General features: G+C 45.2%; 4 protein-coding genes, 1 long non-coding RNA gene and 1 pseudogene across 16 annotated transcripts; 2 read left to right on the top strand and 4 right to left on the bottom strand.

Moving 5' to 3' along the window:
• Positions 1–1,052: 1,052 nt before the first annotated feature.
• Positions 1,053–15,826, bottom strand: Txlna (taxilin alpha). Of its 5 annotated transcripts, none has more exons than XM_034503009.2 (11): positions 15,737–15,826; positions 14,980–15,151; positions 13,939–14,277; positions 12,536–12,627; positions 9,377–9,547; positions 7,144–7,338; positions 6,656–6,775; positions 6,360–6,434; positions 5,427–5,519; positions 4,517–4,612; positions 1,053–4,180 (listed from the first exon to the last, which is right to left on the bottom strand). In XM_034503009.2, exons 2-11 carry the CDS (start codon positions 15,143–15,145, stop codon positions 3,854–3,856), a joined length of 1,674 nt encoding a protein of 557 aa, XP_034358900.1. In that variant the 5' UTR covers positions 15,146–15,151; positions 15,737–15,826; the 3' UTR covers positions 1,053–3,853. The 5 variants fall into 5 exon arrangements, with proteins under 5 accessions (XP_034358900.1, XP_034358899.1, XP_034358903.1 ...); XM_034503008.2 differs by having other exon boundaries at positions 15,709–15,817; XM_034503012.2 differs by having other exon boundaries at positions 15,714–15,780.
• On the top strand, positions 5,516–9,413 carry LOC143442342 (uncharacterized). Its single transcript, XR_013110442.1, has 3 exons — positions 5,516–5,992; positions 7,905–8,010; positions 9,274–9,413. It is a non-coding gene; the product is annotated as an uncharacterized LOC143442342 (long non-coding RNA).
• Positions 15,827–20,287: 4,461 nt separating the features above from the next.
• Positions 20,288–47,164, bottom strand: Kpna6 (karyopherin subunit alpha 6). 3 transcript variants are annotated; one of them, XM_034503427.2, is made up of 14 exons: positions 47,027–47,164; positions 35,563–35,696; positions 32,200–32,292; positions 31,783–31,882; positions 30,941–31,035; positions 29,580–29,711; positions 28,988–29,076; positions 28,326–28,425; positions 27,875–28,038; positions 27,503–27,581; positions 25,665–25,790; positions 25,071–25,198; positions 23,429–23,607; positions 20,288–22,411 (listed from the first exon to the last, which is right to left on the bottom strand). In XM_034503427.2, the coding sequence occupies exons 1-14, from the start codon at positions 47,028–47,030 to the stop codon at positions 22,224–22,226; spliced, it is 1,611 nt and encodes a 536-aa protein (XP_034359318.1). In that variant the 5' UTR covers positions 47,031–47,164; the 3' UTR covers positions 20,288–22,223. The 3 variants fall into 3 exon arrangements, with proteins under 3 accessions (XP_034359318.1, XP_076790250.1, XP_076790249.1); XM_076934135.1 differs by lacking the exon at positions 47,027–47,164 and adding an exon at positions 46,632–46,651; XM_076934134.1 differs by lacking the exon at positions 47,027–47,164 and adding an exon at positions 36,701–36,809.
• Positions 47,165–49,576: 2,412 nt separating this feature from the next.
• On the bottom strand, positions 49,577–78,942 carry Tmem39b (transmembrane protein 39B). Of its 5 annotated transcripts, XM_076934132.1 has the most exons (10): positions 72,856–73,029; positions 69,796–69,922; positions 69,087–69,306; positions 68,505–68,587; positions 68,302–68,385; positions 67,838–67,992; positions 62,811–63,147; positions 60,407–60,594; positions 52,497–52,617; positions 49,577–50,644 (listed from the first exon to the last, which is right to left on the bottom strand). In XM_076934132.1, exons 4-10 carry the CDS (start codon positions 68,508–68,510, stop codon positions 50,402–50,404), a joined length of 1,134 nt encoding a protein of 377 aa, XP_076790247.1. In that variant the 5' UTR covers positions 68,511–68,587; positions 69,087–69,306; positions 69,796–69,922; positions 72,856–73,029; the 3' UTR covers positions 49,577–50,401. The 5 variants fall into 5 exon arrangements, with proteins under 5 accessions (XP_076790247.1, XP_076790246.1, XP_034359319.1 ...); XM_076934131.1 differs by lacking the exons at positions 68,505–68,587; positions 72,856–73,029 and adding an exon at positions 74,681–78,942; XM_034503428.2 differs by lacking the exon at positions 68,505–68,587 and having other exon boundaries at positions 72,856–73,024.
• LOC117709209 (large ribosomal subunit protein uL29 pseudogene) lies at positions 55,061–55,457 on the top strand (annotated as a pseudogene).
• A 145-nt stretch (positions 78,943–79,087) lies between the features above and the next one.
• Khdrbs1 (KH RNA binding domain containing, signal transduction associated 1) lies at positions 79,088–116,653 on the bottom strand. 2 transcript variants are annotated; one of them, XR_013110439.1, is made up of 11 exons: positions 116,037–116,653; positions 105,478–105,602; positions 103,629–103,745; positions 101,167–101,313; positions 98,744–98,877; positions 96,933–97,134; positions 96,466–96,533; positions 95,484–95,542; positions 92,336–92,524; positions 89,710–89,769; positions 79,088–84,627 (listed from the first exon to the last, which is right to left on the bottom strand). XR_013110439.1 is itself a non-coding variant. In XM_034502504.2 (9 exons), exons 1-9 carry the CDS (start codon positions 116,416–116,418, stop codon positions 92,427–92,429), a joined length of 1,332 nt encoding a protein of 443 aa, XP_034358395.1. In that variant the 5' UTR covers positions 116,419–116,652; the 3' UTR covers positions 91,196–92,426. The 2 variants fall into 2 exon arrangements, 1 of the variants encoding a protein (XP_034358395.1); XM_034502504.2 differs by lacking the exons at positions 79,088–84,627; positions 89,710–89,769 and having other exon boundaries at positions 91,196–92,524; positions 116,037–116,652.
• Between the last annotated feature and the right edge of the window lie 13,181 nt (positions 116,654–129,834).

The raw sequence follows: 129,834 nt of genomic DNA, 5'->3' as shown, positions 1-129,834 counted from the left end.
GGCCAATGGCACAGGCTCAGTAGTTCACACCTTACTCAGCTCTGTTTGAACACCTTCCTTCAATGGCTCTCTATGGCTGTTCAAAACTCCCAAGGAACACCTAAAGTAAATGCAGAACTCATCTCTTCCCTCACCCTCCTGGGCACCTTGTAAAACTTGTAAACAAATTTTCTTTCTTTCTTTTTTTTTTTTTTTTGGTTTTTCGAGACAGGGTTTCTCTGTGTAGCCCTGGCTGTCCTGGAACTCACTCTGTAGACCAGGCTGGCCTCGAACTCAGAAATCCGCCTGCCTCTGTCTCCCAAGTGCTGGGATTAAAGGCGTGCGCCACCACTGTCCGGCCAAATTTTCTTTTTGTAAAGGTCTCATAAACATTTGGGATTAAAGGCATGTTCTACTATGCCAGGTTCAACTGATTATGAAATGAGGTCATGACTCCTGTCCTTTTCAGGACTCCTACCTACTTTAAAGGTACCTTTCCTCACAGTAGTTACTAATTTTTTTAAAAAAAATTACATGTATTATGAACACATGTACATGTGTGGCGGTGTCAAGATGTACTTACGGAGGGCAAGGGGCAACTTGAGGGAGCACATCCTCTCAACCATCCATGGAGCCAGCCTCCACCTCACCCTCACAGGGCCTCACTACAGCAAACTGGAATACTACAGGTAGACCAGGCTAACCTCAAATTGAGAGATCCTTCTGCCTTTTCCTTCAGAGTGCTGGTATTAAGGGCATGTCCCACTATGTCTGGAGGCCCTCAACTCCACCCCCTTGAGACAAACCTAGCTGATGTTGCCCAAGGCAGCCCTGAACTCACAGCAGCCATGCCTCAGCCTTTCCGTGCTGGAATTACAGGTGTGCACACCTTATTGAAACTTCTAAAATTTTTTACTTATGTCCTTTAATTTTTTTTTTCCTACGCCAAGAGCAAACACAGCTAAAGAATCTGTCAGGGTCCTTAACTTGTGGCCAGTAGAAAGGTGTAGGATGATGGCAGGCCACTTTGCCAATCCAGAAATATCAAATAATCCGATTAGCTGAGATACAAATAAGGCAACAGACTATTTAATGTGGTGTAAAATACATCAGTTATCAAGTCCCTGGCTGTTGTGAATACCAAAAGTAGACTGGGAAGGGGAAAGAGAAAAAAAAAGGGTATCAGCTCAACTTCAAACAAGTGTGGGTGGTAAAGGAAAGCAGTCACAGGGACAGAGGCGGTCCTCCTTTCCCAGGCTGGGCAAGGGCAGTCAGATGCCTGGTGATCCACCCATGCTATTAAGGTGGGAGGGGGTCTGGAACAACGTTCAGTAGGCCACAGCCCCGCCACTGACACCTGGGCAGCCCCCAGTGGGACTAACGCGATGGGGATTAGGAAGTGTTAAATAACCATCTTTACAGAAACAACATTCTTACAGAAAGTGCCCAAGCTCTGTCCATGGTCCAAAAGCCTCATAGAAAATGACGAAGAATGGGGCCGACATGGCGTACATGAAGCTCTCACCTGGATAAGGACCTAAATATTGTTTGTATAGCCAAGGGCCCTGGGCTCTAAGCCATACCCACTGTGGTCCTCTAGAGAAAAAACTAACAATCTAAGAAACCAGCACAGCACTTGGTCCTAAAGTGAGGTCATGTGCAAGGGACTTGCCCATGTGAGGAAGGCAGTGGCCTGCTCACGGACGGGCCACCTCCCTGCAGCTGGCCCAGGCTCCTGGGCTGACTTTGGAAAGCAGAGCAGCTGCAGTGACTGTTTATATTTGGTCAGTGGAGAGGAGAAAGGAAGAGATTACCATCTACGTATCGTCCTGGCTGCCTACAAGTGGATGGAGCCAACAGCCAAGGTTCTACTGACAAACTGTAGCCTCCCAGCCTGCCACACTGAGACCCGACAGCTGTAACCCTGCACACGCTTTAAGAGGTAGCTGAAGTGAGGCAAGCCAACGTATGTGGACCACAGAAGGCCCTTCCATTTCCAAGGAGGCAGAAAGATGCCTTACCCTTACATCTCTGTGGCCTGGGGAGCCCCATGGGTTAACAGGTCAGATTTCAGCTTGGAATACGGGCTGGGAGGCCTTACTGGAACAGGAATACTACTATGATTTCCAAGAGATAAGACCTTGGGAGAGATTCCACAGGACAACAGATCCCAGCTGGAGATGGCAAAGCAGCCTCAATACTCTCACAGCTGTGGGGTAGCAAGTATTTGGAATGGTAGAGCCCATGACATGGGGAAGGGGTCATTTGTAATTTCTGGATTTAGACACATGATTGTTAGCACGTGATGTTGTCTCCCAGCCTTTTCCTTTTTGGTTTTCCGACAAGGGGTCGGTCCTGCTTCCTAGCTCTGAGAGTTCTGGGGCTACAGGAATACACCACATACCCAGCTCAATGTCTAATGTATGTGAGGCCTTAGAGGCTAGTTAGGAAAGATGAAGAAACTTGCAGGATAATGCAATAGTTAAAATACAGTAAGAAGTAAATACCCAACCTCAGTGTATAATCCACTTAGCTTATGGAAGTGGAGCCTCAGCTTCCAAGACAGTTACTCCGGAAAGCTGCTGTGGAAACTGGCCACAGCCCAACAGGTGAATAACAAGAACTTCAGCAAGGCTGCGCAGCCGACAGTGACATCGAGGGGAATGGGGAGGGAAAGACAACTCCCTGCAGCTATTTTGGTTCCTGGGATGTGTGTTCTTGACCTACCAGTCAGCTTAGGCAGAAGTGAAATCCCAAGAACTCACTTTTTGGCCAAGAAGGTGCTAGGAAATGGCACATGGATAAGTCTTCAAAAACTGCTCCTGAGTTGGAGGTAAGGGGGTAGGAAAAAACCAAAACAAAACCCATAAGCCAAGGGGCATGCAGACCTGGGGCCCAGCAAAGGCTGCATGGAGAAGTGGTGGGAATCAGTGGGTGCCACCTAGGCTGAAGCCCATAGGCAAGCTTGTGGCAAAGCCATTGGAAGCCTCTTTCTGTCTCTGAAATATCTCACCTTCCCAAGCAGGATACCTTGGCACTTACATGGCCAAGAACCCTGACAGGGCCGCTCCGAGTGGGCACTGGCACCTTCGGACCACTGTTAAGAGTTTCCCTCCTCCTTCCTTCAAAGCTCTTTAATACAAATGCTTATGCAAAACAAGCAAACAAAACCCTCCCAAAAGAATCCTTTGGGTGACATTTGTCAATTATTTGTGCAGGCTAGAGGCACCTGTGAATGATAAGGCTACTGAGAACTGAGAAGCAACACTGGCCTGGACCTGGCACTACCAGAGGGAAGTGGGCCTGAGGGGATTCCCTCCCACACAGCCACACCATCCACTTGTGTTCCCAGACTCTGCCAGGGACACCATCCCCAGGTTAAGAGAAGCAATGGAACCTCTAGGGGAGTGACAAGAGCCCAAACTGCCCATGTTTCTGCTTATAAAGAAGAAGAGTCCAGGCTGGGATGTTTTCACTTGTCACGAGCTCTGAAAAGGGCCAAGAGGGGTCTGAGCCTCAGAGCTGGGTAGGAAAATATTGGAGTCATCTGACTCGCCAGCTTATTGTGATGGCAGCTACAGATGACATCATCTAAGACTCTTTAGTTTACAGAGTCACCAACGTCATCTGCACACCCAACCGTGGTGAGACCCACAGCACACCTACAGGTGTGAACTATGAACTGCATGAGGTTTGCACACCTGCCCCAGCCATGTAAGACTAACCCACAAAATATAAAATTGCAAAGTGTCCGATGCCCTCCAGGTCAGAACACCCAGGCGTCAGCACGAGGCTGCTCAGTGTGGAAGCCTTGCATGGACCAGGCCTGACTGGGCTGCTGCTCCCTTCCCAGCATGCCCAAGCACCATGATCTCTAGGCAGTGACAGAGGTGGGCTCTCCAGGCCCTGTTTGCCCTGCTGTTTCTGTGCTCAGTGTTCCAGGGCAGCCGGGGACGTCTGTAGCCCTTGGTGAGTTGGATGGTTGAGCCCCAGGACTCTCAACACCTTGTTCCTTGGAGGCAGTGGCAGCCTCCGGCCTCCGCTCAGAGCCAATGTCAGTGAGGGAGCCCTGGCCCCCGGCAGTCAGGTCCTGTACCCTCTTGTTGAGGTCGTTGCGCTCTGTCTGCAGTGCTCGGCACAGCTTCTCCAGCCGCTGGATTTTCACCTGTAGGCCTTCCAGCTCTTTGTCCCGGAGGGTTTTCTAGGTAGAAAAATGAAGCATTCAGTGAGACATTCACTTCCTCAAGTTTGGGCAGCTTAAACCCAAAAGCTGGACCTTGTAGTAACAGCCCTAGCTTAGGGTCTGACTTTGGTGTCAGAGGATGTATTACTCTACTTATCTATCAGATGACCTAGACATACCAAGTGCACCTTCAAAATGTCAACTGTTCAACAGGACTACTGACCAATCTCAGGTCTCAAAAATTGTGTAGAGATTTATAAAAAGCCTCAAAAAAGGTTCACTTAGATAAATGCTCCTGGGAAGGCAGCTACAGTTCGTTGTGTCAGTGACTGACTGAAGTCCATGGCCACCCACCTCTTCAGCCATCTCCAGCAGAGCCTTGTTGCTGCTCTCCCACCGGGATCGATACATAGTGGTTTCTTTCTCTAGCTTCTTGATCTTCTTTGTCATCTGTTACAGCACAGACAAAAAGAGAAGATCAGAGGTGAACGATCTTCAAGTCTGTGCCAACGGGGAGCCTCAAGTTGAGCTGAGCCCTGAGGGGCTGACAAGACAGCTTATGAATAAGGAGGTACTTGCGGCCAAGCCTAACAATGAGTTCCACGCCCCAAACCCACAGAATCAACTCCTGTAAACTGTCCTTCAGACCTTCATATGCATTCTGTGCTATCTGCATGCCCCATACCATACACACCCACCCACAAGATTGCTTAAAAATATGCATGGTGCCTTTATCCCAGCACTCTGGAGGTAGAGGCAAGGTAGATATTTATGAGTTCAAGACTAGCCTGGTCTACACAGGGAAACCAGGACTACATAGAGACCACATCTCTAAAGGAAAAAAAAAAAAAAAAAAAAAAAAAAAAAGCAAAGCTACCACTGAAGCCTAGTAGTAGAATGCATATTCTCTATTTTAAATTCCAGCATGAATTAAGAAATCAAACCAAATTCTATTATAATAGAAAAACAAAGAGAAACTGTCCCCTCTGGGAGGAGGAGAGGGAGCTGTGGCCCCTTTTAACCACATCTTTTTGTTTTTTAAGACAAGGTTTCTCTGTGTAGCCCTGGAACTCACTCTGTAGACCAGGCTGGCCTCAAACTCAGAAATCCACCTGCCTCTGCCTCCCAAGTGCTGGGATTAAAGGCGTGCACCACCACCACCCGGCAACCACCTCTTCTTGATATATAGAGTTCCTGTAGATCTGCCAAGGGCAGCTCAGTTCTGAAGAAAGTGGGCAGAGCCTCTGAACCAGGCTGAGGTTACCTTTTCCATCTCCTGTTTGAACGTGGTAAACACTTCACTGCTTTTGGAAAGTGTGTTCTGGAACTCCTCGAACTTCTCCGTGTACAGGGCGAGCTGGGTGAGAAGCACAGAAGACAGATGAGGCGGCACACAGACATAGGCCACTCTACTGAGACAGCACTTCCTAATAACACAAGCAAAGCTGTGTTCCAACACGAGACTCCTGGAAAGTAAGCCTTGGGAAGACGTCAGCATGTGGAGACACTGGGCTCATACCAAACCAAACCAAACTAAACCAAACCATGCACTGATGGGGCTGAAGGGATGGCCAGCAGTTAAGATCACTGGCTGATCTTCCAGAGGACCTGGGTTCAATTCCCAGCATTTCGACGGAGGCCACAACTGTCTGTAACTCTTCTGACCTCTAAAGGCACCAACAATGCAAGTGGGACACAGATAAACATCCATGCAACCCCTCATATGCATAATAATAAAGGAAAACTAACAGAAACTGAGCTAAGCATGCATGCCTCTGGAGTCAGAAGACTTGTCATAAATTCAAGGCCAACCCAAGCCTGGTCTACAAGGTGAGTATCTGGGTTAGCTAGAGCCAGGGCTAAAACTCAGAGACCTTTTCTTCAAATGACAACAACAAAACAACCAAACAATGCCTGTTGTTTTTGTTTTGCCTGGCATGGTGGCACACGCCTACTTTTAATCCCATAGGAGGCAAAGGCAGGCAAATCTCAAGGCCAGCCTGATCTACAAACCAAGTTTCAGGACAGCCAGGGCTACACAGAGAAACCCTGTCTTGGGGGAAACAAAACACATATAAATGAAAGACTTGGCCGACAGCACCATGCCAGCTGGCACAAAGCCAGCCTAAGCTGACAGTCCTGTCTTCATCCCCTTGTGAAAGCCTCTTGGACACTACAGGTCAGGCTCCTGTCTCACCTGCTGCTTTAAGTGGGTCTCCTGCTGTTTCATCAGCTCACACATCCTCTGGGACTCCACTGCTTCTTTCAGGAGCTATTGCAAGACAGGACCCCAGAACCTGTCAGAACCCTGGGGGTGTTTGGCCTTCTTTAGCCATAAGCACTGGACCCACTGAGGCTACCTGTTCTCAGACTGCTGTCTGGACAGGCAATTACTGGATTGGGCAGACAAAACCTTTCCCATCCATAAGAACTAGACTGAGCTAAGCCAGAACCCAGCCCACTTCCCTCTAGCCCCCACCGCCTGAGCCTCACAAACTCCTTCTCCCGCTGGTGCCGCTCCTCTGCCTCCTTCAGCATCTCCTGGGCCTGCTGGAGCTTGGCATCCACAAGCTGCTGCTGCAGGTCCTTGTGTTTGAAGACTTTGTCAATGTGCTGTAGAAAAGGTATTAATGGGGTCTGCTTGTCAGGAGTTCCCTTTCAAGAAAGCCCCAACTCTAGGAAACAAGGTACTTCATGCAGTCTCATTCTGACCCAGTGTCCTTGGGAAGTCTCCTTCCTAACCTCCACAGGTCTGATGTGGAGCTAGGACGAGGACATACATCCATTCTAGAACTGAATATTCTACAGATGCCTGGTTCAGACACCAGAGCCCTGGGGGGCAAACCTCTTCTTTCCATTTCAGTTCCTCAGCTACGAGTTGCATCTTTTGAAGGAAGAGCAACAGGCCTGCAGTCACTGCCCCGGCCCCTGGCACTCACTCCAGCCTTACAAGCTGCTGGCCGTGACCACCTTGCCCTCACCTCCTCACGGAGCTCGTACTGCTCAATCAGCTTCTTGAGCCTCTCAGCTAGCTCCATGTTCTCCTGGCGCAGCTTGCAGTTTCGCTCATTATGCTGTTCCATCTGCAGCTGAATGTCATTTAGTGTCACCTGGAAGTGTGACGTCACCTCTTTGCGCTTCTCCTCCTCCTCACGGGCTCGCTGCACACCTTCTTCCTGAAGAGAGAAGCCAGTCCTGGAACTGTCACCCAAAGCTCCCACCTAGCCTTGCACAAAGCTCCCTCAACTAGTTCCACAGCCCAGTCTTTGCCAATGGCGCTCCAGGTCCCTAGGGAGCACCTAGGCTGCAGGATATCATACAATGGGGTTTCCTAATGTGCCCCTGTAAATCATGTGTTATCAAGTAGACTTTCCCTAGAAATATGCAGCATTCATGCTAAGTGAAACAGCTGGGCCTTCTCAATTCTTGTTCCCAGACTCTAGATAAAGGATTTCTGCTTGTTTCCATTTTGTATTCCTGTTTTAATGTCCTTTAATTGCTCCTGTTCCTCACAGAGAACAAGATAATAAAATGTAGTAATATTCAGGACTGGAAGAGTGGTGAAGAACATTTTTAATAGGGTTAGGGTTATATTGCCCACTTTGGCCCTACATATGTCTAGGCACCAGTGTTTTTTTTTTTTAAACATGTATTTGGTTTTTTGTTTTTTTTAAACATGTATTTGTTTTATGTATGTATATTTATTTTATGTATATGAGTACACTGTCTTCATGCACACTAGGAGAGCCACCATGTGACTGCTGGGAATTGAACTAAGGACCTCTGGAAGAGCAGCCAGGCCATCTCTCCAGCTGAGCAAGCTTGTCAAGAGTACTGTACACATAGAGGTACCATCGTCAATTTTTCTTTATCTTATTTTCTATCTTTTAAAGAGAGTAGTGAATCTCTTGACTGGAGTTAGACATCTGTGAGCTGCTGTATGTGTGGTGGGAACTGGAGCGTTTCCTCTAGAAAAGCAGCCTGTGCTGTGACCACTGGGTTATCTGTGCTCTAGAAAAGCAGCCTGTGCTGTGACCACTGGGTTATCTGTGCTCTAGAAAAGCAGCCTGTGCTGTGACCGCTGGGCTGTCTGTGCTCTAGAAAAGCAGCCTGTGCTGTAATTGCTGGGCTGTCTGTGCTCTAGAAAAGCAGCCTGTGCTATAATCGCTGGGCTGTCTGTGCTCTAGAAAAGCAGCCTGTGCTGTGACCACTGGGCTGTCTGTGCTCTAGAAAAGCAGCCTGTGCTGTGACCACTGGGCTGTCTGTGCTCTAGAAAAGCAGCCTGTGCTGTAATCGCTGGGCTGTCTGTGCAGCCACTGCTTGCCATTTTTTTCTTTTTTCTTTTATTTCTGTATGTCTCTGTGAATGTTTGTCACATGTATGTGGCTGCCCAGAAGTTAGATGAGAGAGAGCATCAGATGGTTTGTGGACAGACAAATGTGGGTGTAGGAACAGAAATTGGAGCCTCTGGAAGACTACTAGGTGTTGTTAACCATTCAGCCATCTCTTAGCCATCCATACTTTACTGAGGTACACTACCTAGCCCAGCTCTGTACACGGGGGACAGGGATCCAGATTCTAGTCCTTATGCTGGCAATGGTAAGCCCTCTCTTGACTGATCCATTTCCCCCACTTGGATCCTAAGGTTCCACAAAGGTTTATTTTGCAGAGGACTCTGGAACCTATTGTGATTCTACTGGGGTGGAACCTCAAGAGACAGGTCTGCTGCAAGTGCTCTCTTGAGCAGTTCTGCTGCACCGCATATCCTCGACACACACTGTGCTGTTCTCCTCAGCACAGACCTCCAAAGCCAACAGTCCCCCAACTCACGGACTAGAGCTTCTAAAGTGGGAGTCAAGACAAACCTCTGTTTTAAGAAGCTCAGTGTTTGTAGAGAGGGAAAGCTGACTAGGGCAGCAGGAGACTGTTATCTAATGGAGAAAGATTCTGGCTGCCACACTGTCATAGGAGTCACAGTTGCTCTGGCTGCCACAGGGCACTCCCGGCATGCCAGTCACAGGAGTCACAGTTGTTCTTGGTGCCACACTGGGTCCTCTGGGCACTGAGATATACCATACCTACACTGCTTTTTTTTTTTTTTTTCCCCTAAGTGAATCTTCCTAATCCAGGATGGCCTAGAACTCACTGTATAGCAAACTACAGTTGTTTCTAAGAAAGAAGCCCACAAGGTCCAGTGAATCCTGACTGGCCTACCTTTAGGGACCGGTTGTGTCGCTGCAGCTCTCGGCACAGGCTCTCAAGCTTGCTTCGGGCCAGGACAGCCTTGCTATGCTCACCACGCAGATGGTCCTTCTCCTGCACCAGCTGAGTCTGCTTCTTCTGCAAGAGCTTCATCTGCTTCTGTGAGTTCCGGTGCTCTTCCAGCTGAGAACAGGAGGTGTAAGTGTCTGTCTGCAGGGCACTATTACTCAGAAATTCCTAAGCTAGTCACTACTCACTCTCCCACCCCAGTCCCAACAGCTCAAACAAGAGCATGCTCACACCAAAGGACTGGGGCGCCACATGCTCCTCCAGGTAACTCTGCAGATGAACCAAAGCTTTCTTGGGGAAATAATAATGAATAATCACAAAGACCAAGAAAGTCAACCATCAGATCCCACCTCTATCCCAGTTGACTCCACTGGACAATCCCATGGTCCAGACTGTTGGATACCCACATCCTATCAGATAACTAATCTACATGCAACCAGTTCACAAGCTTGTCAGCACGGATTCCTTTCTCAGCACACAGTGCTTTTTCCAACAACTGCTTATTTGGGGGGTGGGATACAGGGGTTGACAACAAGGTTTCTATGTGTAGCCCTTGTTATCCTTGAACTCACAGAAATCCTGTCTTTTCTGTGCCTCTGCCCGCCAGAGCCAGAATTAAAGGCGTGTGCCACCACTGCCCAGATACAAGTACTATTCTTATTTGTGGCTTCTTCCTCTTCATTTGTGGTTTTGTTTTGTTTTTTTTTTTTTTTTTGAGACATAGTTTCTCTATGTAGCCTTGGCTGTCCTGGAACTTACTTTGCAGATCAGGCTGGCCTCAAATGGCTATTACTAATAGAAAGTCCTTCTAATTCTCTTGACTACACAGTTCTGAGCCCCTTCCACAGACCTACTCCTTTCTAGCTTCCCTCCTGCCCCCTGAGTATATCCAGCCTTGGGTAACAGAAATGCAACCCAAGTAAACGATTATAATCTTCTTGTGGCCACATCACAAAGTGAAAGGTAGAAAATTAATCTTTGTTTTTCTGAGACAAGGTAATGCTAGGTGACCCATACTGTCCTTAAACTAAAAAGACTAGGACTGACCCCAAATTCATGGTGACTCTCCAGCCTCAGTCTGGAGATTACAAGTACGTGTGCCACTATGCTCTAACTCTGAAATCTGATTTTGTTTTGAAGGTGTTGAATAATTTACCCAGACTAGCCCAGCACTCTATCAATAAGCTATACCACCTGCTTAAAATATTTGCATTTCAACAGGAAAGTAAAATAATTAATTTCAGATATTTTACATTTTTATCTTAGCTCTTTAAAACCTGATGAAGCTCTCACATCTTAGCAGATACAAATCAGACTAGCCATACACCAACTGGGGAGAGGCTGTTGTCTTGGTCAGCACGGGTCTAACTCTATCACTCCAGGCCAGGCTCGTGATAGGCTTCTTCACATCCCTGTCTGTATTTATGGTCCTCGGTCTCTCCGCCTACCACGCTTGCAACTACTGACCCTTCACTCTTTTCTCCTGCCTGACTCACCTTTTACCCGTCTTATCCTTTTACCCCAGTAAAGCCCTTTTCTCTTACGCTGCACTAGTACTGAAGCAACCCTGCTTCAAGAGTCTTCCTTTAAAATTAGATACCAACCCTTGGAAGACTCCCACCTGCCCAGAAAGGCCACCACCGTCTCCTATGATCTATACCCCTTTCCAAGATAACTGTTTATCTCCTCTGTATATCTTCCCATCCCAGATATTGTCATCATTCTTGTTTCCCTGGAAACCCAGAAGAAACCAGAGGACTACCAGTACAAGCTTCCTGCCCATCGTCTGACTGGATTTGTCTTCTTCGCTTACAGACTGTCGGCTCCATCACTGGTGGAGCACCTCTCCTTGTGTGTTAGGCCTTAGCGCTCTCCTGTATTCATAAGTTACCCCAGGAGCTCAGCTCCTCCTCCCATGTAGCAGCAGTACTCTCCTAGTTAGAGCCTCCAGAAATGGACTTTATCTTTTCTGTTTTTCTTTCTGGAACTATGTAGACTCACTATGCATGTAGACTGTCCTGGAACTCACTCTGTAGACCAGGATGGCCTTCAACTCAAAAGATCCACCTGGCTCTGGTTCCCAAGTGCTGGTAAAGAAGGTGTGCACCACTCTACTCAGTCTCTTGGTGTTTTGCTTGGATCTGTGCCTACGCTACACCCGTGTGCCTGATACTCTCAGATTTCCCAGAACTATACAGATGGGTGTGAGCTACCATGTGGGTGCTTAGAATCAAACCCAGGTCCTTTGGCAGAGCAGTCACTGTTTTGAAACACTGAGCTACCTCACCAGCCCCTCCTCTACTCCTCTCTCTGTTATCTCTCCACCCACAATCCACTCAACACTTTTACAATGAGAGAGGTGGCAAGACCACACTAAGCATTTCTTTTTCAAGACAAGGTCATGTAGTACAGGCTGGCCTTGAATTCCTGACCCTCCAGGAATTAACCTATGTACCACCATGCCTTGGTTTTTCTCATGATGCAACATGGAGGTTATTACCTTGTCAAGAATTGAACCTGGGGGGGGGGGGGGCTGGAGAGATTGCTCAGAGGTTAAGAGCATTGACTTCTCTTCCAAAGGTCCTGAGTTCAATTCCCAGCAACCACATGGTGGCTCACAACCATCTGTAAAGGGATCTGATGCTTTCTTCTGGTCTGTCTGAGAACAGCTACAGTGTAGTCATATACCTAAATAAATAGTTCTAAAAAAAAAAAAAAAATTGAACCTGAACTGGATCAAGCTCTAGAGCTAAGTGCTAACTTTCACTTCACTCAGGATAAGAGCTAAGGAGGTAAAAGAACAAGTGCCATCCCAAAGCTGACAAATCAGGAGGCCAAACACTTTGGGGAGATGCATGTAGAAACACACAAAGATACAACTACACAATATCCCGGACCAACACCAGAATTCTATACCCGAAATCATTGGGAATTTTACTTACAAAGTTTCTCCTCTTACTGACTGGAAACTAACTTCTCATTTAACAGAGGTGGGAGAATTTTTTAAAAAGTTAATAGAAATTAAGCCAATATGAGTTCCTGTACCCCAACCCCTACCCTAGGTAGCCTGCTGACTTTCCAAAGGCAGGGAGGGGGACTGACCAGCTCAGCATACTTCTTGCATAGTGCAGCCAGCTTCTCCTCTGGGGTACTCAGTGTGTTCAGCGTCTGCATCAGCAAGGTGATCTCCTTCCCTGAAAAGCACGGGAGGTGAAGACAACCCCACTTCCTGAGGGTTCCCTTCAGGCCCAAACCTACACTTCTGAGTGCTAAGGCAGTTTTCCTGCTACACTGGTGCTTCATAAAGAATTACAAGCAGCTCAATCCTGCAGCTTCAATGCACATTACTACTGTGATGTGCTGTTAACAGATGCTCACTAAGTGAACAGATCAGTCTCTTTGGTAAGCACTGCCAGGGAGAGGAAAACCTATTTGAAGACATTAAGAATAGGAGAAAGGGAAGTCTATCAATAAACCCAGCGCTACTGTCTGATGTCTCTTGAGAAACTAGCCAAACTCCTGTCAACAGACATAGTCAGCCACACACCCACACACGAAACAGAGAGGGTCTTGCTATGTAGCCCAAGCTGGCTTTGAACTCACTCTTCCTGCCTCTGTTTCTCCTAGTCCCCCACTAGAGGCATATACTACCACGTTCGGTTTGCATGAGACTCTAAGTTCATATTTTCATATTATCCCACCACTCCTGTCAAAGGACTGCCATTGCTCTGTCTTTTATTTGTTTGAGATTAGGTTTCATTACGCAGCTGGCTGGTCTGGCACTTGAGATCCACTTGTGCCCACTTCTCAGGTGCTTCGATTAAAGGTGTATGCCACCATGCCTGGCTGCCACTGCCTTTATCTCAGCCAGGAAGCCTTAAAATTGTCTCCCTTGGGTTCCACTGTACTCAGTCAGCATAGACCAGGTTCCTGAACTGTCAGGCCCAAGAGATTAGCATGGAGATGACAAATCCAACCAATGGATGACTTTGCTGGGTTTCTATTATTCTGGTTCCCAATCATTCAGCTGGTCAGATGAGAGTGGGGGACGAACCAGGTAGGAGTCAGTTTTTCAGATCAAGAAGGCTCTTTCTTGATTCTGAAGAGGTCTGTGGCTTAACTGGTTCATGTTGATAATTGATATTTCAACCTTGGTGTAGCCTAATTCTATTGCTGTAGAAACAGGGAAACTAAGGTCCAGGAGTGGAGAATAATCGTGCCCAGCAGCAGGTTAAAAGTGGTGCTGGGAGCACTTAGGCCTCCTGTTCTCCTCAGTGAGAAAGCTGGCTGGATTCCTGCCTCCATCTGCTGCCAATGCCAGGAGGACTTGCACAAGTCAGTGATCGGAACAGCTCAATGCTATGACCCTGTCGTCAACTAAACTGGGGGGGGGGGGGGATGTACTGTCTTGAAAAGCAGATTCCTTTGAGTCCTGACTGAGCAGGCTATCCCATGAAATGACAGGTCTTAACTCCCTCCCCTCAGCAGTAGGTCCCCTCTCTCACCCAGACCCTTGGCTTTCTTCTTCTCTTGTGGCCTTCGATGGTCTCTGTCTCCAGCCTCATCGCTTGCTCGGATCTCTTCTGTGCCAGGCTCCCCCTTAGAGGTCTCTTTCTCGCCATTGACTACTGGAATACCTGGTTCAGGCTCCCCATTCCTGGCTGTATAGGTTCGGGACTTCTCCGTGTCTTCTGGCTCAGTGGGTTCACCCTGTGCTCCCTCCTCAGCTGGACCTCCCTGATTGTTGTCCACACAGTATGTACTCAGAATGTCTTCCAACTGCCGGCTCAGCTCCTCAGAGACGTCACAGAGGACCCCAGAAGGAGCTGCTTTAGCTCGAGCCCCTATGGCAAGAAAGAGGAAGACACAGAATGGAAGTTCGGCGGTTACACCACTTGCTTGGATCTTCTTTTTCTTTAAGCCCAGATAAATACACTAATGTGGGTTAAATGCTGTTTTATTTATTTGTTCGGTTGAGACAGGCTCTCTCTACAGGGCCCTGCCTGTCTTGGAACTCACTATGCAGACAAGGCTGATCTCAAACTCACAGAGACCTGCCTGTGTGTCTGCCTCCTGAGTTCTGGAAACAAAGGTGAGTGCCACTATGCCTGGCCTCAATTTAATTTTTTTAAACCCTAAATCTACTTACTTATAAAACGATACAATTATTTCTAACATCCAAACATACTTGTGATGACCATAAAAGACAACTGTGTAAAGCAACCCTGCAAGAGGGGTGGCTGGCGTGTCACAGAAGCTCTACCTCATTAAGGACAATTACCCACCACTGGCAAGTGTTTTCTGGGAATATGACTTTGCTTACGGGGCGCCTCATTTGATTGTCATTTGGTTTAAACCAGTCAGAGCATGCTCCCAAGGTTCCATTCCAGGGCTAAGAGTGGGAAGCTTCATCACCTCCCCAGGAAACACAGGATCACACAGAATAGGCATTGTTTCATTCTATAGTTCCTCCTTCTTGGGTAAACACTGGCCTCAGACCAGAAACTCCTCCCTCTGCCCACTGGAAAAGCAGAGCTGGCACACACCCTCGGTCTTCCCAGGAGCCTGGCTTGTGGAACCTTCAGCTTCCGCCGCAGGAGCTGTCTGTCTGGGTCGTCCATGGGCTCCCTCCGGTCCTGCTTCCCGTTGCCCCGGGCTGCTCTTCGGGTTGGAGTGTTTGGCAGGCCCATTCTTTTTGTCTTGGTTCTTCATTGTGATCTGCAAGGCCAGAAAAGGGGCAGATCCTTTAAGGACACAGTTGCTATTTTCTTTCTAGACTTGAGAATTCTTCACAACCTAGATAAGAAATCCCAAAATCTGACCCTCGAAGATTCAAACAAACTGGTCGGCCTTCGCCCGAGACTTCTCGGTCCCGTGCAAGGTTTGCGAGAAGCTGGCCCTGAAGAGAGTAAGGGAAGGAAGAGGCCTCCTTTCTCCCGAATGCCACTTCTCAGCACCACACGGCTACCTCTCGGCAGCCAGAGCGCGGGATTGGCTCAGAGCCGCAGACTGACGTGGCGGGATGCTCCAGTCCCGACCGACCCCCCGCCCCACCAGGTCCCACGTGGGACTCCCGTGTGCGCGCGCGCGCGCGAGCATACAAGACACCCACACCCCACGCGCCCTCGAGAATGAAGTACGCATGCGCAATACGGCGGCAGGCCGCCCCCCCCCCAACACCCCCAGCCATCGAATTAGTTGTTTCTCTGAGGCCAACGCATCCTGGGACACAGACCCACTGAAGAGCTCGTCCCATGTACAGCCCATAGTCATACTTAACCGCGGACGTCCGACGGCGCCCACCTCTCTGGCCGAGCACCGGAAACCTGGGTAACTGCTGCCAGCAGGACCGCCCTCTCCTGCAGCAGCCAATCAACAGCAAACGCTGGCGCGGAGCTTGCTGGGAAAAAAGAAGTAAAGGCGGCCTTGGAGGTGGGAGTGGGAAAAACTACGAGTCCCTTCATGCCTCGCGGCGGAGCACAGCTCCCGAGATGCAACCGAAAAGCATAAGAGCCAAATACCCTGAGGGTCCGAAATTATGTCATTCGGTCTAGAGATTTTGTCAGCCTCCTTTCTAGTGCAGAAGTTATAATTGATTCTTAAACTTTGGCAATCTGGTATTTTTTTTTTCATTCACTCTTCCGTTAGTCACTTATGAACAAGTATGACTGTCTAGAACCTCTGAGGTCTCAGAAGAGGGATAGAAGGGTAAACTGAATTAGATTTTTATCCAACACCTAAACCACTAATTTGTTATGTGTCTGGCATTATTTTCCCCCCTCTATTCCAACAGAAGGTTTGTAATAAGTAAAACTTACTGTGGTTTCCCCTTATATCCAATAGCTTGGTCCTCATAACTACTTGGAGAAAGTACAGAATACTCATTGACCTGGGAAATATAGGACAGTACGGAAAAGGCTAATTTCAAAACAAAACAAAACAACTAGTTCCCTAGGTCTGGCTAGGTTTTGGTTATAAACTTGTTATGTTCATTAGCCATGTAGTGTTGAAATTACTGTTGACTAAATGCTGCAGTCTCAGAGGCTAGAGTCAGGCTATGGGGTAGAGCACGTTGCAAATTGTGCTAATTGGGCTTTGTTTTAGGGTTCTTAAATGTGGTCCATTTCTCTGCAATAGGTCTGTCAATCAGACTCAGTAGTGTTCTGTCTGTTCACATGGCACTTTGAGAGGCAATACTGTATAATAAACTGAATGTGGCAGAGCGCTCACCCAGGGTGATCAAAGCTTAAACAAGCTAAACAAAGCTTAACACTTTACCAGTTTACTGGGGGAACTGAAACTCAGAAAGGTTTGGATTAAAGGTATCTGGAAACCAATGCCCTGATTGCTTCCCAGTAAACATACTGGCAATCTCTAAAGAGCTAGCATCTACATCAGGTCCTTGCCAAATTCCATACAGAGGATACTCAGGAGCAGTGGTTCTAAACCTTCCCAAGGCTGCAGCCCTTTAATATGGTTCCTCATGTTGACCTCCAACCATAGAATTATTTTTGTTGCTACTTCATAACTATAATTTTGCTACTGTTTTTAATCATAATCTAAATATGTCTTCTGAGGCAACATCCAGGTTACAAAAAAGCAGGTTGCATCAGGGTGAGACTGTAATCTCACTGAGCAGAGTAGAGTTCTGTCTCTAAAAGGCTTACTGCCTCTGGCCTCCAAATGCATGTACATGCACCTTGGCTGTTAGGTTGCCCAGTTGGCCTTTAAACTCCTAGATTCATGCAGTTCTGCCTCAACCCCAGCTGGAGAAATACATATCCTCCTCCAGCAACTTGATGTAATTGTCATTTCCACTGTTAGGTGTAAGTTCATAACTTCTTCCTCCCTCCACCCCCTTTATGACAGGTTCTATATAGCTCTGGCTGTCCAGAAACAATGTAGACCATCACAGAGATCTGCCTGCCTCTAGCCCCACCAACTGCTTGGCAGCTTTTTTCCCCCTGAGATAGGAACTCATGTAGCCTAAGCTGGTATTGAACTTACTAGGTAGCAAATAATCTTGAGCTCCTGACCTTCCTGGCTCTGCCTCCCAGCAAGCGCTGGGGTCCGAGGCGTGTGTCACTCCAAAACTCAGTCTCATACAGCTAGATCATACTATTTGACAGCAGCACTGACACTGGCTTTGACACTGAGTAGATGATTGTGACTGAGTGCCAGATTTCAAAGTCACACAAAAGTTGATGTGAGAATGCCTGTTGGTGACTGGGTATGATCCAATGCTTTATGATTTCCTTGAGCTTTGATAATTAATCAAGGAGAAACTTTAAAGTTTACTTCTAGAAATGACTATCCACCAATAGCCTTGATATAACTGTTACTCTGCTGACATGCTAATGCCTTGACCTGCTGAGACATCCACTTTGTTTTTCAGACAGGATTTTTTTTGGGGGGGGTGGTGGTGGTGGTCTTTTTCAAGACAGGGTTTCTCTGTGTAGCCCTGGCTGTCCTGGAACTCAGAAATCCATCTGCCTCTGCCTCCCAAGTGCCGGGCTCAGACAGGATTTCACACAGAGAGGCTGACCTTTAATTCTTAAACCCCCTGCCTCTACAAGCCAACGTCTGGCTTCCATGATACCTAGGGCTGGATCCAGGGCTTCAGGCGAGTTAGCCACGTACTCGACCACCTACAGCCCAGGTCTTATGTTACTTCGCAGTCCAGGGTCACTCCAACCAAAGAAGACAATTTAGAACTTTGCAACAGGTTTTTTTATTTTTGCTTTGTATCTATTACAGTGTTTGAAACCTAAAGAAATACATTTTTTCTTCAAATTTGGAGGTGTATATAAATATCATTTGTCTGGACTCAGCACACTCAATGCCATGGTTTCTTGGCCTATTTCTGCTCTGAAATCAAGCTTTGTTTGTCTACCCAGGGGCCCTGAGAACATGAAAAAATAGAGTTTACAGTTCTTAGAAAAATAAAAGCAAATGAATTTGGAAAACAAAACCTGTGAGGATTAAATTCACCTTTCTAGGGTTCTTACCTGGAAACCCAAGCTGTCCTTGGGTGATGTTCCATCTACTGGGTAGCTGAGACCTCATACCCACTTCATTTATATAATAGGTCAAAAAAGGCATTTCCCAAAAAAGCTGGCTAACAAAGCCAATACCCACGCGTAGCTTTTAAGGGTTCGTGGTTTGAACCCGACAGTTTCCAGGCTCTCAGCCTTCCTTCCCGGCTCCCTGCACATGCAACATTGTTTCTTTCTCTAAACCGAAACCTTCAAATCAGAGTCACAGGGGTGCAGGGCTGGTGGGCAACATTGGCAGGTGCTAGTGTGAGCATCAGAAGTCAGGCTGGCCTAGAAGTAGGTAGGTAAGCTCTAGCCTTTGAAGACACGCCACAAGAGCATTTCCCCTCTGGTAATTGGGGTCCCAGGTTTCTGGCTGTTCTTCTCACAGCCAGCTTTGGTCCTCCACATAGTTCAGGCTTCAGACAAGATGCTCTCAAAAGGAAAATAGGTTTTCATTCAGATTTGGTTGGAGTTGACCTTAGATTCTTCCCTTGCCATGCATGTCTTATTTTGTGATGGGACTAGAGGACAGACTGGGAGAGGGAATCAGCTGAAGGCCTTTGGCCAAAGAGCAGCTAGTATCCACCACATGGATCCTTAGAGGGGCAAATTCTCAGTTGGTTGGCTTAACAAAATACAAAAGGTAAAACAAAACAAAACAGAAAATACTGGATGAGGTTAGTCTAGAATGTGCCAGGAAGCCTGTCTCTTACCACCTCTCAGGAAGTGCCGCTTGAGGCCGCTGCTGCTCAGATTCTATGGTGCAGTGCACCTAACCTTGCACACTTCCCCAGCCTGCTAGGGAAGCTTGCCACCATCCTTTCTCCTTCCTGGGTCTGCGAGGACCTGGAGAAGTGGGTTTTTTTTTTTTTTTTTTTTGTTTTTTTTTTTTTTTTTTTTGGCTTTGAGAAGCTAGAATCTAAGCCTGAAGAATACCCAAGAGGATGGATACCAAAATGAGTGAGCCTGGAAGAGAAGAGCTGAGGTTTGAACAGAAAGAGCAGAGGCCTTCAGGACATGTGGAGCTCCGAGAGTGAGCTGCCAGCTTCACAGGCAGACAAAAGTATTAACACACTTCCTCCATGTGAAAGTGTGTCTTCGTACCGGCTTGGTTTCAAGAAACTCCATGCGTAAGCACCTTCTTTTCCTCTCCCTCAGCTAAATCCAACTGCAGCTCTAACCCATGGTTAGCTTCAGAACCCAGGCTCCCAGGTGCAGAAGGAAGGAGAAGCAGTCGATATAAGGTCCCAGGTAAAGGGGAACACCAAAGGACTCCAAAACCAGGTTATCAATATCTGCTCCTCGGAAGCACTTGTGTGCACAGACCCAAGTAACAATGGTGCCAAGCAGGCTGGAACTCAAACGGTTACACTGAAAGGCTGCAACCTAACATCCAGGCTGTAGTCACTGGGAAGAGCTGGAAACTGAAGCCAGTCTGCCAGAAGCAGACTGTCAGTCACTCAAGATGATCTGTGTGGAACACCTAGAGCAGCCAGATAACCAACCTCTTCCATGTGGTACAGGATCTGCTCTGAAGCCAGGCATATTGGAGAAAGGGCAGAGGAAAGGATGACATTTTCGTTTCACGCTGAGAACCTGGCTCTAGGGCCAGGGTCCTGTCACTTGTTCTACTCTTCAGATAAGGGTGATGATGGCCTCAGAGGACTTTTCTTTGAACTAGGAACAGTTTCAGCCAGGTAAAAAAAAAAAAAGGCCCAGCCCCTTGCCTTCCCAGAAGGCACTCGCCAACGTGGTCCAATGTTGGTTGAACTTTTCAGTATCAACTGCCAGCCCCGAACTACTTTTCTTAGAGGAATCTGGAGCAGGAACTGAAAACTAAAGGAGAGACGGAAGATGGAAAGGCAGAGGCCAGCAGCAAGAACCTGAACTTTAGATCTGCAAGTGCAGGGCACAGGGAGACCTGTGGGAACAGGATTCACAACAGTGCTGTTCTAGGGAAAGAAAAGTGCAGGTAAGGGTGTATGGGTCACCACAATGGGATACTGTGCAGCCACCTCCACAGATAGCCTATCTAGCTGACAATGCACCTACTCCCAGCTCTCAGAGCTCTGTTTTAGTGCACTGTGTAGTCCCTTAAAACATAGGCCAGCCTCTGAGGCACTGAATTGGTTTTACTCAGGGAGGGGATGGAGGGAAGGAGGGGGAAAGAGAGGGACCTGTATAACTCTTAAGAAAGGGGAAATGCAAGCCAGGTACAAGGATCCTCAGAAGGGAGATGGTAACAGGAGAGGCAGCTGTGTCATGACTTATTGTGGGTAACAGTGGCTGACACTGAGTTAGAGAAGGCAGGATGCTTTCTGCTTGGAAGCAAGAAACAGAGCAGCAGACTTCATGGGGCCTTGAGGCCCTCCTTGCTCCCTTCAGGTTGGGAACCCAGCTGATTTACTTCATAAAGGTTCCAGAAGTGAGAGTTGGTCCCAAGTGGTGGCCCAGAATACAAACAGAGAAAAGAAAGGACCGAGTTCAGTCCTCTGAGCAGAAAGTTCTACATCTTTCTAGTCTTCCTCACAGTATCCCACTCACATCCAGTTTGTCCTTCTAAGATCAATTAAGACTGACCTACTTAAAATACAGACTACTTAAAAACAAACAAAACAAAACAAAACAACAACAACAACAAAAAAAAAAAAACCCAGAACTTTCTGACATTCTCTCCTGTGGAAGTGAAATATACATGATCCAGCTATGGCAGAAGGAAGAAGAAAGGCCAAAGGCAGGGATTCATGACTATCCCAATACACGACACTAACTCCAACCTCCTCTGCAACTTAGGGGTCATCAGAGCAAGGACTTTCTCCTCAGGAGAAGGAAGGACCACAGCCCCCCATCTCAAGCTCAGGAGAAAACACAGCCACCTCAGAGGTTCATTCAACTCTGAGGTGAATTTTCAAGTAAACAAATGAAGTTAGGTCGCACCATTTAGGAAGTGGGTAGGAAACAGGGTCAGTAGCTACACAGGAGAAGCCCTGTCTAAAGGCCTGTGCCCTCCCTTCCACTCCACTGGTATACTTGCTCCAGGAGAGTGAGGGGGGATCCTCCCAAACTAAAGAGGTCTTAGGTGTAGGTTCAGAGGGAGGGAGGGACCTTTGTCTCATGGGGGCCTTCCCATTAGCCTCTATTTCCAGACAATGCTGGCAGCTGGGTTCCTAATCCAGCTTTTTGGGAAGAACAACCTTAATACAAGAAAAATGTGCAAAAGAAAAAATTAAATAATCCAAGCATACAAGATTAATATTCGGTCAGAGCAAGAACACTTTGTTTCGGACCTCTCCCCTCCCCTCCCACCTCCCACCTCTGGAATATTCCATCTGCTCAAGTACCCAAGAGTTACACATGTCAGGGCAGAGGACTGGGATGGATGAAGAAAGGTAATTGGGAAGGAAGTCACCACTAAAGAAAATAAAAGAAAAAAATTTTAAAGGTGCAAATTGATTACCTCAGTCCTCCTTTGTCTACCCCTGGGCTCCTGGGTTAAAGACATGTGTGCAGCCAAATAAAGTGTAAGCAAGAGAAACCCACACGTCCCCTTCTTGTCTCAAAACCCAATGTGAGCCTCAGATGGTTCTGTCTGTCCAGAGGGCGCTCCCTCCAGGGAAGGGGGTGAGCAGGTCAAGAGCACAGTCTCCAGGGCAGCAGGTGTGGGTGGGGTGGCTGTTCTCCTGCCCACCAGAAGGCTGCTCCTCTGCTGGCTGCTGGTGCTTCCCATGCCCTCCCCTCCCCGGAGGCAGACATTATAGCTGGAAGCCCTCCATGGGGGCCTCAGGCTGCTGGAAGATGAACTGCTGTTGCGTCTCGTCCACCTGAGGAGCCAGGCTGCTGTCGTCATCCTCCACACCAAAGTAGTGCTCGATGAGGTCGAAGGCCTTCTGGTAGATCTCCTGGTTCTCATGGCTCTGGAGAAACTCGATTTTATCCAAGCCTATAGTGTAAGAAGAAAACAGGAATGTACCTTTCCTTTCCTAAAATACAAGTTCCCAAACAAAAGCAGGGGACATGTCAGCCCCTGACTTGTGTGCTTGCCCTGAAAACATGAGTTCACTCCCCAGACAGAACACAAGGCTAGGTATGGTGGCAAGGATCTGTAACCCTAGCTAGGGGTGGAGAGGATACAGGTGGGAGAAACCAGCAGGGGTTTGTTTACTGGTTGTCTTGGGAACCCTAAGGTGTATAACTCTTGAGGAACAATACCTCAAGTTGACCTTTGGTCTACACACACATGCACAATAAAACTGATAAGAGGTTCTAGACCGAATTCTATTGCAAGCTAATTGTAGGCAAATCATGATTTGCATCTTCTGAGATGGGTTAGTTAAGGCTATCCAATATTTTTACAGGAGAGACTGTTGGAATGTCTTCTAGCTCCTGGTAATAGTACCAAATTTTGCCCTGTTCCTCGTTGCATACATTGTACTGTATCTGCTTTTGAGGTAGGTGGTGCCTATGAAAACAGCACTGTTCTCATATGGCTCCTCAGAGGGAGGAGGAGATGGTGGGACAAGGATACTTGGTAGTGATAAGTTACTTCTATCTACCTGGCTGGTCAGTACATGTCAGCTACTCCCAGGGAAAGGTCTGAGGCCCTGTGCTTGGGATAGCTTAGCTGGAACAGGAACCTGTCACTGCTTTTAGAAGCACAGACTCAAGAGCTGCTGAGATGACTCAGCAGGTTCAAGTGATTGCTGCCAAATCTGACAACCTGAGTTCCATCCTAGGGACTCACATGGGAAGGGAGAGAACTGATTCCTTCAGGTTGTCCTCTGACCTTTACCCCTCATGTACATAGCATGTATGCCTACACTTCTACATGCACACATACACAAATGAATGGATCAATAAATGTAGTAAAAAATAAAAAACCACAAGTTTAACAAAACGTTGGATATGCCCCAACATCTTCCCCACTAACAAACATACGGGGGTCAGGGAGAGAACCTACCATAGGCTTCCTCGATGAGGCCACAGTAGGGATTGACCCCTGAGCCACTACGCTTGCCCTCTTGCTCTCCAAGCCGCAGAATGTTCTCTAGTCCATTGAGGGCCACTTGCACAATTTTTGAATCCATTACAGTCAGCAAGTCACACAGGGGTTTAATGCAGCCCAGTGACACCAGGTACCTGGGGACCAGAGAGGACGTAGCTCCACATTAACGCAGAACACGTAAGGTGCACCAGGTGCATTGACCTGTGGGTCTCCCTCATACACACTGATATCCCAACAAGGCACTCTTCCTGCGTCTGAATAACCACCTAGCCTTTACCTCTTGTCTTTACCCCCTCTCTGCCACTGATCTATTCCCTAATGAACAGAGTCTTATTGTCACCCTGGCTACAATGTCATCACCCTAGACAGGTCCCTTACTCCCCCGAATACAACTTCTATGGTATGTCAGGACAGACTGCCATCTGGCCACTACCTCTTTAGCACTACTCAGAATATTCCATTCTGAGGTTATTAAATTATGGTCAAAGTTGAGAAGATCTCCAGATTTATGATTCTTGGAGATGACATATATTGTTCTTTTATCTAAAAGGCCTACTAATAATATTTAATACTTAATCCTTCTCCCTAGCCCGGCACCCTTTTTAAACATGGTTTCTCTGTGTAGCCCTAGCTGCCTGGGATTTCCTACGCAGATCGGCTGACTTTGAATTCAGAGATCTACCTGTCTCTGCCTCTAGTGTTCTCAGACTTAAGTTGTACACCATCATGTTCATGTTTAACTCAGTGGCTCTTCCTTTCTCCTGAGACTTTAGTATGTACAGACTTTATTCCCTTTAGTACACATCCAACCTGCGCAGATCCTCCTAATATTCAGATGACGAACACCACAATAAAGGGCACAGGAACAAACCGGAGGCAAGTCCTCAGCCCCCGAAAGTCTAAAGCAAGGAGTCCAAACTCAAGGAGAGCTTAGCATACACAGAGAGCCCGAATTTCAACAAAACAGAGCAAACAAAACACAAACAACAAACTCCAAGACTTAGCTGGGTATAAACATGTGTGCACATAATCCCAGCATTCGGGAGGCAGTGGTAGGATAGGTAAGCCTGTCTTAAGATTCTGTTTCAAGAAAACAACCACCATCAACAATACAGCAATCGGGCTGGAGAGATGGCTCAGTGGTTAAGACTGCTGACTGGTCTGTTCTTCCAGAGGTTCTGAGTTCAAGTCCCAGCAACCACATGGTGGCTCACAACCATCTTTTTTTTTTGTTTGTTTGTTTGTTTTGTTTTTGAGACAGGGTTTCTCTGTGTAGCCCTGGCTGTCCTGGAACTCACTGTGTAGCACAACCATCTTTAATAGGATCCACTGACTTCTGGTGTGTCTGAAGACAGCGATAGTGTACTAACATACATAAAATAAATAAAAACTAACAAAACAAAACAAACAACAACAACAAAAAAAACAATACAGCAACCTACTCCAGAGTCCAAGATCACTTAGCAGCTTACCAGTTAAACCTTATATGGTTAGACTAGGGCAGACTTTTCCCATCAAAAGCCATTTAGAGTCACATGAGAACCATGAACAAAAGAGAGCACACACATCATTCATGATGCTAGAAAAGGACTCCTACCTGATCTGCTCAGGGGTTCCTCCTGATGTGGCATTCGTGATAGCCCAGGCTGCTTCTTTCCTTGTACGGAACTCCGCTTTCTGAAGGATTTCAATCAATACAGGGAAGATATTTGCATCTATGACAGCCTGAAAGAGAGATGAGGAAGGAGGAAGGAAGCAGAAAGACAGTTTAAGGAAAAAAAGCAGAAGGATCAGGCATGGTGACATATACTTGTGTAATTCCAATACTTAGAAGGTAGAGGCAGAAAGATCATGAATTCAAGATCATCTGAGGCTAGCCTGGGCTACATGAGACATTGTCTCAGAGCAAAAGATGAAGAGCAAACCTAGTATAAGAATCACAACTCACATTTTTTCCCGTTAACCTACCTGCAAGTTCTTTGTTCTTACTAGAGACGGGATAAAGTGTGGGACACCTAGCTGCCACCATGACCAACTGGTTATGCTGACCTCAATTGTTTTGGTGGTACTGGGCATTGAACCAGGCAATTCAATCAGGTGAGCATCCCACTGCTGAGCCACAGTGCTTGCCCTTTGTCTTGGCTCCAGTTTCTAATGGGGAAAAACATGCTTTTTTTGGAAGTAAAGCTACCTGTATTTGAGCCCTGTTGCCAGCAGTGATGTTTGAAATGGTCCAGCAAGCTTCCTTCCGGATTGACTCCTTAGAGCTGCTCAGCAGGTGGAGGAGGCAAGGGAGGGCTGAACAGTTAAGAATGACCTAAAACAAAAGCATAAGGAATGTATCAAAATTAGATAGAGTTAACCCAATTAAAAATGATATGCATCAAGACACCATAAACAGTGCAAAGCAAACCTGCCGAAAGGATTAGAAAATACTTGCAAAACAAAACATGTATTGGTAAGAGCTAATATGCATAGTATAAGAACTTTTTTTTCTTTTTTAAAAGACTTATTTTATTTATATGAATGCACTGTCACTGTCTTCAGACACACCAGAAGAGGGCATCAGATCCCATTACAGATGGTTGTGAGCCACCATGTGGTTGCTGGGAATTGAACTCAGGACCTCTGGAAAAGCAGTCAGTGCTCTTAACGTCTGAGCCATCTCTCCAGCCTTATGAAGAACTCTTACCATAAGCAATCAAACTAAAAATGAGCAAAGGGCCTGAATAGACATTTCTCCAAAGAGATACATTGATTATCTATTAGTGCACATAATAGGCTCAAGATCACTTATCAATAGAGAAACAAAAATCAAACCAGGAGACAGCACTTTACACTCATGATATAAAAACAGAAAATGAGATGTCTTGGAAAGAGGGAGAGACTAGAACACGGAACAGAGCTGGTAGAGACATAAAATGACACAGCAGCTAAACCTATAAATTAGCATAAATTACCATGTTATCTAATCTCTTTTGCATACACAAGACCAAGAGAAATTAAAGCAGAGACTTAGTAGCTACATGCCAGGATCCACAGCTGCACTGTTCATAATAGCTAAGTAGAAACAACATAAATGTTTGCAAGATGGATGAGGAAAATATAGTCTACACGGACAGTGGAGTATCTATCATCAAGCCTCAAGACGAGAATTCTACATGAACACCACATGAAGCTTGAGGACCGTAAGCTAACTAAAGCAGCTGTGAGGGACTAATATAGTGTGAGTCCACTCACAAGGAAAGTCCACAGCGGTCCAGTGGGGTCGAAGTGCACACCCACAGTAGGAGGAACTAGAGTACACACTACCTCATGGAGACTACCTGCTGCAAGGCAGACAGGAAACCCGCAGAGTTCTAACTGTTGAACAAGGAAGACTTCAGTTGGTGCCCTCCCTGTGGGCTCACTCCTACTTTACCTTTCCATTTCACGTGTGTGCACATCACACTACTTCATTCTTCTGAGACAGGACCATGTTGAACTGTGCAGGCTGGTCTCAAAAGTCCTGGGCTCCTTCTTTCCTACTTCACCCTCCCCAGGAGATGGACCCCCAACTCTGCTACTGGTTTGTAGAAAATATTTTTCATATTTTTGGTTTTTTTGAGATAGGGTTTCATGTAGTTGAAGATGGCCCTGAACTAGCTGAGCCTTCTGTCTCTAACTCCTAAGTGCCACATGGCTCAAAAGGTTAACATGAATTTACCATGAGGTAATGTCTACAAGACCAAAAAGGCCTAGAAAGAAGTATTGGTGATCCCACAGCTTTCCATGTCTCAAAAGGAACACAGACCAGACTTCATTCCTTATACTGTTCCAGTAAATCTAGTCATTCCACTTAGCTTTCTTTGCACAAGTACCAACCGGATGATTTGTTTCTTAACTGTTTAAGAGAAGAAGAAACTGTGATAACACAGAGACTGACAATTTAAAGTCATGCTTTCTCTGCTAGACCATGCAGTTACATAGGAAGACTTTGGTTCTCCCACAGCCGACCTGAGCTAAGATTCCACCCCTCTTCTTCCTCACCTGGGTCTGGATGTCATCCCCAGTGACAATATTACCCACAGCTCTCAAAGCAGGAGACGCCACTTTGTAATCGTTGTGCCTACAGAGGAAGAACAGCTATCAGTGGAGAAACAGCACATCCAATTCAGCCCTGCTGAAACCAACACTAGCAGTATTCCTTGCAGCTCCAGACCTTTGGGTGGGTCAGCAATCTGCTGTTTGTGGTCCCTTTGCTTTGCTTTGTTTTGTGAGGCAGTCTTTCTACTACAGTCACCTGGCTCAGTCTCCCAAATGCTGGGATTACAGCCGCACCACCGTGCTTCACTTTAGTTAGAGCTCTTTGACCTTGGTAAGCTAAGAAAACTTTCACCCTCTCAACCTGAGACCACTCACATCAGAAGCTCTACCAGTCTCCGGCAGACTCCAGAGTCTATGACAGCCTGAATCTTCTCATTGGGGCCATCGGACAGGTAAGAGAGAGCCCAGCAAGCATCTGCCAGCAAGTCTGAGTCGCTGCTGAAGAGTAGGCGGGACAGTACAGGCAAACAAGGAGAGACCTGTTGGAAGCAGAGTAAGGAGGACTGACCCCAGGCTGCAGCAGCTCCATCACTAAGCCTGTCATGGCTAACCCCTTCCCAACATGGAATTCTATACCTTGGGAATGCCATCAAACCCACAGGACCACCTTTTCACTTCCCTACCCTGGTATACAGCATCGTCCTCTACGTTGACAATTGCCTTTTACTTTCACATGATTTGAGACTCTCTTGGGTCTTCCCAAAACTTAAAAAGGAAATCCTGTGATGGAATCTGGTATCACTTACAGCTAGTAAGTAGCTCTCACCTTTGCAAACTCTGGAGGAGGGTTCTTCCCTCGGCAGAGGTTTGACAGGGCCCAAACTGCATTCCGTGTCATCGTCAGTCGTGTGGACTTAGTAAGGAGTCTGTAGACAAGGAAGCCATAATCTGAGCACTGATCCTCTAGACCAGGGCTGCTGCCCATAAACCCTAGAGGATAACCCAGACCCCTAGAACTATTTTGTTCTTGAAAAAGGTGACTGTTCAGTTCTGGGTGGTCTGAAACTTGCTAATGTAGACTGGGTTGGCCTCCCAAGGGCTAGGATTAAAGGAGTGTATCATTATGCTGGGCCTCATTATCTGTTTTTGTTTTGTTCTGTGACCAGCTTTTTTTGTGTGTGTGTAACTCTGGTCATCCTGGAACTCATCCTGAGTCCAAAGTGGTCTTGGACTCAGAAATCCGCCTGCCTCTGGCTCCCGAGTGCTGGGACCAAGGTGTATGCCACCACCCAGGGCTTTATTATCTTAAGGGATCAGATAAGACTTCCCCCCATGCACTGCCACTTAGCCGCCCTGCAGATCCCACCACCCAGGGCTTTATTATCTTAAGGGATCAGGTAGACTTCCCCAGATGCACTGCCACTTAGCCGCCCTACAGACCCCCCTCCCTATCCCCCCCCCCACGTGCACATGCTGTAAATCACTCACGTTAACAAAGGGTTGAGGATGGAACAATTTAAGACGTAATCTCTGCAAACCGAACTGTCTCCAGCTATGTTTCCAAGCGCCCAGACTGCCTGTAAAGGGATGGGAGAACTGTCACCCTGAGCCTACAGCTTCTGTGACTACTATACTCAGTGCTACAAAGTGGTGTGTCAGGATGAGGACAACACCAGGCTTGACCACACACTGAAGTGAGCTACCGAGATTCTACAGTCTACAGTTACTCTTGCTGAGCGCTTGTTCTGTAAAAGTTTCTTCCCAGGAGGCCCTGGTTCGGTGGGAGAGACAGGCTGTCATATGAACTGAAGCCAGAGACACCACAGACTTCATCATCCCTTCCATCAAGAAGGGAGAAAGAGAAAAAGTTCTGACTCGCTCCACCTCGGACCAGACCCACAAGAGAAAGACTCCATCACCACTTTCCATTTCTCTGTATGCATCACAGGCTAACCAATTTTCACCCGTGGAGCATCATATCAAGCCTTGCTCACTTCTCCATAGTTCTCCAAATATGCATTAATATTGTTTTATTATACTGTCAGCACCACCAAAACATTAACCAAATCTTGAGAATTACCTGTTCTTGTACATCTTCAAAGTCTGAGTTAAGCAGCTCTATAAAAATGGGGACAGCTCCTGCTTCAATGACAATTTTGGTCTGCTGAGAGGTTCCAGAGGCAATGTTTGTTAGAGCCCAGGCAGCTTCAAACTGAAAGTGAGATCACGACACAATTGAGAGGTCACTGCAGACCGAGCAGCCCTACCTCCCACCTGCTTCACAACAGCCAATCTCTAGCACATAAAGAAGCCCAAACCAAACATGTCTTTCCCAGCATCCTTTAGCTCCAGCAGAGCAGTGATGCATGCCACACATGTGAAGGCAGGTGGGCTGGGCTTTAGTGACCCAGGAGTTTTCATCTGGGAACAAGGGTAAGAGTGATGTACTCCCTCCTCCCCAGTTTTCCTCTCTAAGGTCTTACTCTGTGGCCAAGGCTGTCCTTGAGCTTTTGCCTCTGTTCCCTGCATGCTGGAACTACAGGTATGAGCCAGCACACCTACATCTCCACCTACTCTCTGTTGTGTTTTAGGCAAGTTCTAATGGATCTGCTCATTATCTGTCTCTGGAAAACAGCCTCAGACACAGTGAGCGATTTGCATCAGGGTAAGTTACAGGTGCACTAAACTCTTCTGATTTATAATGAAACAATGTATCACATTCTCAGATCTCTGAAATGAAAAACTTCCTTTATGGGCTCTTGCCTTCTCCCCCAGGCCCCCTCTAGGTCTAGCTATGTAGCCCAGGCTGGTATCAACCCTGTGGTAATCCTCTTGTTCCACCCTACTGCATGCTGAAAGTATTAGTGTATGCTGGCTAAAGTATTAGTGTGGCTCAACCTTGCCCTCCCACCCCCACCCCCCGGCCTTTGCATATATACATTGTGGAAACTCAGCCAGGTTCACATAATTATTGTGATCCAAAACTTTTTTATTTTTTGTGTCTGTGTGTTCATCTATGCGCCATACCATGCTTGTGGAGGTCAGAGGACAACCTGCAGGACTCAGTTCTCTCCTATCATGTGTCCTGGGTCACACTATCAGGCCAGAGATAGACTGACTATCTATTTATCTATCTATCTATCTATCTATCTATCTAATCTATCTAATCTATCTATCTATCTATCTATCTCAGGCCTGATATATATATCAATCACACACATTTAAAAAGACACTCACTATGGAGAAAAGGCTGGCCTCAAACTGTCAGATTTGTTCCCTTTGCTAGTAGCACAGGCTGTACCACTACACCCAGCCCTGAAGCTGTTTTTAAGGAAGGTAATTTCCCCAGATTCCTTTCCCACTTCCTTAAGCTACACCACAGAGATAGCCCACTCTCTTGTGAGGAACTCTCATCTGGGCACTCCACCTTAGAGCTTTTACCTGTAATGTACAATTCTCATTCCTCTTCAGAAACTCCACAAACCGATCAACTACTCCTGGAGTGTTAATAACTTCATCTATTGGAGGACTCGGCTCTAGAGGAAGACAGGAAAGATGTGAAAAGTCAGGACAAGCTTTGACTGATCCATTCATAATCCTAGATGCTCTGACCACTTTTGTAAACATTCTAAAAACTGTCTTTGCTCATCTACAGCTGCGGAATACCCTTGGCATGTTACTAGCATAAAGGCAACCTAATTTAGGTGTGCTCACCTATGGCTTCCTAAATCTAAGCACATCAGAAAAGGAGAGAGAGAGAGAGAGAGAGAGAGAGGCAGAGAGAGGCAGAGAGAGAGAGAGAGAGAGAGGGAGAGAGAGAGAGAGAGAGAGAGAGAAAGAGAGAGAGAGAGAGAGAAGGCCAAGGAATGAGCAACCCTAGCCTATATATTTCCCTTCTAACAAAGACCATTCACTGCTCTTGCTGGATGGTGATGGCCCACACCTATAATCCCAGCACTTGGGAAGCAGAGGCAGGTGGATCTCTGAATTCAAGGCCAGCCTGGTTTATAGAGAGAATTCCAGGACAGCCAGGGCTACACAGAAAAACCTTGTCATGAAAAACAAAAAATAAACAAACAAAAAAGTACCTGAAGGAGGTGCTGAAGATTTTTTTAGGGACAAGGATTATTAGAAGGAATATCAAGTATAAAAGTGGGAATACACCTGACTTATTCAAAGAAAACCTGGCCAGAAAGTTAGGATGAGAAATGGATAGTATTTAACTAAAAGGGACAAGAGGCTAAATTACACGAACCCTCTCTGAGAAAGCCCAGGCTCCATACCTTTGGAAAGGAGCTTCCGGAACTTCTGTGTGGTTGCTAACTGCAGGTCAGAGTCGTCAGAGAACAGCATCTCCACCATCTCCCTTGTGATCACACTCTCCTACAACAGAAAGCAGTTATGACCTTGTGGTCAAAAATAACGCCAGAAGGGAGCACATAATCTTGCATGACATTTTGCTTTTTTAGATCCTCAGGTAAGAGGAGGGCATATTAGATCCAGGAGGAAGGCTTATCTAATCCATGTCTGTTTCAAGATACAATATTTAAGTGATTCCCAGTGATACAGCTTCCCTAAATGTTTCTTCTGGGATTTGCATTAGAGTTGATTCCTTGCTGATTGTCCACAAAAGGCAAGGGAGAGCTTCATATCTGATTTCTGTCCTGACAGCAGCTGTGACCATGCCTTCAAGGGCTTACCCCAGTTGTAGAGCTCACGTAGGAATCCATCAGCAGACTATCAAACATGGCAGGGTCTTCATTAATCAGCTCTACATTTCTCCGTTTAAAAAGCTGAAAAGTGTAGAGAGAGGAGACAGAGGGTAACATTACTCACAAACTGAAGGCAGATTATGACACAATGACAAGAAAATATGAGCATGAGGAAAATGAGGCCGGCCTTTAAGTAGACAAGAAACAGTCAATAGTTGTTTCCTATGATACATCTGTTCACAGCCTTTAGAAAAAATTATTAAAAAAAACCTTTGCACTTTGTGTAATGGGTGAGGGGAATGAAAAGAAAAAACAGAAAGAAAGAAAGAAAGAAAGAAAGAAAGAAAGAAAGAAAGAAAGAAAGAAAGAAAGAAAGGAAGGAAGAAAGAAAGAAAGGAAGGAAGGAAGGAAGAAATGAAGGTAGTTAGGTGGTGGTGGCCCACTTTTTAATCCCAGCACTTGGGAGGCAGAATCAGGCAGATCACTGAGGCCAGACTGGTTTACAAGGGAGTTCCAGGCAGATAAAAAAAAAAATATGACCAAAGCAGGTTATGTGACTGAATCTAGAGCTGAGTAATACATCTGGTGGTGCATGGTGGTGACAACAGTAAGATGGATCAGTCTCTGGCCTGAGCACTTTTCTTTGTGGAGACAGTTTCTTCTGTGTAGCCCTGGCTACCCTGGAATTTGCTCTGTAAACTAGGCTGGCCTCAAACTCAGAGATCCACCTGAGTACTGGGATTCAGGGTGTGTACTACTACTGCTGGGCTTGTCCTAAGTACATTTAACACAGAAGACTCTAAACACTTGTCACCTGAGTGTCCCATTAGTACCAAGCCCTCTCTTGGCCTGATACACATCCGCACAAACTGCAGGGCAGAAAAATCTTTTTTGCTTTTCTGTATTGCAGTTGGACACTGTGTAATACTGTCACTTGAGTCTCTGAGCTGCTCTGTGTAGGTTTTTCTTTCTTGGGTTTTTTTTTTTTTTTTTTTTTTTTTTTGTGAGGGGTTTTCGAGACAGGGTTTCTCTGTGTAGCCCTGGCTGTCCTGGAACTCACTCTGTATACCAGGCTGGCCTCGAACTCAGAAATCCGCCTGCCTCTGCCTCCCAAGTGCTGGGAACACAGAAGACTCTTAAAAGAATAGAAGGCTAGAGACATGGCTAACTGTTGTTGTTCAAGGGGACGTGGGTTTGGTTCCCAGCTCGAAACTTATCCAGTTCCAGGGGATCCAGTGCCCTCTTCTAACCTCTGCAGACACCAGGTACATGTACATATACATACAAAACATACACATATACATGAAATCAAAGTGCTTCTTTGTACCAGACAGCGGTGGCGCATACCTTTAATCCCAGCACTCGGGAGGAGGCAGAAGCACGAGGATTTCTGAGTTCAAGGCCAGCCTGGTCTACATAGTGAGTTCCAGAACAGCCAAGGCTACACAGAGAAACCCTGTCTCGAAAAACAAAAAAACAAAAAACAAAACAAAAAAAAAAGTGCTTCTTTGTTTTGGAAACAGGGTCTTTCTATATGGCCCTGGTTGTACTGAAACTCTCCAGTTCTTAAAAACAGAAGACAGCCCAGAATGACTGCTAAGTCTCTATGGCCAGGCCAAACCCTGACTACATTGTGTGTAGTACAAAGACAGAAGGCACAAGGATGCTGGCAGAGGAGGTGTAATCTTCTTCAGTGGTATAGCCACTGGTAAATTGCCTAGTTGTCATCAAACAACCTCTAGTTATGCTCCTATAAACAACCCTCATTAACTCAGCAGGGCACAACAGAATGAAGAGACATGGGAGTAGAAGGAGTTACTGGGAAGAAGGGATTCAGCAGGAGAGGGATAGGAGAAGGTAACTAAGGATAACTATGATGAACATAAATTACACACAGAGATGGAATTAACAGAATAATTTTATCTATTTACTTACTTGGTTTTATGAGACAGGGTTTCTCTGTGAAGCCTTGGCTGTCCTGATATTCTATAGACTATCCTGGCCTTGAACTCACAGAAATCCACCTGCCTCTGTTTCCTAAGTGGTGGGCTTAAAGGCATGAGCCACCACTGCCTGATCGAAATATTTTTTTCAAGTTTTTAAATTAAAATAAAAAAAAATTACATGTATGTATATGTGCCTGAGTGAATTCAGGTATTACTCATGCATGTAGGAGCCCATGGAGGCCAGAAGAGTGTATCTCTTAGAATTAGAGTCACACATGGCTGTAAACTACTCTGTATGTGCTAAAACCCAAACCTAGGTCCTTTCCAAAAGCAATAAGCACCATTAACAGCTCAGTCATCTCTCCAGCCCCAAATTTATGTAAAAAGACGAACAAAAACCAGGGCTAAGAGATGGCTCAGTAGGTAAAGCACCCAAGTCTGAGTTCCCAGCACTCATAAAGGGTGTCTGTCATCCCAACACCACTGCAGTCAGATGGAAGGAGACGAGCTACACATTGCAGCAGTGACCAGCACACCACAAACAAAGGAGACCCAGGCCCAGCCAAGGTTCAAGGTGAAGCTGACACTCAGGCTGTCCTGATTTCCACTTGCACGCCATGCCATGTACACATGAATCAAGCAACCAAGCAAGGAGACCCACAGGGAACAGGAAGCTACAATGCCAAGGCAGGATAAAATGACACTAGAGTTGGCTTAATTTTTTGAAAAGGATTAAGAAATTGTTTTTTCTTTTCTCAAAGTTTCTAACATTTCTTTACAAAAGGAACCTGGAAGGCTGGGGAGATGTGTTAATGAGTAGAATGCTTGTAAAGCAGGCATGAAGACCTGGAGTTCAGAACTCCAGTTCTGAGTTAGGTGTTGTAATGCACAGCTGTAATCCCAGCACGTAGGAGGGAGGATTTCTAGAGCACACCTGCCAGCCAAGTCAATCAGTGGGTTCTAGGTTCAGTGATGGAGGTTAAGGTAAGACTAGGAAGACTGTAATATCAATGTCTACACACACACACACACACACACACACACACACACACACACACACAGCTTGCACACATGCATACCCACCTACAAAACAAACAAGGAAACAAATTCGATGACTAGCCTGCTACATAGATAAACTACATTTCCCTATGCCGGCATTTCAACCTATGTGTTGAAATCCCTTTGGGGCAGGGGTTACCTAAAACCATTGTAAAACAGATATTTACATTATGATTCATAAGTTATGAAGTAGCAACAAGATAATTTTATGGTTGGGGGTCACTACAACATGAGGGATTGTAGTATACAGAGCGTTAGGAAGGGTGAGAAGGATGAAGGCAAGGGCAACCACTGAAGCTGGCCAGTGCCCCCATGGGTGCACCTGCGAACACTGCAGGGAACTTACTTGTTGTTCCCGCTTCTGTTTCCGAAGCTGAATGCCCTCTTCCTCCCTCCTTCTTCTCATTTCCTCAGGGTTTAAGGCATTGTTCTTATAGCTCTTCATTCGATAATTGTCTTTCCCTGGGCTTGCCATGGTCTCTAGAAGGGAAGAAAGAGATTGTTAGAGTTGGGAGGTTAACACTTCCTTTTCACACATGACTAATAAAGAGAAAGTACAGGAAGACGGCAAACAAGTTCTGGCCCTGAAAAGAAATGAAGTGAAGCAGAGAAGCATCTCTGGTTAGTCTGTCTAGGACTGCTTTGGAAAGTTCACTTGGCAAAGTCCATGAAGGTTTACTATCTTGGGGGGGAGGGGCTGCTGGAGAGATGGTTAAAAGCACTAGCTGCTCTTGCAGAGGACCCAGGAGCAATTCCCAAAACCTATATGATGGCTGACAACCATCTGTAAACTCATGGGATCCAGTGCCATTTTCTAACCTTTGAATGTACCAGGCACATAGGTAGACAAAACACTCATACACATAAAGTAAAACTAAATAAATCTTAAAAAACAAAACAAAAAAAACCACACACACAAAACAAAAAAACAAAAAACAAACAAACAAACAAACAAACAAACAAAAACACCCAAACCCCAACCCCAACAAGAAAAGGTGGAGAGATGACTAAGTGGCTGAGAACGCGCACTGCTCTTGTGGCTCAGTTCCCAGCACCTGCACGATTGATAGCTCATAACCATCTACAGTTCCAGTTCCAGGGCATCTGATGCCTCTTCTGACCTCTCCAGGTTTCTGCACAGATATGGGGCATCAGGTATATAGAAACACATGTACATTAAAAATAAAAATGTAAACAAGAAAGCAAGCCATCAAATGAAGATGGCTCAGTAGGTGATGGTTCTTGCCACCAAGCCTCAGGACCCAGTTCTATTACCAGGATCCACACAGTTGAAGGACAGAATCAGCTCCTGCAAGCTGTCTTCTGACTTCTACATGCACACCATGCTACGTGTGTGTGCACATATGCATATATGCACACACACACACTTATAAGGATCTACAGTGGCCTTTCCTATGGGTCCCTAAACAGGCAGAGGCGAGACTACTAAAAGCAAGCCCCTGTGGAATGCTGTCCTTTATTACCTGACACATAGTTTTTCATGATTGAGCCTGTGCTGTCCCAGAGGCTGTCCTCTCCTTTGAGCACAGTTGACAGTTAAACTGAAATAGGAACCACATTGCTTCTTTAGTTACCATGGTGATAAGTAACTATCACAAATATCTACTTATGACTTCACTGGAGAAGCAGGCAACAAAGAATAGAAGGATGAACATCTGCAGAAGCCCATGAGAAAACCCTGTTACTACAGATGGTCCCACCTCCGAGAGGAGGCTTTGTTCCCTCTGGCTTAAGAGTGGACCACTTCATCAGTCGCATCTAATTTTTAGGAACTCATTTTCACAATGCATAATTTTCTTTCACAGTAAATTCTCCCTATAGACCAAAGTTCAAGCAACAATAAATCTAAATAAAGTTAATGGGTGCCAACACCTACAACATTAGAAAAATCAATTAAAAAATCTCCAGAGTACAAAGTCAGCTGTAATGTTGACATTTGAAGGGTGGGATGATGATACAACATATGAGAGATGAATAAAGCCAAACATTCAGAGATATCCTTCTAAGACGTATGTCACATACTGTCTTACCAAAGATAAAATAGCCAGACTGGCCTAAATTCTCTATCTACCCAGTTATTACTATGAACATGCACAGCTGATAGCAAAAATCTGGTATTATAGCCAGGAGGATCTCTGTGAGTCCCTGTCTCAAAAAGAAAGGAATGGAGGTTTAAAGGTGAGAGAGGGAGAAAAGGAGGAGCTGCAAATGCAAAGACAGAAAGACAGAACAGTTAAAGCTTTTGCAACATAAAAATAACTAAAATCGCCGGGATTGTATGGCGCAAGACTTCAATTTCAGCACACAGAAGGCAGAGGCAGGTGGATCTGAGTTTATGTTTATGGATCAGAAGAATTCATAGTTAAATGCTGCTACTGCACACCCAATGCAATCACCATAATGTCTTCTTGCCCCTGATCTTACATGTGTTCTGGGATCTGAACTCAAGGTCTCACACTCACACAGCAAGTGCTTCACCTCCATCCTACCCTCCCTTTCACTTTCTTCATGTGTCCCTTGAAGAATGTGAAATATGGAAGCTTACATTCTAATTAAGTCTAATTTATACATGTGTATTTTTGTTGTTGCTATGTTTGTCTCGTATGTTTGATTTATGCTAACAAAGCACCTGGAGGTCTACTACCATTTGTTTCATTGATTCGAGACACATGACATCACACATGTAGTTCATGCAAGCTTCAAACTTAACACATAGCACTAAGGAGACAGAGATAAGTGGGTCTCTGTGAATTTGAGGTCAACCTGGTCTACACGTCAAGTTCCTGGACAGCTTGGGCTACATAAGACTCTATCTCAAGAACTCAAAAAAATCAAAACAAACAAAAATAAACTTGCTACTCTCCTGCCTCAGCCTCCCAAGAGCTGGGAATACAGATACACACATACACCAGCAAGCTGGCCACACAAGCCCTTTTTTAACAATTTTATCTTTACTGAGATACCTTCAATGTTAATGATTCTGTCATTACTAGATCAATTAGCCTGCAGTATAAACAAATTTCTTTCCTGTTGCACAGACACCATGACCAAGAACTCTTCCTATAACGACAACATTTAATTGCAGCTGGCTTACAGCTTCAGAGGTTCAGTCCATTATCATCCAGGCAGAAGCATGGCAGCAACTAGGCAAGCATGGTGCAGGAGGAGCTGAGAGAATTCTACATGTTCACCTGAAGGCTGCTAGAAGACTGGCTTCCAGGCAGCTAGGGTAAGGGTCTTAAGCCCATGCCCACAGCACCACAACAACAATTTCTCACTGTGCCACTCCCTGGCCCAAGCATAAACAAACCATCACACTTGTGCTGAGTCACTTTTCAAGTCCTGTCAAGACTGCATTAAGTTCAATCTTATACAGTCAAACTTTATTCTTTAGAACTGTTTTTCTTTAAAAAAAATTTTTTTTTTTTTAATCTATTAAGATTGTGTCTGTGTGGCCGGGCAGTGGTGGCACATGCCTTTAATCCCAGCACTTGGGAGGCAGAGGCAGGCGGATTTCTGAGTTCGTGGCCAGCCTGGTCTACAGAGTGAGTTCCAGGACAGCCAGGGCTACACAGAGAAACCCTGTCTCGAAAAACCAACAACAACAACAAAAAAAGATTGTGTCTGTGGGTATGCAGGCAAGTGTGCCAAGTACACATGTGGAGGTCAGAGGACAAAGGCAGAGTCAGGTCACCAGGCTTTTGAGGCAAGTGGATCTACCGACAAGCGTCATCTTGAGAGCCTTCAACAGTTCAAAAGCAGCACCGCTACTGGCTCACAAAACAAAATCACAAAATTATGAAGTCGGTTGTGACTAGAGGTTTCCCGTGAGTGCTACATCTCAAAGACCCCCCACCCCTTTTTTTTTTTTGTTTTTGGGTTTTTTTTGAGTCAGGGTTTCTCTGTGTAGCCCTGGCTGGCCTCAATCTCAGAGCTCCATCTGTTCTGCCACCCCAGTGCTAGCACTGTGCCACCACCACCAGGCTCTGTCACTCACACTTCATCTTCATTTCTTCAGATTTCTTGAGTTTTGGTAATTATTATTAACAAGGAAGTTAGTTAGTTAGTTAGTTAGTTAGTTTAAAAAAAAAGGGAGGCAGATGTTCACGTGTCTCCACCAGTCAAAGATAGTTGATATATCTAGGTTGGGTATTGGGTTACACTTCTGATTGAGCATTACCAAACTTATAAAGCCTTTGATTAACATTTTTAAAAACATGTATAAAAGCAAAAAGGAAAAGGGGGCATGGGATAGGGGTTTTCTAGGGAGGGGAATTGGGGAAAGGGGATGGCATCTGAAATGTAAATAAAATAACCAATTAAAAAAAAAGAAAAAAAAGGTGGGAGACCTGTTGCTTGTACACACACTAAATGCGGTTAAAAAATACATACTCAGGGGCTGGAGAGATGGCTTAGTAATTAAGAGCACTGGCTGCTCTAATATAGGACCCAGGACCACCTCCCAGTACTATCCACATGGTAGCTCACAACCCTCTGTGCTCCAGTCGTAGGAGATCTGACATACTCTTCTGATCTCTATAGGCACCTGGCATGGTGCATAGACATACATGCAGGCAAAACACCAATGCATGTTAAAACAAACAAAACACCCCAAAACTTAGAAAAACTACTTGCCAAGTGTGGCCACAGACACCTTTATTTCCAGAACTCCTATGTCAGAGGTAGGCAGATCTGTGAGTTCCAGGCCAGCCAGGGCCACACAGTGAACATTTGATGAGCATACTGGTTCATGACTTTAATCCCAGCAACTGAGGAGACAAAGGAGGCAGGTGGAGATCCACCTTCTCTCCCTCCCAGTGCTCCACCACCGCCTGGCTCTTCTACCTGAGTTAAAAGACTGCACTGCCACGCTCTCCTCCCATTCTCTTTTTAGCCTAATAGCTGCACTTTTTGTGCTTTAGTTGATTCTATAATTTTGAGATATACAGAGACAATCACACAGATAAGGAAACCTCATTCCCAGACCTCACTCTCTTTATTTCTATATTCATTTGTCTTTTGGATGCCTTCCCTTGAACATCAGAGGTATTCTAAACTGCCTACATTTAGACACATTTCAGTATTACCATCCACTCTGCTGCTTAAGTCAACAGGCACAGGAGGCATAATTGATATTCACCCTGCTCAGCTTAGCCACCGCATGAAACCAAAACCCACCCGAGGACTCAGACTTTTAGCTTTATTCCTTACCATTGCCTCCTCAGTCACTGCCACCATCATGATCTCCTTCAAGGACTACCATCCTGCTTAAGGAATCTCCTAGTGGCGGCCACTGAGAAAGCACAGCAGGTCAAGGTGCTTACCACCAAGGCTGATACCCTGAGTTGACCTGAGCTCAAGCCTGAAGAAGCTACACAGAGGAAGGGACACTTCTGACCTCCACAAATGTGCCATAGCAAACCAACACTCATACCCAACAACTCTAAGACTTTCTAGAATTTACTACACTCCACCAGAAATGCTCACATGCAAAGGAGGAAATGAGTGGAGTGCAAGATAGGCAAAATGTCATAAAATGAGAAAGACCAACAGGAAATCCTTAGATTTGGATTTTGGAAGTGGATTGAGTCTCTGAGATAAAGAGGACTGACAGCACCAGGTATGTGTTTTAGGAAGACTGACAAACACACCTAACAATGGACAGGCCATATAGCTACGGTTCTCAACCTGTGGGGTGCAACCATCAGAAAACACATGTTTCTGGTGATCTTAGGAACCCCCAACCAGAAATTTATTTTTGTTGCTTCTTCATAACTGTAATTTTGCTACTGAGCAGTGTCTCAGTTCCTAAGAACATCCCACAGGTTGAGACTCATTGCCTGCCACAAAGGCTATGTGGCTTGAGAGGCTTTGAAGTACTAAACCACTATGGGTTATGAGGGTTTTTGTTGAGACAAGAGTATCAGTTAAGAGTCTAGGCTGGCCTCCAACTCATGACCCTTCTCTGCTCAGTCTCTTGAGTGCTAGGATTACAGGTATGCATAACCATACCCTGCTCACAAAGTACTTTTTGCAATCTAGTATTTCATTGAATCTTCACTAATAACCTTAAAAACATATTACTGGCAGAACATGGTGGAGCATACTTTTAATGCCAGTACTAGGGAGGCAGAGGCAGTTGGATCTATTGAGTTTGAGGCCTGTTAGGGCTACACAATGAAACCCTATCTCAAAAATGAAAATAAGGGGGCTGGAGAGATGGCTCAGCTATTAACAGCACTGACTGCTCTTCCAGAGGTCCTGAATTCAATTCCCAGCAACCACATGGTAGCTCACAACCATCTGTAATGGGATCTGATGCCTTCTCCAGGATTTGTCTGAAGACAGCTACAGTGTATTCATAGAAAATAAATAAATCAAAACAAAAAAAGAAAATAAAAATAAAAAAGTATTCTCTGGAGGACTGGAGAGATGGCTCAGTAGTTAATAGCACCATTTGTTCTATCAAAGAACCTGAGTTTAATTCCCAGCATCCACATGGCAGCTCATAACTGTCTGTAACTCTAGTTCCAAGGGATCTGACACCCTCACACCAATGCACATAAAGTTAAATTAAAAAGTATTCTTTGTACATCATTTTAAGGAGCCTGAGGTTTCACGAGGCTAACCAATGCTAGAGAATGCCCTTTACGAACCTGTGCTTTAAGAAAAACGTACACAGCCGGGCGGTGGTGGTGCACGCCTTTAATCCCAGCACTTGGGAGGCAGAGGCAGGCGGATTTCTGAGTTCGAGGCCAGCCTGGTCTACAGAGTAGTTCCAGGACAGCCAGGACTACACAGAGAAACCCTGTCTCAAACCCTGCCCCCCCCCCCCAAAAAAAGAAAAACCTACACAGAGCAGCTCAGAGAGACTCAAGTGACAGTATTACACAGTGTCCAACTGCAATACAGAAAAGCAAAAAAGATTTTTCTGCCCTGCAGTTTGTGCCGATGTGTATCAGGCCAGGAGAGGGCTTGGTACTAATGGGACACTCAGGTGACAAGTGTTTAGAGTCTTCTCTTAGGTAGCTGAATAAAGCTAGAGGGGCACTAAATAAATAAATAAATAAATAGGGGCTTTCTTTTCTGGCTTAACTGGCTAGAAGTATTATCAGTTTAAAAGATTCCATTATTTGCAGCCAAAAAACAAATTAGGAAACCTCATCCTATCTTAGCACCAATATAAGACATTTGGGGACTGGAAAAACGAAAGACTCAGTAGCTAAGAGTACTAGCTGTATTTCCAAAGGCACTGGATCCACTCCCCAGCACCTATATGGCAGCTCACAACCACCTGTAATTCCAATCCCAGGGAATCTGATGTTATCGTCTGGCCTCTGCAAATATCAGGCACACATGTGACTTTTTGAGAAAAAGTTTCTCTGTGTAGCCTTGACTGTCCTAAAACTCAATTTACAGACCAAGCTGGCCTCAAACTCAGATTCGTGAGATGCTTCTATCTCCCGAGTGCTGGGATTAAAACTCAAAATATTTTTAAAAGCTATTTTGGCAGCTCAAAGCATGGAGAGAGCTTCTCTACACTTGTCTTCTGTAGCTAACTCCTGGTCTTATTTAGCCTAGACTAGCCCTGAACTTACTTGTAGCTGAGGATGGCCTTGGGGTTCTGATCTTCCTGCCTCTACTTACACAGTGCTGGGATTACAGGTATTTGCCAACATGCATGGTTTCTGAAGTTCTGGGGAATCCCCTCAGCTCTGTACATTCAAGACAAAAACTCTGCCAAATGAGCTATAGCCCTAACGCTTCACTCATCTATTTTACATTTATGTTGGTTTGGGTATACGTGTAAAAGTCCAATATAACTTCATCTCCATCCTCCATAAGTGATTTTAGGCTTGGCAGCAAGCACCATCTTGCTGGATCTACCCACACGTTTCTCTGTGTAGCCCTGGCTGTTCTGGAACTCACTCTGTAGACCAAGCTGGTCCCAAACTCAGAAATCCACCTGACTCTGCCTCCCAAGTGCTGGGATTAAAGGCGTGCGCCACCACTGCCTGGCATGAATCAGCCTTTTAGTTGCTGCAGAGATGGCTTAGTGGTTTAGAATAACTTGAAAACTGTAACGTTTCCAAATGCTTACAAGGCTGCTTAGAACTATTAACTTCAGGTCTAGGGGATCTGGTGCCCCCTACTGGCCTCTGCAGGTCAGTCACACACACAGGGTGCACAGGTATACACACAGGCAAGGCACTCATTGTTTTAAAAACAATTTTTGTTTGTTTTTCGAGACAGGGTTTCTCTTTGTAGTCCTGAATGAAACTTCTTCTGTAGACCAAGCTGGCCTAGAACTCAAGAGATCCACCTGCCTCTGCCTGCGAGTACTGGAATTAAAGGCATCAGACACCCCACGTCTGCAGTTACAGACAGCTGTGAATCAAACTCCAGTTTAAAGAGCAACTGGTGCTCGTAACTGCTAAGCCATATCTCCAGTCCAATTTACTAAGTCTGTGTTCATGAAGAGGGAAGTGAGTGCATGCATGGTAGTTAGTAAGAGACATTCTGTGGCTTCCGGGGATTAAACTCAAAACTTCAGGCTTGGCAACAATCACCTCTGACCTCTGAGCCATTTCAGCCACCAAGCTCAAACTTCTTTGAGATGGGGTCTTATTATGTTGCCCAGGCTCCTTCATTTGTTGGACTCAAAAGTCCCTGCTTCAGCTTTCTGTGTAGTCGGGACAAATGGTACAAGCCACCATGCTGAGTTAATAACTTCACATCGTTACAGAACTCACTAAGATCGACAAGGGCTTCTTCAAATATATGTTCTCTAGACAAGTGGAAGGTTCCAGCTTTATAATCGTATGGATTTTAATCATAATTGCAATGTGCTCTTCACAGAAAAGTTGTTATGTGGTACATGGCTGTTCATGACCATTCTATGATTCTGCCTGGGTTCAATACCCAGACTACTGAAAAACAACAAGAAAACAAAAACCAAACCAAACCTAAAAACAAATCAAAACACCGAGAACGCAAAGACTCAGACATAACACTAGTCTGGATGCAGAGCACAATAGAAGAGTTCCTGTGCTTCAGTTTCTTCAACTAAAACACAAGAACCTGAGAATTAAATGAATTAATCTATAAAGTATCTGAAAGATTGCTGATCGCTCAGCAAGCTCCATCTATGCACCAGCTATCAGTAATACAGCTTCCAGGTAACTCTTTTCTAAAAAGAGTTTAAAATACAAACTGAAAAACAGTATTTTTTTTTTTTAAAGCCAGGAAGCAGGGGCTGGAGAGATGGCTCAAAGGTTAAGAGCACTGACTGCTCTGCTCTTCCAGAGGTCCTGAGTTCAATTCTCAGCAACCACATGGTGGCTCACAACCATCTGTAATGGGATCTGATGCCCTCTTCTGGTGTGTCTGAAGACAGCTACAGTGTACTCATATAAATAAAGTAAATAAATCTTTAGGCCAGGAAGTCAGCTCTAAATAAGAAAAGTTCTTCCAGAAGATCTAAGTAGCCTCAAATCAACTATTGCCTGGGACAACGAATTACAACAAGAACTGGTTTGGAGTTTACACTAATCCAGAGTAAGATAGCCAGTACCTACTAGAATTCATTGGGTTGAGGTCTTTGCTAGAGATGGTCAAGAACAGTTGCATCACCAACATAGGCAAACAGTATAAAAGTCAGGCCCTGGGAGGGTGCACATAAAAGGCAGTGAAATACACTAGCCTCTGGGTGCAGGCTGGCTGTATTATAGCCAGTACCTAACGGGCCTAGATTGCTCGCCTTGCATACCTATCTTCTCAAAGCATCAATTTACTGTTGCTAAGGAGATCATCCAAACTACCGAGGACTAAGCATTGTGATTAAATAGATCCTTTTATTAGTCTGATCACTGAAGTTGAGCTGGAAGTTACCTCACCCTACATACTAAGAATTCTTTCTAGGACCTTGGTCAAGTCTAATTCTTGCACTGAAGAACTTTTTTGTTTGTTTGTTTTTTGAGACAGGGTTTCTCTGTGTAGCTCTGGCTGTCCTGGAACTCACTCTGTAGACCAGGCTGGCCTTGAACTCAGAAATCCGCCTGCCTCTGCCTCCCAAGTGCTGGGATTAAAGGCGTGTGCCACCACACCCAACTAATACCTTAAATCTTAAGTCTAATGTGAAGTAAAATATGAAAGAATCTTGCTCCTAGCTACAGCTTATAAGCTGTTAACTTCTCTGAGACTGTTTCTCAGTCTGTAAAAATGAATCTCACAGGTTACCCCTTTCCCTCCAGGGCTCCAGTTAAGCTCCTAAATCAATCTATACTTCCCTGAAGATCTGGAACATAGAGTGCTTCAGGGAAAAGAATCGCTGTACAGAAGGTGGGAAGAATGCTGTTGTTTGTGGAGCTCTTGCTAGGCTACCACACACTCCCTTCCTAGAGACGTGAGGGCTCGGACACGGAGGAACACAGGGCTTGGTGCACTGTGTTAAGACACCTCCTCTACGCATAATTTTGTTAGAAAATTAAGTAACTGGATGAGAGGTAGGAAGTGGCAGGCCAGATCTGATTCTGAAATCACTGGCAGAGAAAGTAATTTACCTTCCCTCAGAATCAGAGATTATAGCAAACTCCAGAAATGCCTTTTGGAGCCGTCCTCCTACAATAGGTGGGATCAGCAATTCACTCTGAACTTTTTCAGTTTTATCCAGACTAAAGATTTCAAACTGGGCCCATAACAAAACAACTTCACAACTTTATGCAGGGTTAAAACTGTCCCCTCCTTTTATCCCACCACTAGAGGGCCAGGCCATAAAAGGCACCAGTTAATTCCTAAGGCTCAGGAGTGATCACCCTGGTTTAATCACTGTGTGACCTTGGATAAGTTACTTTACCACTCTAAGCCTCAGTCTCCCCATCTGTAAAACAGGAATAACAACAGCACCTACCCACTAGGTTGCAATTAGGTTAAACTAAGCACGTTAAACATTGACAATGATGTCTGCACGTACAGATTCGCAGATTTAAAGTTTTTCACTTTACTGATGTCAATAAATTACCAATGCTGGTTTTGTTTCTCAATTCAAAGACCACCATCATATTCTTTTGGGGCAACAGCCTTCGTATCCAGAATCCTCTATAAAAAGATCAACAGGTCTCTCTTTTTCTCCTAACCAGAGTTGGCCCAGAAACCTTAAGTCTCTGACCTGTCTGTACCAAGAAGTCTTGGCTTTGGTCTTTCTAACACTACGAAGGCTGTCACTGAGTCTAGCCGAACCGCCCCATTTCTGCGCCGACTGGGACATTTTCCTGGCCTTCAAAGGCCCAAGCTCTGCTGGACCCAGCCTGCCCTTGGTTACTGGTCCAGAGCTAGCCTGCCCTGCGTCTCCTCTCCAGAGGACTCTACCCTCTACGTAGGCAGGTAGGACTTCACCTCGTTCAGACGCGCGTCGGCCAAATGCCCATGGAAGCAGGCTCTCCGCGGCGGCGCTCAGGCCTGCTGCCCGAAGCCCGGCCCCCAGCTCCACAGCAGGCGCAGGGCAAGAGGGCAGGGCTGTGCTTACCCCGGGAAGCGCGAGCTCCGACCCGGGGCCTCCACGTGGGAACACCCCGGGGCGCTAGCTGTCCGGAACCAGCCTCGGGGGCTGCTCCCCGGGCGGCCCTTACGCCGGCCCTGAACTGGCCCGAGGGGCACTCCCGATCTGCCTTCTCCTCCCATACCTATCTGGCTGCTTCGGACATCTGCTTCAGACTAGAGACAGGCCCTCGCCAGACCCCGCTCCCCAACACCTCAGCCCGAACTCTCATCTGCTGAGCCGCCTCACTCACCCATCGCGGCTCCGCTCGCTCAGACTTGGCGGCGGCCGCAGCGGTAGCTTCAGCGGCAGCTTCGGCAGACAATATGGCGGACCCACCGGACGGCGGCCTGACGGGGACAAACGTTTTATACCGTGCTAAACGCGTTCTTAACCCTCACGCCCCCTTCCCTCCAAGAGATGACAGGATAGGCGCTGGTTTAAAGGGACCGCAGCCACTAAAGATGACAATTAGGGACGGAATAGACAGACAAGGCAGGAGGGAGACTAGAAGGAATATGCACTGAACAAAGTGTGCCAAGATCTCAACTGTTTCTGTTTTTATTTCTTCTTTATGGTGAGGCCCCCTTTCCCAAAAATTCTTTATAATTAAGCCTGTATAGGCACTGAACTAAATAAAGAACTATTTAGAGCAAGGAAATGATTCGTTCAAGGCTGTGGAGATAAGGAAAAGAAGTGAAGATTAAACTGGGGTTTGATTCTTGTTTTTGTTCATTTCAGACAGGATCTTAACTATGTATCTCTGGCTGGCTTGGATCTCTATAAACCAGGCAGACTTCACACTCATATTCACCTATCTGCCGCCCAAGTGCTGGGATAAAAGGCTTCCAGACCTGTTGTTTGTTTACGAGAGGCAGGGTTTCAGATATCCCAGACTTGAACTCTAGATTGTCCTGCTTCCACCGCCCCACTGCTGAGATCACAGGTGTGTACTATCACACCAGGCAGAGTTCGTAGATTCTCCTGCAAAAGGGTGTGTCAGGGTAGGGGCAGAGCCCAGTAACCTTGAATAATAGGGATTAGTTCTATATTGCTGAATAGTATGGCCACTACCTTCCAGTGTCTGATTTAAAGCTATTGAATGAATAAGCGAACAAACAAATAACAGGTTAGCATGTTCCCTCTTTCAGTGATGAGGACCTTGAAGCATGTGCCTTTTGAATCAAGGAATTTGGGGCTGATGCTTATTAGAGCTCCTTATTTTGCACGATAGCACTCCAGTCTTCCACATCAACACACAAAGCCAAAGCCGGGATTCCATCCAATCTTGCCAACTCTACCCAAACGCCTGCCTGAAAATGGGAACCAACTCAAAAGTCAAATTCTATGACTTGAGGGAAAGGAGTACTGCTTAACTTCCTCAGTCATGACAATAACCTACCTCCTATCTCACCTATCTCCAGGCCCGGACTGTTCAGCCCCATCTGCCATTAAAACCACAGCAGCAAGGACCAGAGGGACAGCTCAGCAGCTCAAAGTGCTTGTGGCACTTTTGGGTCCCTAAACTCTCTGGTGTACAGAGATCTCCGACTTCTGAAATTGCATGCTACCTCTGCTCACATGCTGTTAGCCAAATGTATCTGTACACACACACACACACACAATCAAAACAAATTAGCGTTTGGACTAGGGATTTAGCTCAGTGGCAGATACTTGCCTACATATGCAAACATAAGCATCCTGACCTGGCTCTTGGACCACTCACCAATAGGAAATTCAGACTCCAACCATGCTGAGGAACATTTTTTTCCCCAAGCAGGCTCTTATCTCCTCTGTGTCTGCAGAAGCCGTTCCCGATACTTGGCATCCAGTTCCATCCCTTGTCTTGTTTGACCCTGTAGTAAACCTTTCTTTCAAGATCCAGTTCAATTATCAGCTTTTCTAAGAAACTGTCCTCCCTGCCAGGGTACCTGTCCTCTCTGTTGTGTTTTGTTGAGACAAGGTTTCTTGGTGTAGCCCTGGCTGTGTGTTCTGCAGGGTTTTGTTTGTTTGTTTGTTTTTGTTTTTAGCATTTCCCACTGGTTTGATTTGGTTCATATCTCCCCATCATCTAAGGAAAGGAAGAGAGAGATCTTCCCATCTTTGTCACCCCAGTGTACCGAACAGTACCTGCTGAAGAGACTCCAAACTCCCGAGTCTGCAGCTCATCCTGCCCGGCTTGTCTCCACATCCACAGCAGAAAGGCTCAGGTGTGTGAGTCCTTTTTCCTTAGCGCGCTTTGTTTAGAGGAGCCAGCTGACCCTTCCTACTTTATTTTTTTTTTTTTTTTTTTTTTCTGGTCTAGGACACAGCTTGCTCACACTCACATCTTCCCCTCCATCCAGCTTTCCAGAGACCTTCCATTTTCTTCACTTTCACATATCAGACCACATTCTCCTAGCTGGCTCCAGACACACTGGAGTCAAGCAACCCTGACACTTCACTCTCACTGGGCTGGCTTTCCTCCTCACGCCCACCCAGTGACCCCAGCAACCACAACTATCACCTCAGAAGCACCTCAGAGTTGCAGCAGGCTCCCCATTGTGCTGCCTTTTCTTCCCCCCAAGAAATACAAATTTAAAAATTGCCTTGTTTGGGCTGGAGAGTTGGCCCGGCGATTCAGAGCACCTGCTGCTCTCTCAAAGGACCAGGGTTTGATTCCCAGCAAATGGGAACCAGAAACCATCTGCAATCCCAATCTCAGGCTCAATACCCTCTTCAAACTTCCAAGGGCACCAGGCACAAAACAGAGCATATACGTATATAGACAAAGTACTCATACACATAAAATAATAAATCTAAAGGTATTTAAAGCTCACATTTATTTAATGTGTGTAGAGAGCCTAGAGGACAACTTACAGGAGTCAGTTATCCCCTTCCAACATATTGGTCCCAAGGATGGACTTGGTTTGTCAGGGTTGGTACAAAGTGACTTGACCCTATGACCCATATTGCCAGTGCTCCCTGGCCAGTGTAGCAGTATCCTGGCCTGGCACCATCATCTGGTACAGGGCAGGGTGGCAGTGACTACATGCTGGGAGAATCTTCTAGAACAATCGTGTCACCACCTTTTAAAGGATTTTTTTTTTTTTTACTGCCAGCTCTACCACTTTGCAGCCATGTTACCATGAGCAAATCACTAGAGCTCCAAGTTCCAGCTCAACTGTGGGAGTGACCAGACGCAGCACACGTCCTCCTAGGGCTGCAAAGGCCTGGAGTAGTACACACAGCAGTATCTGTACACAAGCAGCATTCAGTTAGCAGCAGCCACCACGGCCACCACGGCCACCACGGCCACCACGGCCCCCATGGCCTCTGGGATCTGTGTCCCCAGCTGCTGGAGAAGGAGTACCACAGAAACCACATGTGGGCTTGCTGGTTCACAAGCCCATACCTCTGACCCTGACAGGCAGGAACAAGAGAAAGAATCACAGGACACAGGCTTGTTCTGAGTATAAAAATAAGACTTTTTCTTCTTATCACATCAATTATCAAAGAAAGAAACAGTACGTAACAAAAATACAAAGCTCTGGTGGGTTTTTTTGTTTTTTTGTTTGTTTGTTTTTTTGCACCCCTTTCCCAGCCCCTGGGTGAGGCCCAGATGTTGACTCGAGGATCACCCTGGGATTCAGGAGAACCGGTGGTCCAGGTCCCTTTGCGGGCTGGCTGAGTAAGAGTAGGCTTTGCCCAATACCAGGCGGTCCCGGAGAAGCTTGAAGAAGGCATAGTAGTTGCTGAAGAGGATGAGGGCCAGGGAGATGGTCTGGTGCCACTTCTCCGAGGACATTAAGGAGTACAGCTGGTAGACAATGACGGCGCCCTCCAGCAGCAGGAGGATGTTGAGGATCCTCAGAGGGTTGCTGAAAAAGAACTACCCAAGAGAGGGTAGGCAGAGGCCAGAGGCCATGCTCCAGAAACCTGTGTCTTGGAGGAGGAGCTCTTGAAGCATGATGAAGGGGACAAGGTCTTGGGGCCCCCTGTGTATGTATGTGAGTGGGGGAAGACAGACAGGCCAGAGGTAGGCTCGGCCACCACATCTGCCTTTGCTGCACCGCTGCTTCCATATAAGCCATGGAGGATACTCGCGAGAAGCCTTTCCTAAGGGCTTGGGCTTGCGTGCTATCTCAAACTCTTTTTGGCTTAAAATCAAATCAACTTCTTTTTATTTGTTACCAGGCTGGCCTTGCACTCACAAAGACGAGCATGTCTCTGCCTCCTCAATGCTAGGATTAAAAACATGCACCACCACACCTGACCCAATGCCGTCGTCGTACTGTTGGGCCGAAACAAATCAGAATCTTTTTCTTTTCTTTTTTTTTTTTTTTTTTTTTTCTGTGCTAGGGACTGAACCTGGGCTTTATATGTACAGCAGACTTTAGCTCAGCAAATCTTACATCAGTAGCATGAAAAGCCATTTATTTACTTTACTTGCTAGGCATCAAAAGTATGGAGAGCTATTACACTCTACAGCCTGAAGGCCTTGCACCTCCTCTCCTCTGTAGCATCCCTTCCTACCATGGAAGCCTACGGTCATGGCAACACCTCAGTCTTACAAGGGGTTTTAAAGGAAAACAGAATGCAGATCTTTTTTTTTGGCCTGGCAGTGGTGATCAACACCTTTAATCCCAGCATTTGGGAGACAGGCAGGCAAATCTCTGTGAGTTCAAGGCCAGCCTGGTGTACAGAGTAAGATCTAGGACAGCCAGGGCTATACTGAGAAACTCTGTCTCGAAAACAAAAAACAAAAAACAACAGCAACAACAAAAATGTTTCTGCTAAGTTCAAGAGCACTTTATGTCTAGGGATCAGTTCACAAGAAAAGCACCTACAACCTAAGGACTGCTTATAGGGTGGGGAAGAGGTGGCAGGAGTGGAGCCAAAGACCAGCATACTGGGCTCAGGCCCATGCTGAAAGGCTGTGAGTGTCAGAGCCAATCTCATCTCTTGCCGAGAAATGAAGATAATTGCCCAGGTCAACCATCTCCCAAACTGACCCTTAGTACCCTGGCTCCACATGGTCCCCTAGCTTCGGCAGAGGCTACTAGGAAGTAAGAGAATTTGAGTTCCTTCAGAGTGGAGCCATGAGGTCTCTGTTGGAAAGGAGGACTAGCAGCCAGCAGCCGCTGATCCAGAGCAACCCTCCCTATGCTGACTGGGCCTCCTCAGGACTTCCCAAGTTTCTCGGTGCCTTTGAATAAGTTAAAACTGCATGACACTCAGCACTGAATCATCAGTCTATTTCTTTTTTTTTTCTTTTTTTTTTTTTTTTTGGTTTTTCAAGAGAGGGTTTCTCTGTACAGCCCTGGCTGTCCTGGAACTCACTCTGTAGACCAGGCTAGCAGAAATCCGCCTGCTGGGATTAAAGTGCTGGGATTAAAGGTGTGTGCCACCACCACCCGGCTCATCAGTCTATTTCTACTGCTAAGATCTGTCTGTCTGTCTGTCTGTCTGTCTGTGTCTCCCAGTGCTAGCTTTAATGGTGGGAGCCATCAGAACCTTCAGACCCGGTTCTTTTATGATCATCTCTCCCTCCAAAAGATTTGCAGTCAAAGGGAGCTGCAGCCATGCGCATCTGTGTGGATATCCTTGGCTGCACGTGTGCACCGTCTTCCTCTGAGTTTTGGCAACAGTGAGAAGAGCCATAATTGTCCTCCCTGCTAAGGCCACCCACTCCCTGCCTTGAAGATCAGGCCCCACCCTCCTGCCCAGAAAAGAACACTCACGTGGAACCGGAAGTGGGAGACATCCGAGGGGATGGCCACGTTGTAGTGGCCCACGGCTTTGTAGACGTTCTTGCTGTGCTTCACCAGCACACCCTGTGGCCACATGCACTCTTCAGTCCACCTGGAAGCATAGTCCAAGACTACATTCTGTCCCCAGCCCACCTATAAAAATGGGTACTGAGGGACTGGGCACAGGATAGTCACTGGCTTTACTTCTATTTCTAGTACTCTGACACAGTGACTCCTTTTCTGGGTCTCAGCTGCCTCCTCTATAAAATGGGGTAACAGCGATAAGCAATCCACTGCACGGGGACATTTAGAGGGGAGGGACTGTGAAGAAAAACCTCTTCCCTATCTATCTGCCTCACTTGTAATTTCCTATGGGTTCACCATGCAGCTACCTAGGTGGACCAGGGATAAGTGTGACGACGATGCTGTTTAAAATGTGCAGAAGGCTTTGTGCAGATTTGACATGGTTTCTTGAGATCCTAACCCTAATCCTCCTATCCAATATCCCTTGACTTCCCCTGCACTGCTCATATCCCTGCATGGCACAGGCCTTCCAAACAGAGGGATCTTCCTGATGTCTTATGCTGGCAGCCTCTTTCTTATCTTTCAACCTGAGAGCCTCCAGCAAGCCTCTTCACAGACCTGACTCCAGCAAGCCTCTTCACAGACCTGAGCATCTCTGATTCTTCCTCGAAGCTCTTGCTATTCGCTGGGCTACATTTCCTGGTGTTTATTACTTATCCATTCCTTTAGGAACTAGTGGACAGTGTCTACTGCCTGTCTGTGCCCTCCAGTATGCCACAAAGCCTGGCATTGAGGAGGAAGCTGGGTATGGTGGCACACGCCTTTAATCCCAGCACTTAGGAGGCAGAGGCAGGCGGATCTCTGAGTTTGAAGCCAGACTGGTCTACAGAGTGAGTTCCAGGACAGCCAGGACTACCCTGTCTTGGAAAAACAAACAATCAACAACAACAACAACGAGAGGGGGTGTGTGGCAAATAAGAGCAGAGCTTCCTTCCAAAGCCCTATGAGATTCCAGGGACCTCAAGGTCCTGGGCCAGAAACAGATGCAACTATCTTTCAGCTTCTTCACTAGTTCATTCACTTAAAAACATACAACCACAGGGTTAACCCTCACAGATATAAGAGTGAGTGAAAGATGCTGGACACAGGAATGCCTATTTATGACTTCCATTATATAAAGTTCTAGAAAAGGAAAAACTAAGCTATAGTGAAATAAAGGAAGATATGCATGTGTGTGTGTGTGTGTGTGTGTGTGTGTGTGTGTACTAATGCATGCGTGTGTTTGCAAAGTGGCTGAGGCAGGCTGAAAGTCAAAGCCTGGAGCTGGGAGTGATCCCTGGCTGAGGACCTTAGAGCCTGTAATGTTTGCTCGGAACCTGCATTCCTTAAAGGACAGAGTTTAGAGAAGTGTAAATACTGAGATAAATATAAGTTTGGAAGTAGTAAAAGAGAAATAGGTAGAAATGTTTTATAAGCGTGCATAGACACTGAAGAAAGGAAAGAAACTGAGTATAAACAGTCATAGAAGAAAGACTATGTTTATATAAGAAAAGTGAGCCGGGCAGTGGTGGTGCACGCCTTTAATCCCAGCACTTGGGAGGCAGAGGCATGCGGATTTCTGAGTTCGAGGCCAGCCTGGTCTACCGAGTGAGTTCCAGGACAGCCAGGGCTACACAGAGAAACCCTGTCTCGAAAAACCAAAAAAAAAAAAAAAAAAAAAAAAAGAAAAGAAAAGAAAAGTGAATTCCCCAAGGAAAGGAGACAGTTAGGGAGATTAAAAAGAGCCGGGCAGTGGTGGCGCACGCCTTTAATCCCAGCACTTGGGAGGCAGAGGCAGGCGGATTTCTGAGTTCGAGGCCAGCCTGGTCTACAGAGTGAGTTCCAGGACAGCCAGGGCTACACAGAGAAACTCTGTCTTGAAAAACCAAAAAAAAAAAAAAAAAAAAAAAAAAAAAAAAGAAAGAAAGAAAGGAAAATATTTTCTGTGTTTCTGTGTTAAAAAATGAAAAACATGGGGCTGGAGCTTGGTAGTTAAGAACACTGACTGCTCTTCCAGAGGTCCTGAGTTCAATTCCCAGCAACCACATGGTGGCTCACAACCATCTGTAATGGGATCTGATGCCCTCTTCTGGTGTGTCTGAAGACAGCTACAGTGTACTCATACATAAAATAAATAAAAAAATAAATAAATCTAAAAAAAAAAAAACCAACAACAACAACAAAAAGGAAAACATCATGACAGAGGGCATTTGGCTTCTGTATAGTTTTGTTTAATTATCAGCATGAAACAATGATAATATTTTCGGTAATGGTCCTCTCTATGTCCTCTCTAAGAAACATCAGAATAGAGTAGACTCAGGGAAGGACAGACTGAGAGATGGAATGCTAAACTGCTAACAATACAACAAAACTTAGAGAAACATTTAAATCACATGTCTACCATTTATTTATGCCAATAAATTAGGAATGACAGAATAGAATACGTAAAGTAATTCAAAGCCCATATGCTTCAGTTTAAAAATCAGAACTACAGGGGCTGGAGAGATGGCTCAGTGGTTAAGAGCACTGGCTGGAATGCAGCAATGGCCAAGATTAAGGCTCAGAACCTGCACGGCAAGAAGAAGGAGGAGCTGTTGAAACAACTGGACGATCTGAGAGTGGAACTCTCCCAGCTTCACGTCTAAGCTCTCCAAGATACGAGCCGTACGCAAATCTATTGCCTGTGTCCTCACTGTCATTAACCAGACTCAAAAAGAAAACCTCAAGAAATTGTACAAGGGCAAGAAGTACAAGCCCCTGGACCTGCGACCCAAGAAGACTAGAGCCATGAGCTGCCAGGTCACCAAGCACGAAGAGAAGCTGAAGACCAAGAAGCAGCAGTGGAAGGCGCGGCCGTACCCACTGCGCAAGTATGCAGTCAAGGCCTGAGACGACAACGGCAATAAAGTAGAAGACTGACTGGGGAAAAAAAAAAAGCACTGCCTGTTCTTTCAGAGGACCAGGGCTCAATTCCGAGCACCCACATGGCAGTTCACGCCTATCTGTAAGTTCAAGACCTGACACCCTCACACAGGCATAATACATGTAGACAAAAATGCGTACACACAAAAAAACCCGAGCTATTTGCTATTCTCATGTGTTAATGCAGAAATGTCCCTACAATGTTACCTTTTAAAGTTTGTTTTCAGAGAAAAAGACCAGATATCAATGAAGACAAAGCAGCTAGCCTCAGATGGTCCAGCCTCACAGACTGCTTCAGATGGTCCAGCCTCATAGACTGCTTCAGATGGACCAGCCTCACAGACTGCCTCAGATGGTCCAGCCTCACAGACTGCCTCAGATGGTCCAGCCTCACAGACTGCCTCAGATGGACCAGCCTCACAGACTGCCTCAGATGGTCCAGCCTCACAGACTGCCTCAGATGGACCAGCCTCACAGACTGCCTCAGATGGTCCAGCCTCACAGACTGCCTCAGATGGACCAGCCTCACAGACTGCCTCAGATGGACCAGCCTCACAGACTGCCTCAGATGGTCCAGCCTCACAGACTGCCTCAGATGGACCAGCCTCACAGACTGCCTCAGATGGTCCAGCCTCACAGACTGCCTCAGATGGACCAGCCTCACAGACTGCCTCAGATGGACCAGCCTCACAGACTGCCTCAGATGGTCCAGCCTCACAGACTGCCTCAGATGGTCCAGCCTCACAGACTGCCTCAGATGGACCAGCCTCACAGACTGCCTCAGATGGTCCAGCCTCACAGACTGCCTCAGATGGACCAGCCTCACAGACTGCCTCAGATGGTCCAGCCTCACAGACTGCCTCAGATGGACCAGCCTCACAGACTGCCTCAGATGGACCAGCCTCACAGACTGCCTCAGATGGTCCAGCCTCACAGACTGCCTCAGATGGACCAGCCTCACAGACTGCCTCAGATGGTCCAGCCTCACAGACTGCCTCAGATGGACCAGCCTCACAGACTGCCTCAGATGGACCAGCCTCACAGACTGCCTCAGATGGTCCAGCCTCACAGACTGCCTCAGATGGTCCAGCCTCACAGACTGCCTCAGATGGACCAGCCTCACAGACTGCCTCAGATGGTCCAGCCTCACAGACTGCCTCAGATGGACCAGCCTCACAGACTGCCTCAGATGGTCCAGCCTCACAGACTGCCTCAGATGGACCAGCCTCACAGACTGCCTCAGATGGACCAGCCTCACAGACTGCCTCAGATGGTCCAGCCTCACAGACTGCCTCAGATGGTCCAGCCTCACAGACTGCCTCAGATGGACCAGCCTCACAGACTGCCTCAGATGGACCAGCCTCACAGACTGCCTCAGATGGTCCAGCCTCACAGACTGCCTCAGATGGACCAGCCTCACAGACTGCCTCAGATGGACCAGCCTCACAGACTGCCTCAGATGGTCCAGCCTCACAGACTGCCTCAGATGGACCAGCCTCACAGACTGCCTCAGATGGACCAGCCTCACAGACTGCCTCAGATGGACCAGCCTCACAGACTGCCTCAGATGGTCCAGCCTCACAGACTGCCTCAGATGGTCCAGCCTCACAGACTGCCTCAGATGGACCAGCCTCACAGACTGCCTCAGATGGACCAGCCTCACAGACTGCTTCAGATGGACCAGCCTCACAGACTGCTTCAGACAGGACTGCAGTTAGGCACTGCATTTTCCTAGCCTCGGATGACACCACAGAGCCTGGACAGCAAGTAAAACAGACAGTAAAACACTGTGGACTAGACACTGTGAATGTACATCTCACCTGACAGAACTTATAACTGTTATTGTATACAGTTTATTGATGTTAGAGATAAGGCTGTTTCTTGAACTAGAAGGGGAGATGTTGGGCTGACCTTCCTCGAGTTCTGTTACGGTGGCTCTGCACGTCAGTTGTTGACTCTGCACTGGCAGAGTCAGGCACGGCAGGATTTCGTGTTGTCATCACCAGGTCTTCTATTTTCCATTTTTTATTTTGTGTTTTCTATCTTGTAAATGTTTGTCCTTGCTCATCTGCCTAAAGGTAGTCTAAGAGATGTATCAGGTGTTGTCTCAATGCCAACTGCTTGTGATAAAGAGCTGATGGCCAATCGATGGGTCAAGAAGTCCGAGGGCAGAACTTCTAGGCAGAGTGACAGAGGATGCAAGCAGAAGGGAGAATCAAAAGTGGACACAATGGGTGGGCTGGGGGACTGGAGAGATGGCTCACTGGTTAAGAGCCCTGACTGTTCTTCCAGAGGTCCTGAGTTCAATTCCCAGCAACCACATGGTGGCTCACAACCATTTGTAATGAGATCTGATGCCCTCTGCTGGTGAGCATGAACAGCATATACAGACATACAGACACACAGACACACACAAACACAAGTGGACATGGGAGGGAACAGACATGGACTGGACCGGAACAGATGAGGGAGGTAAAGAACTAGCCCCATGGTGGGTCACAGGCTAGAATAGTCTGGTTAAGTTTAAACGGTAGCTGGGAGACTGCTCCAGCAAGAGGCCTAAGCTTTAAACTGTATTAGAAGTCTCCATGTCACTATTTAAATTCTGGCAGAATCTGCAAAACGTCCAGCCATAGAGCTAGGCATGGTGGTGCATCCCTTCAATCCCAGCTCTTGGGAGGCAGAGGCAGGCAGAACTCTGAGTTTGAGGCCAACCTGGTCTACAGAGGGGTTCTAGGAACACTAGGGCTACAGAGAAACCCTGTAAAACAAAACAAAAAAACCCAAAAACCAAACACTGAAAAAAAACCAAAATAAACCAAAAAAAAAAAAATAAAATAAAATAAAATAAACCAAACCTGAAAGAATTATAAAATTTGTAGTTTGTATAGTATATAGTATATGTAAATTTTATCTGAAAAAAAATTGACAGGGCTAGAGAAATGGCTCAGCAGTTAAAAACACTGTTGTGCCGGGCAGTAGTGGCGCATGACTTTAATCCCAACACTTGGGAGGCAGAGGCAGGTGGATTTCTGAGTTTGAGGCCAGCCTAGTCTACAGAGTGAGTTCCAGGACAACCAGGGCTACACAGAGAAACCCTGTCTCGAAAAACAAACGAAACAAAATGAAAACCACTGTTACATCTTGCAGAGGACCTGGGTTCAATTCCAAACACCCATGAAGTGGCTCACAACCGTCTGCAACTCCAGTTCTAGGTTTCTGACCTCTGTGGTCACCAGGCATGCAGTCAAAACACTCGATCATAAAATAAGCCAATCTAAACAATTAAATTAAATGTCCACAAACCTCAGCCAGGCACTCTGACGGAAGACGTGAGAACTGAGTACTACACAGGCAAGAGCCATGGTTTCCAGAGGCTCTTGGTCCTGGAATGATCAGCAGGAGGCAAAGCAACAGGAGGTAGGATGGGAAGAGAACACAGTGTGGGTGGGGCACTGAATGGAAAGGTCCAGTACCAAGGAGGGCACCTGGCTCGTCTGGGTGGTCAGCAAATAAGAGAGGCTAGAACATTCCAGTGCATCCTGAGGAAAGGCTAGACATAGAAGTGCATAAAGCATGCAAGAACCCAGAGACCCATTCTGGCTAGAGGCAGTGTGTTAGGATGCAGAAACAAACAAACAAACAAACAAACAAACAACTGAAGGGCTCCCAGCTCATCAGCCTGGATACTCCGCAAAAGGCCGTGACCTTAGTCAAGGGCCTAAGTGAGGGCAGACAGGCAGCGCTCTCCCTCCCTTTCTTGTGTTTTTGAGAAAGAATTTCTGTATGCAGCCCTGGCTGTCCTGGAACCCACTCTGTAGACCAGGTTGGTCTTGAATTCAGAGATCCACCCACTTCTGCCTCCCAAGTGCTGGGACAGAAGGTGTGTGACACCTCGTCCAGCTGCATTCTGTCTTTGGACTCCTCCTTCCCCCAGTGCCTGAGGCTGAGCAGAGCCGATTCAGTAAGGTCGGTCATTTCTCTCTGAGCCTCCCCAACAGCATGGGAAGGATCATGACTGAAGGTAGCATTGACCCAAGGGCACTCGGGCTCTAAGTCTGCACTTGGGCTTGCACTTTGGTTGGCCTACCTCTACACTTATTCTGACTGAGGTCTTGACAAGAGAGAGGCCTCCTCTTGGCTGGCTTCTGACTCATATATGAGAACTTTCAATGAGGGATGACTGGTATAATCAGGAAAAGGATTCCACTGAAGAGTTGTACAAGTATTAGGCACCAACCAGCAAAGAATGAGGAAGCTAAAGGAGTGTCAGCCCAGCAGTCCTGTGCAGGGGAGCCTTCTGCCTCACTGGTCTGAACTAACTTTTACCTGGCTATCTTCCTCCATCACTATGCAAACCTGTTAAAAGAGTTCACTCATGTCTGTAGTTCTCCCTCCAATGGACAGGGTCTACCATGCGCCAACAAAGAACCACTTTTGTTCTCACCGAGGTCTTGACAAGCATAAATTGGAAGGTTCTTTTTACTGTTTAAAGTCCTCTACAGCTTATAGGTCAAAGAGCAAGCTCCTCTGCCTGACACAGCCCCAGGCTGAAGAGAGTGACTCCAAGAAGGAACGGGAAATGGAATGGTTGAGGAATTCCGTGAGCATGTGACAGGAGTGAGGAATGACTGCATGCATGAACAATCTGTTAGTCAGTCGGTGGACACTAACGAGACGGGTGGATCTCTGAGCAGAATCACCTGTCCCTCTCCCGGAACACATGCAAGCTTCCCAAGGACAAACAACAGGTCTACCCAGAGCCCCACCATACTCTGGACATATGTCCGACTGTGTAAGACAAGTTTGCTGGCCAATTGAATGAGTTAAGGAGCAGGAGGGCAAGTGACTCCATACCCTGCCCAGGGAACTAGGGTTGGTTGGGCAGGGGGTGGGGGGTTGGCATGACAACTCACGGGTGCTGCAGCACATTGGAGCACAGGGCCGGGTCCACCTTCTGCCAGCAGCCCAGGTGGGCGGCAGCCTTGTGCAGCAGGTCACAGTAGCTGGCAGGAAGCAGCTGCTGCATGAGGATCACAGATGTACTGATGGACACCAGCAGGAAGAGCTCACAGGACCAACGCTTGTCATAATAATGCGTATTCTGGGGAGAGCAGGAAGCCGGTCAGGCTCAGGATTTCCACAGTGGCCTACTCCTGCTCCCTGATTCTACTTAGAAGTTAGGATTGTACTGTGAAGATTTCAACACCACCTGATACCAACAATTACACACTGCAAAAGGGCAGCTTGGACCCTGGACCCAATTTCCTATGGTAGAAACTGGTCTACTGTCCCCTATTCCAGGCCAGAGTGTATGTGAGCATCCAAAGAAAGTGGGTCACTCTTGCCTTGGCTGCACATTAACCATGAACCATTCGACTTTTGGCAAGTCATTTAACTTGGGCGCACGCCTTTAATCCCAGCACTTGGGAGGCAGAGGCAGGCAGATTTCTGAGTTCAAGGCCAGCCTGGTCTACAGAGTGAGTTCCAGGGCAGCCAGGGCTACACCGAGAAACCCTGTCTCGAAAAACCAAAAAAAAAAAAAAAAAAAAAAAAAAAAAAAAGTCATTTAACTTGTCTGTTCTTTGCTTTCCTCATAAGTTAGATGAGGGTAAGAGGAACCACAGACAACCTAGGCATAGAGAGACTTGAATACATATCAAAGTTCTCAGCACAGAGAGTCCTCACAACACCCAATTTTTAAAAAAAATTATTTTGTGTGGGGCTAGAGATGTGGCTCAAGGGTTAAGAGGCTTGAAGGTTAAGGTTTGAAGGCTGTTGCTCTTCAAGAGGACCTGGGTTCAACTCTCAGCGCTGATGTGGTGACTTAGACCCATCTATAACTTTAGTTCTGAGGAATGTAATACTCTTTTCTGGCCTCTGAGGGCACCAGGCACAGAAATGGTGCACAGACCAATAGATGTAGGCAAAAACACCCATACACATTAAAGAATATTTTATGTGATATGAATGTTTTGCCTACATGTATGTCTGTGTACCATATGCATGCAGTGCTGGCAGAGACCAAAAGGCACTAAGTCCCTTGGAACTAGAGTTAAAGACAGTTATGAGCTGCCATGTGGGTTCTGGGAACTGGGCCTCCGAAAAAGCAGCCAGTGCTCTTAACTACTGAGCCATCTCTCCAACCTCCAACCTCCATTCTTTAAAGTTTATCCTGGGGCCAGAGAGACAATTCAGGAGGTAAAAGGCATCTGCTTCTAGACTTGACAACATGACTTCAATCTTCAGGACCCAGACTGTGGAAGGGACAAAGCATCTCCTACAAGATAAGGCTTCCACTGACTTCCACACATAAATCACAGCATGTACATGCCTACATAAACACACATGCACACAGGCAGACAGACAGACAGGCAGCGTGCATCCTGAAGCAAGATTTCAAGTCTATTGCAGCTAAAGAAAGTTAAAGGAGAGAATACATTTTCGAGGTCTCTCAGATCCAGTGATTCCTGTTTTTTTTTCTTTCAAGATTTCTTTCTTTTATGCCTGCATGTGTGTTTGTGTGTGTGCATGTATGTGTGTGTGTACCACATACAACAGTATCTGCAGAGGTCAGAGGAGGATGAACCTCTGGAACTAAAGTTACACATCATGTGGGTGCTGGGAACCTGTCCACTGCAGGAACAGCCAATGTTCTTAACTGCTGAACCATCTCTCCTGCCTCAGCTACTGGTTTCTTTATTCAGTGGCAAAATAGGACACTCCTGGACCTGTGCCAAAGTAGCCACTGACATATGAAGTCGCTTCCATTCATCAGGAGTCTTGGATAGGTCACTCCCTTTCAGGGAACCTTGTCTTCTGCATTGCAGATCTGCAGGAGAACTCCTATCACAGCTGGCAGCCATGAGGCTGCAGAGATGACTCAGATGGTCAAATGCTCGATGCCCAAGCCTGAGGCCCTGGGCTCTAGTGCTCAGCACATGTGTGACAAAGCTGGGTGTGCGGGCGTGGTGTCTGTGTGTCCAGCACTGGGGAAGCAGACAGAAAGATCTCTGGGTCTAGCCCAATCAGCAAGCTCCAGACTCAGTGACAGAAATAAGATGGAGAGCAACTGAGGAACACACTCAATAGCAATCTCTGGCTTCCACCTATATGTGTACCCACACCCACACCCACACCCACACCCACACCCACACCCTCACAGGCACACACACACAGACATACACACAGAGACATACCCAGAAAACAAAGAAATAACAATAATGAACAACAAAAACCCCAGGAAAGTTACTTATACAAGCAGGAGGGCTGGTGGGCAGGGGGAGCAGCAAGCCACTTGGCTTGTGTTGAGCTATGTACCTTCACAAACCAAACAGGTACAAAGGCCACATAATAGGCACTCAGCATGGAACTGACAAGGACTTCCTTCATTCGCCAATTGAAGTCCATTTTGAGGAACTCAACTTCATTGCGAATGAGGCTGGGTGACAAGCAGCAGGCGTGGGTGGGCATGGCTTCCGGGCCATATAACTGTCGGGTATGTTGCTTCCAAGTCTCCCGCAGTGTCAGAAAGTAGTCCCGACTCCTTGCCAGGCCACTGACTGCCTCTCGGGGTCCCATGGAAGCCACGTGGGTGAAGAGATTTGTCTTGCGAAGGTCATAGTTCAGCTGCAGGAACGGAATGTACATCCCAAACCTGCCATGGAAGACAGAGGTGAGAGGCCAGGCCTATCCTCAGTTCAGAATCCTGACCCTCAATCCAGGAGTAGGGAACAACTCTGACTTCCCAGCTGGGCTTCAACCCTCCCATCCCACCCTCCTGTCCCTCCACCTCTCCATCCAAGTCAATGGTTCAAAACATGTCTTAGTAACAAGTGCACGCTGGAACTAAGGAGACAGTAGGAAGCAGAAGGTAAGGTCTTCCCTGTATGATAATAACTAACAATCACCATGGCAACCCACAGACATTGGGCACAGTCTATGATCCAGGTTATGTCTTCTACATGCAACCTCTTCTTTCTTAGAGGCATAGCAGGCATTAGGTGCTATGACTTTACCCTTTTCTCAAGGAAGCTGTAGGTCAGAGCAGTGTAGCTAGTTCTCAAGGGTTATACAACTAGTTACAGAAGAAACAGAGCCTAGGTTTAGACTTAGAGCTGTTTGGGACCAAATAAATTAAGAAAAACAGAAAAAAAAAACCAAAAAAAAACAAAAAAAAAAAAACAAAAATAAAACACAAAACACCTCCAATCAATTAAAAGCAGAAGATGGGGAGCAGGCACAGTGGTGCACACCTCTAAATCCAGGAAATGGGAGGCAGGGGGCAGGCGGATCTCTGACTTCCAGGCCAGCCTGGTCTACATAATGAGTTCCAGGACAGCCAGGACTACATAGAGAGACCCTGTCTCAACAAACAAAACAAACAAACAAACAAAAACAGCATAAGGTGGACATGGTAGCATGTGCCAGTAATTTCAAAACCTGGGAAGCTAAGGAAGATCGTGGGTTCTAGGCTGCCCTGAGCGATATATTGAGATCTTGTCTCAAACAAACTATAACACAATGCCACAAAACAGGTCTAGGTTGTATAACTGGGTGCATATGTAAGACAATGTTTTTCACTTTGCAGGGGAGTGCACGTAACAACAAATACTTCTTCTGTGTCTATTTTGTGCCAGGCACTGAAATAGATCCCCACATGTCCCCTATGCAGCACCCAAGTGGGGTCAGGAAGACTTAGTCAAGGGGTTTTAGAACGTATGGCTGGGACTCTGAGGACAAACTAACTGGGCCCCATAGCCTGAAGGAATATAACAATCTGCATATGTAAGTAACATGGGCTAAAATTATTTTGGAGACAGGGTCTTACTATGTAACCCAGGGTTGTCCTCATCCTTAACTTGCTGTGTGGACCAGGCCAATTCTCAAACGCAAGAACTTCCTGACTATGCTCCCAAGTGCTCAGATTACAGGCATGTGCTACTGGGCAAAAAAGTAATGCTATATTTTTGACGTTGTGTACTCAATACATAAGCCTATAATGATCGTTGGCAGTATCTGCATTGAACATGTATAGTCTTCCCGTTGGCACGTGTTTCTAAACACCAGTTAGCAGCTTTATTTGTGGTAGCAACTTTTCACATAGCATTTACACTGTATTAGGTATCAAAGGTATTCTACGTAGTGTGGTATGCAGGAAAACGTGCCTTAACTGTTTATCATTGCCACATCGTCATACACGTAGGATCTTAGATTCTGGCACCTGTACAATGTCCTGGACATAATCCTTCAGAGATGACAGACAAGTAGGCAATATATCAAAAGAGTGGGTAAAAGCCAGAGACATGGCTGAGTGAGTAAAGGCACTCGCCACCAAGCCTGACAACCTGACTTTGATCCCTAGAACTCAGACATAATTTAAAATCGAAAAAAAAAAAGAGAGAGAGAGAGAGAGAGAGAAAGAGAGAAAAGAAATCTAAATCACCAAAAAGAAAAACTATAAAAACAAGCTCAGATGACCTTGACCAATTTGGAAAGCAGACAGAGACGTGATGATCCGTGAAGAAGCCAGAGTCTACAGCAGAGCTTTCCAGCAGAAACGTAAGGGTCACGCAGGCCATTTACATTTTACAAGTAGCCACACTGAGAGAAAACTGTTTTAATATTTCATTTTACCATTGCGATGCACAGAAAACACAGCTGTTTCGGCACCTCAGGGTTTAAGTTTACTAAGCAGATGTCTGTCTTTGCCTGAAGGCAGTCTTCAGAATCTGCTCTGCACGGCATGCTTCAGAGGAGCCGGCCTCAAGGCTCTGTAATCAGGGATGTTGGTGGCTACTCGACCATACAGTATATGATTATATTATGGGATGGTGCCTTGCAGCCAGCAACTTATCTTCCCAGAGTGACCACATAAATAATCTGGTTTGAAATGGAAGCACGCAGTAAGGCTGAAGCAGATTAAAGAAAAATGCTACAAACTATAGACGTGATCAGATCTTTGGTCCCCACTCACTTCTTCCAGTCCAGTGCTCCAGAGTCCCAGGTGCAACTGAATAAAGCATGAGAACTGAAGCCTCTGCCCCCTCCCCCCATGATAGACCATCACTGTTTTGGACTATGGAAGCACACAGCCCGACAAGGAGCACCCACCTCACTGCTCCCTACTTACTGGTCACTGCCAGGCAGCGGTGGTGCACATCTTTAATCCCAGCACTCAGGAGGAAGAGGCAGGAGGATCTCTGAGTTCAAAGCCATCCCCAAAACAGCCAGGGCTATGCAGAGAAATTCTGTGGAAGGTTGGGAGGGGGATATTTTTTATATATGTAAATCTTTATGTGTCTGAGAATTTTACCTGCATAAACGTATGTGTAAAAAAGGCCCTGATGGTAGGAAGAGGGTGTCAGAGCCCCTGGAGGTAGGAAGAGGGAGTCAGGCCCTGACTGTAGGAACAGGGCGTCAGAGCCCTTGGAATTGGAGTTAAGACAATTTTGAGCTGCCATGTGGGTGTATCCTCTGCAGAGAGCAATAAGTGTCCTTAACTACTGAGCCACCAACCCAGACCTCAAGAGAGAAGTTTTCTATATACTAGCCTGGACTTGAATCTGGTATGAAGCCAAGGCTAAGCTAGAGGCTGACCCTCCTGCCTCCGCCTCAGGAGGCACCTCAGTGCTGAAGTACAGGTTTTTGCCATTATGCCCAGTACATGTGGTACTGGGGACCACAACCCAGAGCCTCTGGCATACTGAGCAAACAATCTACTTTATCTCTTCTAGATTTTAATTATGTGACTGACACACCTCTTATAAAAACATTTAACTCTATAAAAGCCTGGTTTGTTGTTTTTCTTAGTCTTGTGGTACTGGCAATAAAACCTGCAAGCTTGAGCGTTTCATACAAGCGCTCTACAACTGAGAGGTGTCCCCATCCCTCGACAGAAGCTGTATTGATTTGGTTTGGTTTGGGTTTTTCTGGACAGGATTATATGTAGCCCAAGCTGGCTCCAACTCACTGTGCAGCTGAGGGTGCCCCTGAACTTTTGCTGCTCTCCTACCTCCTAGGTGCTAGGATTACTAGTGTGTGCCCCCATGGCCATCACTACACTTTTAAAAAATATATTCACATTATACTACATGTTAATATAACATAATGGGATTTTCTTTCTTTTTTCTTTAAGATTTATTTATTAATTTTATGTATGTGAATACCCTGTTGCTGTCTTCAGACACACCAGAAGAGGGCATCAGATACCATTACAGATGGTTGAGCCACCATGTGGTTGCTAGGAATTGAACTCAGAACCTCTGAAAGAGCAGTCAGTGCTCTTTACCTCTGAGCCATCTCTCCAGCCCCCTTACCCCCTGAGATTTTCTATAAATAACCATAGAGTTTAGATATTTTTCATGGCAATAGATAGGAGAACAGCCTCGTACTGTGCTAGATATAATTTCTGTTGTTGCTGATTTGGCTTTTTTTTTTTTTTTTTTTTTTTGTGACAGAATTTCTCTGTGTAGCCTGGAACTTGCTCTGTAGACCAGGCTGGCCTCAAACTCAAGAGGTCTACCTGCCTCTGTCTCCCTAATGCTGGGATTAAACGTGTGTACCACAACCACTACCCAGCTGGTAATTTTTGTTTTGTTTTATTGAGACAGGGTTTCTCTGTATAACAGCCCTGGCTGTCCTGGAACTCACTCTGTAGACCAGGCTGGCCTCAAACTCAGAAATCCACCTGCCTCTGCCTCCCAAGTGCTAGGATCAAAGGCGTGCACCACCACTGCCCGGCTCACGCTGGTAATTTTTAAACTCAGAAAAATTCTACTTATAAAGCAGGTATGAGAATCGCCAAACCAGCGTGTTCTTAGTCTTCTTGCAGGGTAGGAAAGCAGAGGGCCCAGCTTTGAAGCTCTCTAAGAGCCCGAACTGGTCCATCCTGAGCATGTTTGGGAACCAGAAAGGATGAGGCTGGGAGTAACTGTTAAGGCCCAGGCAGCCAGGCGAGGAGGCTGCTTGATTCTGGACCAGAAAGGGGAAAGGGACCGAGGAGGAAGGGGAGGAGGGGAGGGACACAGAGAGAACAACAACAAAAACAGAAAGCAAAGAAAAAGAGACCAAGTAAGCCCATGCATTCTCACTTTCAAATGTCCCCTTGGGTATTCATTCGGATCGGAACCCCATTCCTACCTTCCATCAGAAGAGATGGAGTAGCTTATACCATTTCAATTTCTTCTATAAAAAAAAACCCACATCATCTTGATCATCAGATGTCCTGAGAGGTTATTGTTGCTGCCTGTCTGCCTGTAAGTCTTCCAGACACGAAAGCCTGATAACCCAGCCATAAAAAGAGTAGAATCAAGTGTGAGGTGCTAGGGGTGAGGTGAGGTACTCACGGGTAGCAGAGGAACAGGAGGTTCAGAAAGGAGTAGGTCCTCAGGAGGTGGATGATGGCCCGGCACAGACTCCAGCCTGTGGCCGTGAGCACCGTGAAGCGGGTGAGGAACAGCAGGATGGAGCGGAAGAGGGAGACCTTCCCCCTCTGAGAAGCCTGGGGTGGGGTGGGATGACAGGAGGGGGCCTTGGATGGAAGCCACAGGAGCTATGCCCAATCCCACCAAACGTGGCCTCTAACCCCACCCAGGGAAAGGAGCACAACAGCCTGGGAAGAATCTGGTAAAGTCGCCTTTCTGATGCCTACTGGATTGGGAGAGACCATGGGATACCAGAAATGTTTGTCAAATAAGTCCACAAGGAGCTCAAAGGAAATGTCTTAGGGCTGAGGGCTAGGTGTGTCTCCTTGGCATCCCAGGGGAAAGGGGAATCCCAAAGCCCCTGGCCAGCCTCTAGACCCAATCACCTCCTTCACGATGGACCCAATGAAGCGGCGGCCCAGAACAATGGTGGTCACCATCAGCAGGTTGAAGTCGATCAGGTGGAAGTTCTGTCAGGGGGCAGAGGCCTGGGGGTCACACGGGCCCCTTCTTTATACATAGGCTTTTCTTGTACCCACTATCTCCCCCTGCCCAGTCCTTTCCATAGAGACTGTCCCCATTCTCTGACCTTCATTGGCCTCCAGCTGACTCAGGCCAGGAAATTACCTAGAGGAGTAGAACAGGACCCAGAGAAAGCAAGTGGGACAGTCCCTGGGGATAAGAGAGTGGTGTGTGAGCACTATTGCTCCGACACCATGTCCCTGTCCCTGAACCTCTTCCTCTGTCCACTCCTGAAACATTCGTACATTTCCGTGACTCATGTCTCAGACAAGACTTAGGATCGATCCTGTCAGAATCAACGCTGCTGCCTCTACAATGCCCAGTGGAGTCCTGAGCACGCTACAAATAGTTAAGAGCCGTCAGTTTCCTGTTTCCTCTACATCCATTATGCCCAATATGGAGCCAGGTACAGTGGAGTACAGGGGTGCTTGATAAGCTATGACACACATGCGCTCACACACACACACACACACACACACACACGTGCACACACACGCATGTGTGCACATGTACACATACATACACGTACACACACATGCACACACACACATACACACACGTGCACACACATGTAAACACATGTACACACACACGTACACATGTACACACATACGTGCACGTGCACAGCAGATGCTGTTTGAGCACCTACCAGGGAGGTGTGGGAAGGTGGGTGTGAGGGTGGATACCACCAGACTGTCTTATAGATGTTGATGTAGTGCACAAACAGGGCTATGAGCTGACAGAAGAAGAGCTGGAGCTCAAACAGAATGCTGGCCTGGACCGGCAGCTCGGGGATCTTGCAGTGCTGTAGAGGCACGACAGTCTGGGCGGCCAGCGGAGGGCTGGAGAGTCCCGTCCCAGAAGTGGTCCTGGAAGTGGAAAGTAACATCAGGAGCTAACCTGGGAGCCTGACCAGGAAAAGCTTCTGGAGCACACGACAGTGTATTACAGCAGAAAAGGATGTAATCAAAAGCTCAAAAGGATGAAGTCTTCCTCATCTTGCCTGACTGGCAAAGGGAGCAAAAGAGAAGGAGAGCCTTTCCCCTCCTGACACTGTTCAGGTCTTCCCATACTTCCTAGGAGGGAATTATGAGGCTTGCTTTACAAATACAGAAAAGGAGGGCCAGAGGCAGATGGCAGCTTGTGTAAGCATCAATAGATCAGTAGAACCCCAACTGGAACAAGGGTGTTGTTGCTTCTACAGAATCTCACGGCATCTCTCCAGGTGACCAACCTCAGAGCTCACTCTGGTCCCCTCCAGCCCCACCAGGCATGTAACATAGTACGTCCTTACATCCAGTAAGGGGCAGCTTGATCCACACTACCACAGGGTGGGGTAAGACACAGAGGTGGCTTACCTGCTTCGAGAACGGACGCTGCTCACTGATGCACTAGAAGAGTGGCCTCCACCAGAGGCTCCTGATGATCCTGGCTCACAGAGCGGGTTTCGATAGTAAGATGTCCTGTTGGGACCTCTTCGTCCTCCTGTAGGCCACATATCAAGGATGACAGCAGTGCTATCTTGGTTAACTGGTATTTCGTTTTTATTCTTCCTTCTTTCTTCTGTTTTTTGAGTCAGGGTCTCTATGTAAGCCTGGCTGTCCTGGAACTTGCTATGTTGACAAGGCTAGCCTTGGTCTCATGCATTTCATTTTCTCATTCAAACCTCCCAGGAGCCTACAAAGCAGCTCATGCCTGCTTCCTCGTCACCTGTTATTCTCTGCCTGTGTCCCACCCTACTCAGTGCTCCAGGTATCCATGGCCCCTCTCTCTCCAGTAAGCACACTTGTCACCTCTGGCTGTGCTGTGCATGGTGCATGTAGAGTTGGGCTCAGGTCAGCAGGTCTGCACAGTTCTCTCTACCTTGTCCTTGTTCCCGTCATTTCCAAACAGGACCTCCTATTGGCCTGGGACTTGCCAATCAGGTTAGGCTGGCTGGCCAGTCAGCCACAGCAATCCCCAGGTCTGTCTCCACAGTGCTGGGATTACAAACTCAGGCTATCACGCCCACCATTTTTACATAGGTTCTGGGGATCAAACTCAGGTTCTCACGCTTGTGTGGCAAGCACATTCAGAACTAAAGTATCTTCCCAATGCCTTTTTTTTTTTTTTTTAAAATTTATTTTATGTATAAGAGTACACTGTCCTGTCTTCACACATACCACAAAAGGATATCGGATCCCACTACAAAGGGTTGTGAGCCACTATGTGGTTGCTGGGAATAGAACTCAGGACCTCTGGAAGAGCACTCAGTGCTCTTAACCATAGAGGCATCTCTCTAGCCTCCCAACCATTCTTTTTTATATTTTGCTTTTTTGAGACAGGGTTTCTCTGTGTAGCACTGGCTGTCCTGGATTTCACTCTGTAGACCAGGCTGGCCTTGAACTCAGAGATCTGCCTGCCTCCTCCTGCCAAGTGCTGAGACTAAAGGTGTGAGCCACCACTGCCCAGCCAATGTCTTTTTCCTTTGTGCTCTTTGTTTACCAAGGCAGGGACTCTTTCTGAATTCAAAGCTCACCATTTCACTGATTTGATCTCAGCTCCATCTTGGCCTCCCAGGTACTGGGACTGATTACAGGTGGTTTGCCACACCTGCTCAGACAGCTTCTAGACAGGCGGGGAACCCAACTCCAGCCCTCATGATTGCAGAGCAAGCACCTCAGCCACTGGGCCTTTTCCCAGCCCCGCCCCCTACTGCCATTTGGAAGGAGTTGCCCCTATCCTTGTTCTATTTTTTTTCCCACAATTCACTCTCTGAAATTATCTTTTTAAGAAACTATTTTAAAAATTTATGCCGGGCAGTGGTGGCGCAAGCCTTTGATCCCAGCACTTGGGAGGCAGAGGCCGGCGGATTTCTGAGTTTGAGGCCAGCCTGGTCTACAGAGTGAGTTCCAGGACAGCCAAAACTATACAGAGAAACCCTGTCTCAAAAAACCAAAAAGAAAAAAAAAATATTTTGTGTATGAACGTTTTGCCTATGTGCATGTATGCGCACTACATGTGTGCTCCATGCATGCAGAAGCCAGAAGAGGGCTTCAGGTCCCCGGAGCTGGAGCTAGGGATGGCTGTGAGTCACAGTGTGGCTGCTAGGCTTTGAAGCTAGGCCCTCTGAAAAAGTAAAAACACTCAACTGCTGAGTGATCTCTCCGGTACCTCTGAAATTACCTTATATGCTAACATGTTTGCTGGCTCACCCACTAAAATGGAAGGTCAGTGGATTCACTTTTTTAAGCGACTCACTATGTAGCACAAGGTAGCCTCAAACTGATAATCCACCTGCCTCAGTCTCCTAAATGCTAGGATGACAGGCATGTGCTACCAGACTGTTATTTTTACTGCTGTTCCCTTACTCCAGTTCACTGGACCAGTTTGGTAAGATTTTCAGACCCTTAGTCCTGAGCTGCTCAGCTCTGGTTTTTGCTGGATTTCATCTGGATTGGAGTCTCCAGAAGCTTACAATATGGCCAAGTTTGAGACAACTTTTTCCTCCAGGGCTCTAAGATGTAACTCAATGACCCACGGCCTGAGCTTAACATCAGGATGACCTTAGAAAGAGCCCCGTGGTCCTGAATCCAAAACTTAAGATTTTACAAAGCTGTATCCCTAAGCTTAGTGGTCTAGCCTAAGATCCCAGGCAGCGTCCCTGCATATAGCTCCCAAACCCTTACTCGAAGTACTCGGCTTCCTCATGGCAACATAGTAGCCTCCCTTCATACACACTGTACCCAAGCTTTCCTATCTCTGAAGGTTTCCTGACAGCTCTTCAAAATATGCATGTCCACAGAGCTGCCGTGACCGGAAGCTTTGCTCACTCACTGTTATATTTGGTTTGGAAACTCCCCCCCCCCCACACCCACATACACACCCTCAGCCCAGTAACTCTGCCCACACCCACTATCTTTTAGAAGCTCTGCACCCACATAAAGCCCCTAGCCCAGAAACCCCCGCCCACACACAACTGTCAACCCAAAGACCCCGCCCACAAGCCAGGCAAAGCTGTCTAGGACTAGAAGCTTGAATCAGAAAGGACTCCCTTGGTGGGCTACGTCTCCCTCCGGCCCCATCGCCCTCAGTGTAAACCCCCATAGTCCATAAGATTCTCTCCCACACCGGCGATCACAAGCCTAAAGCCTCACCCTCAGCTCTCAGCCCCTCCCATCAGGGTGCCCGGCCCCCATTTCCAGCCCAGAGAACTGTGTGCCCCAAAGAAAGCCGGAGCCCCTCGGGGCCCTCTCCCTTTTGGAGGCTCCGCCTACCACGCAGTGACCCGCCCCCTCAGGACCGGAGGGGCGGGGTCCCGCCTGCGCCGCGTCCCTTCCCCTCCCCCTCCCCGCGACTCCGGTCCGCGTGGGTCAGCAGTTAGCAGCCAGGCCCCCCCCATCCGGCGACCCCGGACGAGCCCAGCCAGCTCTGCTCACCCATCTCCTTCCCCCGGCGCTCTCCGCTCCCCGCCGCAGCTCCTGCGGGCAATATGTCGGAGGCGACGGCGGCCGAGAGAGGACTAACCGCCGCAGCCCCGGCCCGGTATCAGCTGCACGTTCCCTCCGGCTGCTCAATTTGCATGCTAGGCGGGCTAGGAGTCGGGAGCGCGCTTCTTAAAGGGGCCGTTCGGACAAAAGCTGTGCTAGCGCTCTTTGTCTTGCCTTTCCCCACGCCTTTCCTGCAGCTGCTGCTTGAGATTCTGGAGGAGGCGAACCCACCTCCTTCCTGTGTTTTTTCACCCTGTTCTGGCAAGAGGAGGACACCAGAGTGGCCTTCTGCCGCTAGTGATATCCTGTTCTTGTGCAACACAGTCACCTCATATTCAGAGAGCCGCAAACTGGGCTTTCAGTGCTCCGGTTTTATTATTGTACTTTGGCCCACCCCAGTCAAAATCTTCCCTTTCCCTCCAACACTCTATATCCAATGTTTGACCTATCTTGATGACCCTAAGCTCTATGCATTTCACATGTTTATTTCACTGTTCATTTCACTGCCACCACCTTAGCTTAGAGACTGCGCCTGACATTTTCAAATTCTGAAATATTCTTGGGTATTAATAATAATCACCTATTAGGGTTTTTTCTTAACGTTTTAGAATTTGGTGTGAGTGGGAGGGATGCGCATAGCACTGGACTTGGGAGGACCAACTGTAGGAGTACAGTTTCTTCTACCATGTAGGTTGTCTGGCTTGTTACAAGAACCTTTACTTGCTGAGCCATCTCGGCAGCCCTTCAATTTTGGTTTTTGAAACAGAGCCTCTGGTAGCCCTGGCAGTCGTTGAATTTACTATGGATTAGAGGATGGCCTTGAGTTTCTGATCCTGCTTCAGAGTGTCGGAATTATTACTCCGACTATAGACAGATTTATGCAGAGTTGGAAATCAAACCTAGTGCAAGCATAAATTATCTTTGTAGGCATGGAAGATTAAATGAGAAAATCCATGTAGTAGTACCTGTTTTAATCAGTGTTAACCATCATTATGTTTGGCAAACACTTAACAGAGGAAGCAAGTAGCTACTGTTACTGTTAAGTGTAATTTCTCCCCTTGCAAGACTGATAAGCAATCTATGAGGGTGAGGGTAGGGGATTAAAATTAGGGCCTCACACATACTGGGCAAGTGTTCTATTACTCAGCTATATTCCCAGCCTCATAAGCAATTCTTTATATTATTGTTTTGTTAGACAAGGTTTCTCTTGAAGCCCTGGCTGTCCTGGAACTTACTTTGTAGACCAGACTGGCCTGGAATTGAGACCCACCTACCTCTGCCTCCCAATCCCTCCCTCTGCTCTGGGATTAAAGGAGAGCACCATGGCCATGACAACCCGCTCCTCATAAGAAATTTTAATCATCTTGTGACTTCATTGGTTGTCATAATGCTTGGCACATATTAATCAAACAAATTAGAAGATATTAATAGATTTGTACAGAGCTTAAATTACAAGGGCAGACAGACATAAAAATTAGTAAATTCCGTAGTATATTAGAATTGATGAAAGGAAAAACAAGAAAGGGTATCCAGATGCACCTTTAAATAGGATGGGGAAGGAAAGCAGGCTTCATTGAAATGAGTTAGAGGAAGTATCAGAGGAGAGGGGAAAGATTCTAGACAGAGGAACAGTGCAAGGGCACTCAGCCTATGTTTAAGGAGTAACAAAAAGGGGGATGGAAATGGACAAGAGTGCGTATTGTTTTGTGTGCAGAAGACCCATAACTCCAGCTTCTCAGTGTGCGTTTGTTAATGTGATACAAACCAGGCTCACCTATAATGCAGGAATGACAATTGCTTCCATCACATTGGGCTGTAGGCAAGCATGTAGGCATTTTCTTGCTTAATGATTGATGCGGGAGTGCTCAGTTCACTGTGGGTCATAGCACCTCTGAGCAGGTGGTCCTGGGATGTGTGAGAAAGCAAGCTGAGGAAGCCGCGGGGAACAAAGGAGTTGTTACTTCCCATGGCCTCTGCTTCAGTTTCTGACTCCAGGTTCCTGCTAACTTCTCTTCATGATGGACTGTAACTATAAGATGAATGAAATCTCTTTACCATGCTCCTTTTGGTCCTGGTGTTTATCACAGCAATAGAAACCTAACTAGACACAGGAAATCTTGTCTCTGGTCTCAGAGGGCACCAGCACTTCTGTGCATTTACTCACATCGCACGCACAGTAATGCGCTCACAAAATTAAAGGAGAGGGGCCAGAGAGATGGCTCGCTGGTTAGCACAACTTAACTGAGTCTAGAGGACCCAAACTCAATTCCCAGCACCCATATAGCAGCTCACAACTGTCTATACATCCAGTTTAGGGGATCTGTTGCTCTCCTCTGGTCTCTATGAACACCATACATACACCAAAACCAGGACATTCCTGGGAATGTGTGTGTGAGACACCTAGCCATATTTTTAGTTACTGCTGTATCCTGGGGACACAGAGATAAGAATTTGCTACATCTTAATGAAGAAACAGAATATAGTATTGAACTATACCAAGTTTAGAGGTAGGCACTGTATGAAAACAACTTCCTAGGAGGGGTCAGACCTGACTTCCGAGAGATGAAGTTTGCTATAGTTTAGGGGTTTTCTTCAGTGGTCTAGTGTCTGTTGTAAGGCCCTGAGATAAATCTCAGGCGTCATCTTTTGCTTATAAAGTGTGCTTGTACCATATGGGGATGAAAACATCTCTTGAATTTGGTAATTGTCTGTGGAGTTGGTAGGGAATGTCTATGAATCTGCAATGTAGAAAATGCAAACCTTGTACATAGTGAATTCCCAAGAAATCGTGAATTGACTTGGCTACCTACAACTCAGTGTAAGACAGCAAGGGGACCTAGGGGCCCAACCCACATTGTACAACTGCTTGCTGTACAGCACTTCCAATAAGAAAGCCAATTCTCCCTTAGGAAATTTCTTTTCCTCACTCAGTCCATTTGTGGTCGAGTCTCCTTGCAGTTCCAGTGGGCAAATGATTGGCAAGTCAAAGCATTCCAACAGTCCTGCAACTCCAGACAAGTGGCTGGCTTGAGTTGAGGGGGATTCGTGGTCCAGGTCAGGTAAAGTGAGATACTTTCATAGTACATATGCTACAACTATCCAGAAATCTTGAGAGCTTGCGATGGCTGACAAAAGCAAAGGCTTTGAAGAAATGTTACCTGTAACCACACTAGCTGCCAAATGATTTATTTGGTCTCCCAAAGACACTTCAGATCTGATTCTTAATACAAGAACATTCAAGGGTGTTCATGTTCTAATCTCTTGGATCACTTTCATTTGTGTGGTAAGGCCTTCCATATATCAGCCCGCATACCTATGTTTTACAGAGATAACAAAGCAGGTCATTGGGAAACTTTGAGACTGGGTTTCACTCTAGTCCTGGCTGGCTTCCAACCTCAAAAATCCACTCCACCTCTGCTAGGATTAAATGCTTCTGCCACAATGTCCAGCCCGAACATCCAGTTAAAATAAGCAAAGGCCTCATATTGTTTTGATAGGCCTGCAGTCTGAAGGGAAGGTAGAAAGAACAAAGGCTCAAGTTAGGCTTTATTCCAGAGGAGGCTAGTAAGCTTGAACATAATTGAGATTAGATCAGGTTGGCCTATACTATCTTAATTATGTCAAGAAGTGGGAGGTCTAAGTTTGGGTCCTGGACTGAGGAGAAATGGAATGTAAGCACATGTCCTCTCTGCTCTTGACTGTGGATGTGATTAGTGGCTTCAAGTTACTGCTGTCTTGATTTTCCTATGGTCTGCAATCAGAACTGTGAGATAAATTCTCTCCCCAACCTGCTTTTGTTGGGGGCATTTTATTATATTAATGGAAAATAAAACCAAAACAATAATTGAACCTAAAAAAACCCAGATTGATAAGATCATTTGAGGATCCTAAATGCTGCAAGGAAATTTGATTTCAGGTCTTCAAGCCTGTCTGATATGAAAATTAGGATTGCTATTCATTGTTGTGAGGACCAACAGAGAGTAGACAGCAGAGACATAGTATGTAAGAATTCAGATGGTTGTTATTAGGAGTTGGGAGAGTTCTCTCAGAGTGGTATGCCAGTCTGATCTTACTTCCCTACCATCAACACTCGCCAGGGGGAGCCACATACAAAGAAACTGGAGTTTCCAAAGCAACAGGGAAGCAAAGCCAGCAAGAGCTTGAAGCTAAGTTGCTTCCTTCTCAGACACATACTAAAGAGAGGTTGGGGAGTGCTGCATAAGACAAGGTGAGCCGACCAGGCAGGTATATGGTCTAAACTCTATGTGTATATACGTGTTTTGTACCTTAGGCCCCTACACCCATGAACTCCGATTCTAAATTACTAGGCCCAACTGGAATTCCCTGTGCTATCCAGATAGTCTAGCTAGACCTGGGACAGCCACAGTGGTGCAAACCTTTGATTCCAGCATTTGAAAGGTAGAAGCAGGCAGATTTCTGTATATGAGATCCAGGCTAGGCCAGGCCACAAAGGGAGATACTATCTTAAAATAATAAAAATTATTAGTAAGAGCTGGAGCCTTAGCCAGGATTCAAGGCCAGCCTGAACTAAAGCAGGCCACTATTGCAATGTAAATCACCACAAGCGCACACACACTCGTTGAAGTTACTTTATGATGGGAAGGAGGGAGAAAATGTCCTATGGGAGCAGCACTGGGATCCAGCCTGTGTATCAGAAAGGGCTACAGAGGACAGTCGTGGTAATGCATGTCTGCAATTCCAGCACTGAAGAAGCAGAGGCAACTTTGAAGCCAGAATGGACTACAGTGAGGCTATGTCTTCTCTTTAACACCAAACAATTAAGAAGAAACAGGGTCTAGTTTCTCTAACCAGGATTATTTTCCACTTACCTGCATTAAGACAGAGACTTCCTCAACCCCAAGAGATGTTAAAACAAAGGCCCAGAAAAACTCAACTTACCTAAAACCAAACAACATCCAAGCCCAGAGATGGGCCTGGAAGCAGCATAATAGCTAAAGGGCTTCAGTAAGAAAAGGCACGCAGGCCGAGCTGCAGCTTCCGAGCTTAGTCTTGGCTAGTGGCCAGGCCTGCTCCATACTCCCACTCATCCCCTGAGAGTCCATCACCCTGGCAACAGCTAGAGAAAGGCCCTTTTTAAATATTTATGTCTCAGAGCAGTCCAGAGGCTCGGGAAAGCTGATGTCATCCTTCTCAGCTTGCAGGTGACTGACAAGCAGGGCAGCTGGGTGGGTAAGCCAAACACCCAAGGAGAAAGATCCCTAGGGCACTAAAAGCAGTAATGGAGGTGGATGCTGTGACAGAATTTCTAAAAATAAGCCTGAAGGAAACGAAGAAACTTAAAATGTTGGGCAGTATTCTGTCCAGCCCCAGTTTTTCATATTTAAACTGTTTCTCTCAGGTTCTCATTCAGTGCGGAGAAACTACTTATGAAATAAACATGCCTTGACAAACACGCGAAGGAATGAACCGAAATGTAAATCAAGATGTTTGACTTCATTCTGAGCTTTCCTGTAAAATTCCGTGACACTCAGTGGCAGCTATCTTTTACTTGGAGACTACAGATGACTTATCAGTCTCTAAGAGAAAAACTGAAGCTAGAACTCTGGCTCAGTGTAACTAGTGGGATCTCAGCTCTTTCCCAGAGCTGACAGAACCATTCACTGTTCAGCACTTGACCAAACCTTTATTGAACTCCAGGCAGAGGCAGACTCTTGAGAATTGTAGTACAGAGGTGACACTCTGGGGGTGCAGAACAGCCCCACCCTTCAGGAGCTTGTGGACAAGTGCTAACAACAAAGATGAACACAGGCCCAGAGCTTAAAATGCCTTACCTAAAGCACATTATAGGCAGGATGACTATCTTTTCTGGGAGTCCTCTGGAAATGTCCCAAGGGCTCTCAGGCTAAAGATTCCAATAAAAGTGTAACAGTGTGGCATATACAGTAGTATGTTCCAGCACATTCTATGGGAAGTCAAGTGGAAACGAGACTGGGAATAGGACAGATGCTGAGAAGTGTTCTGACCTGGAGAGTCACACCCTGGTCTTTGGCTTTCCAAGACCTGTTTTTTTCTGTGGAGACCTGACAGTCCTAGAACTTGCTGTGTACATCAGGCTGACTTTGAACTCCACGTTCTATCCGTCTCTGTCTCTTAAGTGCTGGGATTAATAGTGTGTGCCACCATGCCTGCTGCCTTTCGGTTCTTTAAAAGCCATTTATTTACTTATTTATTCATTTATTTATTGTAAGGTAAAATGAACCCAGGCCCTCTACATGGGCAAGTGAAGTGTTCAAACACTGAGTTAAACTTCTAGCTCCTCCTACTAAAATATCTTGAGTAGGTAGTCCTGAAGCTCTGAAGAATCCTAAGTAGAAGATCCTGGCTGAATTTCTGTGGGAAAATCAGATCAAGAGGTGGGGTGAAACACAGCTGTTGAGCTCCTCTCCTGGGTTTCTATGTCCCAGGAAGTGGCCCAGGCCAGCCTCTATACAGCAGGTAGCTCCTGGTATCCAGGCTCCTTTGACAGCTGAAAAGACACAAAGTGGAAAATTAAGGCACTTGAAGCTGATGGGGGCTTCTCAAGCCTTCATCTGGTCAGGTTTCACATCTTATAACCTTCCTTGTCCATAGTTAACCTCCTTGCTGAGTTCAGCAGGCAGGTTCCTAGGCACACAGATGAGCAGGAGATAAAGGCTCACAGGCTCCGTGAGCTCTCTCTGGCAGTGAGGTTATGTCAGGTGCAGTTGGTGTCTGCTCCTTTTTGGGCTCTTTCCCACCCTTTGCCTCACCCACCTCTTCTCATCCTTTTACTAGACAGGAGAGAAAGAGGCAGAGAGATGGGGAGAGAGAGATTTCTCAGTCTCATGTCTTCCTTCTTTGAACACGACTAAGAAATAGCCATCAACCCTCCTGAACAACCACCAACCCCACTTTCTCTGGGCCCTCACTGTTATATAGACTCTGAAAAGTTCCCAGAATTCCAAATGTTACACAAACACAGAAACTATCTGTGGCTGGCAAAACCACACACACCTCTGCTAGAGCACAAAGCAAATCACAGTCAGCTGCCGTGGACAGTGTGAAGCAGCGTCACATCCCCCACCTGAGGTTAAAGTGGTAACACATAATATTTGTGTTTTTAAAGAAACCAAAATCCCAGAATTGTCACTACATTCAGGTTTTTTCTTTAACTGAACTTTATTTTATGTACATTGATGCTTTGTCTACATTTATGTCTGTGTAAAGGTACTGGATCCCCTGGATCTGTACTTACAGACAGCTGTGAGCTGCCATGTGAGTGCTAGGAAGTGAATCTGAATCCTTTGGAAGAGCAGCCATTGTTAACTTCTGAGATCCAGCCCCCATTGTTTGTTTTCAGACAAGAGTATCACTATAGCTCCATCTGGGAACTCACTATGTAGACCAGGCTTGGCCTTGAACTCAAGAGGTCTGTTGTCTGTCTCTACCTTCAAAATGCATGTTCCACCACACTCCAGCATTTCCAGCTTTCAAAATGTAATGCTTTGGTTGTCCCAAACCAAAAAGCATTGAGCTTAGAAAGGAGTAAGAAAGTTCATTCAAGGGTCCATCGAATCTGACCTTACAAAGGAGTCTGGCCCTGCCCCCAAAGTCCATGTTATCTATCTTATCCCGAGACATCAGCTGGGGCCTGATTTTATGTAAAAACCCACAGAAGTGATCCTACTTCTGAAAAAACCTTTAAAATCATGTGTGTATGTGCTTCAGGAAGTCAGAGGCGTCAGATGCCCTAGACCTGGAAGACATGAGTGCCAGGAACCAAGGCTGAGCCACCTCTCCAGCCCAGCTTCTTCTAAGAGACACTGCCTACCATACCTACCATCATTTCAGCCCAGGTCTCACTACACTGTAGCTTTGGCAGAGATCAAATGCAGATCCTTCACCTTAAAGGCGTATTCTCACTACCATGTCCAGTTTCAGCCTATAATCTTAATATATTTCTTTTCTCCCAAATCTAATCCTATGGTATGTTCTAGGAGCTGGTGAATATGCCTAATTCTCTATATTCTCACTTTTTTTGCCCCCGAGGCAGGGTTTCTCTGTGTAGCCCCGGCTGTCCTGGAACTCACTTTGTAGACCAGGCTGGCCTCGAACTCAGAATTCCACCTGTCTCTCCCTCCCAAGTGCTGGGATTAAAGGCATGCGCCACCACTATATTCTCACTTTTTATATGTTTATTCTGTGCCAGGGTGAAGGCAGGCCAAGAGAGGGCATCAAATCCTGGAGATCAGACTACAAGTGGTTGTGAGCTGCCAATCTGGGTGCTGGGAACCAAACTGAGAAAGTAGCAAGCACTCTTAAATCTTTTAAACACTTGAGTGATCTCTCCAGCTCCAAGTTTCATTTTCAATTATATTACTTCATCACAGGCAAGGAGATGTAGAACACTGTGGAATCAATCTCAGGGCTTGATGCATGAACTAGACCCAATGTTCCACCTTGATTTAAGAGACGCTGTTTCTGAGACCTGAACACAGGCTAGACTGGTTGGCTGCAAGTCCCAAGGATCAGCCTGTCTTATTTCCCCAGCATTGGGATTATAAATGCACACTATCACATGGATAAATTGATTAAACTCATATCCTTATGCTTAAGAATAGAGTTCCTTCTTTAGCTCCTTTCTAGTGCCTTCCCTCACTTAAAAAAAAAATAGGTTATATTCTAGCACATATCTTTAATCCCAGCAATCAATAGGCAAAGACAGAAGGATCTGAATTCAAAACCAGACCACTCTACATAGCTAATTCCAGGCCAGTCAGGACTTCACAGTGAGACACTCTTCTCAAACAAAAACTAAGTAGGTTGGGGTAGCAAGACAGCTCAGTGCATAAAGATGCTTGCTGCTTAACAAGAACCCACATAAGGGTGGAAGGAGAGGACCGGCCCCATAGTGGTCCTCTGACCTCCACATGCATGCCATGGTATGGCTGCCTATATACACACAGTATGGGACCAGACCTGCAGTGATACTGAGTTAGATCCCAGCCGTGTTGCACACCTAACTTCTTTAGGTCTGGACTAATAAGGCTTCCAAAGAGGTTCTCTGTGTATTAACAAGTTTTCAAATCAGACACGTGGGTTGAGGTGTGGCTCAGTCGTAGAGTTTGCGTAACATGCCCAAGACCTGGAACAGTGCAAGTGGGGCATTCACACAAGACCCTAGAACAGTGCAAGTGGGGCATTCACATAAGACCCTAGGACAGTGAAGTAGGGCATTCACACAAGACCCTAGAACAGTGCAAGTGGGGCATTCACACAAGACCCTAGGACAGTGCAAGTGGGGCATTCACACAAGACCCGAGGACAGTGAAGTGGGGCATTCACACAAGACCCTAGGACAGTGAAGTGGGGCATTCACACAAGACCCGAGGACAGTGAAGTGGGGCATTCACAAAAGACCCTAGGACAGTGCAAGTGGGGCATTCACACAAGACCCGAGGACAGTGAAGTGGGGCATTCACACAAGACCCTAGGACAGTGAAGTGGGGCATTCACACAAGACCCTAGGACAGTGAAGTGGGGCATTCACACAAGACCCCAGGACAGTGCAAGTGGGGCATTCACACAAGGTCTGGATGCCTGCCTCCCCTTGAACCTGCCTCACACTACTTCTGCTCAGTTCATCGTTCCACATCCTTTCTCCAAACCATCTCCCAAGACCCTGGGGCTCAAACAAGTTTTCCTTTAGGTATTCTTTTCCTTTCTTTTTCTTTCCTTTCCTTTCCTTTTCTCTTTTTTTTGGTTTTCTGAGACAGGGTTTCTCTGTATAGCTCTGGCTGTCCTGGAACTCACTCTGTAGACCAGGCTGGCCTTGAACTCAGAAATCCGCCTGCCTCTGCCTCCCAAGTGCTGGGATCAAAGGTGTGCACCACCATTGCCCAGTGGCAGTATACTTTCAATAGAGTGGTTTTTGTTTTGAAACCTATCACAATATAAATTCCTGAGTAATTCAGACACATTGAAGAAACCATGAAAGAATTCCCAGAATGGAAGAGTTCCAAGGAAGGACAGCTCAGACCTGAAATGATGTGGGTTCAGAGTTCTCTGCGCAGTGTCTACTTCTCAAAACAGACTGTGAGCTCCATGAAGGGAAGGACCTAGGTCCATTACTGATCACTTAATCCCCAGTGACTAACACATAGTGGGTGCTCTAACTTGTAATAATTAATATGTATTTACAAAAATTAAAAGGACTATTTATACCCATTTCTGGCAAAGCTTATTAAGAACCCTATGGCGGCTAGTGATGTGGCTATTGGCAGAGCACTTACATACATAACACATACAAAGCCTTAGTTTCAGTTACATGAAGTGAGAGTGGACTGGCTGGTTCTGTGTGTCAACTTGACTCAAGCTGGAGTTATCATAGAGAAAGGAGCTTCAGTTGAGGAGATGCCTCCATGAGATCCAGCTGTAAGGCATTTTCTCAATTGGTGATCAAGAGTGGGCGGGTCCATTGTGGGTGGTGCCATCCCTGGGCTGGTGGTCCTGGGTTCTATAAGAAAGCAAGCTGAGCAAGGCAGGGGAAGCAAGCCAGTAAAAAATATCCCTCCATGGCCTCTGCATCAGCCCCTGCTTCCTGACCTGCTTGACTTCCAGTCCTGACTTCCTTTGGTGATGAACAGCAGTGTGGAAGTGTAAGCTGAATAAACCCTTTCCTCCACAACTTGCATCTTGGTCATGATGTTTGTGCAGGAATAGAAGCCCTGACTAAGACAGAGAGGGTACTGATGTACGCAAGGAATGTTAGCGCTCAGAGGTGAAGACAGGAGGACCAAAAGCTTAGTGTCTTCATCACTGCACAGTTGAGTTCAAGGCCAGCCTTTGCTGCAATTAATTAATAAATTAGTAAATAAATAAATAAAGTAAGTACGTACGTACGTAAGTCTTATCAGAGTACAGGGTATTTTTCTGCTATTTCCCCCTTGCCCTCAGTGCTACAGTGGAACCCAAAGCCTTACACATCCTATCCATTACCACTGACTCTACTGTTAGCCCTGTTTCTTCCTCAGAGACTGCTGCTTCCCACATTCTTCCTTCAAAGACCTGGACAATGGAAACGCTCACCTTACATCTAAACTGCTGAAGTCAGAAGAACCTAGAAACTATGTTCTACATCTAATCCCAAACTTGTCTACTTCAAGCTTCACATACATCATAGTATCAGGGAAGGGATGGGCACACCCTGATGGACAAGCCCAACTCTAAAGGCTAACTTATCTTAATACAATATTAAACCTAAATTATACCCAATTTCCTGCTTTTATTTACTGACTCATTCTGTTGAATGGCCTGTGGCTCACTGCACAGAGACACCTCAAATGATCTGATTTTTCTAGAGACCCACAATTTGCATAGGGCCTTCTTGAGGCAGGAAGCTCCTTAAATCTAGGGGGGTTTGTCTGTCTGACACCTGAGAACTCTACTTGTCCACTTCCTGCTTGGGATGCAGACAAAGGCAGTCACTGTAGCACAGGATGGATGGTACACTTATGGTCAAGCAATGCCAAAACTGAGCTGGAGAGATGGTGAAGTAGTTAAGAGCACTCCCTGCTTTTAGAAAACCAGGGTTTGGTTCCCAGCACTCACATGGAGGAGCACAATGGTCTTGTTAGTCCAGCCTTCCCAGTCCCAGAATCTTCAACACCCTCTTCTGACCTCCACAGACACCAGACCATCACACAGGGTTCAGAAATTTATCTGCTTGTGAAACACCCAAATACAGAAAATAAGCCTTTAAAATAAATAAATACCCAGGCATGGTGGCATGTGCCTGTAACCCCAGCACTTGGGAAGCAGAGGCAGGTCAATCTTTGTAAAGTTTGAGGCCAGCTAGTGATACAGTCACACTCTATCATAACAAACAACTCAGAAATTTTGGAGAAAATTTTGTTTAAAACAAGGTTTCTTTATGCAGCCTAGGCTAACCTTTATCCAACTATATAATAAATACTCTTGAAATGTTTCATCTACACCTCTGCTTCTTGGAGTGCTGGAATCACAGGCATGTACCACCATGCATGGCTGTTAAGAGTCCACACGTATACATTCTTTCTACCTACAAAATCCAACTTCCTGCCAGACACCAGTCTAGTCAGTAAGCCAGTAAAGGCTGGCCTTTATCTCCTGCTTCTGTCTGCTGAGTGAGTGCTAGGGATTACAGCTAGGAGAAAACACACAGCCTTTCTCCTGTAGGAGACTGCTATAGGAGAATGTATATCTGGCCAGCCCAAGAGATGGAAAACTGCTAATTGGACCCAACTAGTCCAGGGTGCAGTGCTTACCACCACAGCACTTCTCTGCTAAAGGGCCTAGCAAAGAGTCCCTTTTCTCTAGCCCTGAAAACAGAAGAAGGGTAATTAGGCAGTGTAGTGACTTCCTCCCCTCCCCCCAGCAGCTGCTGTCTCACACAGCTGTTTCTAGCCTGTCGATTCCATGTTATTAAATATTCATTAGATGTGTGCTAGCTCTGAGCATGCAATGACTATTAATCTGAAACCTAAGAGTGCATGTGAGTCTACAGAGGCCATAAATTCGTAAGAATTCAAATCTTTTAACTACAGAAATCAGAAGCATGAGTTCTAAACACCATAGTTTGGAGCACCTTTCAGTAAACTGATCTTGTGGTTAACCAAACAAATTACAAGAATCCAGAAGGCAACAGTTAAGTATGAGTCTAAGACCTGAATTTGGATTTTAGCTCTCCAATGCTGTGATTCTCTAAATCACTGCACATTAGAAGAATGCCTGACTAGCATAGTGTGGGCAGCCACATACCAGCAAACATCCTAGCATCACATGGTGAACTGTGAGCTAAACGGGATGCTGGTATGGCACGCTCAGCAATTAACACTGAGAACTGAAGATAGATAAATTGGCTAGGTATAGTGGCACATGTACTCAGGAGTCAGAAGCAGGTGGATCTCTTTTGAGTTCAAGGCTAGCCTGGTCACAGTGAATTCCAGGACAGCCAAAGCTACATAGAGATCCTGCCCCCCAACCCGACCCCAAATCCCTTGTGAGTTTCTGTTAAATAAAAGTGCCAGGTGTGGGAAGCACATATCTATTCATACAGCACAGGAGGCAGGGGCAGGCAATTCTCTATAAATGAGGGTAGCCTGGTCTACTTAGTGAGTTCTATGTAAGACCCAAGTTCAAATAATAAAGAGATGGTTATCTCAATCAACAGTCCTTAAAGAGCTTTGAATGGGAGGTGGGGATGAGGATCAGAAGTTCGAGGTCACCCTGAGATACACTGAGAATAGTTTTGGCTTTGTAAAGCATAGATGATTAAGGAGACTATAAACATACCTAGCCCAAACACCTGATATGAGAGCAATGATTCCCCTTCCTGTAGTACAGGAACCAAAAGGACATCAGGCAACAAGTCCAGCTGTGGGGAGAGGACCTATCCATCCCTGTTATTCTCCAGTACACAAGTGGTACCACTTTAAGGTCTTCCCCCTACTTTGCTAGCACAATTGTCCAACATAGGCGTGGCTCTAAAAACTCTCAGTCCTACACCTTAAACTTTTTTCTTAAATTTCAACTTTTAAAAATTAGCCCTTCTACTGGGCATTGGCGGCGCACGCCTTTAATCCCAGCACTTGAGAGGCAGAAGCAGGCGGATTTCTGAGTTCAAGGCCAGCCTGGCCTACAGAGTGAGTTCCAGGTCAGCCAAGGCTATACAGAGAAACCCTGTCTCGAAAAGACAAAAAAAAAAAAAAAAAAAAAAAAAAAAAAAAAAAAAAAAAAAAAAAAAAAAAAAACCAACAACAACAACAAAAAAAACCCAAAAAGCCCTAACCACCTATTCTTGTATTACAGCTAGTATCTATACAGCTGTACAGTGACTCTACCAACTGAGCTATATCCCCTAGCCCTTGTTCTATACAGATTTGCTCATTCTGTTACAATAATGCTGCGAAGGTGCAACTATCTGCAAAATGGAGACTTGGACAAATAACTCAAGAGTTCTATACACTTGCTTTGGAGGGGGCTGGAGAGATGGCTCAGCAGTTAAGGGCAGTCGGTCTTCCAGAGGACCTGTATTCAATTCCCAGCACCCACATGGCAGCTCACAACTGTCTATAACTCTGGTTCCGCAACCTCACACACACACATAATCACCAATGCGCATAATTCCTTATGAATTTAAGTTTCACCCTCTCCCTTACACTCCTGAGGCCCCTCAGCAGCTCCAGGATTTCTAGCCTGTGTAGTAGCAGAATATTATAACTATATAGGCCTTGCTCTCTCCAGTTAGACCAAGTTTCTTGAGGGCAGAGATGATAAAATGATGAAGACCTGTGATTCAGCTGCACAAACTTAAGGGCTCACGTTTCAGCAAGTATTTATAACGACCTGGAAGAGGAGTCTCCTTCCAGGAAAAAGAATGGCAATGGGTTCTCCAAAATGGCTTTAGCTAGCAGGTCAAAGTCCTTCCAAATGCAGTACACATTTGTGACTGATCAGTCTAAAAATCACGCCGCCTGAAAATCTCACCTGTGCACATAACTGTGTGACTTTGGCTGCTACTGGCATTTTCTGGGGTTAAAGTTGTGTTATATAAAAATGATGAAGCTGGTAAACTCAGTGGTAAAGGCAAATGTCTGCAGACGAGCCTGCTGACAAGGTCCTGGTTCAATCCCAGGAACTCATGTAGGTGGGAGAACCAACTCTACAGAGTTGTCCCAAGGCCTCCACATACATACAGTAGTGACTAAGGCCTCCCTACCCAAATGTCGTATCTGATGTAAAAGGAACAACTCTGCTACTTTGACAGCAGGTTTTTGTTTTATTCTTCCCTGAGACAGGTTTCTCTGTGTAGCTCAGCTGTCCTGGAATTTGCTCTGAATAGGCTGGCCTTGAACTCTTAGATCCTCCTGCCTCTGCCTCCCAAGTACTGCTACTACCACCCAGCTTGCCATCTTTACTGTACATCTTTAAAAAACAGCCTCTGAAAGAATACTGAATACAGTCATTGTCTTATAGAAGCAGTTGTTCCAGAGAGTGGAGCCTTGACATGTAACAGTCTTGGTATGTTATACTCTCAACTTGCTACAGAAGCAATATAAATTATCTCAGCACTCCCACTACCGGCTGTAAATATGGGTAGACACAGTAGACATTCAATTTGAGTAATCTTCTTCATTAGCCTACTTTTGTTCTTGGGACCAAGCTTTGTGGGCTCCAAAACCTGTAAGCCAAGCATCTTTTACTATGTCAATCTCCCACCAACTCTATTTGCTAGGCTCAGATCTATCCTCCTCTCCCACATGAGAGAAGCCTGAGTTTTAACTGGATGCTGTTCTTTTTCAACCAGAAAACAGTCTGACCTGGCTGTATGGTGTCACCACAATAGCCTAGCAGCTCCGAATGCACCTTCACTCTTACCTGGAGCATTGGGTAGCACTGAGGACAATTGTTCTTCTTTCACTACTCACTACTTCACTCTCACCATCTGCCTTTCCTAGCTGCAGAAACAAATTGTTTTGGAAAAAAAGACAGCTCTAGGTTCATCAGGCTCCATGTCCATTCCTCTATCCCTTCCTGTTCACTCTTTGAAGACAGTGTCTCACATAGCAAAGGCTGGCTTCAACTTGCTTTGTAGGCTAAGGGTTTGAACTTCTGATCTTCCTGCCTCCTCTTCCTGAGTGGGAATCACAGGTGTTCCTTCTACCACACAATTTCTCTTCAGTGTGAGAAATACCATTTCCTTATACACTTTGACTATAGGGTTAACATGGTACAATCTACCAACAATCAACTTTTACTTCTTATAGCCTTATGAAGTTGCTTGACTTCATTGCTTCTGTAGAGTAATTACTACATAGTTGTCCTTTTCTGACATAAAATTCCCTTTCCTAATAATATTAACTCATCCTTCCTCCCTCTTTTGTGGTTTAGACAAAGTTCCAGTCTACAGTCCAGGCTAGTCTTGAACGAGTGTCATTTCCCATGCCTTAAGACTCTTGAGGACTGAGGTGACATTCTGAACAACTACACCAGACTAAATTTCATTTTTGAGGAATTAGTTCTTCCTGACACAGAGTATTGAAGTGAGGGCTTTAAGCTGACTAGAGAATTCTGTCTGGTATTTCTTCTATGGAACTTGTTTAATAGAAAAGAGAAGCCAAATACAGGCAAGAGCTTACCTTTCTAGTAATCCTGACTAGGAAGTGACTCCCAGACCCCAGCCTGCTCACTCTCTTGTACCCACTATGATTCCCAAACCAGATTTTCGTTTTTCTTTTTTTAAAAAAAAAAAAGATTTATTTATTTTATGTTTCTGAGTACAATTATAGCTGTCTTCAGACACACCAGAAGAGGGCGTCAGATCCCATTACAGATGGTTGTAAGCCACCATGTGGTTGCTGGGAATTGAACTCAGGTCCTCTGGAAGAGCAGTCAATGGTCTTAACCACTGAGCCATCCCCTCCAGCCCCCAAACCAGATTTTCTAGTCTGTGCAATCTGTGCCTCCCCAAAACCAGGTAAAGGCCCTTTTATTTCCATTAGGCACTTGGTTGCTTGCAAAAAATACACTCCAAATGAAACCCTGCAACAGTGGATTATTTGCAGAACAAGGTAAAATTCAAGAGATGTAAGTTGACACTGGCTAGTCTTAACTATTACACATACGCTCATTACATCCTGTAAACTGACACAGAAGTGTGATTAAATATGGTAAAACCGAGTTTAGGAAAGACTAGCCTGTTGACCACCTCTTAGCACTACTGCCTTGCCATCATGACACACAATCAAAACCACCTTCACATACCTGACATGGGTCTCCAATACCCACTCTTTTCCAGGAAAAGCCTCAGAAATTTTCAGTCACCTGAAAATCGAGAAATAAGGAATGAATGTTTGGAAAAAGCTTTAAAGACATACAAAATAAGAGAGAGATCCTGCATGCATTTTACACAATACAGGAAAGAAACATGCAACTTTTCAGAAAATTCAAGTAACATTGCACTGGGAATATAAACAAGGTGTCTGGGGGGCTCATCCTCGTACATTTTAAAGTAGCTGAGCAGAAAGCTTTACTCTGGGGTGCAGCAGGTCTTCTCATCTACAGTCATTGAAATTTTACAATGTGTCATTTAAGATGTCAGACTTTGTGCCCAGGTTACATTACAGTTCACTTGTGATGGGCAGGATTATTAAGAGTTATGGATAATTTATGCGGCAGCATATGGTTTTTCTTTTTACAGCTATTTTTATTAAACAAGTTTTGCAAAGTTTTAACATTAAAATTAACAACTAAAGAATTGTTTATGCAAGTTGCTGTCACAGTTTATATAAAAGAGAAATATGTGCTATTAAAATCAGACATTTAGGTTACCTTTGGTTTTTTGCGATGCATGTTAGCTTTACACATCCTGATTCTCTTGCGATAATTTTCCTTTAAAAAGGGGGGTATAGAGTGATCTCTTTTCATCAAAACAAGACATAATGCCCTGAAAGCTGACTTCAAACCACGGTGGAAAATTCAGTTATTTACACTTTATCACAATCTATAAATACATTTTTTGTTGGTGTGTTTTAAAAAGAAAAGAAAACTGCCCATCATGCACTGCTACAGGCAGCTTGGCACTCCACACAAGAGGATTTTTCACCCCCGAGCAGTTTAGGTGGCTCTTAGGGAAAGAATGAGGTCCCTGGGAATTAAGAGTGATTTTTTTACACAGGGCCAACCAATTCCACTGTTTGCAGTCTTGTGGGAGGAAGTTCAGGACCAAGTCTATCATGCCAGCTCCTCCCCCAGGCCAGCTCAGTTGTTACTGCATCTCTAGGACCGGAAGGGTAACCCTCAAGGGCACCCAGGATTTGCTGAATTGTGGTACCTGAACACAGGTGAAATCAATGGCTGAACACAGAGATTTAGTGTCATTATTTAAGGCCACCTAGGGGCTCTACAGAAGCTGGAAGCCAGGGTGGCTGGCACTTGAAGCACCTATACCTTCGAATAAAAACCAATCTGTGTCAGTTGGGTATTTCTCTTTAAAAATTAGGATTTTTTGATAGGACTGGATAAAACTGCTTTCAACAACTTCCAGGGGGTGAAAAAGCTTTGGTTCTTTTTAAACTAAAACTTAACAACTCATAAACTTTTTTTGGTAACCTTAAAATAAAATCCCCACCACCACTTTTAAAAATCTCTCCAAACTTTTAACAAGCCCATTAACTTTAGAGTTAATTTAAGTTTATGTGAAAGAGAAAACTATTTTATTGTCCACCCCCAAAAATGACAATTCATCACATTTACTTTGATTAAAAAAGGACTAAACTTTATTGACAAACTGCTGCAGACATTTTGACATAAGTTTAAGCTACCTATTTAGGCAGACTTACACACGTAGCATGTAACCTTCCGAAAACAAAATGGGAGGGCGGTACAAATCCATTAGGACTTTGACTTATGTACAAAGTGGATTTTGATTCTTTTCTCATTCAGCTGCAGTGTCCCTTTTTATATCATGCTAGTGTTGAGACATACTTAACTACCTTGGGAACAGCTCACGACTGACAATGATCAATTGAATGAACACCATCAGCTTTTGGCCCCAGTGTCCAAGTGAGTTTTTCATGGAGTGCAGACTCTCAGATGGACAAAATACTCTTGACATTTTAAATACTGAAAATTTGATTATTAGTACTATTATTGAAAAGACTGTGGCTAAAAAGAACTCCATCTGATTCCACTTAGGTGGCTGGCTTCTCTCCCCATCAATGTTATTCAAACCCCACCCCTCCCCCACTAAGTATCTCTCAACACTGTATGTCTGGGGCTAGATTTCAAAACCCACATAATGAAAAAGTCAGTTTTACAAACCTAATTTTGTTGTTGTTTTAAGTCAATTAACGTTAAAAATTGCATCAACTATTTAATTCATGAGGATCTTTCATATTAAAATTTAACCTTAAGATTCAACCGCCATGTGCTTTTAAAGGAAATGTTTTTAGAGACATCTGAGCTCACTTTTACATGGTGGCACCTACTGCCGTTAACATTGTGATTTTACATCTTAAGCAGCCCTGAATTTTGAAATGTAGCCTAGTTTGGGATTCTGCAACTATGACTTTACGGGGTGCCTCAAATCAAAACTAAGAGAAAGTTAACAAGCCGTTACTTCAGAACCTTTAAGCAAGCAATGCCACTTTTGAAACTAACATGTTTGTGGTTTTTTTTTTAACTCAACTTTTTTATTATAAAAGGTACACTGTTTATATTTAAACAACAAAGAAAAAAGCATCTACACACTTAAAAAATTAATTCGATATTCCTAAATCTATTTTAACTCATTTTAAAATACTACATACAGAAGCCAGAATGCAGAGTTAAGAATGGAGGAAGGTGGGGAAAAGAAAGGGACCACGAAGAAAAACACTTAGACAATTACTTGTCTGTTGTGGGTAAAGCAACAGGAATCCTGGGATACAAGAAATCAGTAACAACTTTGCTCATAACTGATATTCCCCTCCTGTTTGTTTTTAATAACGTCCATATGGGTGCTCTCTGTATGCTCCCTTCACTGGCCTCGCTGGAGGAGCCTTCAGGGATGGCCTGGTCCCATTCCAGTCATCTTGTCCTGTGGGAAAAGCACAACAGTTTACAGCATATGTAACCAATAATACTGTTTCTCTTCTAGTATCATGACATAGTTCAAGTGTCCCTTGCTCTCTTTACTTGGCCCTCCTTGATCAGCCATCGTAATCTGCCACCATTGTGAGTGGGTAAAAATTCAGACTGCTAGCTGTGCATTACTGTACAGTTCCCTTGAGCAGCAACATTCTCCATAGGCAACATAACTGGCATGCTGTCCCAAAACCTGGAAAAATGCAACACATTGCTTGAAGGAGTAAGAGTCAGTGGGTCTGCAATGGCTACTCCTGTCCCCAAAGTCATTTGGTAGTCAGCCTCAGCTGGGATGGCAAAACATGCCATGGGATGGCAAGTTTTCAGCAGGTAGCCACTTTCACTGCAAGAATAAGTCAGGTTTCACTGTGGAAAAATATACTCTGCTTCTCCAGAAGCAAACAAAGGCCACATTAACTGAGACCCTCCATACCCTAGAAGATGAACAGCTACTCAAACACTGTATTATAAGCCCTTGAGGATCTCCTCGTTCCTTTCTCATGTAGGCCACCAAAGCCTGAGATGATGGTTACTGACTCTACAGATGACCTCTTAGGAAGAGAAACTGCTTAAGCTTACTCTTGTCACTAATTATCCCATCTTCACCATACGAATTCATGCCTCCCTGTAAATACTAGCTACCACTAACACAGGTCTTACTTCTCTGTATGGACAGAAAGTTACATAGCATTTGTGGTAGGAATATGTTTGGTGCATGGGAAATGGCAATTATTAGGAGGAGGTTAAGAGGAACTTTGTCACTGTGGAGGCAGGGCTTTGAGGTCTCATATGTATGCTCAAGTCTGGCCATGGATTCAGCCCCATCCTACTGCCTGTGGATCAAGATGTAGAACTCTTGACTGCTCCAGCTCAATGTCTGCCTGCATACTACCATGCTTCCTATTATGATAATAGACCAAACCTGTGCAACTGTAAGCCAGGCCCAATTAAATGTAGTCCTTTATCAAATGGTGTCTCTTCAGAGCAATAAAACCCTAACTAAGAAAGAATTCTACTTATGCTCCTGTTCCTGGACAACAAAGTTTATTTTTCTAATTCTCTTTAGAGAGGCAGACAGCAGAACATACTAACAATAGCAACAGCATACCAGAAACAGAATAACAGCCTGCTCTGCATTATTCGAGACAGGAACTCATTGTACATTGCACCTTAGGATAGACTTGAACTCAGTATACAGCTTAACCCGGTTTCAAACTCATAATCTTACTACCTTAGTCTCAAGTGCCTAGGATTCAGTCTGCAACACCCCATACATGTCCCCCTCCCCCCGATTTCCTGTAGCTCATGCTGCTTTCAAATCTAGTATACAGTGGAAAATGACCTCATCTTCTTGCCTCTACTTCCTAACTGCTAAGATTACAGTCATGTGCCTCCATGCTGGATTTCATGCTGTTTAGTTCAGTCTTTTTCTCAGCAAAACATAAATGCAGTTTTGCCAAATACACAAGAGAAACTCTTGTACTGTGCCTCATTGATGGAGGGAAATACTGAGCTTCTAAATAGTGACATAGGAGTGGAGCACCGAAATGTTACTATGGCAACAGTGCAGTTCTATTTAGCTAAAACTGGTAAAAATTATTTGGAGATGGGTGGGGGTGTGTGTGTCAGGAGCTGATTGGCTATAGTGTCAATGAGTTAAGCTTAGTTTCTTATGAGAGGACCCACTGGATTCCTTTTCTAACTCTGTAGAACATCTTAAGAAGTGTTTAGCAGCTAAGTCCCTTGTTAGGGAACTCCTCAGGGGAGCAGAAGACGTCTCTCCTTGAGAAGAGTGCTCTCAGGGCTGGAGAGATGGGTCAGCAATTAAGAGCACTGACTGCTCTTCCCAAGGTCCTGAGTTCAATTCCCAGCAACCACATGGTGGCTCACAGCTAGCTGTAACGGGATAGGATGCCCTTTTCTGCTGTGTCTGAAGACAGCTATAATATACTACTCATACACATTAAATAAATAAATGAAAAAAAAAAAAAAAAAAAAAAAAAAAGACTGCTCTCTCTGCATTACAGTGCTACATGATATTACCTTCAGAGACCCATGAATACAAAGCCATATCTAGCTCTATGGATACTTGAGCAATGTATTTTCAAGCAAACCTCAGAAAAGGTTACCTTCCAAGCCTAATTGCTTTATGGGATTAGTAACTGAGCTGAGGACTGAGGATACAGCCCAGATAGTAGAGAACTTGTATACCAGACAAGTCCTGAGTTCCATCTCTAGGTACCACATAAAACTAGACATGGTAGCACATGCTATAATGCTAGAATCAGAAAAATCAAGGTCACCATCAGCTCCATAGTGCAGACCAGCCTGAGGTACCTGAGACAAAATAACCTGAAATGTTTCCCAACTTAGAGGGAGCTTAGTGCTACTGTTCACGTGACTTAGCCCCACCCCTGAAAAACCTCTGATTTGATTATAACAGGTACTATTTTTCCCTACTTGTCAGTTCTACTAAGCTGCTTTCAGCTGGCATTTTCTTTGCCATGGTATTATTTTCAGAGTTCCTTTTTTTTTTTTTTTTTAAATGAGGGAGGGGGGAGAAGAGCTAAGCAAGTAAGTTCTTAATATCTATCAACATGGCCAAGGGATCAATAGCAAAAGGTCTACAACCAGCTGAGTTAGATGCACATTACCTAACAGAACCAGTCAGCAGAACATGGAAGTAAGTGAACTACTTCACTTACTAAGTGAACGCTAAGCAGGATGTATCCCCAAGACACACAAACTATAGGATTTAAAAGCAGAACCCCAAAGTGACATCTACCAACTCAAAAGTCTTCTAATCGTGTTGCCTGAGGGAAGTGACTGCCTGGCTCACAAGAATCCATCAACCAAAATGTTTCTGTGCACTCAAGCGCACATTTACCCCACCACAGACATAGAAAACATACCGTAGGCTTCGTAAGAATCTTGAAGTTCCCCATGTCCATAGTCATAATACTCTGACTCCCTGAAAAGACAAAAATATAACAGTTAAGGTTTTCATATTACCATTCATTCAGTAGTCCACATATCAGACAGTTTATTATCTATAAAACAGGGGAAATATATGCTCTGTTCCATTCCTAACCTCACCAATAGTTGCAACATGTATAAACCATATATATACCCAAAAGCCTAATTTAAGTATAGCAAGGAGGAAAAGACCCTGTTTTGTCCCTATTACAAATGTCTGAGATTCTTTTCCAAGTGATCATGGGCCAGACACATATATACACAAAATCAAAGCTGTATTTTAAGTGAAAACAAAACAAAACAAACAAACAAACAATAAAAACCAAAATCTAGGTCAAGCTTCTAGCTTGTTCTTAAAATCATAGGTATCTCCAGTGTGGGTGGGGTGAGGTGATTTGATGTATTGTCATGAGACAAAGCTTCCTGCATCCCAAGCTATTCTTCATGAATGCTGGGACAGCATCTACCAACTGTGCTACTTTGTTCTCGACCCAAACACACATTAGAAGAGTGCACTGGATCCTATTATAGATGGTTGTGAACCACCATGTGGTTGCTGGGAATTGAACTCAGGACCTTGGGAAGAGCAGTCAGTGCTCTTAACCTCTGAGCCACCTCTCCAGTCCCCGAGTGACATTGCTTAATAAAAAATTATCTAATGGTATTTTTCTCTTTTTTCTATGTAGCTCAGGAACTGTTCATCAATTAGCTTCAAAGCCTAAATTAACATAAAATTCAGTTATCCAAATATTCACACCCACAAATGTACCTTCAAGTCATCAAAAGCAGAGGCAATACCTTCAAAACATTAAGTTACACTATTCCTTAGGTTAGTGTTTGCCCAAATCTTTAGTCTCTCCAATTCTATCTGTGATCCATCCGGGACACTATACAGACATGACTTATTGCCTGACTCACCCTTGACTCTGGCTGTAATAGCCTTCATAGCCTTCATAACTCTGTTCTGCATATGTATCATCATATCCCTGAAACAATAAAGTAAAGGTCAGAAATGCACAGAGAAGAGAATCACAACTCATAGGGGATCATGGGCTTCTGAATGAACAGGCTATGAAAAATTCTCAAAAATACTAATATCCACTGTAGAACAGAAAATACAAAACTCAAAAGGCTTTAGTATTGCAATCTCAGTAAAATTCTGTATGTTGAACCACAACTTACTTCTCATTCAACTTATACAAACTTAGTAATAATGCCTAAAATAGAAAAATCATCTCATAGTTAAAACCAACCGAACAAGAATACAGATTCCAAATCTTAAAGCAGTGTCTTCTATCTACATACAAGAGTAAGACTCTTATCACTCAACTTTCTCTGGCAACCTAGGTATGGAAGAAATGGTACATTGTTCAAACCATTCTTACATAATCTTCGTATGTTTCTGGTGCAGGTGTGGGAGGCAAAGGTATTCTCTGAATACCAGCTGTCCGAGCTCTTGGTGTTGGGGCACCCCTCACAGTAGGTGGTGGCGGCACTCCTCGAGTCACAGTGGCACCTCTGGTAATGGAGCCTCTCACTGGGGTTCCACGAACCAAAGCCCCTCTAGGAGGTCCAACACCACGACCTCTACAAAAAACAAACAAACAAACAAACAAAAAAAACCATTAATTTGATATTTTAATAATTAGGCCACATTCATTCTAAGGATTATTCATAAATTCTGGAGGTAGAATGATTTTACATTTTTTCAACTACTTACTTGAGACAAGGCCTCCTATGTAGCTCTGGAACTGATACAAATCCACCTGCCACTGCCTCTACTAGGTATTAGGATTCAAGTGTATACTACCACACCCAGCTAACCTTAAATTCCCCACTCCCCATGACAGGGTTTCTGTGTGGAAACCTGTCACTTTGTAGACCAGGCTGGCCACCAACTCAGAGATCCGCCTGCCCCTGCCTCCTGAGTGCTGGGATTAAGGCATTTGCCACCACTGCTGTTTAATTTTAAATTTGTCCAGTATATATGAATACACATGAGTATTTTTTACAATTTTTATTCTATATGTATGGATATTTGCATGCACATGCACACATGTCTATGTACCACATGTACACTTTGTGCCCACAGAGGCCAGAAGAAGGTGTCAACAAGAGGATGTTGGGTCCTCTGGAACTTGAGTTACAGATGGTTGTGAACCACCATGTGGATGCTGGGAATTGAGCTGAGATCCTCTGGAAGAACAGTCAGTGCTCTTAACCACTGAGTCACCTCTCCAGCCCCTAATTTTAATTTCTTAAAGGAAGGCCCTTGCTTGTCCTTTGTTTTTTACTTTTCCTTTCCTTTTTTGACAGGGTTTCACACAACCCAGTCTGGTCTTGAACTCAGTATGTAACAGAGGACAACCTTGTACTTCAGCCTTCACTTCCTAGGTGTTGGGATTATAACTGTGTCACCATACCCTAGGGTTTGTTACAGTGCTAGAATCAAACCCAGAGACTTATGCATGCTAGGCAAACACTCTACCAATTGTGGCACATCTCTAACCCTAAAACAGACTTTAAAGCACAGAATAATATACATATAAGGGACCGAACTAGAAGATTCTCTGGGCTCAATCATGGATCACAGTACCTCAGGAAGGTCTAGACTGTCTGAATATTATATAAATATTAACCACAAAAGGTAAAATTCTGAAACCATATCATATAGTCATGTTTGATGGCTCATGACTTTAATCACAGCACTTGGGAGACAGAAGGAGGTGGATCTCTTTTGAGTTTCAGACAGGCCTGGTCTATGTAGCAGGTTCCAGGGCTACATAGTGATTAATATTCTTTTTTTAAAAAAAGGCAACTGGAGATGAAATGGCTTAGTGGGTAAACATACCAGATGATTAAGACTGACATTCTGAGTTCATTCCCCAAGACCAACATGATAGGATTCCTACCACTTTGTCCTTTTCCTAACACATCCACAGTCACACTCCCCCCTCCAAGCTCACAAATGGATGGATGGATGGATGGATGGATGGATGGATAAATGAATATATGGATTTTTGTTTTTAAGTGCTAAGACTATCCAAAATTAAAAGTCCCAAAGTTTCAGTAAGACTGCTACATCTAACTATGGTCAGACTATTAAGATCTAAAATTCCATACCTGATGTACTATATAAACCCTCTGACTCTTCCTGAGTTAGTCAAATTTGTATTTCCTTTTCAACTATTTTTACCTGGGAACAGGTGGAGGAGGAGGGGCAGCTCCTCGTCCTCTCACAGATACCCCACGACCACGAGAGGGTTCAGGAACTCCATTCAAGTAGGACAATTCTAGAAACTGCTCCTGACAGATATCATCCATCATATCCTGGGAATTAAAGACAACAAAGAATACGTGTAACATCTGCTCCTTTAAAAAAAAAAAAAAAAAAAATCACAAGGCCCACCAAGCCTTGGATCTTAAGAAGAGCCTTGAAGCTGGGAATAGTAGCACATATCTTTGATCCCAGCATGCCTGAATACAGACACAAGCAGATCTCTATGAGAAAGAAGCCAGTCTAGACTACAGTTTTGAGTTCTAGGACAGCTAGAGCTACACAGTGAGATGAGACTCTATCTCAAAATACCACTCCCAAAGTTGAAAGCCTAGATGAAGTCTCAAGTCAAAATCCTTTGATGTCAAATTACACTATCAGTTCTTTGAGAAAAATCTTGACAGCAGACCCTCATATATGAAATTCTTCAGAAAGCAGTTCCTGCCTAGCTTTCCCTTGATCACTTCCTTTCTCTATACACAAAACTTTCTCAAGACAAGCCAAACAACCTATAACTGATGGCCTGGATTAGTCTTAAATACATTCTTTGCAAACAGTTACTTTTCCTAGAATAGAAGATACTACCATTAATGAAGTTCTATGTATTGGGTGCTATATAAATAAGCTTTGTATGGATTTTCCAGTTTGGATAAACTCCAAAATGACTCTGCCAAAATTTCATTGTACAATTGGGAACTCTGATCCTTACAAGACATGCCAAAGGGCTAGGAGTATAGCTAGGTGGAAGAAGGTATCCCTAGTCTACATCAAAGCCCTGAGTAAAATTCTCAGTGTAGCCACAAAGGAAGAAAGAGGAAAATCCTCTTTTTCTGTTGTTGCCAAGCCAAACTTCTTTGCCTAAAATACCACATAGTTCTCACTATCCAGGTATTAAATACCATCTTAGGTCTGTTTTTCTCATAGTTGAGATCTTCAAGAGCCATTGTGCATACATGGATATGTCACAGTATGTGTGTGGACATCAGAAGACAACTTTGTAGTCTCTTTTCATCTTCACATGAGCTGTGAGAATTCCTGTTTCTGTGTCTAATGCTTTCTACTCATTTACAGAATGTAAAATTCTTCCATTTCCCACAACAAATATTCAACCTTAGTACCTGATGAACTGTTATTTATCTTGAATACTACTTTAAGAATGATATAATTAGAGCAATGTCCCTGGCTACTCTCTACTTGTCTTGACCTTACGTATCATTGCTATTTCGATTAGATAAGTACCAATGCCCAACTCATTCCTCAGGAGTCTCCAACTGTCACATTTGTCAAATAAGATAAACTTCAGTCTACTATGAAGTATTTAGTACATATAAATTAACTTTGAGGGGCTGGAAACATGGCTTAATTGGTACAGTGCTTGCCTAACATGCATAAACAAGTCCAAGGTTGGAGACATAATACACAAAATCAGGTGTAGCAGCACAAGGCTTTAATAGCAAACGAGAGGCATAAAGATCAATGAATCCAAGGACTCTCAGTTACAGAGAAAATTCAAGGCAAGCCTGGGCAACATTAAAGGTCCTAAACAAAACAAATAAAAACCAGTGTTTTGTTTAAACTGGAGTCTCAGCCTCTAGAAATCTCATTATATATTTGGAAAAACTCCAAAATCTGGAGGGAGAGGAATTCCCAAACGTTAAAGAACAGTTCATATAACTGATACTTAACCTGTTCTATAGTCAGGTGACTCTAAAAAAATTACAGAATTATAATCATTAATCACAGCACTTTGGAGGCAGAGGCAGACAGACCCCTGCAAGCGGGAGACCAGCCTGATCTACACAGTGAGTTCTAGGCCAGGCAGAGTACACAATGAGACCCTATCTCAAATAAATAAAACAAAAGCCAACAACAACAACAAAAGAAAAACACAAACACAAAAACTATATGCCGTCAATAGTCAAGCCTGTAACATACACGTCTTCTAAAAGAAGAACACTTCTGAAATTAACTTGTCAACACTGGATACCCTAAGTTTCCGGTTAACTCTGGATTTAAGAGTCTAGCACACAGACTCCACTGCAGACTTACCTTAAGCCATTTTCCTAATGCCATCTCCTGGTTCCATAATAGTACCAGAATAGTGAACTGAATCAAGACTTCATTAAATCTATTAAGCAAATTGTTAACACATCAGAGACCCAAGAGACTGACAACAGAGAGTAGTACACATTAATGAAGCCACATTAGATGTGCTATAAGTAGTGGGAAAACCTCAGCAAACTGAACAAAAGCACAGACCCTAGTCAAGAACCATAGCCTTATCAACAATGCAATCTTACTTTCTCCCTTGCTTAGGCGATAAAGAATATGCATTTCCTTACTGGTACTAGAAATTTCTTGACTTCTTCCATGGCATGGGCCATAAGAGCATAAGCTTCACATGGGGGTCCAAAGACTTCAATGAAGACATGCAGATCCATATTTAAATGGGCATATTTGGGGTCTCCACCCTTGCGTAACTCCTCCTCCTATGGGAAAATGCAAAGAAACATCAACTCATATACAGAAAGAAAACAGTATCTTTACCTGTAGGTCAAAGGGAAAGCAAGAAAAAATATCTTAATAATAACAACCCTTAAGGAAAGTAAAGTAAGTCCTAGAACTAACTTATACTACCTGCTAAACCTGTAATTTAATGTAGTGATTTCATATGCTTAGCCAATGGGAAGTGGCACTATTAGGAGGTGTGGTCTTGTTAGAATGGGTGTGACCTTCTAAGAGGAAGTATGTCACTGTGTATGGGCTTTGAGGGGTCCTAGTGTTCAAGCTCCTGCCAGGGTAGAACAGTCTCCTTTTGGCTGCCCTCAGATCAAGATGGAGAACTCTCAACTCCTTATCCAGCACCATGTCCACTTACATGCTGCCATGCTTCCCACCATGATAATGAACTGAACCTCTGAAACTGTAAACCAGCCCAAATGAAATGTTTTCTTTTATGAGAGTTGCCATGGTCATGGTGTCTCTTCACAGGAAAAGAACCCTAACTAAGCCACTTTGTTATCTGTTTCCTTAAACGACTGGAGTATTCACTGTGGTAAATTAGGAATAACATATTAAAACTTAGAATCTACTCAGGTTAACAGTTGTTTGCTCAGTATTCAGTGTCTGCAGGCATGTATGCATTTATGGCCAAGCATTAGTTTTTAAATCCATTAGTACTCTCTTATTGCCACTGGCCCTGATGAAGTGCTTTTACTGTCCAGGAATTCCAAGGGAAAACAAAGTCAGGACAGACAAGAAAATCTCTTAGAAATCTCATTAACTAATATAACATACTTCAGATTCATTCTACATATCTAGAAAGAAATAAAGGACAAAAGAAAAAGATGAAGAAAACAAGATCAATTAAACTGCCTAAAAGACCCTCAAAAAACAAATTTCTAAATTTATCAGGTAAGTCTTATCTAAAAAGCTGACCCTAGAAGGGAAAACCATTATGTGTGCTAGAAGTTTCTTGTCATTTAACTGCACTCTGTGTAGGGTGCTGTGGAGTGAAAAGTAAAAAAAAATTAAAAACTAAAAAGCTGCAGGCTGGAGAGATGACTCAGAAGTTAAGAGCACTGACTGCTCTTTCAGAGATCCTGAGTTCAATTCCTAGCAATCACATGGTAGCTCACAACCATCTGTAATGGGATCTGATGCCCTCTTCTGGTGTGTGTCTGAAGACAGCGACAGTGTACTCCTATAAAAAAAAATCTAAAAAAAAAAAAAAAAAAAAAGCAAGCCAGGCCATGGTGGCACACACCTTTGATCCCAGCACTTGGAAGGCAGAGACAGGTGGATTTCTGAGTTCAGGCCAGTCTGGTCTACAGAGTGAGTTCCAGGCCAGCTAGGGCTACATAGAGAAACCCTGTCTCAAACAAACAAACAAACAAACAAACAAACACAACAACAACAAAAAGACAAAATCCTTAAATAGGTTTTCTTTGTCAGGATAAGTCGTGTTTACTTTTGGAATCTATCATCTTAGCAGGTCTCACATTCCTGTTGGCTAGACATCAAATGCTCTAACCCCAAACGCACCAGCACTGAACAGCACTGGTCTTATTCCCGTCACTGGAAAACAGGGCCTGCTATTCACATTTTAGTGTCTTCAGTATGGTTAAGTTTAGTATACTCTCAGTGCTCATTTCAACTTTTCAGAGGTAAGCTTACCAAAGCCAACAATGGTACTTAATTGTATCATAATATCATAATGCAGCCAAAAGGGGGAAAAAAAAACAGAAACAAAAATGCTGGACAGATAGCTTAATTGGTAAAGAGCACTGGCTATTCTTCCAGGTCCTGAGTTCAATTCCTAGCACCCACATGGTGGCTCCTAACTGTATAACTATAGTAGTCCTGTGGGATCAAATGCCCTCTTCTGATGTGTAGATGTACATGCATACAAAACAACCATATACATAAAATAAATGCATTTAAAAAAAAGGGGTGGGGGGATCATTAGGACATATCTAGGCTCTTTCCAACATTGCCAATGAGTGCTTACATGCAATGAAAACTTACAACAGTCATATTTTGTATGCTGGAGGGGTAGGGCTCAGAGATGCATGTCTTTAATCCTAGCATGTGGGAGCAGAGGCAGGCAGATCTGTTCTGAGAGCAGCCTGGTCTATACAGCAAGTTCCAGGCCAGCTCAATGTGTTGAGACAGTGACACATTATCTCAACATCTCCCAAACCCACCCCAAACAAACCTCTAAATGTTTGAGTGTTTGCTTGCATAAAGCATCCATATCAGGCACTGAACAACTAGCAGGAAGTAGGGTTTTATTTGAACATACCTTAGCTTTGTCTCTCATTGAACCCTTCCCCAAGACAGAAATCTTTGCACCAGTCTCTTCCTGCAGTCTTTTGATTGTATTTCCTTGTGGTCCAAGAATCTTCCCCACAAAATTGAACTGTCAGAAAATTAAAAAACAGAATTCTAGTACACATGCCTCTATAAAAATTTAACTATATATAACATGTCATTTGATCTTCAACAACCCTATAAAGTAGAAATCTTTGTATGTATGAGATCCCAGTTTTACTCAAGATATATTATAACTAATATTTAATAATACTTAGTGATTAGCTTTAAGTTATATAACTAGAAGTGGTAGTTCTGAATTTGGATTTCCTGATAAAGTCTGGTACTCTTCCCACAACTTACTTCAACTATTAATAAATACTTTAACAATACCATAAACATTTAACATGCATAAACTTGTATTAGTGACCAGACTCATTAGCATCCTACCTCTCAGAGACAACAGAACAAAGTACCTCATGGTAGCATCTATGGTAAACTATAATCTAGCTACTCTCCTTTAAAAAGGAAGATGATGAACACTTCTTTTAAAAATTTACATTTATTTGTTTACTTACAAGAGGGAGTGAAGGACACCAGAACATGTACACAATGGAACCCCAGTCAGACAGGCACAAATGTGGTCAGGATGTTGTTTTTCTCCTATCACATGGGTTCCAGAAATCAAATTTAGGTCTTCAGGTGTGATGACAGAACCTTTACCCACGGAGCCATCTTTCAAGCCTAAAAGAATCTACTTTTTTTTCCCTTGTATTTTTTTAGGGGTGGGGAATTTGTTTTTTGGGTTTTCAAGGCAAGATTTCTCTATGTAGCCGAGGCTGTCCTGGAACTCATTCTGTAGACCAGATTGGCCTCGAAATCAGAGTTCTGCCTGCCTCTGTCTCCACATCAAAGGTATGTGCCACCATTGCCTGGTAGCAGCAGCTTCTTTTAAAAAGCTAATTCTAAGAGGATGGAGAGATGGCTTGGGGTTAAGAACACTTGCTGCTCTACAAGAAGAACCAGGTTAGGCCTCCTGGTGCCTACATGGATGGTAGTCTAAAACCATCTGTGCTTCAACATTGTCAATGGATCCCACACCTTGCTCTGTCTTCCTCAGACACTAATCACACATTTTGCATGTACATACATCAAAACAAAATATTCATACACATTAAATAAAAATAAAATTGACTTCATCTGATTTGAGGATATGTGTTATATTTTATTTGATTTAAATTCTAAGTCAGAGGCAGAAAATGGCTCATAGTTAATATTACTTTTCTCTCCCTTTCTTTCTTCCTTCCTTCCTTCCTTTTCTTTCTTTCTTCCTTTCTTTCTTTCTTTCTTTTCTTTCTTTTCTTTTCTTTCTTTCTTTCTTTTTAAAGATTTGGGTTCTGTTCCCAGCAACCACATAGCAATTCACAACCACCTGTAGCCCCAATTTCAGGGGCATCTAATACACTCTTCTGGCTTCCTTAAGCACAAGGCATGCACATGATGTGAATACTAATACACATGCATGCACTTATACATAGACATAAAATAAGATAAATTCTAGCTCAATCTTTTCAAAAAATGATCCAGAATTTTACTTTGGGCCTAGAGCTTGAACAAAATGTATGAAAAAGAAATTATTTTTGATTCCTAAAAATATCTATTTCCTTCTTGACTATAATTATACTGTAAATTATGGGCTTTGCTATTTTAACTTCCAGAAACAGGTATTTCAAGCACCAGAAAGCTTTACAGATGGATGCATGGCCATCCCATGTCTTTATCACAGCCAACAACGTATCAGCCTACAACATGAACTCAGAAGTGAGTATCCTTTACATTACCTTTGGATACTGCTTGACAGGTATCAGTACCCGTTCTTTCAGCTTCATGTTCTTATGAGAAAATAAATCCAAATAATTCTCCTCGTCATCTTTTTTTGACTCTCCCTTCTGAATCTTCTCAATTTCTGAATAAGAAAAACAGAACTTAATTTCTGTACTTATAAAGACATCTGGCAAGACTGCTTAAAGCATAATTGTGAAGTACTCTGTAAAAACCAAACAGTTCCGATGAAATGTGCTAATTTTAGATAAACTGGATAAGGCTTGCAAAGCTGTAAGAAGTTAACTATGGAACCTGAATCCTGCTTGCCACCCTCACCTGAAGTATATATACCATCCATTCATTCTTTTTTTTTTTTTGGTTTTTCGAGACAGGGTATCTCTGTGTATCCCTGGCTGTCCTGGAACTCACTCTGTAGACCAGGCTGGCCTCGAACCCAGAAATCCACCTGCCTCTGCCTCCCAAGTGCTGGGATTAAAGGCATGCGCCACCGCCGCCCGGCCCATCCATTCATTCTTGCCTTACCAGTATGTGCACTGACCAAGTACACCTTTAACCCCAGCACTCAGGGAGCAGAGGAAGGCAGATCTCTGGGCTCCAGGCCAACCTGGTCTATAGAGCAGGTTTCAGAATAACCAGGGCTACAGAGAAACCCTGTCTAGGGAGAAAAACAAAACAAAACCCAAAAGTATATACATGTGCATTTATCTAAATCAATTCAGTAAAGTAGAAAAAAAGATTTAAAAAAAATTAGGACAAATCAAAATCTTCAACAAGAAAACAATACAAAGGGGACTAAGAGATGCCAGAGTTTGAAAGAGTTCTTACTCTATCACACATTAGTAGTGGTCAACTTAGGAAGTTATTTAACTGTTCTGCATATTTGTTTTCATATTTATAAAATATTAGCAAAATTAACCTATAAAGAATGAGGTGTCTGCCTGTGGTCCCAGCACTCAGGAACCAATCAGGAAGATCACAAAGTTTGAGGATAGCCTGAGATAAATGCGACCTTTTCTAAAATAAATAACAAAACCAAAACCCAACCACCTAAAAAGACAAAATAACATGTATTCAAGATCAAAGTTTATTTCTTAGTATGTGGGCAATACATGATTATTATCTAAACCAAACTCAATGTCCAAAACAAGAAAATACAACATAGTAATTTAAAAATAACAACAGGGAGGGCTGGAGTGATTGATAGCCCTGTGGTTAAGATTAAGAGCACTTGCCACTCTTGTAGAAGACCCACGAAGTTCATTTCTCAACACCCACATGGCGGTTCACAACAATTTATCATTCCAGTTTGAGGAGAATCTAATGCCCTCTTCAGCTAAATAAATACATACACACAAAACACTAATTCATAAATTTAAAGGAAAACTCTCATCTAAGTCTGACCCAATAATGCTATACACAGTATATACAATGACAAACCCAGAGATAAGCACACACCCCTGAAATCATCATAACCACCAAGGCCACAGACACAATTATGAGAACCATCGTACTTTGAATTTGCAGTTTCATCAAAGATGGGAACTCTTGATCCTCCTGCCTACATCTCTCTTAAGTACAGGGCTCCTGTGTGTTTCTTAACTACTGACATGTAGTTAGGCCTTTCAGTTCTTCAACTGGATTGCAAAACTGATGATAGGAAGGTTTGTTTACATACAATATAATGTGCCCTATAAATTTAGGGCCTCTTTAGTAGAGCTGGGGAGACGTCTCAGTCACCTGCATTTGCTGCACAAAGATAACAATATGAATTCCATCCCATCATCATCACCAGCACTAGCATCATAAGCAAAGTGGCTACTTATAATCCAGACTCTGCAGCTTGGAGACAGGGGGATCCCTGGGCTTGCTGGCCAGCAGTCTAAATCAGTGAGCTCCACGTCTATCTATCTGTCTCTCTCTTTTTTGCTTTTTGAGACAGGGTTTCTCTGTGTAGTCCTGGCTGTCCTGGAACTCACTCTGTAGACCAGGCTGGTCTCGAACTCAGAAATCCACCTGCCTCTGCCTCCCAAGTGCTGGGATTAAAGGTGTGTGTCACCACACTGCCCAGCTAGAGACTCTCTTAAGAAATAAGGTAGCAAGTAAAATAAAATAAACAAACAGGGTAGAGAAGAACTGAGGAAAACACCAGATCTTTACATACACGCAAAGGAGTCAGAATAGCTAAGAAAGCAAGAGTAGAAACAACTTGAGCCTTCAAAAGGGTCATCTTCAATATTTAGTAGAAGAACTGAACATTTATTCAATACCATACAAATATTACCTAATTTTCCCTTAAAAACAACTCACTGTAGTTGCTAATATAACTGAGAATTTGAAAATTGCAGAGGTTAATTACTTCTAGGTCACAAGCTGCTAAAGTACCAGAAAACAGAGTAAAATATAAGTGTGGGACTGGAGACATGGCTCAATGGTTGAGAGCATTCACTGCTCTTGACTAGAACACTGGTTCTATTTCCAAGACCTGTGGTAGCTTACAACCATCTTTCACTCCAGTTCCAGAGGACCCAGATGCTTCCTTTTGGCCTCCATAAGCACCCAGACACATAACACACATTTATACACGTAGGCATTAACACTCATATACATAAAATAAAAATAAATAAAAAAATAACAAAACACTAGACATTTTCTAACTTCAAATCTCACATCTGTCATGTGTTCTCTTAGTGGAGGACAGAGAACACTTTAACAATGAAATGCTAACTTTTATAAAGTTTTACAAACTACAATTTACGCATGGTGTGTGTGTGTGGGGGGGGGGTACAAACCCTTAATCCCAGCACTTGGAAAGCAGAGGCAGGCAGTCTATATAGTGAACTGCACACCAGATACCCATAGTTTTTGCTCACCTCAAAAGAAAATAATTTGAAAAGGAAGCTTCCCATGGCTAACCCTAACCAAAGATGGTAGCACATGCCTGTGGCCCTAGCACTCGAGAGGCCTCCTGTGAGTTCAAAGCCAGTCTGAGCTACATCAAGAACTTGTCTAAAAGGAGAAAGAACGATCAACAACTAAAATAACTGTCTCACCCTCGGGCAAAAGCACTTTCTAAACAACATTTCTAAGACTGACTCCCTCAATGTTGTTTGCCTGGGCCTCTGAAGACCTTGATGTCCCAAGAGCCGAAGAAAGAAAAGCTAAGGTATAAACAACTCAGAGATGTGACCATCTGTTTGTCAGCCTGACAATCACAACCTCTCCTGTCTTATCCAGTGTCTTTGATGTGTCAGCAGTCTTGGATCACTCATTTTAACCAATGCCATCCCCATTTAGTGGCCAAAGGAACCTGAATTCAGCAATGTTATGGAATTTGTCACCAAACTAAAGACAGATCAATTGTACCAACTCATTGTTTTTGACATAGTAAGTGGAATTAAGCTTATGGCTTTTTAAAAAACCTTTACTAATTTTCCTCCCTTCAGTCTCCCTGTAAACTTCCAAAAATTAGAACTATTTAATGAATCTCAGAGCAAAGAACAGCGTTATTGTTTGTTTAAAGGGGGTCTCACCTAGGTGACACTCTTCCTGCCTCAGCCTCCAGAGGGCAAGAATTACAGATGTGTTCTATCATTCATACTGAACTAGAACATACATTTTGAGGGGTAGATAGAACGGAGTTGAATCCTGGCTCTTCTGCACTATGAAGTGACCTTTTACTACAGGATAAACTGAGGAACACTATAAACCCCAGCACTTGGGAGGTAGAAGGACTGTAACTTGAAGACTAGCCTGGGCTATGAGACCCTGTCTCAAACCAACCCCCCCTCCCAAGGGGTATGGGAGATGGGGACAAGAGGACAAAAGAGAAAACAGAATGCACACAACAGGTTAATACTGGATAAGCCTGAAAAAAAAATCTACAGATGGGATTCAGTGGTACAGCCTGCAATCTCAGGACTCAGAAGGAGCAGGGTTTCACGGTCAAGCCTGGAAAAATTAGTGAGATTTGGCCTCAAAATAAAAGTTAAACAAAGCTGAGCTGTGGTGATGCCTGCCTTTGGCTGATCTCGGAATTCCAGGCCTGTTTGGTCTATAGAGCCAGTTTCAGGACAGCCAGGGCTACACAGAGAAACCCTCTCTCGAAAAAAAGAAAAAAAAGAAGGGGGGTGGAGGGGAGAAAGAAAGAAACAACCAAACAAACAAAACGGGAAAAACAAAGTAAAAAGAAAGCTGAGTTCAATGATAGAACACGTTTTTAGCACTCATACAAAGGCACTGGGTTTAATCCTCAGTACCACCAAAACAAATTTTTTGTGTATGTATGTAAAATTAATTGCATTGGCTAAGAAGAGACTACTATATACATTAATTTCTTAACATTTGATTAAGAACTAAACTAATTATAAAACAAAACAGTTAAGTATTTTTTTCTTTTTTGCTAAAGCATCAAGATGAGCTTAGCAAATCTGTTCCAAAGAATAAAATGATGTCATCCTCTGACTCCAGGTGCACTTGGCTCATACTTCTGACCATGGCACCCCTGCTCCTGTTATTAATTTCTGGATTTTTACAATCATCAAAATAAGTAACTGCAATCCTTGGAGAGAAACATCCTCATTTATTTGAAAAGGAAGCTTCCCCTGGCTAACCCTAACCAAATAGGATAGCGCATGCCTGTGGCCCTAGCACTCCAGACAGAGGCCTTCTGTGAGAAAAACTTCCCTCATTCATCTACTACTTCCAGCCTCTACACCTTTTTCTGTTAGTGTCATCTTTTGGAAAGAATAAGACGATGATCTTTATGTAAATAAACCCTACCCCGTGGTTTTTACAGAATTGTTGTTTCAAGTAAGAACACCTAGCATATTAGGTTCCTGACCTTTTCTCTGGGGAGAGGATGAGGTCATGAACTCCATCAAGAATTTGAGAAAAGCCACAGGCTATCCTCTACCCCAAGTATACAAAGTCACAGTATGTTACATACAATATTGGCTAAAGAAGAAGGTAACGGCCCAGTGGTGGCACACATCTTTAATCCCAGCACTCAGGAGGCAGAGGGAGACTGATCTCTTGAGACTGAGGCCAGCCTGGTCTACATAATGAGTTCTAGGACAGCCAGGGCTATACAAAGAAACCCTGTCTTCAAAAATAAAAAAGAATGGGAAAAATGTGGGTACTGGCCCCCACAAAGCCCGAGTTTGGAATCCTTGTATAGGAACTCAATTCTCATAGATAAAAACTCTCCTATTATGGCATATTTACCATGGCTTCCCAAATATCTTTCTTTAGGGAATAACTTTAAAAGGGAAATTTGTTTTTAAATTAATATTTTTTAAAGAAAAATCTTTGTTTGTGTATTTTTCAAAATGTTTTACTTTATGTGTATGGGTGTTTTGCATGAATGCACATGTATACACAACCTGTATGCCTAGTAACAGTGTATGTCAGAAGAGAGCATCAGATTCCCTGGGACTGGAGTTAAAACAGCTATGAGGCACCACATGAGTGCTTACAATTGATCCCGGGTTCTTTGGAAGGGTGCTTAATTGCCCAGATACCTCTCTGACCACATTTTGCCTGCCTGTGTATGTATGCCTCATGCATGGCTGGTATTCAGAGTCAAGAAGAGGGCATCAGTCAGATCCTCTAGAACTACAGTTACAGGCAGTTAAGAGTCAAAATGTGGATGCAGTGAACTAAACCAAAGTCCCATGAAAAAATAAGTGCTCTTAAATGCTGACCCGTCTTTCCATCTCCATCCACCCTAGTGATAGGCTTAGTCATCATCTTCTTCCCTAACCATTAGTAACCTTCAATCTGTTGTCCATCCTTACTGTTTTTTTTTCCAAGAATGCTAGAATTGTTCAAAAGACTGAGAGCATTAAATCCAACGTTTCAAGGCCAGCCCAAGCTAAATAGCAAGATCTTGTCTCCAAGAAAATGCTGCATTATCACAGAGCAGGTAGGAAGCACAGCCCTTTAGTCCCAGCACTCAGAGGATCTCTGTGACCATGAGACCAGACTGGTTTACAGTTAGTTCTAGACTAAGCTAGGGCTCCATTGCCATGCTAGGCAAGCATTTTACCACTAAGCTATACATAGCTCCTTCTTTATACTTTCATTTTGAGGCATGGTCTCACTAAATTCCCAAGCTGCCCCTGTACTCTGTAGCTCTAGCACACCTTGAACTTGAGATTTGTCTTGGCCCCCTGAGCACCTGGGATTACAGGCCTGTACTAACAAGTACAGTTTTGTTTCTGATCTTTAAAGAATTTGAGTGTTCTGCTTTCAAATGAAACGCTAGTTATTCATTCTGTTATCCAGAGTCATTGTGCCAATTACCAGCAATGTATGGAAACTCCTAATGCATGCTCTCAGCCCCACTTCTTGGTCTTAAACTTGTCCATGTGTCACATCTTCAATGTCTTCCTATCTGCTACTTTATATTCAACTTATCAAGGCAAAAATCTTTTCACAGCCCCCCAAAATCCTTTGCTGAAGAAAGCACAGGCTCTTGTACATGCCAAACAAGCCCTCTACAACAGAACTACATTCCTGGCCTTCAAGACAGAAAACTAAATCTAGCTGGAACTCAGTTTACAAAATACAAAAAACAGGTTAATTAAAAAAAAAAAAAAAATCTTCTCTATAGCTTTAGTCTCTCCCTCCTCTCTGAGGACATTGGCACATAAATCTTCCGATCTGCATAAAGGTCTTCTGATGACTTTTATTCTTAAAATGTTCACTATGAGTCCTTTACAATGTCTACTTTCTAACTATAAAGCACATTAACAGACTAGCATTTTTATATACACTTCCCTGGCTCAGAAACTCTAGCAGGGCTAGGTAACTGCATCTTTGCATATCTGCATTGACTCATTGCAGCGGAACACCAATTTGGCCCACAGCAGTGAGTCTATGCTCAAATTCTACACTCCTCTTCAAAAATAAATAAATACATACATACATATCCTTACGCTCCTCAGAATTCTGGGTTTTCCCATCAAGGTAAGGTTTAACAAAGTACACTCTGAGATGCATCTGCTAAGACAGAGGAAGACAATGATGAGAAAGCAGACAGAAGATCACCACAAATGGTGACCTGACAGTCTAACCAGGAAGGAGATACTCAACAGATACTTAATTATAGTTGGGCATGGTGGCTGATCCCACCCAAGAGACAAAGGTATGTATATCTTTTTGAGTTTCAGGCCAGCCTGATATACACAATGAGTTCCAGGACAGCCAGCACTATGTAAAGACCCTGCCCCCTAATCCACAGTGTGTGTGTGTATGACTAAATATAGATACATACATATTGTACATAGCATACCAGAAGATAATAAAAACAAAATAAATTCGGAAAGGGTCAGGGAGGGCTGTGTGGTGGTATCAGAAATGGTGGTCTGGTTCTCATGAACTTTATAGGAAATGGACAAGGATGCATAGAAAAAGCTAAGTGCTGGGCACTGCTCTCTAGTGTTCTGTATCTCAGCTTTCTCATCCTCACTTCCCTACTAGCACTCCAGACTTTCCCATACCTTTCTGATTTCAACCAATTAGGTCTGTCTTTTTAAAATTCAATTTGCAGCAGGCAGTGTATGAGGGACCAAGTCAAAAACTTTTAGCTGTTGGAAGGAAAAAGGAGTCAAATGTGTGAATCAAATGTAGACTGACGGTAAATCCTGTTGATGTTGCTAATTGTGTTAGTTTAGTCAACTATTATCTTTGGACCTTTTATCTCTTCTGTAATGGTAACAGGATTGTCTTCTCAGCCATCCAGAGGCAGAGGCAGGTGGACCTAAGTCTGAAGACAGCCAAGTCTATGTCTACATAGCTAGATCCTAGCTCAAAAACAAAAACAAACAAGCAAACAAAAAACCAAACAAACACAAAAACTGGGGCCAGGAAGATGGCTCAACAGTTAAGAGCTCTGGCTGTTCTTCCAAAGGACCTGGGTTCAATTCCCAGCACCCAGATGGCAACTCACAGTGGTCTATAACTCCACGCCCATGGGATCTGACACAGACACACAGGCAAAACACCAATGCACACAGAAATTAATAAAATTTTTAAAAAATTTAAATAAGGCAAAAGCAAAAAAGACCCAACTTTAAAAATTAAAGTGTTTTCTCTTAATAATCACACCAAAGTTAAACTCTGACTGCAGAGCTAAAAGAAACATTTAAGAAACAATATTTCTGGGCCGGGTAGTGGTGAAGATCAGTATTAGTAAATAATTTAATAAACAGAAGGATTGCTATGGTCGGGCAGTGTGGAGCACGCCTTTAATCCCAGCACTTGGGAGGCAGAGGCAGGTGGATTTCTGAGTTCGAGGCCAGCCTGGTCTACAGAGTGAGTATCAAGACAGCCAGGACTACACAGAGAAACCCTGCCTTGAAAAAAAAAAAGAAAGAAAGAAAGAAAGAAAGAAAGAAAGAAAGAAAGAAAAAATAAATTTCTGTTAACCCAGAAAAACTGAAAAGAAAATGATCACACACTTGAAGTGAGAAAGGCCAAACTATGCCTTATGTATATAGGGATTTATAACTAAAAGAAAACCATGGTGACATCTTATCTAGTGGGTACAGGTCAAAAGAAACTGGCTGATTTTACATATAACTTAGACCTCACACTTACCACTTTACAGATGACACTGCAGAGACTTAGTAAGTTTCCCAGGACCAAGTCACTAGTTAAGAGTCGGTCTCAGTCTCCAAAGTTAACATCTTAAAACTGATATAATTCTTCAGTAATTAATCTAACAGGTTATAAAGACTTGAGGAAATAAAAGACTACCAGTCAACCTTTATCATAGTGATATTCTGCAGGCACTTATTCGAAATCGATCAAACACAGGTGTTTGCTATTTGCAAACCAGCATAAAAATATTTTTTAAAAAATGGCCCAAATATGTAGATCACTTAGTAAAGTACTATGTCTGATCCTAGGTACTGCATAAACTGAGTGTTGTGGGCACACCTCCCAAGCACTGGAAGAAAAAGACTACAAGTTCAAGGTCACCATTGCCTATATAGTGAGAACCCAGCCTCAGCTACTTGAGACCTGTCTCCTTTTTGTTTTGTTTTTTAAAAAGGGAAAAATAAAAATCCTTCCCGGTAACTAAGTTGTCAGAACAAAAGAACAGAAACACAAGAACCTGAGTGTTACAAAACAGAGGCACTAAACTGAAGCTCAAACAATTGATGTTTCTATTTATTGACCACAGGTTTTGTTTTACTGTGCTTCAAGACCCTTACTTGCTGTCTTTATATTTGACTAGAAAGAAAAGCAGGTCTTTAAGTCATTGTAGATACCTGACCTTTTTGCACTATACAAAAGGTAAAGTCCCTTCAACAACGCTGGGAGACAGAATAGATGAAGGAAAATGGTATTTTTCTTTTCAGCTTTGTATTTTGAGTGCCTGTGTAGGACATAAGAGAACATCAGATCCCCCAGTGCTGAAATTACAGGTGTCTGAGAGTCACCCAGGAGCTGAACCCCTGTGGAAGAAAAGAACGTGCTCTTAACGGCTGATCCATCTCTCCATTAGATAATGGTATTTTCACAATGAACTGTCCACAGTACCATTCTGGTCAGAGTCTGCTGATTTGTGTAACGAGGAAATCTGGGGGCTCTGGAGAGGGGGAAAGAATTCTCCCCCAAAGTGTTACAGGTTTAATAAAATTTAGATATCATAAAAAAATACTTCCTAAAACCATGGCTAATTACAAGTGAAGGTCCAACAGGCAGTTTGAATAAGAAAAATGTCTAAGTCAGTCAAGTCATGAGAAGAGAGCTCGCTAGTCTACAAGCAGAGAACAAAGGCTACTATTCTTAAATTATCTCTACTCGAGCAAAAACGAAAACAAAAAGACCAATTTTTCGTTCATCTCACGCAAAAGAACCTGCCGTCCCTTACCACCCTCTATCATTTCTTTCCACGGTCTCCTGGGTTATTTCCCCCCACTATGGCATAACTTCAAAAACACATTTTAAAATAAAGGAGAAAAACCATCCAGGTCTGCAACAATTCTTATTCGACAAGCCGAAATGAAAAACCGAAAAACTTTGCTTGAGAAAAACCTCAAGCTCCCGGATTCTCTCGTCGCCCCAACATCTGATGAACTTAGACCCGAGTTCCCGCTAAATCGCGCACCGCTCCGCAGATGCGCGGAGCCGGTCCGACATTCCCGCTGTCTTTACCTCTTACCTCCCCCCGAGGTCAAGACGCTCTCCACCACCCGCGAACCAAAAAAATAAAAAAATAAAAAAATAAATGTTTTCTCTTTGGGAAAGCGGGGAGAAATAGGTTCGTTTCTGTTAAGAGCGGGTCCTTGGCGCGCGGGGCAGCTACTACGGGAGGAGGAGAAGGGGGCGGGAGCACAGTACTATCCATCAACCTCTCCGCGCTCGGAGATCGCGAGTCCTCTTCGGGCCTCGTCCGTGCCTCAGAAATCCTCCCTTACACCCTGAGCCGGGGTGGGACTGTGGGTGCAGATGCCCGAGCTCCGAGGGGGCGGGAGCAAGAACAAAGCGGCGGCCACCCACCGCCAGTACCGGGAGACCCGGAGGTACGCCGAGACCCGCTTACCTACGGACAGCAGCTGCATGGCGTGAGTGAAGGACGGGTCGAGCGAGTCCTTCTCGGCCATGAGTTCAGGCAGGTACTTATTCTCCGGCTCCATCTTGGCCGCGGCTGTGGCTGACGGGGGCAGCAGCGGGGTCGGCGCGGAACCCACCACAGTCGCGTCGGGACCCGGGGTAGAGGGAGGCAACAGCGGCGGCGGCTGCGTGGCGGGCGAGGCCCGAGCGCCTCCTCTGGGCCCACCTCCGCCTCCCCGGGACCGGTGAGGAAGCGGCGACGGCCGAGACGGGGTCAGACGCACCGAGGGGTGGGCACCTGACGGGTCCTTGGAGCAGCTGCGGCCCGAGGACCGGGTGAGGCGCGCGGCAGGGTCGTCACGGCGCTGCATCGGGGATGATGTGTGGCGTGCGAGCGAGGAAGCAACGCGGCGGCAACTGAGGCCCGAGCGGCGGTTGGCGGGGGTGGAAGAACCGGAGCGACAGCGACCGAAGCCGACCCGAGCGACCCAGCGAGAGAGCACCGGAAATGAGGCGGCGCGCGTGCGCAGGCGCCTACCGGCACCGCCCTTGAGTTTCTCCGCGGAGAACAAAGTCCCCAGTTGGGCCACGGCGCCTGCGCCGACCGAAGACGTCGCCTCCCCGCTCAGGCTCCGAGTTTATGGCGCCTGCGCGGGCGCCCGCCGCCTTCGTTCGTTTCTTTTTCTTTTCCACGTGACCCGGCGCTAGCGGTACACGTGTCTCCCCTCCCCCTCCCTCGGGCGGAGTGCGCGGAGGGGGCGGGCGCCGTGGAATGTCTTTGTCTGCGCTCGGGCCCGCGGAGTGTGCGGCAGCAGACCTGTTATTCCTGGGCCACGCCTCCTTCAACGGCCGAGCCTGGGGAGGTCCCGGGGGAGCAGCGGTGCTGCTGTTTGGAATGGGGGGCCGCCCCTCCAGCCAGGAAATGAAAGGAGCGCGTCTGGAGAGAGGGGAACGCGAGGGTTAGAGCAAAGTGAGGCCGGGAGAGTGGAAAAGACTGCGCGAACGGGATGGGAAGATGGGGATGCTGGGAGAGGCTGACCCAGGGACAAGTGATGGGTGTGAGAAAGGGAAGCCAGGAATGGGAACTAGAAGACTAAATGCTATGTATTGCAGAACCGAAACTCAGAAGGCGTCAGTCAGAGACGCAAAGACCGGAAGAAAAAGGCTCCCTCCATACCCAAGTAGGGCATCCAGGAAGTCAGACGCCAAGATTTCCATTAGAGCAGGGTCAAAATTGGCGAGAGGATTATTAAAAGATGCATCTGGGGCTGGAGCAATTGCTAATGCTGTTTGTCACCTATTTGGTTGGAGTCCCCGGCTTAAATTCCAATTTTCTCTCTCCCTCCAACCCCGCCCACTCAGAAAGCCACAAAACAGAAAAAGGCGCCAAAACAAAAAAAAAGTCCTGAATTCCTGACAGTACTAATCCCCCTCATCTGAAGTCACCAGTCATCCAAGCCCCACCCTATCTCTAGATGGCTATACCTGGGCACAAGCCCAGCACGTCGCATTTTCTTTGCCTACAATCTATTAAAAACTTAACAGCCATAGTCTGCCCCCGACTTTTTCCGGACCTCAGAGGCTGGTGGACTCGCCTGGGAGCCCATTCCCAAATAAACATGCCTTTTTTTTTTTTTTTTTTTTTAATTCGTCTTAAATTGGCTTATTTCATTAGGGAGAAAAAACTATTAACCCAGGTTCTTTCCCCAGGCCCAAAATAATAGGAGAGAACCATCTTTCTCCTTCTGACCTCTACATGCACACAGTGGCCTTCATGTCCGGCCATACTAAGGGTATGAGGTGGTTATGAATCTTTGTGCTCTGAGGAGGGAGAGCCACAGAATTACCTCAAGTTTGAGACAAGTCTGGCCTACATATACAGCTCCAGGCCACCTAGGATACCGAAGGGACACCCTGTCCACCAAAAGCAAACTAAGAAGCATCTTATATTAGGTCGCTGACATACCTACAGTCCTAATACAAGTTGTTGCCACCTTCTGTTTATTCTGTAAAACAGTGACGGCAGGCCCAGCCAGTCCTTAGTCCATGTTGGCTGCCTAGTTCTCAGAGCTCCTACTACTGGTATGAATACTGGTCCTTCACAATGGATCCTATTGCACTCTCTCAAAAAAGACAAATACTTTTTTTTTCCTTAACATGTTTTCACTACTGAGTCCTGGGCCAGCCTGGGCCAGCCAGGACTCACTCTGTAACCTAGGGTGGCTTTGAACTCACAGCAATTCAGTCTTAATCTTCAGAATGCTGGAATAACAAGACATAAATCACCACTAGAGAGATACTACTGCTCTAAGCGCAGTGTCCAAAGTATTCCCTTCATCCTAGGGTGCTGTAGGCAAGTGGAACCCAACACTCTTCCATTTAAAGTCTAAGGCAGAGATGTCAAGATGGCTAAACTGGCCGGGCAGTGGTGGTGCACGCCTTTAATCCCAGCACTTGGGAGGCAGAGGCAGGCAGATTTCTGAGTTCGAGGCCAGCCTGGTCTACAGATGAGTTCCAGGACAGCCAGGGCTATACAGAGGAACCCTGTCTCGAAAAAACGGGAAAAAAAAAAAAATGGCTAAACTAGTTATATTATCTATTGTCAGGCCTGATGATCTGAGGTGATCTCCAAGAGCACACAGTGGGAGGAGAAAACTGACTCTCAAAAGTTGTCCCCTGAGCTACACACATGAGCCATGAAACAAGAACATGCACACACACACACACACACAAAAATAAAGATCTAAGCAAGACTTAAAAATCTTATAAATATCTATTACTTGACATAGTTTTAAGATGTCAAGTTACTGAAAAGGTTTTTTTTTTTTTTTTTTTTTTTATCTTTTTTTGTTTTTGATTTTGGATTTGTTTGACTATTGTTTTTCAGGCAGGGTTCTTACTATGTAGCCCCTGCTAGCCTAGACTTGATTTGTAGACCTGACCAGCCTCTGCCCCTCTGCCTCTCTGCCCCTCTGCCCCTCTGCCCCTCTGCCTCTCTGCCTCTGCCCCTCTGCCCCTCTGCCTCTCTGCCTCTGCCCCTCTGCCCCTCTGCCTCTCTGCCTCTCTGCCTCTGCCCCTCTGCCCCTCTGCCTTTCTGCCTCTGCCCCTCTGCCCCTCTGCCTCTCTGCCCCTCTGCCCTCTGCCTCTCTGCCTCTGTCCCTCTGCCTCTGCCCCTCTGCCCCTCTGCCCCCTGCCTCTCTGCCTCTGTGCCTCTGCCCCTCTGCCCCTCTGCCTCTCTGCCTCTACTCCTCTGCCCCTCTGCCCCCTGCCTCTCTGCCTCTGTCCCTCTGTGCCTCTGCCCCTCTGCCCCTCTGCCTCTCTGCCTCTGTCCCTCTGCCTCTGCCCCTCTGCCCCTCTGCCCCTCTGCCTCTCTGCCTCTGTCCCTCTGCCTCTGCCCCTCTGCCTCTCTGCCTCTCTGCCCCTCTGCCCCTCTGCCCCCTGCCTCTCTGCCTCTGTCCCTCTGTGCCTCTGCCTCTGCCTCTCTGCCTCTCTGCCTCTGCCCCTCTGCCTCTCTGCCTCTACTCCTCTGCCCCTCTGCCCCTCTGCTCCTCTGCTCCTCTGCCCCTCTGCCCCTCTGCCCCTCTGCCCCTCTGCCCCTGCCTCTAGAGTGCTAGGATTAAAAGCATGTGCCACTATAGCCACCTGAAAAAGATTTCTAAAATGCTAACTTGTAAATTTGTATCTCTTTTATAGTCACCCAACTACTTGTGTCTAGCATTTGTGCTTGAATCACTCACTAAAAGCTAGTCAAACAAGGCCATTCCCAAATATTTTGCCTTGATATATTGATTACCAATAGGCAATTGAGTTAAAGTTTTCTGAATTTCCCTTATCTTCCCAAAGACAGGGCTTTTAATAAGAACTCACCAGTCATCAGTTCTCTCCCCAGGAAGTTCTAACAGGAACTTTTACCACAGGAGGGGAGACTTCCCCATACAAAGATTTATTACAAATTATTACACTTTTTTTCTGAACAAGGCTTCATTTGTCCCAGGCTGGCCTAGAATGCACTATGTAGCCAAAGATGATCTTGACTCTTTTTTTAAAAGATGTATTTATTTATTTTATGTATATGAATACATTGTCCCTGCCTTCAGACACACCAGAAGAGGGCACTGGATCCCCCCCCCCACACACACACACAAAGATAAAGATCTAAACAAAACTTAAAAATTTTACAAGTGTCTGTGTCTATGTGTCTGTGTGTCTGTGTGTCTGTGTGTCTGTGTGAGTGGACAACCACTCACACAGTACCAATGAAACCAGAAGAGGACATCATCATTAGGACGCCCTGGAGCTGGATTACAGCAGATTGTGAGCTGCCCGAAGTGCACACTAGGAAAGGAGCTGGGTGCTCTGGAAGAGCAGCAAGCACTCTATACCACTAAACCATATGTTCAAATCCTGTTTTGCTTTTTTAAGAAAAGCTCACTTCAAAATCATGCTGGCTGTGAGCTTGCCTTCCTGCCTCTGTTTCCTGAGTGCTGGGCCTCTGGGCATGAGTCACCGCCTGACCTTTTACCCTGTCTTCTAGGTACCCTCCCCCCAATCCCTCCACCCAAATCCCTTACTCTGAGGATATCTCTTCATCCTCTAACCATGATAGTCTCTTATCTTAGGGTTTCTACTGCTGTGAAGAGACACTGTGACCATGGCAATGCTGATAAAACCATTTAATTTGGGCTGACTTAGGTTTAGAAGGTTAGTCCATTAACGTCATAGCCAGAAGAGAGGGTAACGCTGGGCCTAGCTTGAGCATCTGAAACCCCAAAACCCATCCCCAGTGACATACTTTTTCTAACAGCCATGCCTCCTAATAGTATCACTCCCTCATGACCAGTCATTCCAACACATGACTCCACAGGGGCAATTTCTATTCAAACCACCTACTACACCACCACAGTAGAAGGGACCCTTATTCTTGTCTTGCTTGATGATTGATCCACTGCACTTTTATATTAGATCTTGAGTTTCTCAGAGCCAATCAAAACCTAAAAAGAAACCACCATAGAATTGTATTGTGTAAAGACCCCAGTATACTCTGTTCTGCATGAACTTTATTTTTCTTTTTAAAGATTTTTAGCTGGGGTTTATGATACCTTTGGTCTCAGGATCACAGGGATAGAGTCAGGCAGACCTCTGAGTTTAAGGCCAACCTGACCTATATTAGTGAGTTCCAAGAAAGCCAAGGCTTCATAGACCCTATCTCAAAAAATACTATTTTATTGTGTGTCTGTGTGCATGCAGGTGTGTATGCACAGGGCCTATAGAGTTCAGGAGGAGACCTCTGATTCCTTGGGGCTAGGGTCACAGCATTTGTGAGTTACCCAGTGTGGGTGCTAGGACCCGAACTTCTGTCCTCTGTTAGAGCAGCAAGGCCTCTTCAGCACTGAGATATCTCTCCAACCCCATAAATGTTTCCATGACACTGATGGATGACCTATGGCAAGTGTCCTATTCCATGACCAGTTCTTCCTTTCGTGGAAGATTTGCCTTTGAGTACTATAATACATGGTAGTGTCTGACCTGTACTCACTAGTCAGGCTGTAGCTTTGGCTCTCTGAAGTCTCTTTGACCATCTAGCCAATATTTTCCCCCTAGGAAATGAAACAAAGAGGAGCTGGAAATATAGCTCAGCAGTAGAATGCTTGAATATGTGAGGCCCTAGATTCTATCCCTAATACACCAAAAAGAAAGCTGGAGTTCACAGCCTCCTGGTGCCATCTATTGTCAGTTTCTATATCAAGTGGTTAGCTAGACAGACAACATTTTCCATTTTCCTTATGAGACCCTGTAATGTTCATGCTTCTGTCTTGACTGCTACTTTTTTCTTTTTTCTTTTTTTTTTAGACAGGATCTCACTCTGTAGCCCTACCTGGCCTGGAATTTGCGATCTAGACCAGATTGGTCTAGAATTCACAGACATCAGCCTACTGGAACAAAAGGTGTGTGCTACCACATCCAGCTTAAATGGTTTTTTTTAATTTTTTGTTTTTAAGCATGTGTACATGCGTGTGTCTATGTGTAGGTTTGTGCACATAAATACAGTGCCCACAGAGGCTGAAAGATGGAGTGGGAGACCCTGGAGCTAGACTTAGGAGTTTGTAAGATGCCCTATGTGAGTTCTGCGAATTAGACTTGGATTTCTGCAGGAACAGAAAGTGGTTTGTTTGTGTTTTATTTTGTTTATTTGTTTGCTTTTCAAGACAGGAGTTCTCTGTGTAGCCCTGGCTATCCTGAAACTCTCTGTAGACCAGGCTGGCCTCAAACTCAGAGATCTGCCTGCCCCTGCCTCCCGAGTGCTGGGATTAAGGCTGTGCACCAACATGTCTCCAGCCTCTCTAGCCTCTAAGATCAATTTTTTATTTTAGTTATGTGTATATATTTGGGGTGCCTTCGGGAAGTGTAAGACTCTTAATTGGCTTTTATTTGTGGTCCTAGAATCAGGCAACACCTTACTCCACAAAACTGAGTGAGTGTCCCCTTCTAAAAGAATGGAGTCTGATAATTGTGATGAATAATGTAACATGACAAGTGCCAGCGTGTGGGTGAGAATGAAGTGCTACTGGAGTTCAGAGCGGAAGGTGGATTCTAATCAGGGGAGTGGGAGTGCAAATGAGTGCCGTGCACAGAGATGAACGCGACTCACAGAGAGGGAGTGTGAATAAGTGTGAATAAGAGATGAACGCGAGACTCACTGTCAGGGAATGGGAGTGATCCAATTTCAGAGCAGAGGAATAGGTAAGTAGGTTGAGAGAGCAAATTCCAGAGGAGGGGAAAGGGCGAGGAGGATTTATAGGTCCCTGCAGTCCCCTCCCGTGTGCCTCCGTCCGTGAAAATCCTGCTTCGGTGGTGGAGTTACAGATGGCTGGTATGTCCTTGCTCTGTAATGAGATGCCCAGATAGAGGAACCTTGATCGGAGGCTGATAGCACTTTGATAAAGATGTGGCTGGGGAGCGGGGGAGCTGAGAGGTGCTTTCTGTGGGTTTGCAAGTCTGACACCACTCGTAATGGCATGTATATCAGAACATGACACAATACCCTTTATTTATACAGTTAAAGAAAAACTAAGCAGCAGCCCAGGTTTATGCCATACCGTTACTCGATTCAAGAGTAGAAGGGGGGGAGGGGGAGAGATGAAGTCTTTTTCCTAGTGAGAACACAATTTTTCCTAGTGAGAACACAAACTTACCTCTGAGCACCTGAATTGTGGAGGTTGATGTTGTCCCAGCTGCTGAAGAGATCAATCACAGCTTGAGGCTGATACAGGGGTTTTCCTCAGCAGGGAAGCAGATTTCATCCCATGAAGCATAGCAGCCTGGACTTTCACAGGTTCAGCCCAGGGTAACAACCTCCCAAAAGGCAAACAAATGCAAACCCAGCTGTGGTGGCTTGAATGGGCTATCCCCTAGTCTTTAAATGCATGGTCTCTAGTCAGTGCTGCTGTTTGGAGAGGCTTAGGTGGTGTGCCCTGTTGGAGGAAGTGTGTCACTGGAGGGGGGCTTTGAGAGTTTAAAGGACTCATTCAGTTTCTGGCTCATAGTCTGCCTTGTGCCTGTGAGCTCCGGGATGTTCCTGCCACCACGCCTGCCTCAGCACACACTTCCTCGCCATGATAGTAACAGACTCTCATCCCTCTGAAACCCTAAAGAACCCTAAGGCAACTCTCCCCTAAGTTGTCTTGGCTATGTTATTTTATCACAGCCACAGTACACTAAGCAGTGCTTATGCTTAGTGAGGCTTTCAGGGTGCTTCACGTAGCTGTGGATCTGAGAGGCATGCCCTCCGTCTGGTCTCTATCCTTTTCACTGGTTATTAGCTAAACTTTGTTTTGGAGGCGGGGGAAGTTCCAAAAAGCCAGGGTGTTTTATTTTCTTTCCTTTCTATCCTGTTGCCTCCCGTGGTGCAGCTCTTCAGAGCTGTTTACCTGCTGGGTGAGTCTGCATGCTGTTTAACTTCCTTCAGCCCCCTCCTCTTTCATCTGAGATACTAACGATACTCATCGCAAGGCTCCCCAGGTTCAAAGAGTTAGTGTCAGTAAAACACTAAGTGTGGGGTGGGGGTGGGGCCAGGTAATTGGAGGTGTTTGACGGGCGATTATCATAGCCATTGTTAGTGCTACTTACTGCAAACATTTATCTAATGCCTTCCCTTTGCAGACTTACCCTTTCTCCTGGGTTCCTAACCTGAGCCTGAGGCTTCTTGTTTGCCTTTAACTGTTTGACCTCCGTGATCTTCCAGGTGGTGGGGTATCTTTGTATCAATACTTCCCCTTCATTTCAGCAAGGAGTTTCTCTTCCAAGCAAGTAGTTCCACTGTTCAGTCTTGAATGAAATGCCCCCTTGGTGCCAAACCTGTGGCATGAGATGGCAGGGCAAGTGGAAAGTGGGCATTGATTAAGAAAAGCCCTGTTCTCACAGAGGAGACAGACTGTAAACCAAGCCAGACATGGACGCTCACATTAACTGATCTCAGCTCTCTGGAGACTGAGACAAGAGGACTGAAAATTTGAGGACAGCTTAGTTTACAATACTGAGTTGCAAGCTAACCTGAGCTACATAACAAGAAAGCCTAAACAACAACAACAAAAGACAGGGATATAGACAAGTAACAGAGACTTGCCCACCATGTTGGAGACCCTGGGGGGTTCCTTCTCAGCAATGCAGCAGGGTGGGGGGGGGTAGGGCAGTCTTGATAAAGGTGTAGAGAGCTATGGAATGCAAAGGGAGAAGGGACCAACTACTGGAAGCAGCTGAGGTGCATATTTCACATACCAAAGTGGACCTGGCCTCCAGGTTCTCCCAGCATCCCTCAGTCCCTACCTGTTATAGGGAATGGCTGTCATACCCTGCCCTCTGCCCTGAACTTTCTAGCTAGGGGCTGGGCTTTCCCTCCCCTAGAAGCTCCCCACTATGTAATCCAGACATTTTAGTTTCCCTTTCTCTCTCTCTCTCTCCCTCTCTCTTTCCTTTCCTCCTTTCTTTCTTCTCTCTTTCCTCTTCTCCCCTCCCCTGTCTCTCCTCCCTTTCCCCTCTCTCTTTCTCCCTCTCCACTGCACTCCCCCTCCCCTTTCCCTCCCTCTTTAATTTGGCTTGAATTAATTCATTCACTGTCCAGGAGTTAGGGAAGTGGGGTGTTTGGGAAGTTGCCAGTCCCAACTCAGGGTTCCCTTCCAGAGTTCTCAGCTCTGGAATTTAGAGCTCTAGCTCAAACTTCTGAATTTCAAACCCAGAAGCCAATTGTATCCCTGCCATCATTCCTACCATGGGGTGTTTCAGGAGCCCTTCAGCCTCAGCATTCCCAGGAGAATGCCAGTGACAGTGACTGCAGCACTTCTCCAGGGCACAGATAGCTTCACGGAGTGTTTGCTGTGAGGTTTTTCCAGTTTTCAGGCCTGCTTCAGTGTCTCACCTAGAGACAGTGCTCAGCCAGCTAAACAGCAGGGCCTGCTCCTTGTCTGTCTCCCTCCACTTCTCACAGAAGCCACCCTTGGTAGGGGCAGTGGGCAGAGGCAGGGGGATCAGAGAAAAGATCCAAGGCATGTGCCACCATGCCTGACCTCTATTTTTTAATGTAAGTTAAAATATGGAACTCTGGGTTGGTTGTGGTAACACATGCCTTTACCCAGTACTCAGAAGACTGAGGCAGGCAGATCTCTGTGAATTGGGAGGCCAGCCTGGTCTACACATCGAGTTCCAGGCCAACCAAGGTTACATAATGGGGCTCAAATAAACTAACTAACTAACTAACTAGCTAATTAACTAACAGAACCATTGGTGGATGGTCATATAATAAATCAGGGCTAGGGAGATGGCTGTTCCAGAGGAAGGAAGGAAGTTCCCAGCACCCACATCAGGCAGCTCAGAACTATAGCTCCAGCTCCAGGGGGTTTTATGCCATCTTCCGACCTCAGTAGGCACCTACTCTTGTGTGGACATATGTAGAGTGAAAAATTATAAAGACCATTTTATGAAATATATAGACTTTTTCTTTGCCCTTAGACCTGGGCAGAAAAAGTGCAGGTTCCAGAACGGTGGAACTGAAAATAAGATTTCAGACCTTCATTGCCCCAGGACACATTCTGGGTGGAGGACATTATCCCGGAATCAGAGGACACTTACTGGATTACATTCCTCAAACCTCAGGGAATAGACCCCACCTGTGAGTGGAAAAAGCCCAAGGCAGGAAGACACATTCCTGACCACAGAGAAAGATGCAAGCCATCTAGGTGGGGCTATAGCCAGAAGAAGTGAAAAATATTTTACCCAAAATAGTTGGTAATGATCGTTTAGGGTAGGTTCCTCTGAAATGTTCCATTGTTCTGGGATTACCACTCTCCCCCCCCCCCCCTTGGTCTTTCCAGTGTTACAACCTGTTGGTGTCAAACTTTGTAAAGCAACCAATCATGTGTAACCACTCGAAAATTCCTCCCTTTCCCTATAAAAGAAACCCCTCAGCTTGCTGGCCTTTTGTCAAAATTCTGTTCCTGTGTGGACTAGCAGTTTTGACCTTGGTTAGCCAACTCCCCAATAAACTTCTGCTGACTGCATCCAGGTATGGTTTCTTGTGGTCTTTGGGTGGTCGTGATTTCCTGAGACTTGAGGAAGGGTCTCCGGAGTTTGGTTTTTTTTTTTTTTTTGTTTTGTTTTGTTTATATATATATATATATATATATATATATATATATAAAGATTTATTTATTTATTTATTTATTTTATGTATGTGAGTACACTGTAGCTGTCTTCAGACACACCAGAAAAGGGCATAAGATCCCATTACAGATGGTTGTGAACCACCATGTGGTTGCTGGGAATTGAACTCAGGACCTCTGGAAGAACAGCAGCTCTTAACCACTGAGCCTTCTCTCCAGCCCCACACATTTTTTTTTAAAGTAAAATCTTTAACAATGACAATAATAAATTACATTAAACCTGCTTCTGCTTCCCACATGCTGGGCTCAAAGGCGTGAGCCACCTTGCACAGGCCCAATCTCTGTAGTCCTAAATCCTTATGTCCCACTCAGATTTCTCAGCCTCCGCTGCCTCTGCCTCTAAATCTATAGCAATTTCCCACCCTTATACTTCGTTCAGGATTCTCAGCCAAGAACTTAGCACACTAAGTTCACAATGCAAGTCTGGGAGCTGGGCTTGTTAGCTCGCACATGTAATTTAGCACTTAGGGAGGCTAAGACAGAGGGTTGGACCTAAATTTAAATTCTAGGATAGCCTGGGCTGCAGAGTAAAAACCTGGCTTAAAATAAGACTACTTGTTTCAGTCAGGGTTTCTGTTGCTGTAATGACACCCAAGACCACAGTAACTGGAGGAAGAAAAGGTTCATTTGGTTAACGTATCCTGAATCACAGTCTGTTGAGGGAAGCCAAAGCAGGAACCTAGAGACAGGAGCTGATGCAGAGGTCATGGAAGATGCTGCTTACTGGCTTGCTCTTCATGCTTTCTTATAGAGCCTAGGACCACCAGCCCAGGGATGTCCCTACGTACAATGGACTGGGCCCTTCCCCACAAATTACTGATAACTTATTTTTCCACTGGTAAAATGATCCAATTTGAGCCAGATTATAGTATATAGAGGCATGTTTATTGGGAAGCTGCCCTCTGGTGAGTTCACTGATCCCAAAGAACCAAGCCAGGTAAGTCGCCATGGGGAGGGAGACAGAGGGGAGGGAGACAGAGGGGAGGGAGAAGAGAAAGAGAGAAAGAACATGCTCACAATGGGGGAGAGAAAAATGCAAAGAAGAGAGAAGGGGAGAGACTAAAATGTTTGGATTATACAGGGAGGAGCCTCTGGGAGAAGGGCAGCCCAGCCCCTGGGCTGGAAAGTTCAGGGCAGAGGGCAGGGTATGACAGCCATTCCCTATAACAGGTAGGGACTAAGGGATGCTGGGAGAACCTGGAGGCCAGGTCCACTTTGGCATGTTAAATATGCACCTCAGCTGTTTGTCCCTGGGTCTGAATCCCAACACTTACTAATTAAGAAAATTCTCTACAGTCTTGCCTGCCACCTGATCTTACAGAGTTTTGTTTTTCAACTGAGGTTTCTCCTCTCAGATGACTTTAGCTTGTGTCAAGTTAACATAAAACTAGCTAGGACAATACTCAAAATGCAAACTCGATTATATCTTTCAATCTCCTTAGTGTGTGTGTTTGTGTGTGTGTGTGTGTGTTTTTGTGTGTGTGTATGAGAGAGAGAGAGAGAGAGAGAGAGAGAGAGAGAGAGATGGGCCAGACAGAGGTCAGCATTGGATGTCCTCCTCAATGGTTTTTCTCCTAATTTGCTGAAATAAGGTCTTTCATTGAACCTGGAGCTCTAAGACTGGCTAAAACTGGCTGTCCAGTAAGCCCCAGGGATCCTCCTGTCGATGGCTTCCAAGAGCTGGGGACTAGACATGTGTCCCTGAACTTGATATTTTATGTGGGCACCAGGGATCTGAACTCAGGTCCTCCTGCTCACTTGGGAAGCACTTTCCAACTGAACCATCTTCCTACCCTTTAGTTTTCTTTTACACACAGATGTGTAGACATGGACACACAGATAGACACACAGACACACACACACAAACACACACAGACACACACACCCCACAGATACACACAGACATATACACAGACACACTGAACCTTTTCGGGGTGCATCACATGTTTGATCTGTCTGGTTCTGTCTGCATGGCTGCCCCTACCAAGAGCTTGCTTGCTTCCTGCTAGTAAGCTTCTCAGTTCCAGTGTTCAGCAGCCCTGGCTTTTTTCAGTTCCTTAATCAAGCCAGCCTCCTGCTTACGTCAGACTGCACACACACTGGATGCTCAGCCTCAAACTCAGTTTCTGTTCCCTTCCCCCATCCAACTCAGCTCCACCCTGGTACTCTTTTCTGTCCTTCAGACACATTGCAAGCCTCTTCTCCCGGCAGGGAGCTGCTCACACAGCCAGGGGACAGCTTAGTTTACATTGTTTTGTGCACTCAGAGTCCTCCCCTGTGTAAGCAAGCTTTCTACTGGGCACCTACACTCTTACCTACTGTGGGGCTTCATTTTTTTTTTAATTCTTTGAGAACTTTTTCCACACTAAATGTATTTTGATTGTATGTAACCCATTGTCCTCTCTTATTCCCTCCTACTCCCACTGAGCCCGTTCTTCTCAACAAAGTCTAGTAGTTTTTCTTGATCAGAAAACACTGAGGCCTCAAACCTTCGGCCTGTGGATGCCCAACTGCCTTCCATTCCCCAGACAAGCATATGGTCAACCTATCTCTTTAAGCTTTGGATTAATGACGATGGTCTAAAGGGATCGTTCCAGCTTCGGGATCAGAAAAGAGACTGAAGAAGGATGCAAGGCAGTCAGAAGCTCCTAGGAAGAAAAAGAGTTCCTATTCAAGTTGAAGACAACAGAACACTCCCTCTCTTATCCCTCAGCCTGGGCAATGGATCTCTTCAGGAGATAGGTTTCATCTTCTGTCATCAGAACTTTTGTTTGAGTTCCATGAGAAGAAAAAGCAAAATAGGAAGAAGTCAACTGACACTGGCTGATCCAAGAACCAACTGGAATTTTGTTGTTGTTGTTTTTGGAGACAGGGTTTCTCTGTAGTCCTGGCTGTCCTGGAACTCACTCTGTGGACCAGGCTGGCCTCGAACTCAGAAATCCACCTGCCTCTGCCTCCCAAGTGCTGGGATTAAAGGCATGTGCCAGCACTGCCTGGCCCAACTGGAATTTCAATGAGATAAAACTTTCTGGGCTGGTCTGCCCACCCCTGACCTTTCCATTATTCTTTACAAAG

The sequence above is a fragment of the Arvicanthis niloticus genome, chromosome 5 (assembly GCF_011762505.2).
Source record: "Arvicanthis niloticus isolate mArvNil1 chromosome 5, mArvNil1.pat.X, whole genome shotgun sequence".
In the NCBI taxonomy this organism is placed as follows: Eukaryota; Metazoa; Chordata; class Mammalia; order Rodentia; family Muridae; genus Arvicanthis; species Arvicanthis niloticus.
This window is presented reverse-complemented; position numbering and strand designations above follow the sequence as displayed.

What these genes read in the sequence shown, in the direction of transcription:
- Txlna (XM_076934136.1), bottom strand. Translation starts at nt 15,689, where the DNA reads ATGGGACGAGCTCTTCAGTGG. An exon ending in TGGGACGAGCTCTTCAGTGG is followed by an intron (nt 15,152 to 15,668) that starts GTCTGTGTCCCA and finishes CTGGCCTTGCAG; the next exon opens with ATCACAATGAAGAACCAAGA. An exon ending in GGCTCCTGGGAAGACCGAGG is followed by an intron (nt 14,278 to 14,979) that starts GTGTGTGCCAGC and finishes TTCTTGCCATAG; the next exon opens with GGGCTCGAGCTAAAGCAGCT.
- Kpna6 (XM_076934134.1), bottom strand. An exon ending in ATGAGAATTGTACATTACAG is followed by an intron (nt 29,712 to 30,940) that starts GTAAAAGCTCTA and finishes TCTCACTTTCAG; the next exon opens with TTTGAAGCTGCCTGGGCTCT. An exon ending in TTGAAGATGTACAAGAACAG is followed by an intron (nt 29,077 to 29,579) that starts GTAATTCTCAAG and finishes ATCCCTTTACAG; the next exon opens with GCAGTCTGGGCGCTTGGAAA.
- Tmem39b (XM_076934131.1), bottom strand. Translation starts at nt 74,741, where the DNA reads ATGCCTACATGCTTGCCTACAGCCCAATGTGATGGAAGCAATTGTCAT. An exon ending in AGCGTCCGTTCTCGAAGCAG is followed by an intron (nt 69,307 to 69,795) that starts GTAAGCCACCTC and finishes TTCCACTTCCAG; the next exon opens with GACCACTTCTGGGACGGGAC. An exon ending in TCCAATGTGCTGCAGCACCC is followed by an intron (nt 52,618 to 60,406) that starts GTGAGTTGTCAT and finishes CTATGCTTCCAG; the next exon opens with GTGGACTGAAGAGTGCATGT.
- Khdrbs1 (XM_034502504.2), bottom strand. Translation starts at nt 116,418, where the DNA reads ATGCAGCGCCGTGACGACCCTGCCGCGCGCCTCACCCGGTCCTCGGGC. An exon ending in CATGCAGCTGCTGTCCGTAG is followed by an intron (nt 105,603 to 116,036) that starts GTAAGCGGGTCT and finishes TTTCTTATTCAG; the next exon opens with AAATTGAGAAGATTCAGAAG. An exon ending in CCTCCTCCACCTGTTCCCAG is followed by an intron (nt 97,135 to 98,743) that starts GTAAAAATAGTT and finishes TGTTTTTTGTAG; the next exon opens with AGGTCGTGGTGTTGGACCTC.